At 34.0% G+C, this 144179-nt stretch overlaps 8 protein-coding genes, 1 non-coding gene and 6 pseudogenes across 10 annotated transcripts; 8 read left to right on the forward strand and 7 right to left on the reverse strand.

The window, feature by feature from the left end:
• The first annotated feature begins 1093 nt into the window (after positions 1 to 1093).
• Positions 1094 to 24689, forward strand: LOC120180388 (zinc transporter 2-like). 2 transcript variants are annotated; one of them, XM_039185720.1, is made up of 5 exons: positions 1094 to 1753; positions 1846 to 2264; positions 7345 to 7357; positions 10882 to 10885; positions 24661 to 24689. In XM_039185720.1, exons 1-2 carry the CDS (start codon positions 1126 to 1128, stop codon positions 2235 to 2237), a joined length of 1020 nt encoding a protein of 339 aa, XP_039041651.1. In that variant the 5' UTR covers positions 1094 to 1125; the 3' UTR covers positions 2238 to 2264; positions 7345 to 7357; positions 10882 to 10885; positions 24661 to 24689. The 2 variants fall into 2 exon arrangements, with proteins under 2 accessions (XP_039041651.1, XP_039041656.1); XM_039185725.1 differs by lacking the exons at positions 7345 to 7357; positions 10882 to 10885; positions 24661 to 24689 and having other exon boundaries at positions 1846 to 2321.
• Positions 4743 to 5405, reverse strand: LOC120180404. Its single transcript, XM_039185735.1, has one exon. The coding sequence runs from the start codon at positions 5191 to 5193 to the stop codon at positions 4879 to 4881; it is 315 nt and encodes a 104-aa protein (XP_039041666.1). The 5' UTR covers positions 5194 to 5405; the 3' UTR covers positions 4743 to 4878.
• On the reverse strand, positions 23700 to 24044 carry LOC120180413 (annotated as a pseudogene).
• An 8350-nt stretch (positions 24690 to 33039) lies between the features above and the next one.
• LOC120180424 lies at positions 33040 to 35340 on the reverse strand. The gene is made up of 2 exons (XM_039185750.1): positions 34536 to 35340; positions 33040 to 33408 (listed from the first exon to the last, which is right to left on the reverse strand). The coding sequence occupies exon 1, from the start codon at positions 35305 to 35307 to the stop codon at positions 34546 to 34548; it is 762 nt and encodes a 253-aa protein (XP_039041681.1). The 5' UTR covers positions 35308 to 35340; the 3' UTR covers positions 33040 to 33408; positions 34536 to 34545.
• Positions 35341 to 38216: 2876 nt separating this feature from the next.
• LOC120181147 lies at positions 38217 to 43441 on the forward strand (annotated as a pseudogene).
• A 1788-nt stretch (positions 43442 to 45229) lies between these two features.
• On the forward strand, positions 45230 to 47072 carry LOC120180445. The gene is made up of 5 exons (XM_039185765.1): positions 45230 to 45411; positions 45717 to 45805; positions 46154 to 46235; positions 46343 to 46407; positions 46712 to 47072. The coding sequence occupies exons 1-5, from the start codon at positions 45370 to 45372 to the stop codon at positions 46956 to 46958; spliced, it is 525 nt and encodes a 174-aa protein (XP_039041696.1). The 5' UTR covers positions 45230 to 45369; the 3' UTR covers positions 46959 to 47072.
• A 10-nt stretch (positions 47073 to 47082) lies between these two features.
• Positions 47083 to 48634, reverse strand: LOC120181158 (annotated as a pseudogene).
• Positions 48635 to 49712: 1078 nt separating this feature from the next.
• Positions 49713 to 51679, reverse strand: LOC120180434 (scarecrow-like protein 30). The gene has a single exon (XM_039185759.1). The coding sequence runs from the start codon at positions 51479 to 51481 to the stop codon at positions 49796 to 49798; it is 1686 nt and encodes a 561-aa protein (XP_039041690.1). The 5' UTR covers positions 51482 to 51679; the 3' UTR covers positions 49713 to 49795.
• Positions 51680 to 53160: 1481 nt separating this feature from the next.
• On the reverse strand, positions 53161 to 57912 carry LOC120181167 (annotated as a pseudogene).
• Positions 57913 to 74080: 16168 nt separating this feature from the next.
• Positions 74081 to 76262, forward strand: LOC120179657 (respirasome Complex Assembly Factor 1-like). The gene is made up of 4 exons (XM_039185197.1): positions 74081 to 74402; positions 74687 to 74790; positions 75649 to 75778; positions 75897 to 76262. The coding sequence occupies exons 1-4, from the start codon at positions 74286 to 74288 to the stop codon at positions 75933 to 75935; spliced, it is 390 nt and encodes a 129-aa protein (XP_039041128.1). The 5' UTR covers positions 74081 to 74285; the 3' UTR covers positions 75936 to 76262.
• A 453-nt stretch (positions 76263 to 76715) lies between these two features.
• Positions 76716 to 78247, reverse strand: LOC120181177 (annotated as a pseudogene).
• A 14652-nt stretch (positions 78248 to 92899) lies between these two features.
• On the forward strand, positions 92900 to 92972 carry TRNAK-CUU. Its single transcript has one exon. It is a non-coding gene; the product is annotated as a tRNA-Lys (tRNA).
• Positions 92973 to 96583: 3611 nt separating this feature from the next.
• Positions 96584 to 99816, forward strand: LOC120180450 (annotated as a pseudogene).
• Positions 99817 to 113587: 13771 nt separating this feature from the next.
• On the forward strand, positions 113588 to 114897 carry LOC120180460 (expansin-A4-like). Its single transcript, XM_039185779.1, has 3 exons — positions 113588 to 113824; positions 113950 to 114268; positions 114555 to 114897. Exons 1-3 carry the CDS (start codon positions 113674 to 113676, stop codon positions 114862 to 114864), a joined length of 780 nt encoding a protein of 259 aa, XP_039041710.1. The 5' UTR covers positions 113588 to 113673; the 3' UTR covers positions 114865 to 114897.
• A 16126-nt stretch (positions 114898 to 131023) lies between these two features.
• LOC120180469 (serine/threonine-protein kinase PCRK1-like) lies at positions 131024 to 133173 on the forward strand. The gene is made up of 4 exons (XM_039185787.1): positions 131024 to 131520; positions 131761 to 132027; positions 132149 to 132271; positions 132461 to 133173. The coding sequence occupies exons 1-4, from the start codon at positions 131092 to 131094 to the stop codon at positions 133025 to 133027; spliced, it is 1386 nt and encodes a 461-aa protein (XP_039041718.1). The 5' UTR covers positions 131024 to 131091; the 3' UTR covers positions 133028 to 133173.
• Positions 133174 to 144179: the final 11006 nt, after the last annotated feature.

A 144179-nucleotide genomic window follows, 5' to 3' on the forward strand; every position in this document is an offset into this window, starting at 1 on the left:
TTTCGTTAAATTCAATTTAAGTCTCGCAGCTAGTTTGAACACCCTTAAAATTCTTTTGATATTTTTTATTTGTCGTAGCGAAGAACTGCAGAAAATTATTAAATTATCCGCAAATTACATATGAGACAGCATGATCACTCTCTCTTTTCTGCCGATAAAGAAACCGATAAACAAATCCAAATCCACTGCTTTTGAGAGAATAAGATTGAGAGCTTCGCCATTGAAGAGCAAAGGTAAGAGTGAGCAACCCTGACAAAGTCCTCTGTTCATTTTAAAGCTCTCGGAGGGATACCATTCACTAAAACCAATATTGAAGCAGTCGAGATGCACTTTGAAATCCAGACACACCATCTATCTCCAAACCCCATTTCTTTCATCACCTTTAACAGAAAGCGTAAATCGACAGTGTCGTATACTCTTTTGAAGCCAATTTTGAAGGTCAATCTTTTTTCGATTCTCGTCAATCCTTTCATTTGCAATAAAAGTAACTTCTTTAATTATGGAAACTGATATTTGGTATGAGAAAATCTCAATTTCTAAAAATTATAGAATAAAGATTTTAGAATAAGATAACCGTGAGATTAAATATTAGATAAAATATAATAATTTTTGTATTTGGATAAAGTTTATGCTATAGTACATGTATTGACAAGAAAGTCTTCCACTTTTCATTCCTCCGGTAGTCGACAACTAATGCAATTTATCTCTCTATCAATATATATACACAAGCATTGAAGTGTGTCCATCATCATCATGATGTTATTATATTGGACTAAAACTACTCGAATAACATAATACAAGAGCACGAAACCAGTAAATGGCATTGAATATTAAGTTGTTTGATCAATCGATCAGCCCATGGGAAATGGGTTGAGGGTCCTCAAAGTGAAGCCTAACCCAACCCAGTTATTGCTGCCATTGGCATATTGGTATAAGAATGACATGCGTACAACCAAACTGGGTAAAACAAATTGATCATTCTTCTGTGTAGTACAATACTACAATCTTTGTAAAGTCAACGTTGTACTGCAAACTCAGAAGTGGCGAGCAAATCCAGGTCTATAATATTATCTCTTTTCCGCGTTTAGATTTTTAAGGGGGAAGTGATATCCATCAACTGTATCCATGGCTAGAGTTTCCACCATTGTAAAACTCAAGTCAACGTCCTTGTTCATTTTTCTTCTTCTTCTCTTGCAGTTCTCAATAACCAAAGGTCATGGTGGACACGATCACGAAGGGGACAACGGTGACCATGTAAACTTGCATGAGCATGGCTTAATCTTGGTGAAAATATGGTGTTTGATCATTCTTCTAGTGAGCACTTTTGCCGGTGGGGTTTCCCCTTATTTCTATCGATGGAACGAAAGTTTTCTCCTCTTAGGCACACAGTTTGCCGGTGGGGTTTTTCTGGGAACCTCTTTGATGCATTTCTTGAGCGATTCTAGTGAAACTTTCGGTGATCTCACAACCAAAACATACCCTTTCGCCTTCATGTTGGCATCCGTGGGGTATCTACTCACCATGCTTGGTGATTGCATAATCATCAGTGTTACATCAGGTGGTGAAAGAGACACTAGAGTGCAAATGGAAGTGGAAGAAGGAAGAACTGCTGATGACGAGCATCCCAAAGATGTAGGAATCGACTCGAATAATCCAGTTTTCTTTAGGACAACGTCCTTAGGAGACACTTTACTCCTTATTTTCGCCTTGTGTTTTCACTCAGTTTTCGAGGGCATTGCCATTGGTGTTGCAGGTAAGTTACTACTATACCTTTCGATCAACGAAGAAGCAACAATATTGGTCGTAACACGGTGTTACTTATTTCAGTAAATTTGTCTTCTGCAGGTACCAAGGGAGATGCATGGAGGAATCTTTGGACAATTTCACTGCACAAAATTTTTGCAGCAATTGCTATGGGGATTGCACTGCTGAAGATGTTACCAAAGCGGCCATTTTTGTTGACATGTGCTTACTCTTTTGCATTCGCTGTTTCCAGCCCCATAGGTGTAGGGATCGGCATTTCCATTGATGCCACTACTCAAGGTCATGTAGCTGACTGGATTTACGCTATCTCAATGGGACTTGCTTGTGGGGTTTTCATTTATGTTGCCATTAATCATCTCATTGCTAAGGGCTTTAAACCACAAGCTAAATGTTACTTTGACACGCCTTCCTTCAAGTTCCTTGCCGTGCTTCTTGGTGTTTCAGTTATAGCAGTTGTTATGATCTGGGACTGATATTGCAATCCCTCTTTGTAATCAATTACTATCCATGTAATTTCAAGAATTATCCATACTGGAGCGTATTTTGTGATTTTATTATATCAATATATATATATACACTCACACACACACACAAAATTAAACTTAAAGCGGGTGTAACATTAAAGTGGTAAAAGAAATAAAGGTTTGCATTGGCAATAAGAACGATACACGTCATAGATTGATAGATCATCAAATGGCCTAGTATGTAACTTGTTGATTTGCTGCTTCTTAACTGACCTGTGATCAAACAGGAAAGTGATCATCTTTCTTTCACATCTAAGAATAATAAAACAAGGAAAATTTTGACATCTTAATAGTTTTATTAGACAGTAACTTATGATTCTGTATCAGATAAGACGTCTACTTTTTTTGTTGAGTTTGATGATGATCAATTAATCATGATGCTTTAATCCAGAAGTTGCTGTATTTTCCCACTTGCTAACCAAAGAGAGCAGTGTTGAACTTACTATTTTCATATATTTCCAACAATTCATTTCTATCATTGAATCTCCCTGCTTTGATCCTGTTTTAGGTAAACCCTTGAAATGTGTATACTTCTGATGCTTCCACACGATTTTTGATTTCCTGGAAGTGGGAAAATTGAGCTGATTTCTTGTTGTTTCATCCTGTAGAAGATATCTTCTCAATTCCTTGCGTTTTCTTAGATACCCCATCGTCGAGATTACAGTAGATCTGCAGTAAGCCAGTATTTCTAGCACACAAAACCGAACAGTTTGAAGGTGACTTGTTCATAAGGTACGCAGCAAACAATTTCTTGTTAATTCTAGATTCTCAATCTGCATAGACCATAGTTTAAGATATTAATTTACTTGAAATGATTTGATCTTTTACAATATTTTTAAAATTGGTTGAAATCTTGTTTGATCATCGCAGTTACTTGTACTAGTCTTTTCTCCCCCGTAGACTAACAGATATAAGGCTCAGGAGCCAAAAGCTCTTTTAAGTTACATCATTATATTAAATGTCAGTTGCTTCCAGGTCTGTCAATGGTGGTTTACTTACAGTTACTACTTTTGTGTTTTAGCCTAGGTTGTCGTAGGACAGCAAAGACATCATTAATCTGATGGTTGACCTTTCATGTAAAACCTTAATTAGTTTAAGGGGGGGAAAACTTCCATAGATGCAAGATATTAGTGATGATTGATGAAGATATTAGTCTATTTTTATCAGACAAGCATATCTCCATGTTTGACATTGTTATTAGGAAAATCTTACCAAAAAAACATACCTGTGTCCGATATTTGCACCTAAATTCAAGTGACATAATCTGCTTTCATGTGAAATTCAACTTGCAATTTCCTTAGTGTTATTATAACTTTGAAAAACTTGCAAATTTTCTGTCAAACATAGTAGTGGTATCCCCTCGTTTTGAAGTAATCAGGGGATTAATAAAATATAGATAGAGTGTCGGTCATTTTAGCTAAAAAAGGATGCTGCTATTTGGTGAAGGCTTCAACTGAATGATGCAAGCATGATGGAACAACATGATTAAATGACTATAATACATGCATCTCAGCACAATTCTTGGTTTAAGTGTGTTTTCCAGTTTAAAAATAATTTTCCTTGTAATTTATTTCCTCATGTTAAGAAGGACTTAGCATTCAGGATTTTCTGCTCCTTCCAATTTAAGTTTCGAAAGAAATGCTTTTCTCCGATTCTCATGGATATCTTTCACCGTTCGTCTACATTTGAAGTAATCGTTTTCGACCCTTCGAATACCTGAAAAGCTTAGGCGAAAAAAGTTTGAACATACTCATGTTTAACACAAGCATAAAACACCATTATCGTATATTCATTTATTGCTACTACCCCAAGTAGAAGTTCTTCTTAGAACTAACCTGGATTGTAAAAGAAAGATCTCACCAAGTGTTAGCCACTCATCAAAAACCAGTTTCAGGGGTGAACCAAAAGCAAATGCCTAGACCCTAATTTAAAGATCAATCCAAGGTATTTCCCTTCCATCTTTAGCATAGGACTCATTTCCTTCCTCTTTTTCTGAAAGGGTAAGTAAAAGGATGGTTTCTCATTCCCAATGCAGATTCAATAGCCAATGATTTCCTATTATTATATTGGCAGCTGCAAAAGATGAAAGGAATCTCTGTGCCATCAATCAACACAAGAAAAGTAAGTAAATATGAACAAAATTGAAGAAAAAAAATTCAATCAGCCAAAAGCCACTCCAAAAGGATCAAATTTAAGGAGACCTCCTGATTTTGAGATCTGCTTTGGTTAAGATCTCAGATCTCAAGAGGGGGAAAAAAGAAATACAGGGGCAATGATTAGGGGGGGAAAAGCAAAAGACTTTGGTAGTTTAGGATTTGAGAGAAATCTATTTGTTGATAAGAGTCTTTTCTTACAACTATAAAACTTGTAGCTCTTCTCATTTTATAATTACAAACTGAACTAATTATAAACTGAAGGTAAGCAAGAAAAACTCTGACATTTATCCGTAACTTGATGCAGTGGATGAATAAAAATCCATGAGATTCAAGACAAACAAATCCAAGAACCATCTTGCATAAACGAGTGGAGAAAAGGAAAAGGAACCTTAATTCCCTACTGATCTATATATGATCATTATCTCCACTGATGTTCAAGAATCTCCGTGTTTATGCCAGCAGACAAGCATGGCAACACATCGCCTCATAATGTAAAATCTTGCCTTCTGTTCCTTGGCCACGCTACTACATTTCCGCGAAATGGTAGTCTTTTGTGAAAAACTTCTTGGTAGTGAACATTTAGATGAAGAAGAAGAAGTAGAGTTTTTCTGTGAGGAACTCCTAAGAAGGGGAGACTTGGAAGAAACACTCTTTGTTGATAAACTCCTTGGGAGTGAGAACTTTGAAGAACTAGAACAATGGGTGGTGCCTGAAGCTTCCTTCTTTGATAGCTTCCACTTCTCATCCATGTAATGAGCTCGGAGGCTGCAACACTAGCAATAATGGGATAGACAGTTCTCTCAGAGTTCGATCTCTTTAACTTAAACCTGATAACCTCTTTGTCTGCGCGTGGGAGAGATGAACAATGAAAAAAAAGAAGTTTAGAAGGAGATTTGACTGAGAAGGATTCTCAGGGCTGCAGACAGTTGTGGGGCTATATGTTGTTATATATATAGTAAAGTAGGGCCTTCCTCCTCACAATTCAAGCTTTGTTAGCTTTGATCTGATTAAACGTTTATTTATCATTTTAAAAGTGTCAATTCTCAACTCTCCTTGGGATTTTTAGAACTGAGTTTTGCATGTTATATTATAGGGACTGGACCATCATTGTTGCTGGCCTGGCACTATAAAATTGGTCGGTTCTATGAGGATTTGTGAAGCCCTCGTTCTTGGCTCATACATAAGATATTGCCCGATTTCTTCCCTCTTGGAGATCCATCATCTCTTTTTTCTAGACACAATTGTCGTAAGGGGCTCCATAATAATGTCAGTTTTTTAAGTTTACATCACAAAAGAACACACACATGAGAGTGAGAGAGAGAAAAACAAAAGGGGAAAGAGGGGATTGTGGGGTGGGGTCACACTAGTGTTAGCTGCTTCTTGTGATAAGGCTTGTGTCCCTTTGTTGGCAGTGTTTGAGGTTAATTTTTTTCAAATAATGCTCTTTTGCAAGTTAGTGAATGGAACTTACACTTTTTACATTGCCATTTTGATTCTTCATAGAGAGTCTCAGAAGCTATAAATGTTTGAGGGGGGGGGGGGGGGGGGGCTCCTTTGGTCTTCTCTCCCCAGTTTCATGTTTGAGGCTTAGATTTCACATATACCTTCCCTACTTGTGGTTGCACCACTTCTTTCTCTTGGACCCAACTACAAACCCCACTACCATTTATTGCTTAATCGTAGTCCTTAGAAACACTGATATTACATCGATTTAAGCATCGAAATCACGCTTTAGAGACATAATTCCAGTACCATCTGATATTTCTGTCATTATGGACCTCTTCCAACCACCATTTGACAAATTCAGGAGTTCAGGCAGTAAGTTTTCCCATTACCATGTAGTTTAATATCAATGGTAAATTAACTTTTAGCCACTCTAAGGCATTTCTGATACCATATGAATTGTTAGGAATCTGTAAGCAGAGCAATTACTGCAGTGAAGCGTAGAATCTCTAGCAATCCAACTTTTTTATGGTCTTATTTCATTTTTCAACTTAATGGATATTGTCACTTTTCCTTCCACAATGGTAGGTAAAGCAAAGAGCATTTATCTCTGATTTTCTTTTATAAAACTCTCCCTAATGTGCAGGCATGATTAGAAGAGGATATCAGTCCATGACCACAATTTTGTGATAAAGAATATGCACCTCCATGACTTTCTTATAGCTGAAAACAGCAGTTGGATTCTGCTGAATATGCCCCACCGACCAGCACATCAAATCATAAAAACTTGGTGGTTTTCAACTTGAAATCTTGGTCTCAAAGCACTATTTTTTTATAGTTATATTTTAAATGGTGCTATATATTATTATGGATTATAACAGCTAAATTAAAAGCATAAAATTGTTTATGGGAATTAGGGATTCACATGCACATGCAACCTTCTGGATCAGCAAACAGAAGCTTGAAATTTCAAATATATATACATGGTTATTCTTCAATATATAAATACATCCTATTATAGAATATTTCACCAGTGTGCCCTGTGGAGGTTCACCATGTGATGCAATTGATTTCTGCAATAATGTTTCTTCTGGTATGGGGACAACCTGCAATGAAGATTTCTATTTATTTATTTTTTGAATAATATGGGGGATTACAAATTTACAAATCAGTATTGTTTAGAATCTTTTTAACTATTGACAATGTAAGTACACACTATAGAGAGAGTTGCTCGAACCAAAGACCTCTAAAGAGAATAATACTCTCTTTAACCACCGAAACCACTTGATGAGTTCAGATTGAGTTCAATGTATTGAATTAGAGTACTTCTCAAAGAAATCCTTATATTATATAGATTATATGTTCTCTCAGATTACTGGTCTAATTTCCTTATATTTTAAAAATGATTAAACATATACAAATGCTTTTATATGATATCAAAAACTACTGGTCTCATTTCCTTTCTCTGTACTTGACCTTTTCTTTTTAGTTATATGAATTAAGATTATTGGATTTGATTGGTCAACTTATGGTAAGGGTGGGTCAAAATCAAATCACATGGTGTGTTGTGGATGCAATACAATCCATCTTTTTAAGCCTATTTTAGGGTTTGGCAATAATATTTTTGATTCTTGCTAAATAGTCATGTGGGCTTTGAGAATATCAGCATTTGGAGTCCCACATGAAGACATGTGACCCATAAATTGATCAAAAAGGAAAAACAGGTCAAAAAAGTCATAAATTTATTTCTGGAAGCATCTATTAATAAAAAAATCCATGAAAACTTCAGTCGAGAAGACTCGCACGTTTCCACGTTGTTTGTTTACTGTCTATTTTCATTACGGGGTGTTATTGAAGCAACCACCCTCTTTCTGTTGTTCAGATCTTAACTAATGTTCTTTTTTTCCCTTTCACTCTGAAATTACAAGGAAATTCAGGTCTCATAATTAATTATTATTTATTTGTTTTGAAATTTGTTCAAAGTTACAACAACTCGGTAATGTTTACAAGAGCGACATGTTCAATACCCGTAGGACTCTACAAATAATTGCTTGGTAGGTTAGGTCCACACTTATTCATAAGTACCCTAATTGCTTTGGGCCCATTTGTCCCTTTGAAATATTATTTTTTTAAATCACATCAATAAAAGTGTGGACCTAACCTACCAATTATCTGTGCTCAACAAAAGGTTCTATGATTTTGAATGTCAAATCACCTCTATTATTATAAAGTTATTTGTACCTTTTTGAGTTCAAATTTTAATATTATATTTCGAGTTCGAGTTGAACTAGATAATTTTTAGTTCGTGAGTTTTTGAGTCGAGTTGAGCTTACTTTTAAAGTTTTCGTGTTCGAGTCGAGCTCAACAATACTCGAATTTGACTCGGCTCGTTGAACAAACGACGTCGTTTAGTTTAATTTTTTTAAAAAAGAAAAAAAGTGAACAGGCGGTTCAAACCGATTTTGCCGGTTTTCAACCGGTTCCCCCGGTTTTACCGATTCATTGTCAGTCCGATTTTGTGAGGTAACCGGACCGAACAGGCCACCGGTTCACGGTTCAACCGGTTAAACCGATCGGTCCGGTTCGGTTTTGATAACCATGGACGATAGTACTAACCCTAAATTATTGATCCGTAACTGACTCTAGTTTCTTTAAATTTTATAATTTTTATCGAGTTTATATTTTGTATATATAAGTTATATATATATATTTATTTTAATTAATTAATTTACAAAATTTTTGTATGAAAATAGTAGATAATTTTTTTATTCTTGTATTTAATTATTTGTTTTCTCTTATAGTAATTTTTTCTCTCATGTTTAGATTAGACATCATCTTTGTAAAAATCTATTATTAATCTAGATCATAGAATCAATTCTCTTTTATTGATAATTACTCACATCACTAAGTATAAATCATGTTAAGTTGCAATAAATCAATTTATCAATTCAAGTAATTATTATAAATAACTTTATATTAATAGTAATGGTTTTTTTTTTGAATGAAAAAAGGAAAGCTAATTCCTAATGTCTATGCTCCAATAGTGTGCACACCTGGCTTTCTTCCTGTACCAGTCCTCTGCAACCAATTGTTTTAGTGGAATAGCTCATCTTTATTACATATATACATATAGTTTTTCTTTGCCTTTAATTGGCTAGCTAAAGGATTCATCTCATCACAAAGTATTTGACTTGACAACTACAATGAAGTAAGCATCGAGTTGCCAGGTATCCAATCAATGTCATGGTTTGAATGTAATATATTCATAAAGCCAAGGTTTTTTAGTTACCTTTATGACTAATTGATTTAGTGGAATAGCTCAGCTTTATTACATATATGTAATTATATTAATTTCTTGGATATACATATTCAATTTCTTAAGCTCATCGAGAATAAATTGTTATAGTCTGAGTGTTGTTGAAGGTCATAAAATTTTATCCTTATAATTCAATTCCCTAACAACTAACCTAGATTGAATTCATTTATTCCACTATTCCATCGGTGAAGATTATGATCATCATAGAACGTCCTCAATAAAAGCATAAACGAAGCAAATTTGCGACCTTATATACAAGATGCCCCATTTTGTTCGCTTCTATACATACCTGAATGTCAGACCCTTTGACCATCTCTTCATGAGAGGAGAAGGCTATCTCGGCCTTTCTAAGAGAAGGGTATGATGTTCAGGTATATCTACTGGAGAAGGATCAAGGGTTCTTGTTTTAAGAAGGTTTAATCTTGCCACTTTCCAATATGCCATAACTTTGATTCCAAGAGATCATCTAATTTAATTGATATTAAAAAAAATCAAGTTCAAAATTTGCTCATTATTCATAACTTAGAAGGTAGCATTTTATTTAACATGTTCAAAAAATTTCAGTGACTTATAAACTTGTAATCATAGGAGAAAAAAAGAAAAACAAATTCAGACAAAATGATATGTTTTTTTATGAAAGTGAAACAAAGCTTCGTGATGGATACAGATGACTTTTTTCTTGGTCGTAATGCCCCATTACTTATCGAATTCCAATGCCTCTGAATCAATCAGATTTTGGACCTTGCGCTTCAGTTCCCCAAGCTTCCTATGTGGTAGTTACACACCACGTTGACATCATAACCTCTGAGATACGGGGGTTCTTTTGGCTTGGACTGAATCAGAGTCATGAGATTCTTTTCAACGAGTGTTGAAAGCAATTCCTCACATGTCATTGGAATCAGGTCAATATGATTCCTTCCTTAGATCAACCTATGTTCGACTGAATAAGATACCACCGTATTGATTTTAGCTTCAATTCTAGGTTGTCGTTCTTGATAGCTCTTCTAATCCTCTCTCCACACATGACGATATCAAAAAAATTCTTTATAGAAACCCCTAGCATATTGCTTATATGGAGATTTCAACCTGTAGATGAACACAGTGATGAACTCCCTTTCGGTCATCTCTATGTTTTACAGCGTTGTTCGTCCAGGGGCCATTTCAGTCATAAGTTTGTATTGACTCAAACAAGTATGAGCTAGATCCTCCCTGAGCAGATTCGAGTATGACTCAATTGATTATACCACTTAGAAACGAGTCCGATCAGACTGTCTTGAAAGTAGTGGATTAACATTTGATCATTGCTAATGTATCCAGTCATCCTCCAAATGAACATCATGAGAAGAGCAGTAGGGCAACTGGTTCCATTGTACTTTTCAAAATCAAGTATTTTGAATTTTGGAGGGAACACCAGGTCGGGAACCTGGGATAACTCACTTGTATTCACTTCATTTGGGAGCTTTGTCCTTTCAATCCTTTAAAGTAATATTTGCATCATTCCTTCAAATTCTCAGGGATCTCAATTCTAGCTTTCTTTATTTGATTAGAATCAAACATGCTATGATCAGTGGGGCTACACTGAGGATTTGTCATGGTTTCTTGAGTCTTAGGGGTAGATAAACTTACATGGTGGCTTTGAAGCCTCACGAGTATAATGATCAATTGTGGAGCAAAATACATCACTACACCCTCAAAAGACTCCACATTTGAGAAAACATTTTCCTTTCCTTTTTCCTTATTAAGCCTAGCCAATTTCTCAACAATCTGGTCGGCCATGTTAGCCTGGTTTTACAAAATGGAATTTGTAGCGGTCTTTTGTGATTGCTCTATTTTATATTCCCAAACTGTTTACATTTTCTGCAAACTCTCTTGTAGTTTTTTCTTCAATTGCTCAAATTTTGTTTCCATTTTGAATATCTTGTCGCGTTATCAAGACCACTTTCATGGAATTTTCCACGAATTAAACTCATGTTTTCATGAATGATGCATGTGAAAATGCTTAAATAAATTACGTATGAATGCAAAATGCATAGATGCAAATGTGAATACAATGCAAAAAGGTATTGATCCCAAAGATGAATATCCTAGAACAAGTTTCATTAGAGACAAAAGTCTTAATTATTCAAGATAATCCATTTTCACATACATAATATTGCTTGTATGTTTGGTCTAAAGTAGGTCGATGAGTTTTCTCGGAGATTCGTCCTTGAAAACTATTCCCCTCAATTGTTCTATGACCTCCTATAATTGTATAAAAGATTTTTTCAAAATATGACCCATCTCGGATGATCCTCATGTGGCATTGGAGTTGTGCTTCGTGCCTTGATGATGAAAAGTGAAACCTTTGTTGGCTATATTCTGTAACTGTATCGTTGCTCGAATCAAGTGATCATCTCTCAAATCTTTGGATGTCATTACATTAGTCTATTCTGGTGTATGCACTCTTCATGCAAGCTTTTTTCTTATTCTTTGAGCTTCGATTAGCCAGCAGTGCATGTCTGTGTATGCTACTACTTGATTGATAAACATTTCCTCTATTTATAAAAATTCTCCAATTATAGAGTCATTTGTAGATCAATACCTTCATATTGTGTTGTGATGATGATGCAATGCAAAAAAAAAGTAAAAACAACAAAAAAATAAAAATATATTTTGAATTAGTACATGTAAAATAATCTATAAATATAAAAGTTTTATTCAAAGATAAATATAACATCTACCCCATCATGATATCTATAACAATCTTATACATACATGTTTTCTACCTGATATGATTTATTTCACAAAATAATCCTAACTGCACGGTATCTAGTTCACATGTTCTCATTTGGAACACAATTTATTCTATCTCGAAAAGATTAAAGATGCAAAGTCGTTCCTCCTTTGTGTCCACCTATTAGGGTGACTACAGAACTTCATCATGGCTTTACCAACGGTGACTAGTTTATGGTTCATTATATGCATGGTTTTGGCTCTAAGGCAATAAAAGTACACGAATTGTCTTTGTTGTTGGTGCCCCCTTACTTAGACAAACCCTCAATCATTATCCATTATAGACTTAACGGATCGAGTTCAATTCGAGGAAGTACATTCCTTATGTTTACACGAAGCGATGCTCACAAAGATGACTCACTAGCCTATGCGGAGGGCTAGTCACAAAGGCACTAGCGATTCACTCCCACTTAGTGAGACAGAGCTCGAGTATAGATCTTATGACATGCAAATGCATGTGACGTGTGTAAGGAGGAACTTACAAACTTTTTGAAAAAATAAAATAAAATAATAATAAAAATCATGACTCATTTTCGAAAACCTTAACAGATATGAAAACAAAGAAATCAAACATCAGTACAACTATTTACAAGAGTAAAAAATGATACATGATTATAAAAGTTGAAATTAAAAGGATCGTAATTCAAGTAAAGGTTTAAATTTATAAAATTCGAACTACTCAGACAACATATAATCGATTAAGGCCTAACTCTCAAACAGTTCCCAACAGAGTCATCAAGATTTCATAAGCAATTTTTATTAAATAATTTTATTTTAAAATAATTATGACTTTGTTTTGGAAAATTTAAATTTTGGTTTAATTTGAAATTTGGATTTGCCATCGACCTTTGGGTTAGGTAGGTCGAATACCTAAAAAAAGTCTTTTAAAACAATTTTAAGAAAAATCGTTTTTAAGACAAAAATTGGTTTTCGTTTACCAAAAATTCATTCTTAAGGGTTCGGGAGTCGATTACGCGTGGGGAAGGGTAAGCACCCCATAACACCCAAAATTGGTAACTCTCGATTATACGTTGTCTAAGTAATGGAATTTTACAAAGTAACATTCAAAATTTAAATTATGATCCTTATTATGATTTTTAAAAGAATAAGTGAATATATTTTAAAATATTTGTGTCAATGAAAATAATTTAATTCACTCAATTTTATTTGAGAAGGGTGTCCTCCTTCTATGTGGATTAACGGGAATTGAAATCCAGTCATGTTGGACGTAATTTCGTTTATCCACGACGCAAGACAACATTGCCTTTGAATGATACAAAAACGAGAAAACAAGTGCATGACTTATGAATGCAACAGTAACATGTACAGGGTGAATGAAATGTCAACATGAAATAAAATTAAGCAAAGATAAATAGATAAGATTATTAAGCAATGATAAATAAATAAATACATGAAATAAATAAAATGATTTATTTATTAAAATAAGTATATAAAAATGATATATCTTGTAACAACCTAAACTATGGGTTAGTGACTAAATCGTAAAGTTTTAGAATTTGGTGACTAAAGTAGAAGAATAGAATAGTTCAATGATTATTTGGAAATTTACTTGAAAGATGTTAGTAATTATTAGATGAATTGAAGGGTAAAAGGGTTATTTACAGGGAAAATAATTAAAAATGGTTAGATATATATTACACGTGGAAGAGAATAGGAAACAAAGTGGTTTCTAGAGTTATCTTCATCTTTCTTATTTCTTCACGCGTGAAAACCAATAGCTAAATGTGAGTTTTCTGATTTTGAGTTTCTGGTTAAATTTAAGGTTGAGTTTTGATTATTAAGTGATAATTAAGCTTAAGGAGAGCTTAAATTGTTTTGAAACAATAAGATGAAGGGAATAGAGGGAATTAAAGAAAATAGAGGAATAAGTGAAATCTTGAAAGAAGGTTCTTTAATGAGGTTTAAGAGTGAATTTGACTTGTCATCAATCTAATTAACATGTATGAAGTGTTAGAATTGGATTTGTAACATGTTAAAATTTAGGTATGATTCTTGAATTTCATAAGGAGGAGAGGATATGGAGGTTAAAGAAGTGATTATTGAATAGAAATGAGTTTGAATATGTGTATATGAGTTAAGAATATAAAAGGGAATGAATTATGAAGAGTTGAGCTAAAAAGAAAGTGAATTTCGTGCTCTAATTGGAATTTTTGGGGTGTGTGCATCGATGCACATTCATTGTGTACCGATGCACTCTAAAATAAATGAACATCGAATGCAGTGAGTGCATCGATGCATAGGGGGTGCATCGATATACCACTTAAAATGGAAACATCGAATGTAAATTATGTATCGATGCATGGGGTAGTGCATCGATGCACATGTTAAGAGATGCATCGATACATTGTAGAATGTACCAATGCACTTCAAGGGAAAATAGAATTAGGTCTTTCCTTTGGTCTAGAAAATGATAGATTAGAATACATCAATTAGATACCGATATGTATCAATGTATAAACATGTAGATATCGAGCACGAACAAATTCTGGGATGATCATCAAGTTAAGATTCGATCGAAAGAGAGGAAAATCATAAAAGGGGATTTGAACTTAGTGAGGCCAAGGTGAGTGCATACAAGTTAGTTTATGATGTTTAAAGGAAATAAGACTTGCGACGAGTCTATTTCCTATATTAGAATGCTTGAATTTATGATCATATGCATATGTTTGATTTGGGTATATGTGATATATATATTATAGTATATATTAAATGATTTGTGTGAATACATGTAGTGTGATAAGTTATAGGAATTAATATGAATGATCAATATCATTACATGGGAATGTGAAATAGGTTATATGATAGGTGACCATACATGTTACATAGTAAATGTGATCAATTATAAGAATCAATATAATAGATTTATATGACTACATGAGAAGGGTGATGAGTTAAATAAGATTAGACTATAGAGTAATATGAGAATAATATATTAGTGAAGGGAATTGAGTATAAATGATGATGCCAAACTATAAGATAAGTGTTATAGAGAAGAAGTATACTTAAAGAGAATTATGGTATAGGAGTTATGTAAAATTTAACTAAATAAATAGATTAACTTATTATACAAATAATATTAGATATGTGATATAATTACATGTTATGGTATAAATAATTATGAGAATAAATGGAAAAATGAGACAAGATAAGTATTTACTTATGGATATATGAGATTATAAGAAGATATAGTATAACTTTATGAGGAAGAATCGAGTGTTATATGATTTAGGTATGGAAATGATTGATGTGTAAATAAATTTCGTAATTATGTGACTATGTGTGAAATGGAGTACACTAGGTAATTATAAGGTATGTGAATATATGTATATAAGATAAGCCACATGACTATGAATTAGGTAAATTAAATGGTGAGAATGATATGACAGAAAGTTATAAGAATATGTTATGAGAAGATATAGAACAAGTATAAGCTATGTGATATGTGAGTATTATGAAAATGTTCTATGTGCAAGTAATCTATGTGTATGTGTGATTATATGGAAATGAACTACTTGACTAAGTGTGATCTATAAAAATGTAATAATAAGACATGTGACAAGAGATGTGTGATTACATGAAGGTATGATATAAGCTATGTGAAAGTGATCTATATGCCTATTTGATACGAATGTGTGAATATGTGACAAACATAAATATTAATGCCCATGCTATGTGTCTTAAGAGCTAGAGGTATAGTTGGCATGCCAAGAGTCTAGGGTCTTTACGGTCCTTCGGGACATATATGTATTCCTTGGAACATGTGTGATGTCTTTTGAGACACATACTTGATCCTTTGTATATGTATATGATTCTTAAGGAATTTTCTACGTGGTCCTTTGGAACATTTTATATGGAACTTTGGTGCAATTCACGCAGTACTTCGGTGCAATTCTACGTGGCACTTCGGTGCATTTATACGAGCTGTGGTGACAACATTAGTGCACAACCTCTAGAGACTCACATATGTACATGGGCTAATCAAGAGATAATAACAAATATATATTGTGATATGATAAATTTTATAGAAAGGACATGATGAGGTATAAGTATAGTATGATTAGCAGGTTAAGTAAATGTGCTATGTGATTAAATGATATAGCCTAACGATGATTTATATGTATGCACGTATTTCTTAATAGATAATCTGATATGATTTATATGCTAATAGTTGTATTGCTTGGTTAATTGAATATTGTTGAGTAAAAGAATAGATATAAGAGGATATAATTATAAGATATAAATGATAAGAATATTGATAGTGGAATAAGATTAGAGATTTAAAATAATGCATATATAATATGTGTATATGTTATATATATAATGTTATATTGTTTTGATGTGGCATTATAAGATGATATGTTCATACATATTTAAGCATTAGAGTTTCCTTTATAAGTTAATGCCTCACTAAGTCATAGACTTAGCGTGATTGTTTCACACGTAGATTACAGAATCGAGAAGAGAATCGAAGAAGAGCAAGACATGTCAGCATCTCCCTTACAAAATTTCAGATCAAAAATAGATAATTTAAATGTGTTTGGTTTTTGAATATAGTTGGCATACTATTGATTGAGTTGAATATGCTCGGATCAATTTTGGTTATTTTGGTTGATTATGTAAATAAACCACTTTATTTTAATGAAAGTTTTAAATTTTCTTTGAAGTTTGTCAGAGTCAAAGTTTGAAAAGTCAATGTGACACCTCAGACTTGTATTCGGTCGGTACGGGTTGGGGTGTTACATATCTAATTAAAAATTATTTATTTTAAAATATTGTATTTAAAATAAAATAATATATATGTAATTAAGTTTAATAAGAAACAAATAATAATGTTAAAATATTTTATTCAAATAATGCTCTAATAAGGGCACCCCAAGTTTTTGGGGTTTCCCCTAGGTTAGCCGAACAATAAGATAATTTATAATTTTCCAAAATATTGAAGATTGTCGTATTAAAAATGTATTCCATATATTCAAATATAATAAAAAAAATTATAACAATATATGTAATATTATTTTTAGAATAAAAAAGGGACAAATGAATATATGAATTATTAAAAATTGACACATGATTAAAAAATATTCTGTATATATAAACTATACGTAATTCGTAATTGAGAGAAAAGGAAATATAATATATTCATAAGCATACGCATTTAAAGCGTAAATGAATTCAAGACACAATCCAAATAAATAAAAAGTTAAAGACCCAATGAGTTATTAATACATGTTATTTCTCATGATTATTAAAATTAGTGCCTAAATAAACATATGATAAAGTTTCAGCACTCAAAGTAATAATCAAATATTTTTCACATTAAATGAATGAAGGACTAACTGAAAGAATTTTTTGATTAATCGTCACGATTAACAATTTGCCCAATCAAATAGTTAGATGCGTAGGGACTAAAAATGAAATAACCACAAATTATCAAGGAAAATCAGCAATTAAACTATAATTCAACAATAAAAACAAGGACCAAAATGTAATCACAATAAACTTGAAAGCTTGAAATATAAATAGTAACTTATTTAGTGACTAAAACATGGATTTACAAAAATAGGAGCCCTTCTCGCATGATCCATGTGCAAACTCAGAAAAACTCTACCCTCAAACTATGTCGTTTGATTTTACTATATATATACCATTATAAGAAATTTTAAAACCCTAGCCCTATTTTTCAAACCCAACTGTTTTAATAAAGAGAGAGATAGAGAGTTTTTTTAACCTTCGTCGGCTCCTTGTTTCCAAAAATAGGTGGGCCTCCATCGTTGATTGACGTTGGTCACGCTCATCGGGCGAAAAAATGGAAATAACGACTACCATTCGAAAGCTTCACCTCCTGAATATGGATATGATGTCCGATTAACTCCAAAGTGGCTAGATCGACATAAATCTAGCGGAGAAGTCTTGATTTTCTCACCAATGAGCCTCCTCATTCTTTTCGGTGAGTCTTTCTCTTTTTTTTTTATTTTTTTCATTTCTATTCTCTTCTCCCTCTTTTCAAACTGAGACCCTATTTTTATTCCCTAACTTTTCTCTTTTCTCTTTTTGTTCGAGCTTTTCCCTTTGTAGTGATGGTGAGGCTATGGTGATAGGGGCACAATGAGGACTAGGTTGATTTGATTTCATTTTTATTAGATTTTTTTTTTGATTGATTTGATTTCTTGCTCTGGAACAGGGACGGCGACGGTAATAGGCTTTGGTGATGGCGGCGGTAGCAACTGTTGAAGGTTGACAGCGACGACGTCAAAGTGATGGGAGCAAATGGCAAAGGCGATGGCAGTGTGATGTTGGTGACGGGCTTTCCAATTAACAATGGTTGCAGTTGAAGTGGCTGATTCCTTGGGTGGCAGTGGTAGCAGGCTTAGCAGTTAGGGTTTGGCTTAGGTTTGGGCTTAGGGTTTTTGTTTGGGCCCGATTTGGGTCATGTATGTGGTCTGTAAAAATAAAAAATAATATTAAATGTTATTAACTATTTAATATATAATATATAATAAAATAAAATAAAAAATGACAACCCAGACAAAAACAGGTGTCTACAATATATATATGGGATATGATCCGTTAAAATTAATAAGTTTTACACTAGTTTATAGCCATTGGATTTAAATAAATAAATTACTTAGATTTAATTAAAATTTATAATACAAATAAATATATTTTAACTCACAGTAAAACAATATCTCTTTTACCACAATCTTAATCTCAAACCCTATAACCCTGCCTCAAGCCTCAAACCCTAAACACTAAATCTTAAACCTTAATCTTAAAAGGAAAAAAATATTGTTTTATTGTAAGTTAAAGAAAATTTATTTATTAGTTATAAATTTTAATTAATTTAAGTTATATATTAATTAAATCTAATGGCTATAAACTTGTGTAAATTTATTAATAGTGTAAATGTATTTTAAACTATATATACAAATGTGCATGCAAGTTGACTATGCAAACCACAAAAGAAAAAATTAAATAATTGAATGAATGTAATGGTAAAGAGACTTATTATCTTCAATATTTTAGATTCGAAATACTAAAATAAACATTTATTATCAAATAATTAAAAATCTTTGAATAAATACAATTTACATTCACCTCATATTTATAAAAAAATAACTACAAAATACTTCACGTAGTACCAATTTGACAGACAATGGGAATCCATAGTATAAAGTTCCTTTTGTACGTTATTCATCAATGTCTTGCTGTTTGCAAGGTTTTGCTTTCCATACTATCACCGATGCTTCTTGTCTGTCTCGGATGTTGGATACCGTGCTTTTCATATACTATCATCGATTCTTCTTATTGTCTGTCTCTGATGTTGGATTTTACTCGTATTACTTGCTCCCTTTTTTATCCAGCTCATTTTAAAAAAAAATATGATTTTTTTCTTAACGATATATATATATATATATATTATAATATATATTGTTAAAATTGGGGCTTAATGTATAATTCGTAAGAGATATAAGATCTTTTGAATAAAATAAATAAATCTAACAATATTAAACCCCCAGGTACATGACGTTTTACTTCCTCGCATACTCTACAATAGTTCAGATTCATTTTTTTTGTCATGCAAACATATATTTATTTATTCGAAAAGTATAAATAATTTTATTATATTATAATTAGCTTGAAGACTATATCTTCCCAGGAAGATAAGTAGAATTATCCGTAAAGTTTGAATTAAAAGGATATGCATTTCAAGAGCTTGATTGGACAAGTCAAGCCTTAGGGAGTGAGCTACTTGGAGAATAATACTTTTGTTTACTGGTTTTGAGGGCGGAGTTGGAACATTTATTTTGGTGTAAAATTTTAAAAATAATTATTTTTGTGTCAAAAAATTTATTTTTCGATGTCAAATTTTAAAAAATATAATTTTAAGGTGTTAAATTATAAAGTTCAAAATCGTATAGAACTGCCTTAGCCAGTGTTGATATACATCTTTACTGTGATTTCTTTTGTTTGTGATGTATTTTCATCCAAATAAGTCTAGAAATATTTTTTTAATTAAGTTTATAAAAATAAGTCTAGAAATAGTTTTTTAATTAAGTTTATAAATCAAGATTAAACATTTGTTGAAAAATAAAATAAACTATGTATTGAATAAAAAAAATCTCTAAGAAACATAATATTTTCTTCTTCCACTAAATTTCTTATTAAGTTCTCATACAAACATTTAACTTAAAAACGCTGAGATGCTTTTTTAGAAGTCTTAATTATATATATCCCCACTACGACGGTTTAAAATTATCACTAACCATAACCAATAACCATGATCTATATTCATTTATAAATAAAATAATGCGAACACCATTTAGTATAATACGATTAATTGCACCTTCCGTCTAGAATTCAACTGCAGAGAAATGAATTATAAGCGTGTAAAGATAAAAGAAAGAAAAAACATGTTACTCAGATTTGAACATGTTATGTATATTTGATAGATAGATAGATATATACTTTAATCATATAATATATATTGATTTCATAGATTATACAAATATAGTTCCACGTGATCGGTTTCTGTCCATGTTCTATGTTGCTATCGAATGGAAGGTGGGCTGCGGTTCAATTCATAAATGCGTGGATCGTAAGAATGGGTGCAGAGACATGTAAAGCAAATATTTGGTGCAGATAGGATCAACAAGTCAGGTTTGTCTTTAAGTTTAAGAAGTTTGAAAGGATTACGTGGTGGCATGTTGGTTGATAAGGCATCGCTGGTGTGGAATCTGATTCGAGAATAACCTTAACTGGTTACAGAACGTTATGCAAAGACTTTAGATTTGGTGACCCATTTTTATGGATATTGATGTCACGCGATGAAGATTGGGAGAATCCAGTTCTTCCATGTCTCAAGGCCAAGCAATGATAAGTGGATAGATGCGCATACACGGCATTCATGCATGTCAAGATATACCCGTCTGGTATTAGGATCGGGGTTATTAATTACATAATGACTGATCAGTATTATGTTATTTTGATCTTAATCTGTTTCAAGATTCTTTCTACGCTTATTTAACTTGACTGATCAATATTGATCTGATCTTTAACCAACCATTATTAGATAATCAGATAACATAATGGATATGTCGAGATCTTTCCTTGCTCTTCGTAAGTTAAAAAACCTAGGCCTTTCCGCACTCAATCTTCGTTAGTGGAAGTCCTGAACGTTTCAGCGGTCTAAGGATTGAGGTTTTTTTTCAGATTAAGCTTCAAGTAAATTCCTTAATACCTAATTAAATGAGGGGAAACAAAACTTTCAATCGACTGAAGCTAAAATCAATCAAAACTATAGAAGGAAAAGAGAAAGTATAATATATTACCTTTGGGGTGTATGTAAATATTTAATCCGAGTGGCATTTGTAAAAGAATTTGACCCTCGATCAAACTGGAAAGAATCTATTTTTTAGTCAATACGCTTGATGCAGAGCATCATCAAGATTCTCATTTGAAAGGACGCTATCGAGAAAAGGGAGTCTCTCAAGAGAAGCCTTTACTAAATCTTATGAATCTTGACGATGCTGCACCTGCAAACACTGACTCATCATCAAGGCCTTGATGAGATGAGACCTCTCCCCCATGCAAAGTGCTAAGAAAAAAGGATAAAGCCCTAAAACTCTTTTCATGGAAAAACACAAAAGGGATAAATTTAAGGGATGATACAACAAAAGGAAGAAATACATAGAGAAAAGTAAGAAGAATGAGATTATAAACATATAAATTTAACATGATTATTAACAAATACTATCTTATAATTATTTTAAACTTCTTTAAAAAAAAAAGAAAAAACATATAGCGTTATTCCTAGTATGTGAATATTATGTTGATTGAGAATCCCTCCTTTTATGCTATATCTTGTTTCATTTTTACTATTCCCTCTTTACTCCTCAATTATAGTAATCTCTTTATTTATTTTTCTGAATTTATTATATATTTATATATTATATACATACCACATACATTTATATAAATAATATTTACATTTTTCAAATATTCTTACTAGTATTACATACTCAATGTTGCAAGTGAGCCACAACTAGCAGACAATTGTTGAAACCTTTCATGCCCAACACATTTAATAATGATTTTTTTTTCCAATTTATAATTGGTTAAACGATGAGATAAGAATACATTTTCGGTGATGACTACACGACATATTAACTCCAAATTATCAGTGACGACTGCAAGACATATGAACATCTTTTCCAAAAATGGTAAAACTTGAACCCCATGAACATCTTTTCCAATGATGGTGAAAATTGAACTCCAAGATGGTGAAACTAGACATTTGTATGACATTCAAAGGATCGTAAGGCGACTTGGAGTTCTCACCACACATTTAAGAGATTTTTCTAATGGATGTGTAATCATAAACATTTGAAAATAGAGTACGGATTGAAATATAAACAATATATAGACAAGACAAAGATTGAGATGCATTGAGAGGACCACTTCCAATATCTCACTTTAGTGAGACCATAATTAATGAGTTATAAAAGGATAATAATCGTTACCTACTCTTAATCTCTTTAGAGTTGATCTGTGTCCACTTGTTGGGTTTCTAAGTGATTGGAATTCAAATCCATTTAACTTCATGAATCCATTGTATGGTTAAATAATTTTATAAGAGATCAATTATAATAAATTTATTTGTTTTGATTTGTAAATATTAATTAAAGATACGTGTCATCTTTTAATTATGTTTTGTATAGTAAAAAAATTCCTAATCATAAGGTATCCCAACTCATGAGAATGGAATGGTATCTACAATTTAATTAGATTTTGTGTCATTTTTAGCTATAATTTCAATTTAATTATTTTCATAATTTTTGCAGTTTAAGTGGTTAATTTGAAGTATGGGGTTTACAAGTAATATGCGTTCAAATTATACGCATGGAGTCTTCAAGCTAATTGAAGTATACATCTTTTCTGTCAATGCGCTCTTGCTGTTTGGACTCTTGCTGTTCGCCTTTGGAACTCTGTCTTTTCGCTTAATAGCTTGAAGAATATTTCATCTTCATGTGAAGAAATGGTTACTCGGACTTTTTCATCATGGAAAGGGAAATCATTGCTCACCACAATCCTGAAGATTGCTTGGACTGCCTATATCTACACATTATGGGAGGAAAAAAATCGTAGATTCTTCCAAAGTCGTCATAGATCACCTGATGATTTGCTCAAGGTTATTACTGAAGCTGTGCGAATTCAACTAAAGGGTAAAAATATTAATAGATCTGATATAATAAACTCTAACCTTTGTATTAATTGGGGTATTACTTAAACCAATCATTTTCTTTTATAGTAGGTTGTTGTTAGTTTTATTTTTGATTGGTTGATTGTTTTTGTAGCAGAACTCTGCTCTTCTGGATAATAAAATTTGATTTATCAAAAAATTATAATTGAAGTATACCCAAAAGCCAAGGACTAGTATATATAGGCCTATTTCAGAAGTGGCTGACCTATTCGGCTCATATCAAACAAAAAACAAACGGCCCAATATCTTCTGTATCATTCACAACTTAGTTAGTTCGGCCTTTAGCTGTATAGGCTGAATTTCTGGTTCAAACTTTCAATAATTTTAATCATATTAACCTAAACCAACACTAAACACTAATTTATATTAGATTACACTGAAGTTTAATTACAGACATTACAGTATGAACACTATTGTTTTTGTTGACCTATCAACCCAAAAAACCCAAGTCAATCAACAAACAAAAGGTAGTTCCAAATTCCCGGCCATAAACTAAAAAGCTAACTAGTGAGCCATCAGACTAACTAAGCGCAAGTTTGCCTTCTAGCTCCCATTGAGAAAATCAACTCCAGATCAGGCGGTTGAAAAATACCCATTCTTCGGCGGCTCCGGCCTTTTCTTCCTAAAGCTAAACGCCTTCTTAGGCGGAGGTGGCGGAGGTGGCGGCGGACACGTTTTCTCAGCCGGTATCCGACACTCCCCGCGTGTCGGCGTCGACCAACCGTCTTGCTCTTCTTGCATCAACGCCGCCACGTCCTCGTACGAATCCATTTCAGCCTCCATTTTTCCAAACTCAAAACGCTGTTTTTTCTTCTTCTTATTGAGTTGATTATTTCTATGTATATATACAAACAGGGTAAGTCGACAAAAGTGTGGGTGGTTCGGGAAGTTGCTGGGATTTTGTGGATAAGATAGTTACAGATAAGCAAGTTAAATAACACGTGTCACGTAATTTACACTTTTGTATACGTGGAAAGGCAAGTGGCGAGCTTTCGACAAGGATGTTCTTAGTGCGGTTTAAAATATGGCGACAATCTTGGTCGGTTCAAGCGCGGGTTTTCCTATGTACCACTTGTTCGAATGCAGCCACAACCCATTATCATTTATTTCTTTTATCCAAATTTTATGTTTTCATATTAGCCACAACCCATTTTCTAAACTATATAAAATTTTCATTTTATATATATTTTATTTGTTGAACTCTGTAGATAATAATAGATATAATATTATTAATATGAATGGTCAGTGCATTTTTCAAATCTTATATTTTAATAGTAACTTAAATTATTAAATTAAGTTTTTCGCATTCTTTAATAATTTAATGGGATTTTGATTTTATATTAATTTATTTTTTTATATTTATTGAAAGATCTCTCCATGGTCAGATTATAGTTAAAAGTAAACATTACCATGATATTTTGGTAAATAAAAACAAACCTTAAATACAAAATAAGAGTCCAAACTATATTTTTTTCATGAATAGGTGTCTAAAGTATTTTTTTGCTCATCCCGCTACCGAACGTTACAAATGTTACCACTTTAGGTGCTCAGGCCGTCAACAGTGTTAATTGCACCGTTAAGTGACACGTGTCACAACCTGGTAATTTAAAAATTATTTAAAATTTAAAAAATAAAATTATAGATTTAAAAACATAAAAAAAATAACCTCAAAACTATAAAACCCTTCATTTCAACCCCGAACCCACATCGACCATCTCTCTTTACTATCGACAAAGCTCCACCTGACCTCACCTCTCCCGACTACTAAAACCCCTATGAAATCGTGGTCGATCGACAACGAATCGATGTTTTATACCTCACAAACCCTAAGATGAAAATCACGATCCCACGCGATTTTGAAGGTCAATTGACGGCAATTACAGCGGTGTATAATTATAAGGATAGCATGAACTACATTGATGACGGTGGTCGTGGCCGAAAAGGGTAATGAGGAGTTAAGGTTAGGATTTGGGGATTTTTTATAATTTAAGAGAAAATAATTTTTTTAATAAATATAATAATATTTTAATCTTTAAAAAAAATTAATTTCAAAATCATCAGATTCTGACAAGTGTTATTTAATGGAAGAAATTAATATCGTTGACGACCTGAGTCCTTAAATAGTAACGATTATAATGTTAGGCACCAGGAAGTGTTAAAAAATACTTTAGGCACTGTTGCACCCTAATTTTGTTCGGGTAACTCAACTCAAATTGGATCGAGCATGATTGAAAACTATTTGGGATGTTTAGATGATGAGGTGGAACACATTCGCTTTTTTGGGCTTGTTTGGGCTGAGTTATCATTCATATTTACTTCAGAATTTAAATTCCAATTATTATCCCATTTGTTTACATAACCATGAAACCAAAAACCAATAAATAATAAATGTCCATTACAAATTCAATTGACCCAAACATTACCTTAAAACCTCTACCAATTTACAAATACATCCTTAGCCTGAAATAATCCAATTACATTCATCTCTTACTAAAAAAACCCTGAAGCCAACGTAATAAACAATACCCATTACAATCAAACCCAAAGCCCAATGTGTTGGTGAATTAGGGCAACACAAGAAAACCATAGCAAATGGAGAAAGGTTCAGTCGCTGCTAAGCCACCCACGTAATAAACAATACCCATTAGTCTTGTAGAGAAGCTTGGACCAAGTTAAACCCTGAGTTTGGGATTAGGTTTGGTCCAACATGTGACAAAATGGGTGTTTTTAAAAGGGGATCAAGACTTAAGTGACCAAAGGGGTAATTATACCATTTAAGACTTCAAAAGCTGAAACTCCTTAATGGCTTGATGATATCACGTTGTCCTCATTCTATTTTTCCTCACTCTTCATTGTCTTATTCTTTCTCCTTCATCCTTTCATTCTTCCTCTCTAAGAACCAAACAAAGGTGGTAACTTGGTAGCTCAACAATCCTAGTCCGTTTCAATGAAGGTAAGAATCGAAATCAATGTTTTTAGAGCTTTCATGCAAGCCCTCAACTTCTTTATTTCACCATGGTTTTCAAATATGAGTTTTGTGGGGTTTAAGGAACTTAGGTGTTTGATCCGTTTTCAAGAAATTTAAGCCTTTGAGATTGTTCTTAAACTCTTCCTAACCCCTTTAGCAAGTCAAAAATACCTTTTTTTATCCTTGTTTAGTGAGAGAAGTTAGAGAAAGCTCTAAGGGTGTGTTTGGTTAGGGGAATGTGAGATTCGCATGGGAATGGAATCCACATTCCCATGTTTGGTTGGTCGGGAATGTCATTCTTGGTAATCTTACATTACCAATAGTGAATTTTTTGAGGTATATTACCGGGAATGTCATTACCTCCCTTTCCTTAGGTATTGTTGGATTACCGGCGTTTTGGACTAAAATGCCCTTAATTTTTTTTTCTTTCAAAAATATCCTTATTCTGTAATTGAATAATAAAAATTCTACGAAGGTTAAATTAAAAATTTCTCCTTAAACTATTTTAGATTTACAAAAAAAATCTGTAATTGAAATTTTATATGAAGTTCAAGGGTTAAAATAAAATTTTAACCTTTCATTAAACTTTTTATATTTTAAATTTTGTAAAAACAATTATATAAATTTTATGAATTTAAATTTTTTAAAGAAAATATATAAATATTTTCCAACTTGTTAAAAAACAAATATATAATAAGGATAATTTGGTCAAATATACATTCCAATAACCTTTTATTCCTTTAACCAAACACGGTAATCTTATATTCCTACTAAACCAACCAAACACAAAATACATCATTCTTAGTAATCTTATTCTCTGGTAATCTTTTATTCTCACTTGTAATCTTACATTCCGTGAACCAAACCCTAAGAGTAAGAACAAGGAAAATTTTGTGCTTGGGTGACCTTGAGCTGTTATTTTCAGCAGCTAAATCAAAGGTGACTCACTTCTAATTCAACTCTACCACATGTAGCTCATTAGATGTGTTTTGGTAGGTTGTACGAGTTATGAAGCATGTTCAATGTAGTTGCATCTTTCAATGTTTTTCAGCATGATAAGAGACCTATTATGACCCCTTTTAATCCTTATAAGAATTTAATAATGTTTGGAGACCTCAATAGGATGTTTAAGAGTGTCGATGAGGCATTTTCGTACCCAAAACAAGGCATTTCTAGGCACGAGTATCGGTACTGGAAGAATAATATCGATATTATTCTTCAGGTGTGTAAAAAATGGATTTTTGGGCATAGTAGTATCGATACTCATGCATCTAGTATCAATTTTGTAGATGAGGTGTCAATACTCGCATGGTGATATAGATACCGAGTTTACTTAGTCGATTTCAGTAGCCAAATTTGGTATCGGTACTTAGGAAAGTATCGATACCACAGACCATAAGTATCAATACTCAAGAAGGAGTATCGATACCAACCCTTTATTATCAGCCTTTAATAAGTCAACAGTATCGATGACCAAAGGTTAGTATCGATACCGAGAGGCCAGTACCGATACTAAAGGCTTAGTATCGGTACCCACGAACAATTTTGGGTAAGAAACCCGAGGGTTTAAGAGATAGAATTGAGGGACTCAATTACACTAGAACGCCATAAAATAAAATTACAAGTGATAACAGTAAAAAACCTATAACAGCTAGAAATAGTAATAACTAGGGTAATATAAAACTAACCTTGTTTGACGCTCAGGAAACAACCAAGACGCTCGAGTCTCTTTAGTAGAATACGACAGTCAGTGCCAAGGCACTTCAGTAGCTGACTGGGCGTAGATGCCCTAAGACTCGACAGAGTAAGTTGTTTAGGTGTACGTTTCCAATACAGTTCCAGATCTCACCCCAGATACCTAAGGGTATATCAGAAAGGCTAGAGGGGTGTGTGAAATCCGAGATATAGAACCCTCAGCCGCACCATTATGCCTATCTCAGTAGTACATATCAATATTTTACATGTATTCATACTTATTCCATTAGCCAACTCATCTATTGAATGCATGTAGTATAAATGTGTTTATGTGCGCATGTTTTTATCAGAGCATGGAGAAGAAGGGATAGCTCTAGTTTAAGGATTTGTTTAGGTTTAAGATAGCTCAGTCGTCGTTGACTGCGGTTGAAGCTGCGATTTTGGTTATTTGGGGAGAGACGGCGTCATTAGTAAGGTGGAAGAAGGATAAAAAGTGTAAGTTTAAGGAGTTGAGTGAGAACAACTAAAAGGTTTTTAGGTTCGAGTTTCCTGGGTTTTGGTCGAAGACAGTCGGAGGGAGGAGAAGCATCGGTGAATGATGACTAAGCGGTGGTCGAGCTCTGTCTCTAGTGTCGGCAGTGTATATGGAGAAGAAGGGAGAGATAAGAGAAACAAAAAGAAAAGAAGATATGGTGTTAGGTGTCGTTTGGTTAAGTTTTGTTTTATCTCGCCGTCATAAGAGATGATTAAGGGGGCAAGCGTCGCCAGAGCACGGTGGTTAGTGAGGAGCTCTCGGTCGGTTTGGGTAAGCAAATAGGGATGTTTAAGAAAGGAGAGAGTGAGAGAAGAAACAAAATGATGGAGGCGGTTGTTCTGTTTAAAGTTGGGTTAGGGTTTATTATTTGGTTATAATATGGTGTGTGTGTGTGTAGGGTTTGGGGTTAATTTTATTTTAATCCTTGTAGTTCCTTTGCGTTTTTACGATATAGTCATTGGTTAGTTCCCTTTTGAATTTATTTCAAATTGGAAGGCATGTTAGTGTTAAATTCCCTTTTTATTTTGTTGATAGTTACTAAGGCTATAAAAGGGAAAACAATGCATAAGTCCCCCGAATTTTAGCGTGAATTTGCACTTTAGTCCTCTATTATGTGTTTTTTAATTTACTTCAAATGTTTTGTCCTAATTATGTAGTTTTACATTTTTAAGGAGTTTAGTTTTTAGGTGTAATAAAGTGTAAAAATCATGCTTTAGTCATTCTAATTTAGGTTTGTTTTCCATTTAGGTCACTATTTTAATCCTAAAATTGCATGCTTAATTTTTAACTAATTTCCATTTTAGTCACTATATTGAAATAGATATGGTTAGATTAAATTAGTCCTTGAATTATTCTATTTTTTTTAATTTAATCCTTAGATTAATTAGCCCTAAATTTAATTTGTTTGATAAATTTATTTAGTAAGCTGTAAATAATTAATTATTCTTTAAAATCAATTTTGTAAAGTTTTAACACTTTTTTACTTGTTTAAATGCATGTTTCTTTTATTTATTTTCCTTAAGTTTAAAAATTATTAGTTTTTAGGATTAATCTTCTAGTATAGACTCTTTTAGTTTAGTCCATAATTAGGACCTAGATTTTAGATTCTAACCTTAGATTTGGACTTTCGACACTTAGTCTTTTAATTTAAAGAATAATCCAATTTCTCTTTCGCATTAAGATGTATGTTTGTTAAAATTGATTATTCGATTTCATAATTGGTTAAAATTAATTAACGTAATAATTAGAACCTCAACTTTATATTTTTTACAATTTAGTCATTTAGATCTTTAATTAAATATTCTTTTGACATAATTAATTAGGTTAATAATTAGAACCTCAATTTTAGATTCTTCACAATTTAGTCCTTAAACTTTTTAATTAGATACTTTTTAGCATAATTAATTAGATTAATTATTAGAGCATAAATTTTAGATTCTTTACAATTTAGTCCTTTAGATCTTTAATTAGATATTCTTTTAACATAATTGATTAGGTTAATAAATAAAGTCTCCACCTTAGATTTAATTTTACCTTAGTCCTTTAATTTAGGGAATAATTTGATCTGGATTTCGCATTAAGATGCCTGATTGTTTAAATTTATTATTCAATTCAATAATTGGTTAAAATAAATTAGGATTAATAATAGAGACTTTTTTTTAGGTTTAGTCCTCTAGGTTCTTTAATTTTTGTTATTTGACACTTTAAATTAGGAAATCTTAATTAACCCACCCAACATAATTAGGTCTGTAAATGGTGTCTGATTGCATCTTGATTTTAAAATAATAAGTCAATGTTCATTTATCAAGGAAATAATAGTGTATCCTCCGCATTATGCTAGTGGGTGGACATTGGTAATTCCCAAAGTAAATCAACATCCTTTTCAAAACTCCATATCATGATTTATCAATCTTTATGGCAATGTTCGTTTATTGCAACCAATAATTGAGCTTTTGCGTAAATGCTTGAGAGTGAATGTTATTGATCTCAATAAATGATGATCCTTTTCAAATTTGCATCCATAATGATTTTTAAATTAAATAAAACCTCAAACTCAAATTTTTAAATTTTAAATATATGGTAATCGACTATGTACCAATTTCTGGGGGGTGTGAGGACGCTAACTCTTCCCCACGCGTAACCGACTCTCAAACCTGTTTTCTAGTTTTTGCCGACCCAAATTTAGTATTTTTGATAAAATAAAATGTTTTATTAAAATTACCTGATTTTTAGTGTTCCATTCGCACCTTAAAAATGGTTGGAGGTGACTCCCAACATTTCATTTCAAAACAACTCTATCGTTGCAACTAGTCGGCTTTTTCCCCAAAAGACCGGTTGCAACAAACACCTATTCGTGAAAAGCGGTATAATTTAGGCACTTATTTTATATTTAAGCCCCCACACCCCTCCCCCCACCAAAAAAAACTAAAAATAAAAACAAGGCAAGGCAAGTCAAGTCCAAGACTAGGGTTGTAAATGAGAAAAGAAAAATAGTGAGCTACTCGGTCAAAGTTTGATAAATACTCGACTCAAGTTCTTACCGAGTAGAAACAAGTTACTTGATACTCAACTCGAAAAGCTCGTGAGCAAATTAAAAAAATATTAAAATTGTATATTTTTTAAAAAAAATATTGAAATTGTATTTTTTTTAAAAATTAAATGATTAGTAATATTAACATTTATGTGTTGATTTTTTTAAAATACAATATAATATTTTCATGTACTTAAAGTTCATGTTTAAGATCAAGTTTAAGCTTCAATCGAGTTAAGTTTCATTTCTTTTATTTCGAGCCTTTTCAAGCTTTTTTGAACTTCAATTCATGGTTTCGAGTTCAAATCGAAAATAAAAATTTTAGACTCGTGAATTTTTGAGCTAAGTCAAGCTCAACCATACTTGAGGTCGGCTCGGCCCGTTAACAGCCTTATTCAAGACTTTTGGGTTTCTTCATTTGAGTTTTCCCCCATTGATGATATCTTCTTCTTTTTTTACTGCAAAGTGATATTTGGAATGAAAAACTAAAATCTCCAAAACCTCAACTTCGTCCATGTTTACATGATTTCGTCCATGTTTCTGTGGGCCAATATTTTGATCGCCGAGGCTTTCATAAAAAATTAGAATGAAAGGCCGCGCTTAAAAAAAAGTTGGGTCGAATTATCAATGTGGGTATATACCAGACTCAAATTTAGGATTTGATCTGTATATTTTAATTTAATTATTTTTGGTGAACAAGAGTTTAAATTAACTAAAAATCAAACCTGCCCAACGACAATACAATCAAAATGTAAAAAGGATAGAGTTTCAATTGGAGGATCCATGAAAACCTGAAATTCAATTGTACCAATATTCACAAGTTTAACTAGTGTATCCACGACCGTGTTGACTGCTCGGGTATATTATGACCAATGAAGATCGTCCAATTCCTTTTTACAAGCTCACATATTCTACTCGTGAGCGTGCTTAAATGTTGTCTTGTTTCAGTTGTTTGCAGTTCTCGAAACACCTCCAAATTATCCAACTTCATGATAACTCTCCTTTCGCCTAGCCTCCACGCTTGTGATAGTCCTTCATACTCTCCATACTACAACTCAAATTACAGAGCAAAATAATACGAGTTTTCACTAAAAATCAACTTTGTACTTTCAATAAACCTGACACCAGAGTTCATGTATCAATTTATTCATCCTATACACATATAACTGCGAGATCTATCTTATCCACTTGGTAAAGTTAAAGAAGATAGGTAGGCGTTATTATGTGTGTGTATATATATACTGCGTGAATAGGGGTATTCACCATTCAACATGGTTCAAATTTTCCTTATCAGGTTGCGTAAGCTTCAATGAAAAGTTCCCGATGTTGCCCTTCAACTACTGATACCTTCAATTCACTACTCTTTAAGGTTGATATCATCTGTTTTCGGTTTGGACTCTCGTTTTACCGACTACTAACTAGTGGTTGATCCTTCACGCAGTAATATCTGCCCCGCAAAAGTAGATATGTTAATCTGATATCAGTTGCTGGTTCTAAGCATTCATTTTTGCTTCCATCTCACATTACCCTAAAAGAACTATCATCATTCAAGTCCATCCTAAGTGTTAGTAAATCTTACTCTTCCTCTGGAGTTCACAGATGCAAGTAGCCAGGATACAGGGCAAACTTAATTTCAAATTCTAAATGTGGTGAATTTCATGCAAATGAACTTTGATAACCATTGAACGCAGACCTGCAAGAAACCTATTTTACAAATGCACAACACATCTTGCAGAAAGCATTTCTAAATGCTATTGCTACAATGCAGAAAGGTGAAAGTCAATCCATGCATTGTGAGAACATACATAATATTTTGAAATTGACAACATAAAATGACACTTATAATATGAAAACGTCTACTCATCTTGGAAGCTCCTTTTCCGAAGCAAAATGCATTGTGATAGATTAAGTTTTGCAGATATGTATACGGCACTCGTGCTAGCTTGCAAATTACAAACTCCCAAAGATATTAAAGGAAAGGCAAGCAATAAGGAGAATCAGCTGGGAATCCTTGGATGAATTCTTTGACAGAGATAAGAATACATATGAGGACCAGTTACAATTGTCTTGATGTGCTTGAAAAATGCAACAAGCAAGGACTCAGAAGCGAATGAGTTGGCCAGAATATTTGCAGAATAAAGAATCCACGAGTATCCTTAGAGTATAAGGTTATTGCTTCTATCTTGCGTTTGCATATATATGATGGAAAATATGTTGTACAAAACAAGGGTAGCTGATGTAGTTCACATCTTGACGAGTTGGTCATCATACTAGTACGAAGTGGTCAACTTTTCCTATGTCTGAACATGTCCCATAGTGTCAACATGCAGACCTTATCAATCATTGGAATGTTGGTTACCAGTTGCTAACATGGAGGATCTAAGCAAGTTGGTTCATGCATCAACTCTGTTCCTTTAATAGGTTCTGTTCACAAAAAACAACTGCATGATGCAAAATGGCTTTGTAAGATCATCCTCACAGGATTACAAAAGGATAAGAGTGCTTGTTTCTAGGAAGGATAAAGATGGAAGTTCAGTTGAATACAAAAATGGTTTAGAAACAATATTCTTGTAAGACAAGAAGAGTAAATGGTTTGCCAGCAAGTCAACAATCATGAAAAGCCAGCATTATAGCCCATTGTCAGAAACAGATGGTTCGAATTTCATAGCATGTCATTCAAGAGGTTATATTTGTATGCAAACTAATTTCACATTTCATGTTAGATACTTCTATGGTTCCTTACTACCATATGGCAAAGATGAGAGTAGTAAATATCTGGTAAGAATTAGCAGTGATACAGTGGAAATGACCTAATGCGAATTATACTGCCTTAGACCAACCTTCAACGCACATCTATATTCCAGTTTTGTTCATTGCTCAAATTGTGGTATGATAGTGTTAGCTTAGGAAAGCAAATATTGTCTGCCAATACTTCAGTGCTTCACAATTAAAGCACCTTTAAGTTATTTTAAACTGGTAATTGCCTATGATTTTAAACGGACAGTATGTTCAGATTTCCTCAAATGATCATTCTCTATTCTTCCTTGTATACGAATACCCAATCAACCATGGGCACGACTACAGTTCCTACATCCACAGGATCCAGCCATTGCCAAAGTCATTTAAGGTTTGTAACTGTTCAAATATGAATTCCTTCTTAAAGACCAATCCAGAGATCACATCAGTGTGCAAAACTTAACTCTGCATAATGAACTTAAAAAGACACTGGAGCTCACTGAACATTTCAAAAGAAATAAAATATTATTTGTCCATAACAAATATTGAATCAGATAGCTTGCAACCTTGGCAAAAGTGAGCGAGCATGTGCCATTAATAATCATAATCTGGTCAATTCATTTTATTCAAAATGTTTTTTTTTTTGGGGGGGGGGGGATCTTAACATTCAATTAACAAAGAGAGCTTCACCCAATATGAGAATCACCAAAAAAGCAACAACAAAAAATTCAGCAAGCATAGTTTAGCACTTCCCTAACTCCAAAGCTCAAACAGTCCAATAACTTCATTACATTGCACAATTAGCAATTGCATACCTGTTTGCAGCTAGTACACAAAAGGTATGAATTTCCACCTAACTTTACTCGCATACTCCAAGTAGCTCTCTCCAAAAGTCTCTACCATTAGAACCTCCTCCAAATTTGCTTTCTGCTCATAATACAGCAAACAAACTGCTACATTGAATAACAAGCTAAGAGGTGCTCTAAGTGCAAGGCAATAAGTTGCAAATAACAGCATTGTAGATGCGTATATCGGATGCCGAACCCATCTGTATGGCCCAAATTGGACAACAGCAGTTGGCACCACTATCTTCTCTGAATACTTCGCAAGATACAATGTTGAATTATATTGCATCAAAAGAGTTACCACAATCAGTATCCACACTCCAATGTTGCTCCAACCTCCTGGGACTCGATGAAACTCTGGAGCTTCAAATGCAGCGAGCCAGTGCCCAACCATGACTCCAACACAGAACAAAAGGCGATACCATTTGGGTGGGTTCACATCCCACTTAGGATCATATGGACGGGCATAATAATCTCCGTACAATCGTTTTCTTACACTAACATTGAAGAAAAAGAAATAGTGGTATACAAAGAAGAAGATAAAGGGCCAACCTTCAAGATATCCATTGAAATAAGCAGGGGGTACTAGAGTTAGCCAAGTGAATACTGAAGTAACAATTGCAAGTTGCTCTACAATGCTTGCTTCACCAATCGAATGCTTTCTAAAAGCATACAAACCATATAAAGCAAGGGCTATAGCTACAAACCATGGCCAGAACAACCAACTCCAGCTGAAGTACATCCAAAAGAAAGGATTAAAACTACATTACCAGTCCATTTGGTAGCTGCAACTCCAAGTGAAACAATAGAAGCCCATTTGACAATCTTTGTAGGCGTTAACTCAGAAAGAGCTGATTTAACTGAATCAAAAGAGAGGTTTTTGAAGGGTTCAAGCAAAGGGTTTCGAGAATCTGAGCTCGGAATGTTGGAAAATGAGCATTTGAGAGGAGACAAAAACTGGGTTCTTGTTGTTTTCCGAAGCGTTGACGGTGAAAGACTCAAACTAGATGCGTTTCGGATAGGTCTGAGGCTCTGTTGAGAATAACAGCCCTTGCTTTGAAATTGTTTGTTGAAATGCCTGCAAGAAATTATTCGGTTGCATTTCGAATTGAAGCCAAAAGGGACAGTTCTCGGCTGCAACAACACTGAGGCAGTTTCCATGGATTGTTTGAACAAATAGAGGTGCAAAAAGAACAGTTATGGAAATCTACGATGAGACATTTGGCGTCTTCTTCAAAGATAAAATGAAGAAATCTCTTCCGCAGCTATCGACAATTCGCAGATTAGTAGCTGCTTAAGACGGATCTTAGGCCCAATTACTTTCACAATGGCCTATCATATTTTCTTCGGTTTACAATATTTTTTTTATCACTAAGATGTTTGAATGATGTTGGTTTAATTGTGTGAATATTGGTTGAATTGGTTAATTCTCAATTTGATTTTTAAATTTTAAATAAAATATTAATTTGATTATATATTTTATATAAAATATTAATTTAATTCTTAAACTTAAAATAAACATGATTTCAACTCTGAATTCTATGAAATCTCATGTTGTCGGTTAAAAAATTAAATTATTTATTTAAAGTTTAAGGATCTAATGAACAAATATTATAAATCGACAAGGTAAAAATATATTTTTAAATTCGGTGACAAAAAGTAAATAAGAACAAAATTAAAGCAACCATTTTGACAATTTACTTTTATTACTATTATTTTTTTAACAATGATAATTGGATTTCATTAATAAAAATAATAAAATTCTAAGAAAAATTATGAATAATAGTCACATCAAAAATTATACATAAAATAAAATATTAAATCTATAGATATGAAGAAAATAAAACATTCTATTGAGAATGACGTCCAACATCAAAACAATACAGACATTATTAAAACTCATTATCTCTGACGAACTAGATGCTTTACAAATGATAAAGGAGTGGTGAGCAAACTAAATAATTTGACAGGCTTCTTTTCTATATAATCTAATTACATCGGCAAACAACCTTTTACCGAATATGAGACCTGACAATATGTGACCACCGACAAATTACTCAGAAAATAAATGTCGGGAGGATCTTTGTGCGAGCACCAATACAACTGTAGAGGTATGTGAAAATCGTTCTAAAAGTCATAAGAAACATGATACAAGAGCAAAGAAAAAGTATGCTATAAGAGTATAGAAAATGCGTCATGAAAATAGAGAATCTTATATAAAATTGAAAAATTCAAGAAAAAAGGAAAAATAAATGACATAATAAAAATTAAAAAAAATAATCATCGACGATCAATAATCAATTTTTAAAATAATATCGTCATAAAATAATATCGTCGTCCGCTAAACAAAAATTAAATGAAAAGAGAAAGATGATACAAAAAAAATAGGTTAGACAAAAAAAAAGTGAAACCTAAGAATTATTATTATTATTGAGAAATATTTGACCATGTTTGGTGTTGTTTTTAAATGCACTTTGAACTAAAAAAACTCATTTTGACTGTAAAATAAATATTAAACGGGTAAAATATAAAAGCAAAAGTGCAGTGAAAACAATGTTTCAAACCAATTGCAAAAAATTAAGATTTGTAGATTTTTTATTTTTAACTTTGCGTTTACAAATAAATTATAATTTTACTCTTACTAATATATAAGTTTTACTTAATTATGTATTTATATTTTATTTTAATAATTTAATATTAATATCATTTAAAACAATTTATTACTTAATAATTTATTTTAATTATTAAAAAGTAAATAAAATTCATAGTATATATATTAAAATTCATTTTAATTTACAAACAGTAATGTATTTTTTGTAATATTCTTTTTGTCAAAACAAATATTTAAATTGTTATTTAGTAATAGTTTTATATCCTCGTGTTAAAAGGTATTGATAATATTTTTTTATAAAATATTTTATTTATAAAAAAATATTATTAATGAGTTATCTTAAAATACTTTTTATATTTTATTATAGTTTAAGTTGATATATTTTATATATCATAGTATTAATAAATGTAAATATAATTCAAATTTTATATTTTTAATTTATAACATAATGTCTATAATTAACAATTTATCTTTTCAAATTACATTCTAACAATAATCTCAAACTGTTAAATTTTAAATTATACTTTTAAACAATACTTTTAAAAGTTTTTTTCTACCGCACTTTTAAAAGTTATTTTTCAAAAGTCATGCCAAACTAACCCTTAACTATAAAATAAATGCTCAAAATATAGCGCCTTACATGAATAGATGTCTAAACTATTTTTTTGAATGATTCTGGTACCCAACCTTACAAATATTATCACTTTAGGTTTCGGGCCATAAACAACGTTAATTTCCTCCGTTAATAGATACATGTCACACTCAGATAATTTTGAAATAATTTTAAAAAAATAAAAAATATTATATGTATAAAAAACTTTTTCTAAAGTTACAAAAAAAAACCCAAATCCTAACCCAAACCCTAACTCTACCTTTTCCAACCTCTGCCTCCAACACCTTTATTGCCATCTTCGTAGTCGGGCGATGCTGTGGAGTCGTGATGGTTGTCATTTCATTGTGTTCGTCGTCGTTTCGTTGAGGTAGACAAGATAGATTTTGTTGCAATTTTGTCACGATTTTAGGGGTCTTCGGCCGATGTTATGACAATTGTTTGTCAGGTAACTAGTTTTCAGTGGAGGCACGACCAGGTGGAAGTCCAATCGACGCCAATGGTGACGATGGGTGCGACAGATATGGATATAGAGACTAGATTTAGGATTTTTAAAGTTTTGGGGGAGGTTTTTAAGATTTTGAAAATTTTAAACTGTTTTTATATATATAGAAAAATAATTTTTCAAAATTACATAAGGCGACGTGTCATTTAACATAAGAAAATTAACGTCTTTTACGATACGAACATATAAAATAATAACGTTTGTAACGTTAGATACCAAAGTCATTAGAAAAATAGTTTTGATATTTATTCGTGAAGAATGTTATAATTTAGGCAATTATTTTATAATTAAGCAAATAATTAAGCCACTGAGAAACGAATCAACCCCATTTGTTTATCTCTATACAAATCCACGACCATACCAATAAATTCCGTACATATAACCATACAAATATCTAGCGCTCAGGCTCACCCTATTCCTATATATCAACTTCTTTTCCGTTTCCCCATCAAACGAATTCATACAATGCATTTCTTTTATTAACTTAAAATCCTACCCGAAAACACGCCGACGCTGTTTACTAGATTATTTCTTCGTCAAAAAAAAAAGTATATTTCCCCCCATTTTTTTCTTGATTTATTTTACCTTTGATTTGTTTTTTCTTCCTTCAATCATCGAATTATGATTTTTTCTAAGCTTGGTCGATCATATTCCCGAACTTCTCATTCAAGGGCAAGTCTTTATTTTTTCTTCTTATATTTTTCTCACTTTAATTTATTATTTTTTACGATTAATAATCTGTTTTCTGAAAAATAGAAGCTGCTGTATTGTGGCGGCGGAGGTGGCATTACCGGTGGAAGGTCGCCGAGCTTGCCGCGTTTCATCGGAAACGTAGATCAAATAATTGGGCAATCAGGGTATTTTAGAGGATATTTAATTTCAATAGGAGCTGCAAAGGAATTCACTTCAAAGGCTTATTTGTCAGATTTAAATTTCGTTCTTGCTAACCCTAGAATCCGTCGCTTTTTCTCAAGTGAAGCCCCAAAGAAGAAGAGTAACCTAAATATAACCTTTTTATTTATTTCGAATTTTATTGGTTATATAATTTGTTATCAGGTGTTAATGAATGTTACATTTATTACCATTACCTGTTATTAGAAAAACTGAATTATCTCGAGTAATTTGAGGTGAGTGAGTGAAATGGAATAAAGTCTGTTTTATTTTGTTCTAGACGAAATGTACTGTTCTTAAATTTTAGGTGCTAAGCAAGCTCAGGTTTTAGCATTTTCAGGACATTTTACATTGTTTTTTCATATTGATAGTTTGAGGAGTTAATGAAGAAATTGACTTTAGAAAATTTTGGATATTTGTGTTGAGTTGGACTTATAATTTTTACCTTTTTATCGTCTTTTATTATTTGCAGATTATGAAAACTTTTACCCAAAGAAAAAGAAGGAAATTCCAAAGCAAAATGACCAGAAATCTGAATCCAAAGGTGAGTCCATATCAATATCAATTCACAGAGATGTCATGAAGATATCAGTTTGACATCATTTCTGATAGCAACAGTTAGCGTTGTATGTGATATTTCCCCCTTGCAATCTTGTTGTGTGAGAAGCAGAAATATAGGATTTTGAAATTATCTCGTAGAATGATTTTCTTAGCCCTGTAGGCTTATACTATGTTGAGGTTGCTTACTAAAGTATAACACAGTGCCTACCTTTACTTTTACTATTTTAATGTATATAAGTATCATCAATGAATATACTCTTATAGTGCCTGCAGGATATAGCTTGTATAGACTTTAACATTTTTCACTTATTTTTTCTCAATTTCAGAGGATCCCAGCACAGATGACCAATGGAACTTTCAGGAAACTTTCATGAGGCTTTTTCAAAATTTGGTTGTACCTTCGTTAGTTCTTGCATTGTTTCTTTCTATGTTTCCCTGGACTGTTGAGCAGCAACAAGTAAGCAACTCCCAAATGTTTTCACCTTGTTTACTTTCTGCATATTTAAGTGGGTTAGTTTTTACTTTGATTTCACGATGATCTTTTTTCAATGCTTTACGATTCTTATTTTGAGGTTAGAAAATAGATATTACCAGAATGTTGAATCATTTGTATCATTTTATAATCATATGGTAAAAAGCCTCTTTATATTCCTCTGTATTTACTGTGTAACTTTTTGGCTGCATTTAAGCATTTTCCTCCTTTTACAAGTGATTCATATTTTAAAGCATGTCCATCTCTGATTGGGTGTATTTCCCCCTGGTTTTAGCATTCCATGCCATCCACAGTTCAAAGTAACTAGTTAACGTGACATATTTTGTTTTTAAATCTGGATCTAGAATTTAGTATTAGATGGATAAAAGATTTAAATGGGCCAAAATGCATATAGAGTCAGCCCCGTTGCTAGTTTGAAAATTGTATTCTTACTTCCACATTTGTTTGGCTTCTAAATATAAGCAAAGTTCATCTATTTTCTAAGCTTTGCTATGGAAATCTTTCTTGCAGATTAGTTTCCAGGAGTTCAAGAACAAACTTCTGGAACCAGGTTTTGTTGACCATATAATTGTTTCTAATAAGTCGGTTGCAAAAGTGTATGTGAGGAACACACCATACAATCAAACAAGCGACAATGTTCTCCAAGGTCCTGCTAATGGTACTTCTGTCAGAGGACATGGAGGTGAATACAAATGCTTCTTCACTATTGGAAGTGTTGAGTCTTTTGAGGAGAAGTTGGAAGAAGCCCAAGATGCTTTAGGGATTGACCCACATGATTATGTTCCTGTGACATATGCCTCTGATGTTATGTGGTACTAGGAGTTGATGAGGTTTGCACCTACATTATTACTTCTTGGAACCCTTATTTATATGGGCCGGAGAATGCAAGGTGGACTGGGTGTTGGTGGAGGTGGTGGTAAGGGTGGCCGTGGAATTTTCAATGTAGGAAAAGCCCATATAACCAAAGTGGATAAAAATTCCAAGAATAAGGTTAGTTTTCTGTTTTGACTCCTGTTACATAAAAAGTAAAAACAGAATATGAAAAATTTCAGCTTTCTTTGTCTTTATTACCTAAATTCGTTGACCTGCTTTTCTTTGTGTTGCTAGAATATGAGAAGGTCCTTGGTCATTATTTTCCAATATTTTCTGCTTCTGATCTGTGTAGGTCTATTTCAAAGATGTTGCTGGCTGTGATGAGGCAAAACAAGAGATCATGGAATCTGTGCACTTCCTTAAGAACCCAAAGAAATATGAGGACCTAGGAGCTAAAATTCCAAAAGGTGCTCTGTTGGTGGGTCCTCCAGGTACAGGAAAGACTCTCCTAGCAAAAGCTACTGCTGGTGAGTCGGGTGTACCTTTTCTATCAATATCAGGTTCTGATTTCATGGAGATGTTTGTTGGTGTTGGACCATCGAGGGTGAGGAACTTGTTCCAAGAAGCAAGGCAGTGTGCTCCTAGTATAATATTTATAGATGAGATTGATGCAATTGGTCGGGCACGAGGTCGTGGCGGTTTCTCAGGTTCTAATGACGAGCGTGAAAGTACGCTTAATCATTACTAGTAGAAATGGATGGATTTGGAACTACGTCGGGTGTTGTTGTGCTTGCTGGTACTAATAGGCCTGATATCTTAGACAAAGCTTTATTGAGGCCAGGGCGATTTGATCGCCAGATTTCAATAGATAAACCCGATATTAAAGGCCGTGAACAGATATTTCTGGTTTACTTGAGAAAGATAAAGCTTGATCATGAGCCATCATATTACTCTCAAATACTTGCAGCTCTCACTCCTGGCTTTGCTGGAGCAGACATTGCAAATGTTTGTAATGAAGCTGCTCTAATTGCTGCAAGGAGTGAAGGGGCACAGGTCACAATGGAACATTTTGAGGCTGCTATAGACAGGATCATTGGTGGTCTTGAGAAGAAGAACAGGGTAATTATCTTAGTTGTTTTTCTTTTCTGTGATTATCTATTATCCTTGAGAATATTGATATTAGAACCTATGTCTTCGTTCAATTAACATTGCCTCTTTACCAGACATTAGTATGAGATGGTGATTATTGCATTGCATGTTATGTCCAGGGTTGTGATTGATAACTTCACATCATTATTTTATGTCTCCATTTTTCTTCTATCCACTCTAATAACAGGAATCTTCTGGGTCTCAATCAGGTAATCAGTAAACTCGAGCGGAAGACAGTTGCTTATCATGAATCAGGTCATGCTGTTGCAGGCTGGTTCTTGGAACATGCTGAACCCCTCTTGAAAGTGACAATTGTTCCTCGCGGTACAGCAGCACTTGGATTTGCCCAGTACGTTCCAAATGAAAACCTTCTCATGACAAAAGAGCAGCTTTTTGATATGACGTGCATGACCCTCGGTGGCCGAGCAGCTGAACAGGTAAATTTGAAACTTTCTATTTCCATGTGGTTGAGTGCAAATAGAAACACGAATTCATCAAAATATTTACTTGAATGCTCCCTTTTTGGTTTGTCATGTTTTATATTCCAGATACCGAAATATTCCAACACTGAGGCACAGACTAGAACTAGAAAACTATACCATTTTTTCCCATGATTCAGGTTTTGTTGGGAAAGATATCAACCGGTGCTCAAAATGACTTGGAAAAGGTGACTAAGATGACCTATGCTCAGGTGGCAGTTTATGGCTTTAGTGACAAGGTGGGTCTCCTCTCTTTTCCTCAGAGAGAGATGGGCTTGAGATGTCGAAGCCCTATAGCAATAAGACGGGTGCTATCATTGATAGTGAAGTGCGCGAGTGGGTGGCCAATGCATATGAAAAAACAGTGCAACTTATAGAGGAACAGAAAGATAAAGTAGCTGAAGTTGCCGAATTGTTGCTCAAAAAGAAAGTTCTTCACCAAGATGATCTGATTCGAGTTTTGGGGGAACGACCATTTAAATCGAGTGAAGTTACAAACTATGACAGATTTAGGCAAGGGTTTGAAGATGAAGAAACCAAGACCACGCAAACCCCAGAGGGTGGAGCTGCGGATGATAATGGATCTGCACCCCTTGTTCCTCAGGTTGTTCCAATTTGATCCTTGATGGAAGGCTATCCTGATTTTTGTACATTTGAGTCAATAAATTATTTCAATTTTCCGCTACTGTTTTATACAATAGCCATTACTGACCATTCTGGACTCTGCTTTTAACATGTATTATTTGTACATTATTTAAGGTGTCGACATTAGATGCGAAATCCAGATTCATGTCTTAGTTTAGGTAATTAAAAGAACTATGAAATAAAACATATTTTAGTTACATTTATACTTTCTTTTTCTTTCTGTGTGGCCGGCAGAAACAATTGCCCAAAAATATTAGGCTGTGAAGAGGAGAGTAATTAACATAATTCCTTTTACTATTAATTATAATAAAAAAAATATGTACTCATTATATTTTCGTGTGGATGGCAGGCAGCTTATTGATTTTAACTCTTCATCCATTAACCATAAGATTTATACTTGGCCTTGTATGTATAGGAATGCTAAAATAATTTGTTCCATGTAATTTGTTGTATTTTTTCTTAAAAAAATTGTAACATCAGTTTATTTATGATGCATTTTAATATTCAGATGAGATCCATATATTTTTGGATAGGTATATTTTATTATCAATTGATTGATTGTTTTTTTTTTATATTTTCTAATATATCTTAAGATACATTAATTCAATATACATTTTCTATTAAAAGATTTAGATAAATTATATTTTAACTTGTTTTATTATATTATATTTATACTTTGAATATATTATTTTATTTTTAATTTTTTATTGAATTAATATCTGTTTAACCCTAGTCACTTTCTCCCTTCTCATTTCACTTTTCTTTCTTTATAATTTGTGTTATTTTTTTATAGATCGAATTAAATTTTTTTATTTTGTTTAGTTGCAATAATACCGGTTTTGATATTGATTGTTAACCGTCGGTTGTCTTTTATCTTTGTTTTTTTTAAAGTTTTTTAATAATAATAATTATGATTGTGACATGTTTATCTCTACCTCTGTGTCACGTTTTTCTCTGCCTTTTGGTAGTTTTCGTTCGTTTGACTATTATTTTCGTTTATATTTTTTCTCAGGGTTGGATTTGACATCACCATAACTGATCAAGATGTCACTTATTTATTATCATGTTGATCTTCCCTTCTTTGGACTTGGATTGATTTGAATCCATGTTTTGCGTTTGTGGATAGTTTTCTCACACCGCTTGACTCTGATTTGCGATTTATCGATGGTCTTTCAGTAGCTTCATCGTCTTTTGTGGTTCGTTTGTCGATGCAACAACTTGTCTATATCTTTATTTTATTCAAGCATTTTGGTTAGGTTTTTTTAACATTTTAATTCTTTAGTCCCTGTGGCTAGTTTTTGTGTCAATGATTATAAGAAAATATACTAACTATAATTTAATTTAGGGTTACACTTGTAAATCATTATTGTAATTATGAATATTTCTATTTTTAATAAAACTAGCGGTTCTTTTAAAAAGGAACATATTTTCATGAATCAATTAAGTTAGTGCTTTTGAATCATTATTCAATAAAAAAATTAAGTATTATTCTCTCTAAATATCCTAACTTCAAGCAGTTATGTTATTGGTGTCACCGTAGACTATTAAAAAGTATATAATTTATGTAATGTATATAAGACAAGACCTTTTGAATCATTATTCAATAACAAAATTTTTGTTAGGAAATTTGTGATTTTTCATTTTTGTTGTATGGAGGTAAAATTTTTATTTAATTTTTTAAAAAATGAGTCTATGCGCAATTAACGCATTAATCAAACATAATCCGTAATTAAGTTCAGCCGCAGAAGTAGTGCTAGAAAGGCCTTCCTTCTAAAACTTGAATCCATCAATGGCCCATTTAGATTGGGTCAATTAGTGCTGCAGAGACCCCACGATTCAATTCATCATCCCCGGGATGACAAAAGTTGAAGCCCTAAATTAACTCTGATAAAAGTAGAACTAAACGAAAAGTGATTTCCCTTCCCTAATCCTAAACCCTCGTTTTCGTTTCCTCCTGTTTCCCTCTTGCTGAAAATTTTTCCCTTCTTGCAGCCATAAGAGAGAAAATAAGTAATTCAAATATCTAACTCCAACCTTGGCTCCTTAAATGGCGAAGCGGGAGCTCTCCAGTACTTTGAGGGGCTTGAAGGTAACCTAAGAGCAAGAAGCTCTTTTCGTTTTTAGTAGTTTTGTTCCTTGATATTTTTGGGTTTTGCTTTAATGTATCTGGTTTTATACTATTATTGTTTTGTTGATTTTCTATTGAATTTGCAAAAGAAAAAGTTTTTTGTTGTATAGATTCCGTTGTCTCTTATGGAGTTATTTGAAATTTGAACTTGGCCTTGTTTAATTCATCTGGATTTCGTTTATTTTGTTTTGTTTTTCAAGGTGAAAAAATGTTATCTTTTAACTTGTTTGGGTTCTGTTTTTTTGTTCCATTTCATGCAATAATAGTTCATGCAAAGGGCAGCTCAGAGAGAGGTGAAAGTGGTGAAGGAAGAAGAGGTTAAACCTGAAGGAATTAATAGTATTGCTAGAAAATGGTACTAAAAATTCCACCCTTTGTTTTTAAATTATCTTTATTATTATACATTATTCTTTCCTCAGAAATTTTTTAGATTTAGTTATGATATGATATGAGCCTTTGGCATTATTATGCATCAGTATGATTGCATATAGGGTATACTTAGAAGTTAGAATGTTCCATGAACTTGTACATAAAGGCAAGAGAGAGAGAATGGATTGTTGATATATACATTTTTTCCTGGTAGTTGAAGATTCTTTCAATGCTGATAGTCGGAGTTGATGCTTGAACTTATACTACTTGTAGGATCTGCTTGCTTGACTATTCCTATTTTCAACTTGTTTTAACCTTTTTTGCGAACATTCAGTGTGGTCATTATGGAAGGGGATCCTCGTCCAGGAGCAACTGTTGGGCGGATGTCATTTCAAAGTTTCAATCCTTCTATTGATGTGAGTATAAAGGTCAAGTGACCTAGGAATTTTGTCTGATGATGTCTTTTCACTTAATGTGGTTCTCTTGTCGCTCTTGTCCTCATCTGAATGCCTTGTCTTGGTAGAAACTGAATGAACCGGCATCAAATGATTGTAGACCAGATGCCAGTGGTGGAAGAGCCTCATCTAGGTACGGCTTTCTTTTTCCCCCTTTTCAGGGTTGGTGTTAATGTTCCAGTATTTCCTGGAAAATTTTTATAATTATTATTCTATTTGTGTCATATTTGTAAGTCTTAAATGAAAGATGTTAATCCAAATGAATAATTCTTAAACGAAAATCCTAATTAAAAATATTAGCAAGGGGCCTGCAATGGAAGAAATATGGGCATGTTGAGATGGAAATGCTAGTCACATGTATAGGTGTAGTTCACGTCGGGGGCATGTTTGCACAAGTTGCGTAGTTTATCTGACCTTTTGTCCTTGAATCGCAACAGTGAAAATGGATATGAATCTGAAGCAACCGACTGCTCAAAAGTTGGCACTGATAAACACAAAGGTAATGGAGACCTTAAGAGAAAACAGTCCGACATGGTTTCGAAACCAGCTTATCCGAATAAATCACCAAAAAACGGTAATGCTGTTCAGTCATCACCAAGCAGCAGCAAAGCCGCCTCCACAAAGCAGTCAAAGCATGAGAAGCTAGACTGGAATGTTCTTAAGCCACCAAAGCCTAATCGGTGATCCAAATTTTGAAATTGTCTTCAACAGAGCGAGCACATTAATATTTGTTTTCATGCTCCCTAAAGTCTGTAACTTTGTTGTCATATTATTAAAGATCAGCTTATTTTCAGATTTGTTCATTTTAGCAGTTAATATTTTACAAACTTCACCAAATTGAATGATGACTCAACTGAATCTAATAAGCTTTTGAAGAAAGTAATGGTTATACGACAATCTCGAGATTTGTTTATTTACTGTTAAACTTGCATCTTTTTTAACTAATCATCACGGGTCATTGCTGCCAGGTTTCCAACAAGAAAGGGCATAAATAACTCTCCCCTTCCATCCCGGCAGCATCCGATGGCCATCCAAATCTAAACCAAAATCTCTATGATAATTACATTGGACCAAATTACTCACTTTCTTCACCAGCTCCTGATCCCAAGGAACCTGCTTGAACCCTGCCGTCACAGTCCTCGCCTGCCATTGCTTGTACGTTTCTGGTCTTTCAACCCTCTCACTGCCCTCGCATGCAATGACATTCATAACGTCCCTTCCAAGCACTTCCTTCTCAAACATCATCCTTCCTGGATCTTCTCGAGAAACATTAGCTTCAAATATATTGAACTTAGCAGAGAAATGGAAGAGTGCTTCTCTGAATCTCGTGACAAAGAATGGAGCGTTATACATCCCACTTTCAATTCCATGGATGAATAACTCTGGGTTAATGCTTCTGATCAGCTTCAGAACAGTGTCCCTTGCACTGGTCGAAGCCATTGTGTCATCCGGGAGGTTCTTTAGCCGATACATGCAGTTAACAACCACCACTTCGCCTTTGTTAATCTTTAGTTCTTCGAGCCAGATGGTTTTCCATTTCTTTGCTATCATGATGTACTCAAATGGAACATTGAATCTCTCGCAAAACCTTTTCAAGCGATTCCCTGTCTCCTTCGACTCTTTCTGAAGGTCGAAGACCTGCTTGGGGAAACTCGGTTCCAGTAATACGAAGCTTGGGAGGTCCACCAGACCTTGCTGAGAGACGTCGAATAAGGCAAGGCCATTGGAACCCATAGCAAATGCCGAAATCAATGATGTGGAGCGTGATTGCCGTTTCTGCAATTTCCATTATCTTTTTATTTGCATAGAAGTTCGACATTTTCTTAAAAGGACAAGCTGAAACATACAAGCGTAAGCTTTCAAGACATCAGCAGCCGAAGTCTTGTTGCTTAGCAGATGTAAATAGGATGGTGCACCCAAGCCAGCCGAACGAGTTTTAAGTGCATTAGCAAAGTAATATGCCAATCTTTGGGTTCCGTCTCCGGTATCAGAAGAGTGTTGACTTATCTGTTCCAGCAGCACATTGGCAGTTCTTCGGACATTGATGGCTACAGATTGTGCACACTGAGTTAGGAGACTCCACAAATCCATCACTTCACTCTTCTTTCCGTTGTTCTTCCTGCGTGACACTGTTCCACCATTGTTAAACCCTTTCAGCTGCGAGTTCCCATGAAGAAACCACTTTGGGTAGTCCTCGTTTTCTCCTTAGCAAAGCAATACCTCGTCAAACATCTCCAACTCGTGCCTGGTGATGACGCTGAACCATCAGGAATATTAACAAGGTCATGATTTGTAAACAGATCAAATTTGAAATCGAGTAAATCTTGGAAATAACTATCCTGGTAAAGTTGGAAACTCATCTTGAAGGTAAAATTTTGAAGAGAAAATGAATGTTGGTTCAAGAAGGGAATATATAAAATGAAGGAACCAAAACTGAGAAGAAGAGTAGTCAATAAGCCAAGTAAAGAAACTATATAATGTCCTTGTCTGAAGAAATAAAACTGAAAATTCTCTTCACTTATAATGCTCAAGCTGATAAGCTTTTCTGAGTGAACCTTCGAGAAAACTACTGTTATGGCAGTTTCGTTTTGAGACAGATTATGTGTGTCATCAAGGAGGAAATTGACTTCTTTGAAGACAGGCTTATTTGATCCAGCAACTGATGTTGTGTTAGATTATATTTGTATATATTTTTAAAGTTAATTACTTAAATTTATAATATAACTTATTAACTTCGTACATGAGATAAAATCTTGCATTTGTCTTTGCATAAGGATATCTTTGTCTGAAGAATCGTTATTCAGTCCAATTACCTATTTAAGAGCAGGGTGACTCAGAAAGAACGCCCATAGATTCACTGTCCAGTGATTCTTTGGTGCTTAAATAGGCTAGTTGTGTTCTATTTATGCTTAAATTTGATAAGTTGATGAGCAAATGACTGAGATATCCCAACAAATGAAGTTTAGTGGTCCACTTGTTCATCAAGCATGCATATTCGGGGGATGAGCTCAGTAATTTTCAGATTAATCTGAGTTCAATCAAAGTTGAAAAAAGGGTAAAATAACATTTCAAATCTCCATTAAATGAATCTTACCCACTTGATTTAGGCTTTATTTGAAATCAGAAAGGGAGTCACATCTCATCCCATTAGAGACTGAAAGCACCACTGAATCTTTACGGATGAAGAAGAAAAAGAAAGTCTTTCCAAAGTTCAAACAAAGCATTTAATATATAAATTATAAAACCAACAACAAAACAACTTTGCATTGGACTGTAGCTTGATGCTGAAAGTTTTTTGTTTATAGCCTCCAAGCAAGGAAAAAATAGCTCAAATCACAGATCTGGGATGGGTCAAAACTCAAGAACAAATCTTGAAAACCCAAGTTTTAGATTTCTCATGACCACATAAACCAGCTAGATTAAACTTTTTAATTTTTAAACTATTTTACTTCGATGTCATAGATTTCATTGGCAATACAGAAATGTCATCTATATTAGTGAAATAGAAGAAATAAAGCAGATTAGTCCTGGACCGGTTTCCAGCAAGAAAGTGCATGGATTACTCTCCCTTTCCATCCTTGAAGCATCCATCGTCCATCCACTTCAATATCAAAATCCTTATGGTAGTCTGATTTCAACACCGTTCTTGCTCTTTTCAATATCCTCTGCTCTAATGGAAGCTGTCTGAAACCAGCTTTCTTGTTCCTCAGCTGCCATTGCTTGTATGTTTCTGGTCTATCGATTCTCTCCGTCCCTTCACATGTGATGACGTTAATGGCGTCCCTTCCAAACATTTCTCTTTCAACTAGCAATCTATCTGGATCTTCACCGCCTACATTGGCTTCCAGTATGTCGAACATTGCCGAGAAGTGGTAGAACGCCTCTTTAAACCGATTGTTAAAGAATGTGACATTGTAATTACCATTAACAACTCCGTGGATGAAAAGATCCGGATTGATTTTCTTTATCAACTTCAACACCATGTTCCTTGGACTGTTTAACATGACCGAATCATCGGGGAGATTCCTTAGCCTGTACATACAGTTAACAACGATCAACTCGTCTCTCTCGATCTTTAGCTCCTCGGCTCGGATGGTTTCCCATCTTTTTGCTATGGCATTGAACTCGAACGGCATGCCAACATTCTCACAACATCTTCTTAAACGACGACCCGTCACTTCGATTCTTTCTGCAGGCCGGAAACCGGGTTGGGGGAAGTCGATCCCCGTGATGCGAAGCTTAGGTGGTCCACTGGTCCTTGTTGAGAGGCGCTGGATAAGGCAAGGCCATTGAAAACCGTAGCCAATGCCGAAATCAATAATATGGATTGTTGTTGCCTTCTCTGCTAGCTTTGCAATGTTTCGATTGGAAAACAAATTCGATATCCTTTTGAAAGGGCAAACTGAAACATATAAAATGTGTGCTTTCAAGACGTCAGCAGCCAATGTGGCATTGGTTGAAATGGGGGTAAATAGAGGTGCCCTGGTGCCACTTAAGCGTATTTCGAGACCCTTTGCAAAGTAATAAGCCAACCTCTCGGTTCCATCACCGTAAGGAGAAGAGTAGTGCCTGATCTTACCGAGTAGCTCGGTTGCACTTCTTTGGTCATAAACGGCAACAGCTTGTGCGCATTGGCTTAGCAGACTCCACAAATCTACCATTTCCTTTTCATTACCAGCTTGTTTCTTTGCAGGTGGTCTTCTAGTGTTGGCTGCTCTATTCTGTGATGCTTCATAAAGAGGACATGACGACAAGGGCACACCATTCTCTGTCTTAACAAGGAAAACCTCGTCGAACATGTGTTCATCGTATGAATCTTCAGCAGCCATTGCCAAATGCTTGTTTTTCCTCATTTCTTCCGAACATTCATTCCCCCACGATGTGTTCAGTGTGTGCTTCCAGACTTTCTTCTGTGATTCAGTTTGTATCGCCACGTTCTCTTGCTGATCGTAATTCTGAGTTAGAACATCATAGAAAGCTTTCTCCTTAGCTTGGAGAGCTAAACAATCCTGCAACATGCAGGGCCTGCCCTCCACATCTTCTTCCATAAGCACATCATTTATGAAGTTCAACACAGCATATGAAAAATCGATGTTTTCATTCCCATATGGGGAGTTCCCATCTGAATCGGAGGAACCCGAAGAGGATGAAACAACATGAAGGAGATGGTTGTTTGATTTGGCTCCATTAACAGGATTCTGAGCCATGCTGGAACGAAGATGACGACTCAGGGCTCTGATTTTACTACAAAAGCAATAATTGTGTGAAGCTTCTTTGAAAGTCCAAGATAAGACCAAACCCAACAGCCGCTGGTAATAACAACTAACAAGCTGAACATTCAACGGAGGACAAACGGAAGGGCACTTAATTGACTTTGAGGATCACCTAAATTTATTTGTCTTGAATCACATATCGAGCCACAGAAGATTACACTCACTCCATTATTAATTCTTATACAAAACAATGGTATTGCTAGGTTAATTGAACTTGAAAAAGCAAATGACCGCCCTGTTTGAATTCTCCGACTTCTGTTTCCTTTTGTTGAATATATTATTCAGATGACTGTTGTATATTATATTATATTATATTATATTATATTATATTATATTATATTATATTATATTATATTATATTATATTATATTATATTATATTATATTATATTATATTATATTATATTATATTATATTATATTATATATCGAATCTCTCATATATCTTATTAATTCAACTTCCACTACACTTATTTTAATCGTTTATATTGTATAATGATAACGAGATTTTGATTATTTTAATTAAATTTAATGTGCTGATGGGGACATAATCTTGGCAGATAAAGATGTACATAAAATTAAGGGTGTGCAAATCCTATTCGAATAATTTTTTTTTTCAACTGCATTATTTGAGAAATTCAACCCTTGGTCGGTGTTCGACTCGGATGTTGCGAGTATCTGGTAATCGGATACCCGAATTTTGTGGGTATCTTTTTTTATTTTTAAATTATTAATTTAAAAAAAATATACACAAATTTAAATGTTCGAAACTTCAAATTACATAATCCAACATTCGAACATAAAATTTAAAAGTTCAAAATAAAAAATCTAATAATTCATAATATAAATAATCTATTATGTATATATATAATAATAATAATAATAAAAATAAAAACTAATCGTGTACTCGGATATCTGGGTACCTGGAAAAATACAATTTTATGGCACGGGCCCGACCCGAAAAATGTCAGGCCGGGCAGCCGACCCGGTTTGATAATTTTATTTATAAAATTATCTGATTTTTTTAATGTTCGGGTCGACGTGTCAGGTCAAACAGGTCAGATATTTTTCACACCCCTGCGTAAAATCCGATTAGAGACTTCATGGGAAAAATGATTTCTGAGTAATTAGTGTCTCAATCATAATAATTTTTATATTTGTAATGATGTGGATAGCATCTCACTTTCCTTAAAGATTATAGCTTTATCATGTATGGGGGAAATGTCCAAATAGTGAAAAAGAGAAAATGGTGACAATTGACAAAGTTGTGGGACATCATTCAATCTGGATTAAAGTTATATGATTACCCTTTGCAAATGGGGTTTACACTTGTTTAGAAATAATTAAAATGATTTTTCACAAAATTTATCTATTTTTTACTGTTTTAATTTTTCAATTTCTTTCGACGATTATTCAATAAAATTAAGTTTAAGACATGATGTTTGTCTTTTCAAAAGTTCATTTTTTATTATTAAGATTTTTAAACACTTTGTATAGGGCCGAACTTACCATTCGTTGGGCCGTATTAATTGTTTTGAGAAGAGACTTTTTAACGCTTGAAGTAATTCCTTGGGCTAAGACCCGATAACTGATTTTATCTTAGAATGATATGTTTCTATAAATTCATAGTAGAATTATTATGATAGACAAGGCAGCTCTCCGGCAGCGGCTGCTGCTGGGACCAGTGGGTGTGTGCATTTAGGACCCTGTCCAAGAGTTCTTGTGGCACCGGCTCTCCCCGCCTTTGCTGCGGGGATATCCTTGCCGTGTGCTGTAGTGTTTTCCACTCATCCTACAAGAGCCCAATAAATACCATTACAACCACAATAAAATACTTTTCATCTACCTATCAGGATGTCTACGAAACAACTTGGTTCCCTTCTTCAACCGAAAGACCACAAGCAGCAGAAAGTTCCAGCAAGCCAATAGCCATATTATAAACATACAATTGTATTAAGATAAAACCAAAAGAAATGAAGTTGCATTAGGTCACTTGGTAAAAGGAATATATATATATATATATATATATATATATATATTGTAAGAAATCATGCACCATTAAGATTCAAGAGATCCCTTGTAGTGTTGTTATCTTACAGATAAAGGTACAAAGTTGATAAAAACTTGTAAAAACCACTAATCGTGAACTTGCTGTATAAGCAACTCGGGATATGGTGGTCCGAGCTGTAACCCAGACCTTTTGAATCTCAAACAAAAGATTTAAACAAAGAACCACTGGAAACCAACAAATGATCCTATATAAGGCATGAAAATATGATAACAAGACATGAATGAGAAGCAGTTTCATCGGCATTCAGCAGGTCAAGAGATTAGCCCAAAATAAGGACATAAACAGTTTTGCAGTGGTTTTATGGAAGTCCTTACCTTCAAATCAACATAAGTGCGATGCTTTGCGATATCAAAAGCTCTTAATTTAACATCACGCCACCTGCATTAAAACCGTGACCATATGTCTAACCACATAAATAGGCCCACAGTTTCTAATTAATATCCAGCAAACTCCTGCAAGTAAAGTAAAGAGCAAGTGGCGAAGAAAACAGCATTTGAAGCATCTTCTTTCTGATTACATACTTTTCTTTGGAGCAAGCATTCGCGCAAAATTCTGATTGGGTATCATGATGAATTGATTGAAAATTAGCAAAGAAGCAAATTTCAAATACTCGGGCAGAGTTCAACTGCTATTCATCGTTTCTTCGTTAGGTTCAAACATACCTTCCGGTTCCAAGTTTCTCAACAGCTTGAATCAAGGCTTCAACTTCAGAAATAGAGAAAGGTCGACGAATTCTTCGATGGGCAACATCAGATTGCTTGGGTTTCTTATGAGCTTGACCCACGGCTAATGTCTCCATGCTCATTTCAGGTAGCAATGCTTTAGATTCAGTTGTGCTTTTGTCAAACATGTCGGTAGGTGAGGACGCACAATCATTATAGCTTTCAATAAAGTTGCCCGAATTAGGCATGCGAGGCTCAGGTGAGGGGTCGCAAGTAACCTGATTAACTAAATCGGTATTTGCTGGATACGTGGCAAAAAACAGTATTAAATCATAAACTGAAACTGTACAGTAACCAAATACTCTTACTTGATCTGATGATCAAGAGTATTTGTGAGAGATATGAATAAGAATCTTGAAGAAGACAATGTCAGCCACCTCTTCAAGGCTAACACCTCTTAAATGAGAATACTGTTATCAGACAAAAAGTCGACCTCCTTTTCAAGGAAGCATTAGGAGAAAAAAGTAGGATCCTAGAAGATCAAGATTCTAATAGTTTCCAGTAATTGCAACATTATCCTTTTTTTCCAAAAATAAAAAGAAACCACTTGGTTAAAAAGACTTTTCTTTTCTCTATGTTTAGCGCTAGAAAACAACAAAATGAGACCATATCACACACAAGTAGATATCTGCTAAACTTCTAAAACTATTTTGATTACCAGGTTAAACTAGTGGAGTGTCACAGGGAAGTTTTAAGGGAGAATCTCCAGGGTTAGGCTCCAGACTAAAACCCAGAGCATCCATATGATTATCACAAGAAATTCCTGTCTGCAGCAGAGTTTTATTGTCATCCCTAACCTTCTTTCCTTGAAGAAGTACACCAACACACAATCCATCTCCAAGTATCGCTGTCACTACCTCCATTACAGTCATCTACAGATCAATTTCCCATTATTAGAGGGAATGTAATGACCAAGCAAGCCGGTAGATGAGATCAGACAGTGGAATTACAATTTATGAAAGAAACTGCCCAAGCATCCATCACGGGTTGAAGTAAGATGGTGCTCTAAGGAAGAAATACAAATGCTGATAATGACACCAATACAACAGACATAATTCTTCAAGGTTCAAATGTACCAAAAAAAATCCAAGAAATATCTTTAAGCATTCTGCTGTCAAATTACGGAACAGCAGTCAAACGTTCTACTTCTACCACAATGATCAGAATCATAGATCATTATACCTTCAATGAACCAACAGTTGCAGATTCTGGAATTTCAATAAAGAATTCAGGCACCCTGAAGATGATTCTCTGGTGACTGCAAAAGGTTTAGAACCAATACGCAAAATGCTTATGTCAGCAATAAACACCAAGAAACGAAACTAATATTTAGAGATGAAAAGTACTTAAGTCACCTCCATGCATATTTGAATATAGAATGGAAGCATTTTTGGTGAATCAGAAATGCCATCACTGCCGGTTCCTCCATCCGAATTAACTCTGAGCTACAGTAAGAAAACTACAATTTTTTGAAAGGATAGTTCCTTCCAGCTCTTAAGCGCTTATAACCACTCCTATTGCAGTAACCAGACTTCAAGTTCTTATTTGAAGAATCAATATATCCATTTATTTAAAAATTACACGTCTCTACATTACTAGCCAAACCTCCCATTTCATTCTTGATTTTGCCGTTCATCAACTTCTGAGCATCAAATCTTTCTAAGGAATCAGGAGTTGCTACAAGGGAAATATTTCGAAGACCAGGGGATTCATTAGAACTAGTTTGGGGAACAAATTCAGAAACAAAGAAATCAGCATTTGCGCTGTCTTTGATTGGAAATTTCAAGCTTCAACGACTGATTTCCATCCACCCTTTCCTTTTTCACGGTATTGTTTCAACTGCATGCTGATCTTCAGCACTCCATGTATGATTCGAAGCAAGATCACTTTCTTTATCTAGAAAAAACTTTCCGGCTACAGTGGCCAGCAAATCAAATGCACTTATCTGGTTGCTTTCAACTTTCTTTACAAATGGAACTCTTTTCTAAAGAAAAGGAGTAACAGTAGCTATTTAAACTAATATTCACAAGTAAAATAAAATCAATCAATGCCTCTAGACTAAACTTAGACCCTGATTCGAGATGAATGCAAGAGTTAATCTAAATGACGTATATAATTAAATAATAAAAAAAACACTACCATTTTAGAAATAAGTAAATAAACATAATAAAGAAGTAGCAAAAATCCATGTCACTCCGAATTTTCCCCTCCAACTATTAAAAAGTAATTCAAAAAGTTCCATATTATCTGCTCGGAAATGGAAAATCCATACATCAAACTTCAGATGCATAAAATCATGAAGTTCTCTTCTTCTTTTTTTCCTTTCAAATTCTCTGTTCAAAACATCAAAATTTTGCAAATTCAAAAGAGAGATGGAGAGAAAGTAAAGAGAAATTAGCGATAGCAAATTTAAGTTCGAAAGGGAACACCTTAAACCACAACAAAACCTCGACATAGATAATTAAAAACCAAATAACCAACTCAGATGTCAACCCCAGAAATTCTTTGTAATTTAGATAAAATTTGCTTTTAAGATCTAAAACCCTGGAGAAATTATCTATCATGGGGGGAAACTGTTAAAAAAAATCAGAATCTTTTATCATGTTCTTGGCTCTTCCAATAAATTGTCAAAAAAATCCAGATCGAATGCCTTGTTACCCAAATTCGTCGACAAACGGAAGAATTTGACGTTAAAAGGTGATAAATTTTAAGAATTTTCAAAAGCAAACTGAAATAGGAGAAAAAAAAAGTGGCGCTTAAAAGTTGTGAGCTTAAAAATATTAAAACTCGGATTTATCCATCTTGCCATTAATGAAATTTTATATTTACAATAATATTAAATCACATAATCTTATCATTTTTATAGGGTTAAATATAAACAAAATATTTTATCATTTTTTAATTATACTAAATAATTTTTCAAAAATTATAATCCTGCTACTTTGATCCAACGATCCAAATTAAACATAAAAATAAATTCTTAAATCTAATGGTCAATATTATTTTCCATCATTTTAACACGTGAAAATAATTTTTTAAACCTAATTTATCATCCTTCAAATTTTTCTGAAATTTCTATTCGATTCGATTTACTGATTTCTTACCGAATTTTAACCTTTCTAGTTTTCAACATAAATTTCAGATTAAGAATCTGATTTCAATAAAACCACTCTCAAAAGTAAAGTATATAAAAATTAATTTTGAAAAAATTATCACTTAGGTCCTTAAACTTTTACTAATTTTATATTTTGGCTACTAAACTTTCAAAACTTACATTTTGGCCACTAACCAAAATTTGGAGTATTACGTAGGTGGAGTTGAAATGGTAGTGTGAGTGGGTAGCAAATGAGAATATCGTGACAAAAGTAATTGTTTAATATGCTAAGGCAAAACAGATTGATAACTTCGGAATTAAGTAAGATGACTTGATAATCTTCACACAACAAGCTATTATGGGAATAAATGATGGGTCACTTAGGAATCTTAAGTCTTATATTTTAAGATGGTCTAAACTTCTATGTCTTACTTTCTCAACAGAGTTTAGTATGAGTGTCTCTACGCTATCTCTAGTCATGGGATCTGACAGATGAGAATGCCACGACAAATCCTCTCAGCCTAAGCAACAACATCTAACATATCGATTCAGCTTTACTCCTTTTTAGTCGTTGAAATCCTAGCCTCATCTCTGACGGTGGATTAGGCTCTAGTTATCAACTAAAACACATTGCTTACATCGATATTCCTTTAGTTTCTCTCGAACACTAAGTAGTATACTTAAGAAAAGACTACTCTCATAACTCCTACAATCTTAAGCAATTAAAAATAATAAGCAAAACAAAAAATAATAAGCAAAAGAAGTAATAAACATGAAAGTATTAACCACTCATTAAAGAAAAACACTTAATCATCCATGATGAACCCAACCAAATAAAGTTTAGTTCATGGAGGAGTTTGAATAATCCATGAAAATCATTTCTTCTTTACAACCCATAAAACATGAATAAAAAGAAAGCATAAGGGTGGAGGAAAGACTCCCAACGTGCTGTCGGAGCTCCCTCGGCCACCATGAACACCTTAGCAGTGTTAGTTTCTCTCGGTCGCCTAGCTTGCCACTCTCTCAAGCTTGAAAATAGAGGAACACCACGAAATAGATGAGAAAAAGAAAGAAATAAAGTTGGAAGCATGTTGTTGCCTTTTTTTCTCTTGTTCAGCTGAATTTTCTCCCCCAAAAGATGATAAGATTTTTGTGGTGTCATAATCTATATATACCAAGAGAATATACCTAGGATTAGGTACTGAAGTTATTAAGGTACCCTAAGGTACATTCCCCACATGTGAGGGGTAGTACAATAGGTAGCAATGGGCCCATCTTGGGTGGCTAGTGGTAAAATATACGTGATGAATTGAAAGTTGTCTTTGTGTGAAATATCTCTAACTCCTTATATCTTTTTTTGCACCCAGAAATACCGCGGCATTTTTATTCTGCTTCAACATCCTAGTTTGCCATGACAATTCTCATCACACACCTTTGCTCCTAGAACCTGCACATCAACATCCAAATCAAACCTTCCCCATAAAATAACACCATTCACAAAATAAAAATGTCAAGGCAAACTACCAAATGCAACTACACACTCTTAAATGCATCTAAATGAACCTATATGTATAACACCCCCAACTTGTATCCGACCCGGATCTGAGTCCGAGATGTCACATTGACTTTTCAAAACATTTTCTTTACAAATTGGTAAAAATTTAAATCCATAATTCAGTATGGTAAACAATTTTCATTAATTATAACATTTGTTTTTACAAAACCTATCAGAGCATATTCAATACAACTCTCTTAGTACATGTCAACTAAATATAACAAGGTACACATGATTAATATTCTTTTCTGATCTGAACTTCATAAAGGAGTGATTGACTTGTCTTGCTCCTCTTAGCTTCTCTTCTCGATTTCCAGAACCTACGTGTGAAACAATCACACGCTAAGTCTAGGACTTAGTGAGGCATAAAAACACATCTAATGTAATTTATATTCACTAACCATGCATGACTCTTTTATGCTATCATAACCATGCAACTCATTTACTTCTCATGTAACAAATACATACATACATGTCATCATTTATGTTTCTATCATACTCATAAACTATTATCATTCATAGTTCTTATCTCTTGTTCGTATAATTAGGGATGTTCATTCGGTTAAAACCGAACCGAACCGAACCGAATTAACCATAATCGAATTAACTGAATTTTTTTTCTTTAACCGTTAATCGAACCGAACTTTTTTTTCGAACATATTAACTGAACCGAATAAATTTCGGTTAATTTTTGAATTAACCGGAATTTGTTTTAAAATTTTCTAATTTATATAAAAATTAAATGTTTTTTAATTCAAAAAAAGTTTATAATTAATTTAAATAATATATATATATATAAAATAAAAATTTCAGATAAATTTTTTAATTAATTAATATTGATTTAAGTTTAAAAGTTATTGGATCTTAAATTATTAATTGGGTTTTAAATGGTTTGGGCTTAGCTCATATGTTATATATAATATATTTAATATTTTTTAATTAAAAAAACAGTTTACAATTAATTTAAATAATATATAATTATAAAATAAAAAATTTATATAATTTTTTAATTAATTAATATTGATTTAGATTTAAAAGTTATTGGATCTTAAATTATTAATTGGGTTTTAAATGGTATGGGCTGAGCCCATATGTTATATATAATATATTTAATATTTAAAATTTAATTTCGGTTAATTCGGTTAATTAACCGAATTCGAACCGAATTAACCGTTAACTGAATTCTAAAAATTTTCTTAACGCTTAACCGACCGAACTAATTCGATAAACGAATCGAATTAATCGAACTAATTCGGTTCGGTCGGTTAACCGAATTAGTTCGGTTATTTGAACAACCCTACGTATAATCCCTTATGCTCATATCATATATCTTATAACTCATTCTTATAACAGATGCAATAACTCATAAAACACATATATCATTTCATATAATTCATATCACACATCATATATATATACATACATATTATTCAGGATTATCTCTTTATTAGCCCATGTACATTATTGAGAACTCAAGGTATGCGAGTACTATGAGGTTGTGCACACATATGCTGTCACCACAACTCATATAAAATCCACTAAGTGGCATATAAAATATTTGTTCCGAATGACCTATCCATATGTTCCAAAGAACATAGGTAATTGTCCATATGTCCCGAAAGACATAGGTAAACTATTCATATGTCTTAAAAGACATAGGTAACCCTCGACTCTTGGCATCCCAACTATACATATAGCTCTCATATCATATAACATGGGCATTCTCTTTCATATCATTTCACATATTCACATGTACATTTCACTTTTCATATGATTTCACAATCATATGTCACTTAGCTTATAATACTTCTCTTGTTTTCATATGACATGTATATCATTGTCATCTCTTGTCCACATATGTTTAAATCAATTAATTCCTTAGTTTATAACTTATATCACATGTTCATTTCATTTGTTATGTCCTTATCTCATAGATTATTTCATATTCTTATATAATCATATAGATCATTTGTATTGTTTCACATAACTTATAACTTGTTCTTATATCTTCTCATAAACATATGCTCTTATAACTTCTTGTTATATCATTCTCATCACTTAATTTCACTTAGCTCATAGTCACGTGGCTTATCTTATATACATATATTCACATACTTTATAATTACATAGTTTACTCCATTTTATACATAGTCACATATTTACGTAATTCACTTACACATATTCATATACACACATAGATCATTTTCATAAAAATCACATATCACATGACTTATACAAATCATGTAACATACATAGTAACATGTTATCACACATACTCATGCACACATATAAATCATAACAATCATATACTTCTATATATGAATTCATGCATTTTACTATTGGAAATAGACTTATCGCAAGTCTTATTTCCCATTAAACATCATATATTAAATAATGTGCATTCACCTGGTCTCACTAGTCAATATCGTTATCTTATTTTTTATTCGATGCCCAATACTTGTCGACTGATATGGACTTTCGATTGATATCTACATAATCATACATTATACATATCAGTATTCTGCTTGGCATACTCAAATCTTTCATTTCCTTAAAGTAAAGGAAAAGCGGAATTCATTTTCTATTTAAGGTAAGTATCGGTACACTCTTTAGTGTATCGGTACATCCCTTAATTTGTGTATCGATACACTACCTATGTATCAATACACAAATTACATTCAAAAGTTTTCCTTTTCAAGGGGTATCGATACACTCCTTAATGTATCGATACACTTTGAATGTCTTCCCAGATTTTACTCTTGATGTATCGATACCTATTGAATATGTACCGATACACACCAGCCCAAAAATCACTTTATTTCCACTCAAATACTTTATATTTCATCTCCTTTCATATTCCTAATTCACATACATATGCTCAAACTCATTAAGACCCCTTTCTCACATCTCTAATCTCAAAATCCTATCATCTACATGGATTTCAAGTATCATACAAATTTTCCCACTTGTTCTAAATTTACTTCTATCACTTCAAATCCCTTAATTTAACCATTGACAAGTCAAATTTAACTTCCAATTCGAGTTATGAAATCTATTCCAAGATTTCATTCAAAAACTCTAAATCTTTAATCTCTCATAACTCTTTCATCTTATGGTTTTAAGACAACCTAAACTTTTCTTAAGTTTATTTATCACCCAAAGATCATAGATCTACTTTAAATTAAACAAATAAATAACTAACAAGGAAACTCACCTTTGCTTTAGCTCCCACGGTGAAGAGAAAGAAGAAGAATGGAGAGTTATCTGGAAACTTTTCCCTCATTTCCCACATTTATATAACCTAAAAGAAAGATAAAAAAAAACTTTATTGTTAAATGACCATTTTACCCTTCTTTTTTTCAATCTTTACTATAAAATCCAACATAAAAATTCTCTAATTAAATCCCTGAACTTTTCAATCTTTCAAAAGTATACCTCAAAGTTTAAAACTTTCATTTTAGTCACTAGCCTTGATTTAGGATGTCACAATATGAGTATTAAGATAATCAACAACTTAAGTAAAAATGCTCCAAATATAGCCTTTTTATAGAGTTATCAATGTTTGTTTGGGCATGCTTGTATTGTGCTTGTATTTTGGCCTGTAAAATGTAAATAAAATTTAATAATAATAATAATAATAATAATATTAAAATGACGGACGAAATATGGTGTAAACAGTGAGTACAGTGAGATGGCCTCCACTCTCCACTTTTGTTCTGGATATTATCATCGTTATACTGATTCACTTTCATTGTTTTATTTTTCCTTAAAACCACACACATGTTAATGCAGCTACGATTCCTAAAGAAACCCAAACAATTGGAAGCCACCAATGCAGTTAAAATTTCTTTTATTCCTTTTACGTGGAGGGCATCGGTTAAAGGTGCAAAGAAGAATACAAATAAGACGTGGATTTTTTAATATTTTAACTGTAACTAAATATTTTTGTTAAGGGTTACCAAGAGTTAACGATTGAGGGACTTAAACCGAATGAACCGATAATGTAACAGACCAAATACATTTAAATTTTAAACCAGTGATACGGTTAGACCAAAAACAAAGGGGATCATTCGTATAGTTTACCCATATTTTTAATATATACTATCTTATAATCACTCAAATTATTAAACACTAACTAAAAAGTGAATAAATTATTCATTTTTGGTTGTATAATCACTCAGTTTTTTTAATGGGAGTTGTGTTTGGGTAATGCCGAGGTAAAGTTTTCCATGTTATTTATTATGCTAGTCACACCTTAAATGAAGCACAATTGAATTACACAACCACTGAGAAAGAGCTACTTGCCGTGATATTTGTATTTGATAAGTTTAGGCCATACTTAATAGACACCAAAGTAATTGTTCACACTGATCACTTAACTATAAAAATATTTAGTGAACAAAAAGGATGCCAAGCCTAGACTAATTAGGTGGATATTATTACTGCAAGAATTTGACTTGGAGGTTGTAGATAGGAAATGTACCGAGAATCAAGTGGCAGATCACCTGTCTAGGCTAGAAAACAATTCATAATGCCATGACATTTTAGATATTCAAGAGGAATTACCTGATGAGAAAATCTTATATGTCGTAACATTTATGTGGTACACTGACATCGTTAATTTTATTTTCAGTTGAATTTTGCCTTATGATTTAAATAGCCAGGGCAGGAGGAAGTTCAAGCATGATGCCAAATTTTGTTTTTGAGACGAGCCATATATGTTCAAACATTGTACAAACCAGATGATCTGCCAATGTGTCCCCAAGGAGGAACAAAACGACATCCTATACTATTTCCACGCGGCCCCATATGGAGGCCACTTTGGAGGTGCAAAGACCATTGCAAAGGTCTTTCAATCGGGCTTGTGCTGGCCTAAACTATTCAAAGTCACTCATGAATTTTACAATGTAACACCCCCAATCCGTATCCGACCCGGATCCGAGTCCGAGGTGTCATATTGACTTTTCCAACATTTTCCTTTATAAAATGAATAAAAGTTTAATACACAATTTACCAAAAAATAATTACTTTTCAATTATTAAAAACAAATTGTTTTACAAAACATATCAGAGCTTATACAGTATAAATCTTTTGATTATATGCCAACTACACTCTATATAACAAAATACATATACTCAATTTACATTTCTGATATGATCTGTGGAAAGAATAATCTGACCTGTCTTGCTCCTCATAGTTTCTCTTCTTGCTTTTCGGAACCTACGTGTGAAACATTCACACGCTAAGTCGATGACTTAGTGAGGCGAATAACATATAATGTAAACTCTAACATGTAATAATGCATGAATAACTACTACTATCATATCATACACAAACATATATCCGTTCATACATCAATTCTACATCTGCATGTAATTATCTTCATTCCTACTATTATCATATTATTATTAATTCCTTTTATTTTATAATCATGTAATTATCATTTACACACCTCCTATCAAATCATATCACTCATATACTTTTCATGTAACAATTATATATATATATATATATATATATATATATATATATCATTATTTATGTTTTATCCTGCTCCTATATTATTACCCTTTATATATCTTATCTCTTGTTCATATGATCTCTTATGTTCATATTCTATATCTTATATAAGTCATTTATACTTATTCACATATTCATTAACATATATTAATGTATATCATATAACAGATGCAATAACCCATAACACATATATCTATCATATCATACAATTCATATTACACATCATATATGTACATATTACATACATTGTATTCAGAGTTATCTCTTTATTAGCCCATGTACCCATGTGACAACTATAGATATGTGAGTCTATTGAGGTTGTGCACTATGCTATCACCACAGCTCGTATGGGGTCCCACTAGGGGCATGTGAAATAGTCCCGAATGACCTATGCATACGTCCCGAATGACCTCTGTATATCTCGAAAGACCATTGTCCATATGTTCCGAATAACATAGATAACCTGTCCATATGTCCCGAATGACATAGGTAAACTATCAATATGTCTTGAAAGACATAGGTAACCCTCGACTCTTGGCATGCCAACTATACCTCTAGCTCTCATTTCATATAACATGGGCATTCTCTTTTATATCATTTTCCATATTCATATAGACATATGATTCACTTTCACGTATGACTTATACTTTCTCTTTCGTATATCTCATGTCTTGTGATCATGTAAACACATTACTTATTTTCATATGATGTCACATATCACATATCACATATGCTCATACTCATAGGGTTCAATATCATTGAATTTAGTTCACTTTTCCATATTATCACACATGTATATAAATCTTCCTTATATCTTTTATCTTATAGTTTGGTATCATCATTGATACTCAAGTCTTCTCACTAATACACTATTCTCATATTATTCTATAATCTCATCTTATTTAACTCATATCACTACTTATTTAGTCATATAATTCTATTATACTGATTCTTATAATTGATCACATATAGTATGTAACCTATATGGTCACCTGTCAAATGTTCATATAAGTCATTGTGTCCCTATTATATAATTTATTTCATGTTCTTATATAATCATATAGATCTTTTGTATTATTCCACATGACTTATCGCACTAACATATATTTGTACTTAAATCATGCAACATACACAATAACATGTTACCACATCTACCCATGCACACATATGAACCATAACGAATACATATTTCTATTTATGAATTCATGCATTTTACTATCGGAAATAAATTTGTCACAAGTTTTATTTCCATTAAACATTATATATTACAGTAATATGCACTCACATGGCCTCACTAGTCAATTTGATCTCTTATCTTTCCCTTGATCGTTCTTACTTGCCAAATGTTCTGGAACTTGTTTAGGCTCAATATCTACATAAATATAATTTTCAAGACGATTATCAGAAGCCTAAACCTTATAATTTGATGCTAATAACTTAAACTAATTTATTGAACTATAATTCACTTCTTCCTTTAGGGGGTATCGATACCCTCCTTAGGGTATCGATATCCTTATTGCATTCTGTAATTTTTCGTTTGAGAGAGTATCGGTACATATTGAATGGGTACCGATACCCCTAAACCAGAAATCACATTTTCATTCCGAAAATTACTTTATTTCAGCTCAATTGCTGCATATATCATCCCCTTTCTCATTCTTAACTTACAAATGCATGCTTAAACTCATTACTACTCATTCAATACCTTTTTAACTTAAAAATCCATTCCTCCACATAGCATTCAAGAATCATACCAAATTTTCTATATGTTCTAAATCCAATTCTATCAATCCAAATCTCTTAATTCAACTATTCAAATTTAACTTTAAATTCTACTTATCAACTCTTTTTCAAGATTTCATTCAAAAACTCCAAATCTTTAATCTCCCATAACTCTTTCATTCTTTGTTTAAAAGATAACTTAAGTCTTCCTTAAACTTTTCTATCATCTAAAGATCATAACCAAATCTTAAATTCAGCTAAATATCAACCAACAAGAAATCTTACCTTTTCTCTTAGCTTCCACACGTGAAGAAGAAGGGAGAAGAAGAGAACTATGGAAATCTCTCTTCATTTCCACATGTTATATCATATATAAAGGAGGAAATAAAATATTTCTTGTGAAATTACTATTATACCATTCAAAATTTCCATAATTATCATCTAATCTAATAAGGAATTATTTATATTTAAGTCATTGAAGTTTTAACTTGTTTCGAAATCGAGCATATAATTTTTAAAATTTACAATTTAGTCACTGACCCTGATTTAGGATGTTACATACAAGGCTTGTGATAGATGCCAATGTACTGGGAACATTTCCAGACGACAAGAAATATCGTTGCAAAATATTTTAGAGATCGAACTCTTTGACGTGTGGGGAATTGACTTCATGGGACCCTTCCCATCATCATTTGGAGATCTATACATCTTGTTGGCCTGGATTATGTGTCTAAGTGGGTTGAGGCAATTGCAACATTGAAGAATGACTCTAAGACTGTGCTCAAGTTCTTGCATAATAATATCTTCACCATATTTGGAGCACCTAGAGCCATCACCAGTGACGAAGGCACCCACTTTGACAACAAGTTAATTGCGAAGACATTGCAGAGGAATAAGGTGTGACACAAAATTGCCACGATATATCACCCCTAGATAAATGGCCAAGCTGAGGTCTCCAACTGTGAGATTAAGTAAATTCTCGAGAAGGTAGTGAACCCTAGAAGAATATACTGGTCCCTGAAGCTTGATGAAGTACTTTAGGGTTACTGAACGACATTCAAAACTTCACTAGTGTTGTCCTTGTTCAAATTGGTGTATGGAAAAACCTGTCATATTCCTGTTGAGCTAGTGCATAAAGCTTATTGGGCTATAAAAAAACTCAATTTTGATGCACAATTAGCCAGAGAGCAAAGATTATTGGAGCTCAATGAAATGGAAGAGTTTAGGGCACAAACATATGAAAATGCCAAGCTTTACAAGGAGAAGACTAAGAAGTAGTATGCCCAAATGCTTTTGCCACAATATTTTCACATTGGTCAACAAGTGCTCCTCTACAACTCAAGGCTAAGGCTCTTTCTGGGTAAACTCAAGTCAAGATGGTCAGTACCCTTTGAAGTGCACCACTTCTACCCTCATAGAGCTGTCGACATAAAAAATATAAACGATAGGACCATTTTTAAATTTAACAGCCATCGATTAAAGACCTACAATGGAGTTCTACCCTTGTGTGATAAGTCCGTGTTCTAATTAAAAAACACCTTAGTTTTCCCTTCTAAGCTTTTTGAAAATGCCACAACATTTTGGTTTACTACTGTTCATAAATAACACGTGTATTTTTTATTTATTTATAGTTATTTTCATTGTTCTTCACGTTTTCTCTGAGGATTTTATTTTATTTTACTTTTGTTTCACCGAGCATAGGTGGCAGTTGCTCATGCAAGGACAAAAGGAAGGATAAACCCTAGCCTTGAAGCTTTGGGTGGAAAAATGACAAAAATGAAGGAGGAGGATTTTTTAATTTTTAGATCCCACATTTATTCTTATAATTACGACTTTCTCTTTCCTATTTTTCAGCCCTCATTTATTATTTTCTACTTTTTAGTTTATTCTCTTTCTTCATAAAAAACTCCCTCATTTATTATTTCCCACTTTTTATTCTTTTATCTCTTCTCCCAAAACCCCTCCATACGTTAAGCCCCCCCCCACTTCATCACTTTTCATATTTCTTTTTCTCTTTCCAATTTATTTCTTTTGTTTTCAATATTCCTCATTCTTTTTTTCTCTATCAAACTGAAACCCCATAGCCAAAAAGCTTCGAGCTTTTCTTTCATTCTTTTTCTATTGAAACAACAATGGTGTGATCTCATCCGGCGAGTGCCAACCCCTTTCCCGCAGTAGTTTACCGACGACAAAACAAATGAATGGTTCCAATGCCTAAAGAACTAAAAAGTTTTCTTCAAACAAGGCTTCGTCTTCTCCGATGCGACCGACGAAGATTTTGTGGAGGATGTGTTGGATGTAGTTGCTAGACTACGGTGGAAGAAGTTTGCAAGACATCTGAGAAATGTCAATACCTCCATTGTTAAAATGCTCTATGCAAATATTTCTAAACCAACCCAACAATTCATTTTTTAAGGGTAAATTTATTCGCTTTACACCATTTACTATTAACCGCTAATTTAAACTACAGGATGTTGTTGATCATCATTCAAAGTTTGTTAAAGAGGCCAACAATGAGGCATACCAATGTGTGTTGACGGATATATGCTTTCAAAACACCGAATATAATGGAAAAAAATTAGTCGACCCACAGTGGATCGAGACCAACTCCAACCGAGGGCCAAGCTGTGGAATCATTTCATGAAAACTAAGTTGACACCTACATCCCACAACACGATGATATCGCTACCCCGAATGATGCTATTGCACTTGATACTTGTAGGATGCTCGATTGATGTTGGCAAGATCATACACATGTTTAAAACGACAAGCAAGTGTTTTGGTCTTCTCAATTCTTATCACTGCACTTTGGCAGAAAAAGCGAGTCGTTGAGAACGAATTCGATGAGTTCTTACCAGGATTAAAGGGCATCATAAAGGCTAAGCTACCGATATTGTTAGGTTTCAATAAGGATCGACCTGAGGAGAATGTGGAAGTTGGGGAAAAGGAAAATGCCACGATAAGATTAGTTGCTACTGCTACTGAGTCTTCTAAGCATACGAGGGAACAAGTAGAGACTTTATCGGGAGATCTCCGTACATTTTTTGCTCACGTTAAGCAGCGAGACGCAATGATAGAGTCATACTTCAAGGAAATGCTCCATCAATGGGTCCAAGATCTCCCAGATTTCCCTGACTCCATATTACAACAAACAAAAAATACCACGATATTATCAAATATTGATTCGCTCGATTTTCAGATCGAGCTACAAACTGATGATTCACCTACTAACATACCTGAAGAAGATGAGTAAGAATAAGAAACCCAACCCCAAACTAAACCCAAGCTACCATATGAGATCGCCCGAGTTGCTGAGGCACCTGCTGCTAAAACAGTCAAATATTCGACAATGCCATAGCAATCTAGCCCGCAAAGGACCACATAGCGCTTGAAGAAATTCACAGGATGGGTTGTGTCTCTAGTTGACAAGAAGCGTCTGAGCGCTAGTAATACTCCTGTCGAACCATAATCGGACTTCAAATAACCATGTCCCCACCTCTGAAAAAGCGACCTAGATGCACCACCAACACCACCATAGAAAGTCGAGGTACCTTACATTGCATTACATTACATATATCATTTAGTCTAATATTTCACTTAGTTTTTCCTGTTGCATTGAAAATAATACTTCCTTCAAGTTTGGGGGTGGTAATGTCCTTGTTAGGATATTTTTTTTTGCATTCATAGGGTTATCAGAACTAATTTATCATGGTATTTATAAGTGTTAAGATAGTTTGTAGGAATAATTTGAGATGCCCGATGAGGATATTCCTATGGCTAGAGTTGAATGTATATGACTATTGTGAACGATAAAACCAACTCTAGGACTTGATTCTTTGTGATTCTTTAATACAAGATAATATGCTTTCTATGTTTATGGAACTTAGACATTTTGTATAAAATAACTCTTATATATGTTGTAGCATAGAATTTTAACAATGAGCTTAAAGGCTGAAATTTGACTCCCCTAAATTTTGAACTATGTTTAGTTACGAATAAATGTTTCGACATAACTATAGAGAGATACTCCTATTTGCCATGGCATTGCCTGGATACTTTTTTTTTTTTAAAAATGGCAGCCATGGCATACGAGTGAATGAAAGTAGTCACGGGATGACTCTACTCAATAGGCTAGGGAATGGGGTATTTGCTCTACTTCATTTTTAAGTCAAGGAAAGTAGGTATAATAGGATGACTCCCCTCATAAAAAATTTGAAAGGAAATGAGAATGAAAGTTATGCTTAGAGTCAAATGAAAATGCTACGGAAAAATAAAAGTACTTGAGTACAAACTTTCTAACTTCATTAAGCATAGACTGGATACAATCACACACACACACAAGCAAAGGATCTTGCTCTAGGGAGCAGTACTTGACTTCGCAATTAGTCTAGCATATTGAAGCCAATTATTTCTGAGGGCTAAATTTTTTTCCTACATCACTATCTTGACCTAAGGCTTTGCCATGACATCTTTATTTTGCTAACCAATATCCATTGCTTGAGGACAAGCAATAGCTTAAGTTTGGGATGTGATAACTCCGTAAAAATGCTATATTTATGGTATTTTTACTTAATTTATTGATTGTCTTAAGGCATATTTAGGACCATATAGATGCATCTAGGATCATATAGTTGCATATGGTAGATTTATTTTGCCATGACATATTGGTTATGCTTTATGAGAAAGGTTGTGTTTGGTTGCTGATGTATAGGTCATAAAGCAAAAGGGTGTGCGAGGAGAATCGTCGTAGCAAACTGAGATGCTGAAGCAGAATGAACATGTTGTGGCAGGTAGGATGACATTTCTGGGCACATAAAAAGACAAAAAAGAACTGAAGATATTTTTTATAAAAGAGCCAGCTGTCCAACCATCACGTGATTCCTGCAGCCTGCCACCTAAGAGGGGAACACTACCACCTTTGTACTCCTTTTTCACGTGTAGGGGATGTACCTTAAGGCACCATTGTCATTTTGACACAAAACCCTAGGTATATTCCCTTGGTATAAATAGATTAAGACACCACAAAGAGGGGGATAATCTTCTTGGGGGGGAAAGTGAGCAAAAACCAGAGGAGAAATGACGCACAAAGCTTACAACTTTCTTTATTTTTTCTCACCCCTTTCGTGGTGTCCCTTTATTTTTAAGCTTGAGGGAGTTGCGAGCTAGGCGTCCGAGAGGAATTAGCATTGCTAAGGTGGTTTGTGGTGGCTGAGAGAGCCGGCAGCGCGTGTTGGGAGTTTTCCTCCACCCTTATGCTTTATTTTTATTCATATTTATGGGTTATAAGAAACAAATGATTCTCATGGATTATTCGAATCCGACCATGAACTAACTTTATTGGTGGGGTTTATTGTGGATGATTAAGTATTTTTCTTTAATGTATGGTTGATATTTCTATGTTTATTACTTGTTTTGCTTATAGTTTTTGATTACTTAAGATTGTAGGAGCTATGAGAGTAGTATTTTCTTAAGTATACTACTTAGTGTTCGAGAGAAACTAAGTAAATGATCTTTAGTGTTCGAGAGAAACTAAAGGAAGATCGATGTAGGCAATGGGTTTTAGCTGATAACTAGAGCCTAATCCACCGTGAGAGATGAGGTTAGGATTTCAATGACTAAAAGGAGTAGTGTCGAATCAATAGGTTAGATGTTACTGCATCAGGCCAAGAGAATTTATCGTGGCATTCTCATATGTCAGATCCCATGACTAGAGATAGCGTAAGAATCGTAAGAATACTCGTAGTAAACTCTATAAAGAAAGTAAGACATAGAAGTTTAGACCATCCTAAAAGGTAAGACTTAATATTCCTAGGTGACCCTATCATTCATTCTCGTAATAACTTGTTGTGTGAGGATTATCAAGTCATCTTATTCAATTCTCAAATTATCAATTTGTTTTACCTTAACATTTCCATTTAACTTCACTTTAAACAATTACTTTTTCCACGTCATTCTCATTTGCCAACAACTTACACTAACATTTTTACCCCACCTATACACATTTTATTTTGCCTCAACATAACCATTTGAGCATACCATTAGCTATACTTAGATAAAGTAGTTTGTTGTTCTGACTTAACTATTAATCTCCTCCAATCCTTGTGGAGACGATTCTCACTCACTATATATTACTTTTTCGATTGTGTATACTTGCACATATTTTCGCATATTTTATAAGCATTCACAAGCGTGAACAATTTTATTATCGTTGGTCTCATTGTCGTGGCTATCGTTATAGCCAGCGGATGTAATCTAACATCTACTGCTTCTTCATCATGTGCTACATATTTAGACCCTCTCTATATTCAACTCTACTCAACACTTTAATAGTTGGTATGTAGTTTTTCCCAAATCCAAGACAACACCCAAAATCATTTTCTTTATTCTTTCTTCATTCTTTACTTTAGCTTGACAATTGATAGTAAAAGCACTACAACATTTGATACCCAACATTGATGAAGTAGGTAGTTCTTAAAAAGGTTTAAGAAAATATAAAAGAGATATATGTTCATCAAATATGAATTCTTCTACTACTGCAACCGTTGCTACTTCTTGGTATAAAACTTCCGTCTTGAATGAAATCTAAGGTTGTTTTTGTACAACATGTGGCATATCAAGTAAGTGTTTATAAGTTGAATAAATATTTAATATTTTAGCGAGGTTATGAGGTTTTGTTTTTAAATTTTAGGTTGCATAATTTGGAGAAAAAACGATTTTTGGCTGGATTTTTCAACTTGGGGAAGCTGTGCGCTTTTCCCTGTAGCTATTTGCCAGTTTATATGTGGCTATCGGTGCCGCCAGTGCTATTCTCGTCCTTATAAAGTTTATTTGTGAAGGATCTTCGAGAGGAAAGAAATATGCCACGACTGTTATTTTCAATCTTTCAATTTATTAAGGAAACAAGGCGAGGGCTGTTAAGGCTGCTATTGTGCCACCGTTGATGAGACTACTGAAGGACGTCAGAGGTGGGATGATAGACGAAGCATTGGTTATTCTCGCCATCCTTGCAAGCCATCAAGAAGAAGAAGAGTTAAACGGTTGATCAAACATGTTAAGTTAGCTTGTTTGCAGTAACGATTTTTAACGGCTATTAACATCGAGTGACCATTTTGTAACAAACGATAATGTTAGTGATCAATTTATGACTTTTCAGACATTAGTGGTGAAAATGAACACTAACCCAAACATTAATGACCATTGGCATATTTTATCCTAAAATTTATAAAATGTTCAAAATGTTATAGGATAATGTTTTGTTAAGTCCTCCAACTATTAAAACTTACAAAATTATCGCCCGACTATTCATATGTTCAAAACTCGTCAAATTTAATAGTTATTTGAGTTGAATGTTAACTTGTTGATGTTGATATGATAAAATCATATTGATGTCTACTGTTAACGCGGTTGCTTTCAAGAACTAGCTTGACGATATAATGTTTCGTGCATTGAATCGACGGTAGAATTAAATTGAAGAGTCAATCCACAAAATATAGCTAAAATAACTATAGGGTCATATTTTTTCATATCTCGGTCAATATGTTGACGTCTAGCTCAGACGACCCTTAAATTTTTAACAAAAAAAATAAGTTTAGAATATACAAATAGTTGAGAGACTATTTTTAAACTTTTAATAGTTGAAGACTCAACAAAACGTCATCCTATAATAAAAAAATTATTTTATAACTTTTAATAATAAAGATATTCAACAAAAAAAATATCCTATAATCGAGGAATCAATTATTTACTTTAACTAAAAAAGAGATTAAAATCACATCACGTGCCGAGCACTAATAAGAAATAAAGTATTGTATGAAATTTAAGAAATAACATGAAATAATCTTCTCTTTCAGTCTTTCTTCTTCACGACATCCCATCTGGCCATCCATTGCCTTTCAGATCGACATCGAAGGATTTCGAAAAGTTTCAATATTCTCCACAACCGATACCCTAATTCAATTCTAACATCAAATTAATCTAAATCCGAGTTCTTATTCTATACTGAATTCTTTGTTTTACTTATACTATATTTGTAATTTTTTTGAAGAAAAAATTGACTATGAAAGAAGCGAAATCAGGTAAATTGAATGCACAGCAGCATCAACAACACGAAAACGGTCATTTCTCTCCGTTCAAATTCGCCAAGTTATTAGATCCAGAAGCTTCTTGGGACAAGGTTAATAATCTGCTTTTCTTTTTATTCTTTAATTTTGTTGACTTTATTTGAAAGCTTTACTATTTATTAGAGTCAGATACACTAATAGTCAACTGCAATTACAGTCATTTTTACTTCAATTATGCTCTTAATTGTGCTTATTTAGTTCTGGAAGTAGTTCAATTTAATGGGTTTCTTTTTTCATGTTCAATTGGGGGGGTTATTGGATTATCATGAATGAACTTGAATTGGGTAAGTTGTGGAAAACGAAAATTATAAAGATTTTTGGTTCATTGTTGAAGCAGGATCAATTAGGAGATGTATTGCACTGGATTCGACAAGTTGTAGCTCTTTTTTGTGGTTTATTATGGGGAGCAATCCCAGTGGTTGGAGGCATTTGGATCTTCATGTAAGTTCTCAGATTCATGTTGCCTACATTAGTAAATTGCAATGCTTTCTGACTTGTATCGGATAGTTGAATCTGTCCCAAGTTTGGTGAGTCTCACTAGTTATGTAGATGCCTTGTTGTGATGGGAGGTGTGCACTTGGTATGACCCTGCATATATCAGGAGACGTGTGTTGGGCTTTTGGAATTTACACTGGTGCAATTGGCCGGAACTAGTGCTCTTGATTTATGGTGATTAGAATTTGAAAAAAATCTTTGATTGCCTGTGGATGAATCGCTAATAAATCTTAGTGTCGTCAAACCTATAATGTGTTTTAGTAGATATCTGGAACAGCTAATCTCTATGATGGTGTAATTTGCTAACTGGATAGCCCCTTTTACCATTTGAGTTTCATATTAATCTCTGCTTTTACTTAATGTAACATGTCCATATTCATGTGCATGCCTTTGGTTTTAATGTATATTTCATCGTAGGTATTAACAATTTTGAATGCAGTATCTGTCATTGATGTTTTGAAATTGATAAGTTAAATACATGAATGTTTACACGTGCATTTATTGAGGACCAAATTTGCATGTCACCATCCCATTTCGTTGAATCTTTGAAAGGAATATGTTGTTGTCTTCATGTGCCAACAATTTTTAAAATTACCATGAGTTTTTGAGGTTTCTGCATATCATGTCAAGGGGTTTATGCTGCCAACTTCAGTTATCTTGAATGTCTTGATATCCACTTACTGTTTGTTCAATAAGCAAATAGTAGTAGTATTTGACCTTGGCATCATCATTGTCCTGCCTTTTTTATATATTCTTATTATTTTCTGAACTTTTAGTTAAATATTTGTTGTTATTTGCTTGCAGATTTCTGGCCATATCCACTGGAATTATATATGGTTATTATGCAATGATACTAAAGATCGACGAGGAAGAATTTGGTGGCCATGCAGCTCTTCTACAAGAAGGGCTTTTTGCTTCAATAACTCTCTTTCTGGTACTCAAATAACTTTTTGTTATTTCTTTCCTGATCAAATGCCAGCATAGCATAATATTTGCAGAAGGAGCTTTCCTATGTTTATAGCTTAATGAAACCCTCTTTTTTTCCTATTCAGTTGGCGTGGATTCTCATCTACAGCTTGGCCCACTTTTGATATGTATTTTATCATCGATTTGGCTGTCCTCTGTTAGTCACATTCGAAGGATTCAACTCTTTAGATGAGGAACAATTCATTATTACGGAAAACAATGAGAAACTTTTGGATTTGATAAACAATGGAAAACTCTCTTACTTTTCACTGTGTGACTTTCCGATTTCACAGACCATAAAGCTTATTTTTTTCCCATTATCATGCTATGTACATGTTTGATTAAAGTTTTACTTTCATAAAATAGCCACAGAATGTAGCAGTTTGGGGTACAAAGCACCTGATATTAAATTAAAAAACTTTTTCTGCTTTAAATTATCTGTTGCTGATGAACTCTTTGATAGTGCATGAAACTTAGGCAAATGTGTATAATGTCCAAAGTTTTAATCAGCATTAAAGTGTCCTTCCGATTTACCTCCAGACCCACCGTTTCTTGAAGATTCTTATTATTTTCACGGTTGTTTGAGAAAGCTTGTATGAATCAATTGAGCTGAACTCCGAATTCAAACGATTTTACCTTGTAAGAGTTCCTCTGGTCACAATCCCTTGTACTTTCTACCTCATAAACAAGCTTTAATGATATGTAACTTTCAGAACTCTAATCAGTGGAAGGAGAAAGACCTTTTTGGAGTCCATAGACTATAATAATCTCCAATAAGCACATAATCTAAATTGGTACTACTACAATTTACAATAGTTTAAAACAAAATTACCCTTATGTTTGTGCTTCTAGTTTCAGTTGCTAATACTTCTTCCTACTCGACATTCATCCTTCATTTTCTTCTTTCAAAAAAAAGGGGAATTTGGATCAAAGTTATGGTCCATGTTGACCATTTCTTTTCTGGAGAAGTAAATATCCCATTCATGGGGTCCAAGTTTCCCAAATGCAAAATATTTCCAAGACTCCTCTTCAGCAAATTCATAATTCACTATTTCCCCCTCGTTCATCTGATTCCTCATTGTCTCAATTCTGTCAAGAACACTTAACTGCTAGATCAAATGCATCTTTAGTTTTCCTCAACCTTGATGATGGATTTGCATATATCACCGATGGAATCATGTTTATGACTTCATCCCTCATTGCTGCTCTTCTCTTGAAACTCTTTGCAATATTCTTTCGATGTTGGCTTTCCCGGACTTAACGTCTCTTTCTGGTATAAACACCGAGTATTTCCTGTAATCCTTGGGGAAATGCCGTATATACTGAACGTAAGATGAACCTGGATGGAAGAAAACTGGGATGCAACCAGCTACAATTGAATCGAATATCGATCTCCTGGTGTTGGAATCCCCTGAAGGTTGTAAACAGAAGATGGAACTTTGAAATAATTTCAACAAGTATGCTGGCTTGTGGCACTTCTGTGTTTTATCACATTCGAGGAACCTGCATCTCTTTCTCGTAGCGAGACATTGATCGATGACTTCGTTGCGGATAGATTCATGGAGACCAGGTCTTCGTGCACCCGCAAAAGAGAACAAGAATCTTCTTTTCAGTCTTCTCATCCTGTCCTGCCGTTGAAACACTTCACCGTCTCTTGAAGGATGGAAATACGTTGGATAAGGTATAGCAAAGCAGTCTTTTTCCATGGACATGACTCAAGTACCAACGATGTCATGTTCCTCGATTCATCAAAATTCAGAAGCTCGTTGCCCCAATCAGATTCATTTCTGGGGTCTCTCCTGAAATCCCAATTAATCCTTCCAGCAACCAGGAAATGATCTCTACCCCACATTCTTTTCCATTCAGCTCTAGATGCAAGCCACTTGACAAGATTAACTGCATCATAGTCTCTTATAAACCCATCAGGATCCCAAAGGTAACGACCGACATTGAGGCCAGCATAATACGGAACATAGATCGCCAAAGCAACCGATGGATCTTTAGTTAAGCACTTGTACTGCTTCATCCTGTTATGGAAAATGACTTCCAACAAAACTGGTTTGTATTAAACCAGCCTGTTCCTGAATAAAGTTTGTCATTCCTAGGAAGAGGGCACCTAGACCGAGATTTGATGCACATTCGCACATATCTGTCCAGAAACTAAGCGACCGTCAAGTTTCAAGTAATTCTTGGTTAAATTTCCTGGAAGGTTATGAATGTATATATACCGTCTTGAACATGGATCCAACCGAGCTCGTGGTCTTCTCGGCAAAACAACAGCTTTCTCGTTCCTTTTCTCCATTACAGGATCAGATGAATCAACAGGTTTACTCTTGGTTTCTCTCCTCGGGTGCCCTGTCCTCTCGGTTCGGTTCTTAACAACCAGTAATGTTTCAACATTTGCAGTCTCTTTTTCGTCTTGCCCCATTCCTTATCTCTTGATCCTCGGCATTGTCTTCCATGTGCTGTTTCAGAACATTTGTAGTCCCTTTTCCATTAGCAGCTTGATCTTTGACATTTTCTCCCTTCTGTTGTTCCAAAACATTTGCTGTCTCTTTTCGTCTTGCCTCATTCCTTTTCTCTTGATCCTCAGCATTGTCTTCCATGTGCTGTTACAAAACATTTGCAGTCCCTTTTCCTTTAGCTGCTCGATCTTCGACATTCTCTCCCTTCTGTCGTTCCGAAACGTTTGCAGTCTCTTTTCGTCTTGCCCCATTCCTTATCTCTTGATCCTAGGCATTGTCTTCCATGTGCTGTTTCAGAACATTTGCAGTCCCTTTTCCTTTAGCCGCTTGATCTTCGACATTCTCTCCCTTCTGCCGTTCCGAAGCATTTGCAGTTGGTCTTGCCCCATTCCTTTTCTCTTGATCCTCAGTATTGCCCTCTCTTTGCTGTTCCAAAACATTTGCAGCCGCTTTTCCTTTAGCCGCTCGATCTTCAACATTCTCTCCCATGTCTTTCTAAATGATTTGCAGCCACTTTCCGTTTCGCCACACGATCTTCCTTCCCTTTCTCCTGATCCTCGGCATTGTCTTCCCTTTTTCGTTCTGCAACATTTGCTGTCCCTTTCTTCTGTTCGGTCGCATGATTTTCCTTTCTTGTCTTTCACAGTTCTATCATCTTCATCCATGTTTTTAACCCATTTACTACCAGCCACATCTTCGTTTTCATTACCGGAATTCGTCTCGGTCTCAACAGGTTCAGTTTCATTTTGTTCTTCAGTCAACTACGACTGAATCACCTGATAAACTTCATCATCCTCAGACAACTCCTCGACAGGTTTTTCCTCTGTTTCAGAATCTGCTTCGTCCTCATCATCAACAGTATCTTCAAGATTAATACCTCCAACCCGAGAAAAATCCTCGGTTTCGTAATCTCTAAGAACACCGTGAAAAGACTCGGATGAATCTAAAATAGCCGTATCATTGTTGACAGTTAAACTATATTCCCTCTTGCTAAACGTGGCATACGAAGAATACAAATAAATCATGTAGAGCGTGAACCATAAAAGGAAAGAGATGAAAACAGTGTACCAGGATTGGGTTCTGCATCGACATTTTCCACTCGTCGGTTTCTCCATTAACGTTTCACTGCTCATACTAATAATATGATTAATGCAAATTTTATTTTATTCATATATATGTGGATGTATATATATAAATGAACGAGCAGATTGTAATAACAGAATAAAAAAATGGGACGAAAGAATCGGGAAAGCCATTAAAGGGATTTGCTTGGGAAGCAATGAAGGGCTTCGGGAAAATGGAAAGATGTTTGAACCATTCAAGATTTTTGGGTGCATTGAATTAAATGTTTTATTAAAGAAAATTTCTATATATATATATATATATATATCACTGTGAATGGAAACAAAATTTGAGAGCTGATTGCTTACCTCTAGGATCATTGACATCGCTATATTTGATCAAATCTCATCTATCATTTGTTTTATAGGCTTACGATTTCATTTCTTTTATTCAATTAATTTCTCTCTTATAAAAATAATATAATTCTCTTTGCCACAAATTATTTTGGTTTGTCTAGTGATTTTATACTAATAAAGCGATTTCTATATAGTTTTATTTCGAGCAAATCACTTTAATTAAAAATTTATTATTATAGTATTTTGATTTTTTTTAATGCAAAGGAAAGACCGAAAGGTAGATTGCAGCACTCTTATAGCATAATCTCGTAGCAAAACCAGAAAGAGCATCAGGGGAAATAGCATCATCACGTAGCAAACCAGAAACAGCATCAGGGGGAATAGCATATCTGTTAGCTCCGAATGGCATGTTCCATGCGATCTTCGCCATTGCATCCGCAGTCTGATTGGCTTCGCGCGGCGTATGAGAGAACTGCAGTCTCCAAGGACGATCCAACATCTCAATCAAGTGAGAAATCAAATGAGAGTTTCCTTCCATAGTCTTGCCCTGACAAAGCAATTCGCAGACTTCACGATTATCAGTTTCTATCACCACATCTTTGATTTCCAAATCCCAGGCTACAGATAACCCCTGTAAACACCCACATCTCAGCATCAAACACGGAACACCTCCCTAACGCCTTTGAATACCCCATAATCCAATTGCCATTTGAATCACGTATGACTCCTCCACACGTCGCTAAACCGGTCGAAGACTTACGAGACCCATCAGAATTAATTTTGAACCAGCCCGAAGAAGGGGTGCACCATTTGACAACTTCGCGAGCCATATCTAAACCTCTACGCGCGTCTTCCTTCATGGCTTCATGAGCTCGAACACTCTCTCACAGAAACGCCTCCCTCGCTGCAAGACACCCTCTGTAACATTTTGACTCTCGATAAACCCTTGTAGCACGATATGGCTTTCCAAAACTCCGAAGCCTCATTAGAATGAGCCCCCATTCTCTGTGCATAAGCACTTGCTATGGAAAATGTGTAATTCTTCTCCCATTTCCACCGTGGTCTATCATCACCACCACTAGGTTTAGGGAGATTACGGCTGCAATTGACAGTAATAATTCATCTGCTAATAACGGACTCAACATTTCCCACCTCCAATCACCATCTACACCCAGCATGAGAGCAACCGGTGTAGGTTGAAAAGAGAGGTTTTGTATCTTGCAATGATGCATGAGAGGACCAAAATCATAAACTCAATCATCTTTCCAGAAATCCACAGTTTCACCATTTCCGAGCCTCCAACTAATCGCCGAGTAAACCTCAGGCCAAATAAGACTCAGGCCTCTCCAAACACGAGAACATCCTAGGCGAGTGATTGAAATAGGAAGAATATCATTCCATTTATACTTAGAGCGCAGTAGTTTAGCCCATAATTGATTATCATTTGTCAGCAGACGATATCCCAATTTCATCAGGAAAACTTCGTTTTGGGTTTCCATTCTCTTAAGACCAAGACCGCCATGTTCAACCGACATACAAATACGGTCCCAAGACACAAGATTAACCTTTCGTTTTTCAACAGAGTGACCCCAGATAAAGTTCTTCGTCAGAAGCTCAATTTCTTCACATATACCCTTTGGTAAATAACTTGTTTGAATGGCATAGGTGGGTAACGTGTTTAATACCGATTTGGCCAAAATAAGTAAATAACACGGCCAGCAAAGGAGAGAGATTTCGCTTTCCATTCAGCAAGTCTATCTCGGGTCTTCTGAATTAAGTACTCGTAAGTCTCATTAGTGACCCGTTTGTGTAAGAGGGGAACACCCAAGTAACGTCCTAGGTCGTCTACCCTTGAGTAATTAAAACCCCTCACTAATGTATCTGCAAATAGTATCCTCCACATTGTGCGAGAGAAAATATGGGTCTTTGTCTGACTAACCTTTTGGCCGGAGCTAAAACAGAATTCCTGCAGGACCCGTTGAATAACATCTAGTTGGTCCAAAGATGCTTCCGCGAACAAAACAAGGTCATTTGCGAAGTATAAGTGAGATAAGCACGGGCCATCATGAACCAATTGATCGGTTTCCAATTTCCGTCAGTCACTTCCTTCTGAATAGCTTGAGCTAATCTTTCCTACAAAGCACGAAAAGATAGAGTGATAAAGGATCACCCTGACGAATTCCGCGAGTAAGTTTAAAAGAATCAGAGACCGCTCCATTTCACAACACCCGAGTAGACACTGTAGATACACAGTTCATTATAAGTTGACGAAGCTCTAGAAGAATCCCAATATCATGCAAAGTATCATCAATAAACGACCACTCAAAGATTAACTTCCGTAGGAGATGTTTCAACCTATTCACCACCACTTTGGTAACAATTTTGAATAAGATTGTACATAAACTTATCCGCTGAAACTGGTTGAAATATTTCGGCGCGACAATTTTGGGAATAAGTACCAAGAAAGCTCTATTTCATCTCTGCAGAAACCGACTTCTGAAAGAAACAGTCACGAACCAACTGACATACCTGAGAACCAACCAAAACCCAATTACGCTGATAGAAGAAAGCGTGGAAGTCATCCACGCCGGGAGCTTTAGCCGGATCCATACTCAGAACCACCTGGCGGATCTCTTCCTTTGAACTGGCGTACATAGAGAATAATAAGAATTTGCTGCCAAGGAGGGAAACCGACCGTGTATATGGTAAGTATACCCATGATTGCCGTTATTCGTAAAGAGCTTGGAGAAATAATTAACTGTCATTTCACGAAGCATGGACTGATCATTGCACCTAGTGCCGTATTCACCTCATAACATGGCAATGGTATTCTGACGACGACGATTCCTTGCAAAATCATGGAAAAATTTTGTATTCTAATCCCCATGAGTTAACCAATTGCTTCGCGATTTCTGCATCCATAACATATCCTCCTGCTCAAGAAGGAGTTCCAAATCTGTCTTGAGTTGTACCTCCAAATTAGACAAAAAATCCGAATGTTTTTGCTGAAGTACCCGATCAATACCCCGTAATCGAGCCATGATCCATTTTTTCCGAGCCCCAATCATCCCAAAACTAGATGGATTCCACTCCATCAACTTGGGTTGTAGATTCTGAAGATTGGTTAAAACCGTTTCCTCCCTGCACCAATTACTCATAAGGAAGTTCCTGAAATCCGGGTGATGTAGCCAAGCGAAAACAAATCTGAACGGTAAAACTCGATGAGGATGCTGATCAATCTCTAATTTCATAAAGTAAAGGCCTATGATCCGAACTCAACTGGTCCAAGTGAAAACTGTCGAGTCCGGATAACGAGCATGCCAACACGAATTCACCAGACAATGGTCCAACGGTTGATGAAGCGATCCACGAGACCAAGTAAACGGAATACCTTGGAAACCAAGATTCGAGAGCACAATCATCAACAAAAGAAGCAAAACTCCGGCTAGTACCCACACGGCCAACGGCACCCCCACTCCGCTAATCTTGGTTCAAGATGGTGTTAAAATCGCCACCCAAAAGATAAGGATAATTATTTCCCGGATTAAGATTTTCTAGATATTCGGACTTGCATAAACCACAGTGACACAAAAATAGTATCCTCCATACCCGCCCCTCGAATTAAACAGCGTACGAATTGATTAGTAATTTTAAGAATCACCACCTGCAAATGATCCTGCCAGAGCAACCAAATACCACCTCTGAACCCCTGCGCTTCAACACGGAAAGAGTTACAGAAACCAAATTTCGCAATAATCGAATCCGCCTTTAACCCACTTACTCTAGTTTCCAGCAAAGCTACGAAATAAGGCTTGTGATATCGGACAACCTGCTTGAAATAACGCGATAAGTAGGGCTGGCAGCCCCTTGACAGTTCCAAAATAACCAATTTAACATGGTAACGGGTTAGGAGAATTATTTATGGATCTGCTCCCCGTCCCCTCTGATTCAATACACGAAACGTTTAATTCCACGTTCTCTTTACCCACCATTCCTGCATCATGAGCCAAAGAGCTTGAACTATGACTTGCCGTCGGAATACCACCTATCGCAGATTGAATATTTTTCTTACGGACTTTCAACCCTTTGTTTCCAGGAGGCTGCCCCCGAGACAAATTGATTTTATCTTTGGTACTTTCCAAGATGGTTACTATCGTATGGTTACTGTCGTATGTTTCCTGTAGACACCGTTTTTGTTGGGTCGGAAAAATATTATTAAATATTATTATTATTATTACTATTATTAATATTATTAATTTATATTTTTTGCAGGCTTAATTTGTAACCCATATTACAAGTCCAAGACCCAACTATCACCCAGAACCACGAGGCCCAATTTAATCAGAGCTCATTACAGCAAGACAACTCAACAGTTCATTACAAGCTCAACCCGAGACCTGTTCAAGTTGGATCCGACCCTACCCGTATAGGACCCGAACCGACCCAGTATGATACCCATATGAAATTAGGGTTTTTGAAATCCTAAACTAAAGCTGCAGCAGCCGCCAGTAGCCCTTCTTTCTTCACCAGTGCATGGGCTGCCAAGTAAGTCGTCACCGAGCCAGCAAGCCACCGCTCTTGCCGAGGCCACCATCGTCATCACCATTGTCATCATCCACCAATGAACAGAAAAACAAATAAAAACATTATCATCCAGCACTTAAGAATCCACCAAATCGACCAAATCTCATCAAATCCACCAAAACATATTTTAATGATAATAAAATCCCGAAAATCCGGATTTTTGTCTAGCAAAGACCATACTCACTAAACGACATCATTCGACAATCATAAATAAAGAGGACAAAGAGTATTTGAAGGGGGGAGGAAAATAAGAAAAATAGAGAGAGCTTACCTTCAATCCTTGGACGACTATAGATCGGTGATCGAACTACAAATCCAAGAGGTGAAGAAGCTTATGGTGGTGGGTAGGCCGACATATTTTGACGGTGGCCCCATCGGACGGTAGGTTTAGCGGTGGCGAAAGGTAAACCTTTCGGTTTCCTTTCGAAGATCTATGCTTGTGTTGTCGTTTTTAGACTAAATAAAAGGGGTTTCAGGTTAAAGGTGAAAATATGAATATTTTGAGGGTTTAGGCTTACTTCGACCGTCGTGTGCCACCGCGATCGTCGTCGCTGACGCCGATGGTGTCTCTCTTTCTCTTCCTCGACGAGGGGAAGTTGAGAGAATTTTGACTCTATATCTCTCTATGTTTTTATGAGAAATGAAAAAATGGGAAATATGGCTTAAACAAGCCTACGTTTTTCATATATATATATATTAGTCAAAACTACGTCATTTTAACTAAGGACCTTCTGCGAATTTTCGGAAGGTGGGATAATAGCATTCTAAGTCCCTCGTGTTTTGTAATTTTATATATTAACTATTAAATGAAGTTTTGTTTTACTTTGAGTATTTATTTTTCAATACTTTTATTTTAATCTTGTTTTACTTATTTTGTAATTTTTGTTAATATTTAAATTTAGATACCATATTTATAAATATTCTATTTTAGTAACTATTTGTCATTAGGTCTAATTATTATTTAAACTTCTATGTTTCTATTTTATTTTATTTTAGTCTTTAATTGTATTTATGGGTTATTTACACTTAAGGTACCTGTATTATTTAACATTTGTGATTTGGGCTTTAGTTTATTTTATAATTAATGTTTTGTGACTTCAAGTTTTTGTTAATACCATTTTAGTCCTTTAACTTTCTGTTTTTTATTTTAATTTTTTAAGTTTCTGTTTTTACTATTTTAGTCATTTAAATGTCTGTTTTTAATATTTAGTTCCTTAAGTCTATATTTTTGTTATTTTGATCCTTAAAGTTTTTGTAATTACTAGTTTGAGACTTTAATTTTTTGTTATTATCATTTCAATTCTTTAAATTTCTGTTTGTGTTATTTTGTCTTTTAAATTTCTATTTTTACTATTTTAGCCTCTTAACTTTTTGTTTATGTTATTTTAATCCTTTAAGTTTATGTTTTCAAGATTTCTTATCGTGTTAAAGGATTTTCTCTAATTAATTAATTTGAAGCAAATTAATAAATATCTAATAAATGAATCATACCTTAACTTTATATTTGATTCAGGATTTCCACTATTTACGATGATATGTAAGCGATACAATATCAATTTTGGGCGTTGTGGGGGTGCTAATCATTCTCCACGCGTAACCAACTCCCGAACTCGTTTTAATCAAATCTTTGGTAAACGCAAACCAATTTTTATCTTAAAAATGATTTTTCTTAAAATTATTTTTAAAAGATGTTTTTAGGTATTCGACCTACCTAACCCAAAGGTTGATGGCAACTCTTTTCAATTTTATTCAATTAATTCAAAATCACCCATTTTCCAAAATTAAAGTCGTAACTGTTTTTAAAAATAATAAATAATTGTTCCACCTAAAAATGGTTATGACAACTTGACGACTCTACTGTGGACTTTTTTTTAGAAAGTCAAGCTGTAAGTTGTTTACACATTTTCGTTTGGTGGAAATTATGAGTTCGAGTATTTAGTTAACATATGATCCTTTTATTAAAGTTTTTTAATTGCTTCATTTTTTTATTGTCATACTAACATTTGAATCTTTGCCTTCAGATATGTCCAAGTTTTTGTCGAGTGGTTTCGTTTTCCTTTCGAGTCAAAGGGTCTCTCTTTACACACATTACGGGCATTTGCATAACGTAAAATTTAACTCCATGCGGGCCTTGCAAGTAACCTTCGGGATTCATATACCTTATGTCTTCGTGTGAATTTATTCTTCGCATAGGCATAAGGGAATGTATCCTTTCGAATTGAACTCGTTCCCTTTGAAACTTGTAATGGGTGAGGATTGAGGGTTTGACAGCCCAAAGGGCACCGACATCAAGGACAATTCGAGTACATTTTTCCTCATAGAGCCGAAACCATGCATATAGTGAATCGTAGAATGGTCACCATAGGTAGAGTCATATCGAACCTATGTTCGTCAGTAGGTATCCAAAATAGGTGTACACAAAGGAGAAACGTTTCTGAACCTTTCATTTTTGCTTTAAATTATGTTAAATAACATCATGCGAACTAGATATCATGCAGTTAGGATTAATTGTTTTTAAAATTATCATTATGGGTAGATAGCATGTCCAGGTAGGAATGTTATTTAATTAAGGCATGTTCGGTTAGATATCATGACAAGGTATATGTTATATTCATATTTGAATAACATTTTTATTTGTATTGATTGTCTCACATGTATTAAATGATTTCTTTTGTTTTGTTTGTGTACACTAATTAATTTCTTTCATTTTGTTTATGTAAACTAACTTATTTCTTTTTATTGTATCATTTTTCATCTTTCTTTGCATTGCATTGCATCAATATAACATAATACACAAGTGTTGATTCTCAAGGGGATACTCAAGTGGAAATTTTATCATAGAAGAGATAAAGGTTTTCAATTAAGCTTTCGCATACACAGACATGTACTAAAAGCTAAAAGAAGTTCAGAGTACAAGAATGAGACTTGCTAGATGATTGTGCAATATTCGAGACTGAAATGATGATCCACTGATTTGAGGAGTAATCCAGAAGTGGAGTCTTATCTACAATCATGTCATCACTAGTCATCAATAAGCGACGCATTGACTTCAACACCACCGAGGCATTAACGGAGTTAGTTTACATAGCATTGAGGGGCATCAGTTTCAAATAGAAGATCCAAGACGAAGTAGTGAGCTCGAAGATCGTGCAGAATTTGAGACTGAAATGAAGATCCACTGATCCAAGGAGTAATCTAGCAATAAATTCTTATCTATGATCATTTCATCATTAACCACCAAGGAGTAATGCACTTCAGCACCGCTGGGGCATTAATAGAGTTAGGTTACAAAGAGATGGAGGGGCGTCATTTTCAAGGACAAATATTCAAGATGAAGCGGAGATCCACTTCAAACTCAACATTTAAGCGAAGTCATGTCTGTAAAATGGATTGTCTTGTAATGTGAAAACTTTTTATTTCTTGTGGAAATTATTCTACGATATCCATCGTTGGGATCAATTTTTTTGCATCTGTATTTATATCATTGCATTTTACATAGCATTCATTTAAGCATTTTTACATGCATTAATCGTACTTTGTGGGGAACTTTGAGGAAGTGCATTTAACAGTAACTGCATTTACACAGTATTGAAAATGAAAGCAAAATTTGAGCAACTGAATAAACAACTGGAAGATAATTTGCAAAAGATGCAAGTATAGTGTGAATCTAAAATTGAGCAGGCACAATTGTAAAACCAAAAGGACCTAGTAGACCAAATGGTAGAAAATTGGCTGGACTCAACCAAGAAAGAGGCAATGAGAATATTTCTTCGATTAGAGGAACCTTCGAAGATGTGATGGCCCATGCTAATAATCCGATACTCATTTCTCCCCACAAGCTTCCAAACCATCAAGCAGGATTCTCTTCCAATAAAATTCATACAACTGTGTTAAATCCTCGGGGTAATTCTACTGATCATAACATATTCGTTCCTAAGGCAATGAGAAGAGCCAAGAATGAGATCCCGGAGAATTTAAAACAGTGGTTCAGTGAGACATTCAAGGAAATGAGAGGACATAGCTTTCACAACGAAATGGATGCAACATAACTAGTACTAGTTTCTGACTTGGTGCTTCTGCCCAAATTCAAGATGCCCAAGTTTGAAAAGTACAGTGGAACCAGTTGCCCTAATGTCTATCTCACGATGTTTATTTGAATGATGATTGGATATACTAAAAATGATCGGATGTTGATCCACTGCTTCCAAGACAACCTGACTGGACCCACTTCTAGGGGTATAACCAATTGAGTCGTACTCAAGCCCTCTCTTGAAAGGATTTAGCTAGTGCCTTTATGGACCAATACAAGCATATGATTAATATAGCACCTGATCAAATAACGCTGCAGAATATGGAGATGAGGAGTGATGAGAGTTTCTGATAATATGCTCAACGATGGAGGGATGTCGCATCTCAAGTGCATCCACCAATGACTGAAAGAGAGTTCATTACTCTATTCATAGATACATTACAGTCTCCATATATCGACTACATGATAGGGGTTGCCACTAAGAATTTCTCTGACATCGTCATGTGCGGAGAAATAATCGAAAGAGCTATCAAGAATGGCCAGATAGGTGGTACTAGCCATACTGACATTGAGGAAAGAAATGACATCAATATAATGGATTTAGCTAGTCCGGGGACCGTGTCTCATAATGTTTTTTGTAAAAAGACATGCATTAATCAAATTTCGATGACATATGAGGAATTGCTCCCAAAGCTAATTGAGAACAACATGGTGATTCCAGTTCAATCCAAACCAAGAGAGGACCCATATCCTGAAGGCCATGATATTTACACCATATCCAGCTATCACATTGGGAGCTTAGGCCATACCATTGAGAATTGTAGGGCATTGAAGCGTAAGGTCCAAGATCTGATCGATTCAGGGTATTGACTTTTAATGTGTAATGGGGCATTTTGATCAGAAGTCGGCTGGGGCATCCATCAAAGTTTTGTTGCATCATCAAATGCATGTTATCTTGTTTAAACCTATTTTTTTGTTTATGTTTAAATATTTGTAAATCATTTGATGGTCAAACATTTTAAATAAAATGTTTCATTATGAGGAAATGAGCAATGAGCAAATTTTAATCTTGAATTCTTTAAATATCACCTTAATTAAAAATTCTTTAATAATTGAGGTTGTAAATCTTTAACAAATGACAATATGGAACCCCTACAAAATAAGAACCCCATTGATTCAGAACATACAACAGAACACATACCCTTCTCTTGCAGGGACCAAGCTAGTTATCTCCTCGTATGTACAATCAATCATCTTGGCATTCAGGTATGTGTTAGGAACGGATAAATGGAGCATCCAACACATGAAATTGCAAAGACTAATTGGTTTTTATTTCTGTTTATGACTTTCAATGATGATCATGATCCTCTCAGGTGGAATGGTCAAGTAGGTGAATTTAGTTTAGGTCAGTTGCTTGGGAATTGAACTCTAACGATTTTCTGACCTTCAACAAACACCTAGACTATAACAGGTTCTCATGAGCTTAAAAATAGAATATTTTTACCCAACAATATATATATATACACACACAATAAAGCTGAGTTATTCCTCTAAAGCAATTGGTTATAGAGGAAACTTGAAAGCCCTGGCTTTATGAATAGATTATATTCAAACCATGATATTGATCGGGTACTCGACAATTCAGTGTATGCTCCACTGTGATTGTCAAGTCAAAGACTTTGTGACGACATGAATCCTTCAGCTAGCCTGATAAAGGTGATTATAAGATATACGTACAATAAAGCTTGAGTTGTACCTCTAGAGCAATTGGTTAAACGCCCCGACTTTATGGATAAGATTCAGCTAGCCTGATAAAGGTGATTATAAGATATACATACAATAAAGCTTGAGCTATCCCTCTAGAGCAATTGGTTAAACACTCCGGTTTTATGGATAAGATTCATCTAGCCAGATAATGGAAAATTAAATCAAATTTACTAAAAAGAGTTTCGGTGAATATGGACAAAGGGAGTTGAGCCTGTTATAGTCAAACTCACACGAGCACTTAGAAATCTCATTTTAGACCGATATTTATGCACTACCTTGACTAGGTGAGTCTACGAAGCTTGAACAAATGTAAGATTTCAAAGAACTGAAATAGAAGTATTATGAAAGGTCTAGCTATTGATTATGCTAGTTGTGTCGTTTTGTTCGCCTCCAATTAAAATGTCAAGTCAAGAAAGAGGGGCAAACCATGATCTTCACGATGACTGAATTGGGGAAACAAACCTTAGGATTTAGGTAGCCAACCTCTAAACCAACTTTTTTTATCTTGATATTTGCAAAGATTACAATATCAAAGATTAAAAGAGCAGTTAATTCTTTGATGTACAATGAATTCCTGTCTTATGATTTGCTTTAAAACTTAGAATGAGACAACATTTTCAAAATTTCTTTTGATATTTTTCGAAGTTTTGAAAATTCAAAGGAAGAAAAGCATTTTCAAATAAGATAAGTTTTCTGGAAATATCTTGGAATTCAACAAATATCTTTCCAAAGCTCAAGATTCGAAGTTGGGACAAGGGAACCTAAATTTTTAGGGCAAAAAAAATAAATTATCTCAGGTTGAGGTTTGTAAGAATACACCTTGGTGGAAATGAAGACAAACTGAATCAGGGATAGAATGCTTGCTCATGCAATTATTCCCACCAAGAATACATGCATACATGACATATGAAATTTGCATTTTTGCATTCATCATCATGTGCAATTTTGACATCCATCATAGTATCCAAAATAGTCAGTCAAAAATGCATTATTTTGATCTTTCAGGAAATCAATGTTCGAAAATGACAAACAGATCTTCTGAAGATATTTACTAAATATGAAGGAGTAAGCATACTGTCTATCACCTTTGATGGTGTTTTCTAAAAAAACAAAATTTTGTCTCTTTTGAGACAATTTCTTTTTAAGAAAAATCTTTGAGTTTATTTTTTGGAAACAAAATTTTGTCTCTTTTGAGATAGCTTCTTTTGAAGCATCATCTCTGAGTAGGTTTCTTTTGAAACCAAAATCCTTAGATGGCTAAGATTCATCATAGTATGAGCAGTGTCATCCCCGACCAGATCTCCTTATTATAGGAGTTGTGTCAACCCGATAACCATTCGTCCTCATCACGTAGGAGCCGTGTTATCACCTTTAGATGACCAGAACTCTTCATCACGTATGAGTAGTGTCATCACCTGACCAGATTTCCTCATTATGTAGGAGCTATGTCAATCTAGATAACCAGTCGTCCTCACATAGGAAAGAGTTATCACCCTTCCTAAAGATAGGCAAGAACTCTTCATCATGTATGAGCAGTGTCATCCCCCGACTAGATCTCCTCATTATGTAGGAGTCGTGTCACCCTTATACGATTCGAACTCTTCATCACGTATGAGAAGTGTCGTCTCTCAAATCAAACAACAAATCTCAAAACCAAAAAAAGAGAACCGTATAAAAACGGTTGTCTTTTTCATCTTTGCCTATTCTTGTTAACACAAGAATGTGCAAAGAGGGGTAGCTATAGACACCCGTTTTTGTCTGGGTCGAAACAATATTATTAAATATATTATTATACTATTATTAATATTATTAATTTACATTTTTTGTAGGCTTAATTTGTAACTCGATTACAAGCCCAAGACCCAGCTATCACCCAGAACCACGAGGCCCAATTTAATCAGAGCTCATTACAGCAGACAACTCAACAGTCCATTACAAGCTCAATCCGAGACCTTGTTCAAGTTGGATCCGACCTGACCCATAGAGGACCCGAACCGGCCAAGTATGATGACCAATCTGAAATTAGGTTTTTAAAACCCTAAACTAAAGCAACAACAACCGCCAATAGCCTTTCTTTCTTCACCAGTGCATGGGCCACCAAGTAAGCCACAGCCGAGCCAGCAATCCACCGCTCCAGCTGACCGCCGAGGCCACCATCATCATCACCATTGTCATTATCCATCAATGAACAAAAAAAAAAAACATTATCATTCAACACGCAAGAATCCACCAAATCGGCCAAAATCTCATCAAATCCACCAAAACATATTTTAATGATAATAAAATCCCAAAAATCTAGATTTTTGTCTAGCAAAGACCCTACTCACTAAACGACATCATTCGACAATCATAAATAACGAGAACAATGAGTATTCGAAGGGGGAGGAAAATAAGAAAAATAGAGAGAGCTTACCTTCCATCATTTGACGACTATAGATCGGGTGATCGGACTGCAAATCTGAGCGATGAAGAAGCTTATGGTGGTGGGTAGGCCGACATATTTTGACGGTGGCCCCGTCGGACGGTAGGTTTAGCGGTCGCGAAATATAAACCTTTCAGTTTTCTTTCGAAGATCTATGCTTGTGTTATCGTTTTTAAACTAAATAAAAGGGGGTTTGGGTTAAGGGTGAAAAAATGAATATTTTGGGAGTTTAGGCTTACTCTAGTCGTCGTGCGCCGCCGCGAACCACTGTGGCTGACGCTAGCGGTGTTTCTTTTCTCTTCCTCGACGAGGGGAAGTTGAGAGAATTTTGGCTCTATATCTCTCTATGTTTTTATGAGAAATGAAAAAAAATGAGAAATATGGCTTAAACAAGCTTATGTTTGCCCATCTAGCTCAGTTGGTAGAGCGCAAGGCTCTTAACCTTGTGGTCGTGGGATCGAGTCCCACTGAGGGCAATTCATAACGGAGGTCTTCCACGGATGCTGCTCTCAACCTGGCGTTGGGGGCAGCCTACTACCCTACTTCCCTCTTACCCCATTACATATGGGAATAGGGCCAGCTAATTTTTTTACATCGTTTTAACTAAGAACCTTCTGCGCATTTTCGAAAGGTGGGATAATAGCAGTCTAAGTCCTTCGTGTTTTGTAATTTTATATATTAACTATTAAATGAAGTTCTATTTTTAATATTTAGTCCCTTAAGTCTCTATTTTTTTATTTTGATCCTTAAAGTTTTTGTAATTATTGTTTTGAGACTAATTATTTTTATTATCATTTCAATTCTTAAAATTTCTGTTTGTGTTATTTTGTCTTTTAAATTTCTATTTTTACTATTTTAGCCTCTTAACTTTCTGTTTATGATATTTTAATCCTTTAAGTTTATGTTTTCAAGATTTGTTATCGTATTAAATGATCTTCTCTAATTAATTAATTTGAAGCAAATTAATTAACTAATAAATGAATCATATCTTAACTTTATATTGGATTCAGGATTTCCACCATTTACGACGATATGTAAGCGACACAGTATCAATTTTGGGCGTTGTGGGGTGTTAATCCTTCTCCACGCGTAACTGACACCCAAACCCGTTTTAATCAAATCTTTGGTAAACGCATACCAATTTTTGTCTTAAAAAATGATTTTTCTTAAAATTATTTTTAAAATAAATTTTTAGGTATTCAACATATCTAACCCAAAAGTTGATGACGACTCTTTTCAGTTTTATTCAATTAATTCAAAATCACCTATTTTTTAAAATTAAAGTCGTAACTACTTTTAAAAATAATAAATAATTGTTCCAAAAATGGTTATTACATTTCCCTTTCGTTGCAGTAGTGTCTCTGACAAGCACCTGTGATTATTTCCCCACCTCTAGAGTAATAACCTGCCGATCATTCGCTCGGGCTGTTCCACGTCCATTTTTTATTCTTGTCTAAATTTAGTAATGTTCTCTTCAATAACAATACCACCAACCCTTCCTCTTGGACCTTGACTAGATCGTGAATAACTCGGCATCCCATGATCAGCAGCAGGTACCAACTGTGTACTCACTGGTTTCCCAACGGCCTTTTCCCTTCTCCGTGTAGGACGATCCACCTTCCTTTTCTGTTTCATGGGAGGCTCATCATTCACGTGTTCATTATCAACCTGCTGTTCAGTCGCCAGAATCTCAAAACGGGATTCGTTTCCCTCTCTCGAGCTTCCACCATCTTTCAGCTTGCCCGTTTCATGATTTTTCGGATCTTTGTCTCGGGAACGGCGGCGTCGACTGGTTGCAATCATCCATGGTCCGTATAGCTCCTCACCTCATTCTTTCAGATTAACTCCCTCCGAAAGTTCCCTCGCATCCTGCCTTTCCATGTCCATAGTATCATTGTCAACTTTCCCGCAAATATCCTGCATGTGACCATAAACTCCACACTTGAAGCATATGTTTTGAAAACCCTCATACTCGATTTGTTGAACGAAATCATCAATGCCGATACATGGAAGAAGGGGTTTGCTCAGATCAACCGTTATCGCAAATCGCGCGAATTTTCCTCGCTCACCCTTGTTCGTATTGTAGTCGACTTTGATCACTTGGCCAAGTTCAGCAGCAATTCTTCGAAGCATCGATTGTGTGTAGTATCGGTATGGAAGCCCCGGGAGACGGGCCCAGACAATAACCTCAGACGGGTGACTCTCGGACGTGGAAAAGTGTCGACTCCATGGTTGCACTGTGAGGTAGCTACCGAATATCATCCATGGACCTTCCGTTAATAATTTGGAGTCGTCCTCTGCACTTTCAAATCTAACCAAATAATACCAGTTATCCAGATCAGTCAGTTGAAACTTACCCACCGGCTTCCATAACAAGTTAATCTTATTCCACAGAGCTCGATACCCAATTGTCTTCCCAAGAGTCTCACGATTATCGACTGCTTCATGTTATGATCGATTGAATCGTGTACTCGGGTGGAAAACTAGACAGCCTGATAATCTCCAGACCGATCAACTTTATCGTCACCATCATGTATCTCCACATCATTCACCCCAAAACTAGTATTCTCATCTCTCACGTCAACAGAAGACTTTCGCACTGTCGCAGCATAGGACTTCTTCTCGCGACTATAGACATCTTCCTGCAGCGTAAGAGAAGTTGGCGAAGATTGCCCTCTTTAGAAATCGGCAACGACAGCGATTCATTCTCCATACCAGCCGGAGTAGTCTTGTCAAATCCTGACCATACGGAAAGACCAAGGGAGGGCCTCAGAGACGGCGGCCGCAGGCGCCGCCGTTTGCGTGGGAACAACCATGCAAACCCCTCAAAAGCCTAGTCGAACGTAACCCTTCCGAGAACTCCGGAGCAGACTTAAACTTTGATATATCAATGTATAAATATTATTTGATTTACAATGGTATGTTGTGAATAATATTTATTTTTTCATAATAATTTTGGTTCAATTGTATTGGATAAGTTAAACCACTTTGAAATATATATATATATATATATATATATATATATATCACTTATAAGTTTTAATTTTTTTAAAGGAAAAGAGTATTGTGATTTTCATAATCAATCACCACTAATTGTGTTTGTGAATTATATATTATATATTGATGGATTTTTGTTAAAGACATATAACAGTTAATTACTTAATTAATACTGTTTGTGGGGAAATCCTTTTATTGTCACTCAACTTTTTTGTGAGTTGAGTAAATCAATCAACCCGCCCTGGTTAGATTTGAACTTGATTTAAGTTTTAAGTATGTAACGTGGACTAAATTTTAAAATAATTTAAAATAATATTTTTTTTTGTTTTAATTTAATTACAAATTATATATAGCATTAATATAAAAATATTTTTTTTCAATATTCAATATTTTTAAATAGTGAAAATAAGTAATTTGGGTAGATTAGATTTGGTCTGAATGACTCTCGACCATTTGATAACGAACGTTCAAATACCTTTATAAATGTTGTATTCAAACTCGGGTCCATTAAGGATAACAACTATCTCTTAACTGTTGTGATCATTCGGTTCATTGAGGTTCAAAAAATATATCATTTTGGTGTTATAAATCTAACAATTATATAGTGGATTGGACTCGGAGACTGATTGGGCCAGATTTCTTTAAAATAACCAATATAATACTCTATCAAAAATTGGGGTCTAAACTCTGATGTATTGGGTTGGGTCTTTGTTTACATCAAAACTTGCTAAAGTCGGGTTAGGTACGGGGCCCTATTTGGTTAACAATGCTTAGCTTCCAATCCTTTGGACTTGGTCTATTTTCTATTTTAATTATCATTCTCTCCATTAATATCATATATATATATATATTAAATAATTTATAGTAATTATAAAATAATATTTATTTAAAAAAATTAGTTATTGTTAAGTATATATATTTTATAAACATAATTATCTGAATTTAAATTTAATATTAAATATATTTATTAGACTGATAAGATATATTATAAACTTTTAAAAAATTAAATTTAAAATAAAATCCATAATTAAGTGATATTAGATTTAGTTTACCAAAATACTAAAACAGCACATTAGGAAGTCCCGTTATGTTTGTTTGCTTTTGCTTTGTCTCTGGTTCATCCTTTAACTAAAACGAAACGCAAGTTATCTCAAAATAGTGTCAAACAAAAACCCCATAGGCCCATACGTGTTTTTGTTTTGAAGTGGGGAATCAAAAAAGTTTTCGTCTTTCCTTCTCGGCGCGTGTTTTAGATGGGGATGGATTCTAGGATAGAAATCAAGGCGGCGAATCCTAAGAAAGGAGACAATGCGGTGCATCCGGCGGCGGCAGCATCACAGCCCCAGCCATCCGTGTCATCGCCTTCGCATGGTGGACATGCGCGGCTGCTGCTGGAGGAGGAGGGCCAGAGTCACAGCCACCGGAGGGGACACAAAGGACAACGGTTGATGAATTTCATGCCGTTTAAAGATTGGGTGCCTTGGCTTATTCCGGCCTTTGTTTTGGCAAACGTAGTCCTTTTTCTAATCTCCATGTTTATTAACAATTGCCCCAAGAATTCGGGTTCTTGTGTGGCTCGGTTCCTGGGAAGGTTTTCGTTCCAGCCAATGAAAGAGAACCCTCTCCTTGGCCCTTCTGCTTCTACGTAAGTCTCTCTCTCTCTCTCTCTCTCAAAGCAGATGAAAATCATGTTCTTACGGTGGGATTTTTTTTTACATTTATTGTGCTGAAACGAGGATTGGTTAGCATCTAGAGAATGATTTTAGGGGAAAGCCGTAATAAGTAAAGAATTTGGATTCTTGGAACTGCCTCAATTTGTATGTCAATTATAAAATCGGCAGAGCTGGATTTGTATGGATCAATGTATGAAATCTATGGTCAATCATGATATATTATAATTTACTTCTAGAAAGAAATTTATGATTAGTTTTTACCATTTTCTGCTTCAGATATGGTCTTGGAAGATTATATAATAAATTTGTTTAGGGTGATCTCTTGGAAGATTATACAATAAATTGTTTAGGATGATCTCTTGGAAGACTATATATAGGGTTGCTAGTACAAGTTCATTGATGGCGTGTCCTAATATGCTCTTTTCTGTTTTCCTTCTTCAGATTAGAGAAAATGGGTGCCCTGGACGTAACCAAATCGTCCATGAACATCAGGAATGGCGTATGATTTCTTGTATATGGCTGCATGCTGGTGTTTTCCACATACTTGCCAATATGTTGAGTCTTGTATTCATTGGAATTCGGCTCGAGCAGGAATTTGGGTTTGGTATGGTCTTATTCCCAACTGAAGCTTTATCGTGTTGATGACATTGACGTCGACCTTTACTATATTTTCTGAACTAACTGTTCAGTACATGATGTAGCATTTATTGTTTCAATTCAACGATGCTAATCATTGGTTTTCAAATCTGAGACGTGTCTTAGAGGTTTCTATGACTAACTACTTTTCTAGATCACACACTAAACTGGTCATATATTTCAATTTATTTTCCTTATATCCACATATATCGGATTAGGCCTTCCAAATATTACATTACATGGCTTTATTATCCTAATTTTTCATATCTTCTGCATTGAGTTAATTACCTTTGCGATAAATACAACCATGGCAAATTCAATTCAATGTTCTGGTGTCAATTAAATACCTGTATGGCTTGTTACTGTTGTTAGTTCCCCTGGGGTCACAACTCAGAATGCAAAATTTTAGAAATAAAGGATGAGAACGAGAAACGTAGATTACAAATACACACAATGCAGTCTAAGCTAGTTCCTAGTGGTCGAAAGAACTTTCTGCACTTTGTTGTTAAAGATCAAATCCCTGGCTAGTGGTTAAGTATGTGTTTCACATGAGTCTGAATTTTGAGATGCTCGGCCAAGAAAAAACTGATTGCAGTTTGTGGGTGTTTGATTCATAACCTTCAAACATAGCCCTTTCTCAATGCTTTTTGACCTTATGTATGCCATTAACTATGAAATCAATTATTCTGCAATTGCTTTCCAATGTGTGATTCTTTCTAAACGTCCTTTCCTTTTATTTTCCGAAATCAACATTGTTCTAGGATAATAGGTGGAAAAGGATGGGGGAAGCTCCATGCTACCTGCCGTAAAGTTATTTACTATTTAAGCCTAATTTCTCTTTGCTATCTTTCTACAGTGAGAATCGGGTTGCTTTATCTAATTGCTGGTTTTGGTGGGAGTTGATGTCATCTCTTTTCATTCAAACTGGCATATCTGTTGGTGCCTCGGGTGCACTTTTTGGTTTACTAGGTAGCATGCTTTCGGAACTCATCACAAACTGGACAATCTACGCAAATAAGGCACGTAAGGTTCCCTCTGTTATTTTATTCTTTCTGAATCTGTTTCATATGGGAGACAATTATCTTACAGTTTTGGTTTTCTTTCTGCAGTTAGCAGCACTGCTGTCTCTTATTTTCATTATTGTAATAAATCTAGCTATGGGACTCCTCCCACATGTGGATAACTTTGCTCATATTGGTGGATTTCTTTCCGGGTTTCTCCTTGGATTTGTGTTCTAATCCGTCCCCAGTTTGGATATGTTAGCAAGAAACATGTTCCGTCTGGATGCATTGTGGCTTCTAGTAAACCTAAACACAAGCCATACCAATATGTCCTCTGGCTCGTCTCTCTGATACTATTGATTGCCGGGTAAGTTTGTGGAATCCTTTCCCTCAATTCAAGAAACTTTGTATATAAAAATATTAATCGCTCTTCAAGATCGAAATAGACTATTGCCTTGAAAATTTGCATGCATGACTTTTAAACTGAGTTTCTCAGAAACTCTCATTTTACACCGTATACCTGTGTTTCTTTAATATATACCTGTTGACAAACAGTCCCCTGGGGAAGTAATTGTTGGCAGTTACGAGTTAATGTGAGTTTGGTATTAGGCATGTTAACACAAGTTTCGTGATCTCTTCCCCCCCCAGATTCACGGCCGGCATAATCATGCTACTTCGAGGGGTTAATTTGAATGATCGCTGTTTTGGTGTCATTATCTGAGTTGCGTCCCGACCTCATCGTGGAACTGCAAGTCACAACAGGAAGCGTATTGTGAGGTGAGTTGTGCTGCTCTGTTGTATTAAGTCATCCATTTAATCACTTTTTTTCTTTTGCAGTCAATCGAATACGGGAATCAACTCAAACCTAACAGCATACGCAATGGGGAAAACCGGAAACTACTCACTATCGGGTGAAAACTCTTCCCATATTCAACAGCTATGTTCTGAGCTCTGTAGTCAATGATGGATGCACAAAGCATGTATAGGAGAAGATTAATTTGTAACGAAGTGTTTAAGACCGATGTTGAATTCATTACAGTTTATGAGGATGAAATAGTATGCAACAGCAATGATTGATGTAAAGGATAATCTACCATTCATTGCAGTTTTGCTTCTAAATAAAGTAATAGTAACATTCTCCAACAGAGCTCAAGCCGTTGGAACAATTAAAATAATATTATGTTCCAGTTGGTGTAGCTTGGCATTTGGCAAGAAAAGGTATTGTGGCTTGATTTATTCACACTTCTCCAAATGAATAAAGACTGTCAGATTTAGGATATACATAAAATCATGGTGGTTTGAACATTATTATATACATAAACTCACGGCGTTCTTTTTATATGGTATGATTTTTCGGTATGTAATAGTCACACGAAACATGATTGTATCTGAAGTGAAGTCAGGTCTATTCTTACAACAATGAACAGGTAGTTAAGTTAGTAGTTAGGGTAGTTGTTAAAACATTGAAGATTGCAAAGAATGAATCATTACCTTGTAAAGATAGGAGAGTGGAATGACATATAATACGAAGAAAGAAAAATGATGTCATTTGTGCTTGCCTGAGAAAGCTTTATTTGTATATATTCCCATGGAGGAGGTTGCGTAAGGCTGAAAACAATCTCCTCGACTAAGGCAAAATAGGTTGCATGATTTGGGAGGAAATTTTATATGCCCCCACTACCCAACGATATGACAAAGACAAGGAAGGCATGAGTCTTGATGATGATCCATGCATGCCGGCTTCAGTAACACACAAAATCATTGGTTGTTTTGGGACACAAAAAGCAAATCAATAACAAGATGTTCAAATACACAATAAATGGTTTTAAAAATCAATTAGCGATACAAGGGAACATCACATATAGAAAACGATATAGCCCCCTTCGCCAAGTCTCTTGTAGGCCACGTGTCAAGGCCTTTGTTATCCATCTCTGCTACAATCCCAACCCCGAAGCAGCTATCTCCTATTGCTTCATTCCCATCTATATGTGACAAAATGCATGTGATATTGTCTTCCCATGCCCTTTTCAAGCTATCTTCTAAAGCGTTGAAATCAATACTCCATGTGATCGTCTTCGTACTAATATTATTGGTTAAGATGAACATGAATCTTCCTAATTTCTATTTCCAACGTTATCGACACAAGAATGAGAATGTATCTGCAGTTTCGTTTAATTTTAATCGTGTATTTCTTAAATACGAAAAGTACGATCAATAGATGAAACTTCTTAATTGATTTTACTTATTTTTTTTACTAGGGGCATGTACACCAATTTTTTCTTTACAAAACGGACAGTATATATATACGATATGTAATATTAGTGTTATTTAAATCGGAACAATGTGGTTGTTGGGACACGTATAAATATTCACCACAGGCAAGGCCCTGCTTTCTGCTAGCGAGGCAGTTTGGTGGTTGCAGTCATTTGAAAAAATATCTAAAGTATATATATGTAGTAACAATTTCTATCTAGAGAGGAGAAGATAAATTTATTCCTTATGAATATTTTTTTTTAATCATAAGTAGGATACGCCTAGTTAAACTAGGTCTACAATAGGGAGGACAAAAAAGTCTCTAACAAGAAGAGGTTGTAGAGAAGTCGGAGGAAATCATAAATGTTCGGGAGGTACAACAAGGATTCGCAAGTTTAGTGATGATGTCGGTTTGAGAGAATATGTGAGTTGAGAAGTTTGGAAAGCCTGTCTATTAATAGGCTGGACTTTAAGGGCAAAATGATCCAACGAAATTCAGATATCTGATTAATTTCCGTATTAAATCACTGTCTAAAATTGTTATCATAAACCAATGAATTTGGCCTCAAATCAGTCTAGATTCGTAGTTTAGCCTATTGTAACTCATGCAATTATTCTGTAACTGGCACAATAAACATTATGAACAAAGCTGAAACTTATTGGTCTCCCACGTTTCACAGACGAGACAGACAGATGTGTCGAAGACACGTATTGTCACGAGCCACGATCCTAGCTGAATCGAGACGGACGGAGGGCAACGGCGCGCGAGATTACCTTTTGTTCTTTGTCACTCACAAATGAAGAAGAATGAACACTATAAATACACAACCTGGTATTTCCACTTCAATTTGGGATAGTGTTTTTTATATTCCAACATTCCCCCACTAATGTGAAAGAATTCTTCTGAAACTCAAATATAACCTTCTAATAAGAGCAATAATGGAATTAGTTACTTAAGCACTAGTGAACGTATCTGAACTAGTACATAGTGATGATGAGCAATCATTCTCTTAGATAAGTGAAAGTATTGACTTTCTAATAAGGGTAAACTCATAACACACAAGAAATCCTTGATGTGTAAGATATATATACACGATTGTATATTAGGCCATCTTACCTCAGAATTATAGTAAGTGCTCTAGAAAACCAACCCAACGGTTTTCATAGAAGGTGGCTAATCCTTCTCACTTACGTAGGTTATTTCATAAGGTTTATCTCAACATAGACCACCCTAAATTGGGCTATGATAATTAAGAGCCTTTTACTATGGCTCAACCTCTCAAAGGTTATGGTGATTTTCTTCAATTTCATTACAAATGAACCATCATACTCTGGGATAAGAAATCATTAAGAATATTCAACATCTTTAGTCGGTGAATTCAATGTCCTTCTCATTAGGACCATCCACTTTGGATTTGAATTCATTAAGAGTTTTCCTTAAAACTCAACTTTTTTTTTGCAGTAAGTTCATCTTGTCCTTCTCAATTAGGACTACATACTCAACTTTGGGTTGGGACCGTCAACTCACCCAATGGCGTAGCAGAAACAAAATTTTGACGGTCTCACCAGCGATCCAAGTATGAGAAACCAAAATCGGGAGAATAGGATGCGAATACTTACAGTAGGTTCCTTGAAAAATAACAAGGACAACAGCGGCTAATGGTGGTGTCGATCAGTTCGAATCGTAAGCCTCCACGAAACCACATCTCATCCTCTACTCAGTTCATCCGATTGAGAGCAAAATTTGCTTTTCCCAAAACTGTTTTGAGAAAAACGCCTAAAGATAATGTGTAAAAAACGACTGCTAGACCTTACACCTCCTTTTATATCCAAGTTACCCTTATATTTCAAATTAATTAAATATTTATTAATTTAAATTAAATATTGGGATAATTAAACATATGTATATCAAATATACATATATAATATCTAGATATATTTTAGTAACGTAACGTACAAATTGTACATCTTTGCTCATTTCAATCCTCAACGTTCAGTAATTATTAGAACAATTCTAATATTACATACAATGAGTGACATCCAGCAATATATCATTGTCACCTAAGTTACAAGAAAATATGATTTCACATATCATCTTCGTTATTAACTCTTTTATGTATTACATCCTTTTGTCCTTTATATCTAGAATATGCACAAGTCTTGGAATAGTCACACTTTATATCCTATCTATTGTTTCTTGATATCTAGAGTAGACTTTAATTAACGAATAATTTGTCTCATATCAACTTATTCGAGCATGGCCATGCATTTATAGTCTCACTCAATCAAGTGGTATGTGATATATTTCCTATTATGTACGAAGAACAAATCCTATCTTAATCATACACACCACTACATATATTGAGATATTTCAATAACAGTCTTTATAGAGCAACTAGTTACGGATCATGTTTAACTGCATCAAAACCATGTATTCAATTATGACATCTCTATGTCAATGACAACTCGTTGTCATCAATCATAACATGTTAGTCTAAGCTTATTATTATTGTCATGCCCATAATAATACTTGACTAGAGATCTTTTAATAATATTGACTAGATCTTTTAATAATAACAATTATGTTATTGTATGGACTTTATTATCTTCCAATTTATGTTAAACGCATATATATAATTGAAAATAATAGCAGCAATGCCTTTATTCAATAAAATCAGTAAATAAAATGTATCATTACAATCATCATATGATTGATCTTTGGGCATACTCTAACAATGTCATTTTTATTATGACCATTCAAACTTTGGATTTGAATTCATTAAGAGTTTTCCTTAAAACTCATCATTTTTTGGTAGTAAGTTCATATTGTCCTTATCAATTAGGAATACATATTGAACTATGGGTTATGAACTTATTAAGAATAGATATTCAGCCAAAGTCGGTAAATTCATCAGGTTTTTCTCACTAAGACCACCTAAAACCTGGGCTATGAATTTATTAAGAGCAATCAACTCATATGTTACATGTACATTGTTTGTCATATGGATAGGTTGGTAAGTACACTATGATTCTTTCTAGGTTTCGTTTAACCTCATTGACTTAGATAACTAAGTTGGGTATCCACCATGAATTCCTCAACCAATGGGCTTTAAACCCATCACCCTCGACGAATCTAGGACCAGTTTCCAGCTTAACCCTTTGGTAAGTGGACCTGCTAGGTTCCTTTCTAACTTCACATACTCTGAAGAGAATTGCTTCTTATTAAGTGTTTAACAAATTCATATCTTATATGAATGTCTCTTCTTACCATTGTAAGCTTGGTTCTTATCCACACATATCGTAGCTTGTGAATCACCAATAAGAAGACTGGAGGAGTTAGTCTTTCCCACAACGAAATTTCCGCTAACAAATTTCTGAGCCACTCGTTCTTGCCTAGGAGTCAAGAGCTATAAACTCTGACTCAATAGTGGAACAAGCAATACAAGTTTGCTTCATAGACTTCCATGAGATCTTTGCTCCACCTAAAGTAAAAACATACCCATTCGTAGAGCTTACCTCATAATTATCAAAAACTCAGTTGGCATCACAATATCTTTCTAAAATTGCAGGATGACCAACAAGCTTAAGTTTTCAATCCATCATACCCTTAAGATACTTGAGTAGAGTCGAATGGCAACCAATGTTCACCACTTGGGTTGAGTATCTACTAAGGATGCTCATATCGTAGGCAAATCATGTCGAGTGTAGTTCATTAAGAACATTAGGCTTCTAATTATTTTAGCATATTCAGTTTGGGAAACATTATTTCTTTTATTTTTAAGGAGATGTATGCTAGGGTCATAAGGAGTTCGAACAGGGACGACAACAAAACTATCAAACTTCTTTAACATTTTCTCAATGTAATGTGTTTGATTTAAAGAAAATTCATTTTTCAGTTTTGGTAACTTTGACCCCTAAGATCGCATCGACTTCTCCCAAATCGGTCATCTCAAATTTGGTATATAAGAAATTCTTTGTTTTTTCAATGGACTCACTGTTAATACTAAAAATCAACATATCGTCAAACACATAAACTTATGATGACACAATCAGTACCAAACATCCTCGAATACACGCATGCATCCAAACCATTCACAACAAAACCAAAACTTAAACTTATAATAGTTTTGTGAAATTTCTCTTACCACTTTTTAGGAGCTTGCTTTAGGCCATAAAGTGACTTTTTCAATCTATACACTTTGCCTTCCATGTCAAGTGCCTTGAAGCCAAGAGATTACTCCATATAGATCTCATTATCTAGATATTCATTTAGAAATGCAATCTTCACATCCATTTGATGAACTTGCAATTTTTTAATGGAGGCTAGTGCAAATAATGCACAAATCATTGAGATTTTCGTTACATGAGAATAAGTATCGAAGAAGTCTAAGCCAAACTTTTGAGTGAACCCTTTGATGACTAGTATTGCCTTTTACCACTAGATCGAACCATCTAGTATGATTTTCTTCTAGAAGACCCATTTGTTACTGATTGGTTTAAATCCTCTAGGTAAGTCAACCAATTCCCAGGTATGATTAGACATCATTGATAGCGCTTTTCCAGAAACTAGCATCACTAGATCTTATAACTTTTTCATATGTTTTAAAATCCTCATCTAACATGAAAACTTGAGCTATAGGATTGAAAATAGAGTCTAAATCATTTATCTCTGAAATAAAAGAAGTTATGAAGTCTATTCCAAAAGAGGTTTTAGTTCTTTGTCTTTTACTTCTTCTAAGCTCGAATTCAATCTCTTGAGAGACCTAGCAAGTACACTAGAATAATTGGATGGTAATTTTTCTATTTGTGTTTCTTTATTTAATCTATATTTGTTTAGTAGAAAAATATTTTTGAAGAAAACAACATCCCTAGATTGACAAATAGAGAAGTCTTTTAAACTCATGAACTTGTATACAACATTGTTTATAGTATACTATATAAACACTGCATCGACGATTTTAGGACCGATGGTGGACTTCTTAAAGTCTGGTAAGTGCACTTTATCTAGACACCCCCATACTTTCAGGTATTGTAGATTTGAAGTGTAGCCTTTTCACAATTCGTATGGAGTAGAATCTAATTTCTTGTGAGGTACTCGATTCAAAATGTGATTTACCGATAGAATGACCTCCTCCCACATGTTGTAACTAACCCATGACTTATTAACAATGAATTCATCATCTTTTTTAAAGTTTAATTTTTCCTCTCGGTTATACCATTCTGTTGAGGAAAGTAGGGAGCAGAAGTTTCGTGAACTATGTCATTCTACTCACACACTTCTTTTAAGAGATTTGATCCATATTCACTACCTCTATTGGATATAACCCTTTTTATTCTCCTATCTAACTTATTCTCAACTTATGCCTTGTAAATTAGAAAGAATTTTTCAACCTCATATTTAGTTTTTAGGAGATATACTTTTGTGTATCTTAAAAAGTCATCTACAAAAGTAATGTAGTAGCATTTTCCTCCCTTACTTTCAGAGTTTCTAAAGTCTACTAGATCAGTATGTATAAGTTCTAATAATTCAGTTTTTCTCTTAGAAACTGTCTTAAAGTGAGGTTTAGCATGCTTGGCTTATACATAAATTTCACATTTGTTAAAGCTGGTTATGTCTAGTTTAGGCAGAATATTCATTTTCATCAGTTTCTTTAAAGAGTGGATATTCACATGACTTAATCTAGTGTGCCATATATCAATAGTCTCAATAGTGTAAGCAGAAGTGATAGTTTTATTTTCATTAAGTTGAGTTTTTATGACAAATAAACCCTTATTTAGAAAACCTTTCCCAACATAATCATTGTTTCAGGAAAGTACAAGTTTATTTGCCTCAAAAACTAACTAAATGTCTGCCTTATTTAAAAGTTTTCCACTTATTAAATTTCTACGCAGGGTAGGTACATACAGGATATTATTCAGGGCTAAATTTTTACCATAAGCCAAATTGAGTAAAACCTTGTATTTTCCCAGCACTTCAGAGCTGTTGGACTTTCCCGTGTACACACGTTCATTTTTGTCCATATCCTCGAACTCGATGAAAAATTTCCTCCTTGTACAGAAATGTCTGGAAGTGCCAGTGTCCACAACCCACTCAGCATTGTTCTCCACCAGACTCATCTCTAAAACCACCATTGCAGTGACATCATCAATATTGTTTTCCGTAATGTTCAACTGCGGTTTGCTTTCATTCTCGTGATTGGAACGATGTTAGCATTGGTAAGCTTTGTGGCCAACTAGATCGCACGCATAACACTTGGCAGACTTCCCTTCAGCTTTAAGCTTCCTTGGTTTTTTTAAGTTAGTATTCTTATGAGGTTCGTCTTCTTGTTTTGATTCCCTCTTTTGAAGTTTACAGTATTTTTGAACTTAGACCCTGAGGTAGCACCAGACTCAACCAATTTAGCTTTAAAAGATAATTGACTAATAGAGTTAGTAACCTTATCCTTTAATTGGTTAGCATCCTCTATCTTCATATGGCCTATAAGCTCCTCAATTAAAATGTTCATCTTTTTATGTTTGAGGGAGTTGCAGTAATCAGACCAGAACTTGAGCAACTTCTCAATCAGGATATTGTCTTGTAGCACTTCGTATATCTGGATTCCTTTAGCAATGATGTTGAACACCAGCTTCTCAGAATCAGGGACTTGATCCATGATCGGCTTGTCATCGATCATATGGAATCTCCTTCACTCGCCAACATCGTACTTCTTGATGCTCGCATCATCAGCACCATATTTCTTCTCTAATTTGTCCCAAATTGTCTTGGCGCTTCTTTCTTTGAGGAACATATCAAACAGTTTGCTAGACATGTGACTTAAGAGATGGTTTCGCACCGTCTTGTTATCTTTCTCGTACTTTTCAACGACAACGATGGCAGCAGCAATAGCAGAGACGAAATCAGGTATGGCTTTATAACCAGTAGCATTAGTCGCAGTTGGGGCAGTCATGAGAGTAGTAGGTGGTGGCTTCAACAACATGTAGTCCAGATCAAGTTGCTCGAAGAAGATCAAAATTCGCTGGGAACACATTCGGTAATTGGATCTGTCAAGAGCACCGAACTTGGAAATATCAGGAATTTACTTGCTCAGTGGTATCGACATTTTACAGTAATGAATTTGTTTATAAATTATTGTAAATATAGACTGCAAAATGAGACGTTAGCACTGCCAAAACAATATAAAAATATTGAAAAATGAACAACCAAAACCATGTCGTGGTGAAAACCACAGCCTTAGAAACAAATCCACCTCAATGCGTGTAATCATTTCTTCAGGCGGATTAACCCCCGAGGTTAACACGGTCGTTCTAAATTTCGTATACCTGAAATCAGAGTGTACTGCTGGTGGTACTGTTTTTTATAGCAGTAGAGAGAAGAACTCGAAATACTTTTTATTTGAGAGAATATGTGGGAGTTGAGAAGCTTAGAAAACCTCTCTATTTATAGTTTGGAAGTTAGGGGTAAAATGGTCCAACAAAAATCAATTTTTGTTATCATAAACCAATGAATCTGGCCTCAAATCAATCTAGGTTCGTAATTTAAAGTTTAGCCATTTGTAACTCATGCAATTACGTTTATATTCGTGTGGATGTGTCGAAGACACGTATTGCCACGGGCCGAGACAAACGGCGACGACAGCGCGCAAGATTGCCCTTTGTTCTTTATCACTCAACAAAAGAATGAAGAATGAACACTATAAATACCCAAGCCTATGATATTTCCCACTCAATGTGGGATAGTGTTTTTAAGCATTACCAACATCATCCATGCTCGATGTCACAGTCTGTCGATTGCTCTCATCAAAGGTATTGTGTTGGAGGTTGCACTCCAAAGTGAGAAAAATATCAATTGAAAACTTTTAATCAATTTACTCTAGAAATTATTAACATTTATGAATATATCATTAAATTCGTGTATCATGATTAATTGCATTTTTAAGATTAATTTTATAATTTAGTTGAGTTTCATATTTATTATTTTCTAGTTGTTGTGTTTATAAAATTTGATTTTTGAGTATATATATGAACAATTTTAACTTATAATAAGTATTGAACTCACAATTTAGGGGAGATAAAAGTGTCAACTAAGAATTTTTATTCAATTATTCAAAAGATTGTTGACATTTATGAGTATATTATTAAATTTATGTATCATGATTTATATTTATTAATAATATTTTCGTGTATTTTTTCTCTTCACTTGGTTTAAATAGATAAGTTTTTTTTTAATAAAGTATGTTTCCTTATAAAATTGAAGTGCTACATCTACAATCCATCAGAATTATCCTAATGGAATATATATATATATATAAATGATTCGTTTTTTTCATTGTTGATTTTAATATATAAAAGCTTTTAAAATATTGAATATATAAGTTATGAGTGTAGAGTAATCTGAAAATAGATAAGTAATAAACAGGGTTTTATCACCAATTGTTAGTCTAAGGAATGAATCGATTTGTCAATCTCAAGATAAAATATTAAGTTGAATTTAACTTACTAATTGATCATAAAAAATATTAAGATAAATAAAAAATAGAGATATAAACTAGAATTCCATCTCGATAAATAATTTCTTTACTCAAACTAAAAATATATATAAATCATAAAAGGGTATCCCGGAGAAGCCAAGTGCAAGGCTTTGTTTAATAATTATAATCCATTAATTGCAAATGAATAGCGATTGGTCAAACTGTCGAAGCCATTAATCTACCCCTGACCAAGGGCACCCCAATTTCCAGCAGCCAATGCATTCTATGTATAATGCCATAATTCCAAGTTATCAATCTGGAAATTGGAAATCAAAGTCAACTAAAGGGACGTGTCCCCCAGTATTATAACCCAAACTCCACCTAAACATTCAAGGTGTTAGCTAATAGGTTGGAGTTGGACCCATACCACATTAAGGCGTCAAAATAATTTGATCCTCCAGCTTATGTAAACTAAATCATTTTTATTTTTATAGATCAATTTCCATTCTTTATTTTTTATATCATTGAATTATTTTATTTTATTTTATAAATTTTCATATATTTCCCATTTGTTCACAAAAGTATTTTAATTTTTTAATAAGTAGAGTTAAAATAATAAATATTATAAAACTTAACAAGTGCAAAAATTCATTTTGCCTATATTAATAGATAATTGTACATATTACTTTCATTATAAATTCTCTTCAAACTTTAAAATATTCTCTATCAACCCTTAAATCATAAGTATTATTTTTCCAATTCTTCCATTAATAATAATTCTATTGAATTCTTAAATTAAGAATTGAACATATGATATTATAAAAATCACTTTATTTTTTGATATCTTAAAAATTGAACTCGTAATATTTTAAATCGGTTTTTATAGTAATTATTATAATAAATTATGTAATTTATAATTTTATGACTAATTATAACATCTTAGACTGGGGAGTCGAGAAAAAAGGATTAACAAAACGTGGGTAAATATAATTGATCCACGTATGTGACGTAAATTATGGAAAGGGATCATTTTTGTGGCATGCACGACGCACATGGCTAAGAAAAATAGGGAAAAATCGTCATGTTTTATAAATGACTCACCTATATCAACAATTACACTTCACGCATCTCTCACATTTCACCCAATTTTGCCCCCACACTCATTTGCGAACCTCCTCAATTCGTGTACCTGCACGTCATAATGTCACTTCTGTTAAATATTTTTCATAAAAAATTATAATTATATGGATAACGAATAAAGATTTATGTAATATATATTATTAACTTTAAAAAACTCATATAAAATCTAGTCTCTATAGAAAAAAATCTATTTTTATTTTTTTTAGTTTTGATAAAAAAATTATTGGAGTTTTTTTATATTGTTGATGATTGTTTTGGGAGTTACGTTTGAGGTTATAATTTTCTCTCTTAATAATACTGTTTTCAAAATTAATATATATTTAACAATGTAATGTATCTTATTAATATATTTAATATTTATTATTTTAAAGTTTAAATTCACACGTCTTTATGCCAAAGAGTATTGACACAAGTGGTTGAAATTCAAAAATTTAAACTTAAAATGTCAAATTCGATGAAAAGGAAGGTTCTCCATTAGCCACAAAACTCACACCCTAAAAGTTAAGAAAACCCCTAATATCAGGCTTGTTTTTCTTTATCGGTATAATTATGTTTTTAGTCCTCGTACTTTTATCTTGAACCAAAAATACTCTTTTTAAGATCAATTGGGCTTTTATCTTGAACCAAAAGATTCAAATTCAAAGTCACCCATGATATATATTGACACGTTCTTCTACGATCTAATAATTAATAATTCATGTAATTAAATGAGATCATGTATCAAGTTTTTGTAATTATTGTCTCTTATCATCTAATGAATGATTAAATGACTATCGAACATTTAAAGTATATAAATGATATTTTTTTTAATCTAGAGGTTTTACTTTTTTTTATCTCTCTTTACAATTCTTTATTATTTGGTCATATTAAAAGGAAGTTCTACCAATCTTCAATAAAATCATTCGATTCTTCATATACAATGTTATAAACTATTAAATCATTCATCATCTATCAATATGGACTATTTTTAAATATATTAAATTCTTAGTTGAAATTATGTAATCACTATATATATATTAATTTGTATTAGTAAATCTTTTAAGAAGTAATTTTCGAATTTATTGGCGTGTTTCGAATGGTAATAAATTGCATGAAATGGACATGATCTCGTTGCTAACACGCAGGTCGATTAAAAGAAAATAATGAAATGAACTAATTTATTTGGGGAAAAACGAAATCACGGCACGGGGAGCAAGAATCAAGTGTGGGAGGGAGTGGCTCGAGATTTAGTGTAATAAGGGCCGATGATAGCGGATTAAGTAGGTCCAGTCCAGCCCACTGTTGGATCATTTCCCTTTTTAAGTGTCTTCCGGTTGGCATACATTTAATCTGAGTGGGTCCAGCTCATACCACCCAAATCCTTTTGTTCTGTTCCACTCGGCCTAAAACTATAGCCGTAGATCAGGCTTCTCCTTTTTGGAATTTATGTAATTATTATTATTAAATAGAACGATTTTCTTTTATCGAACACTATTTAGAAAATTAACCCACGAGAAAGCAACTTTAGTGATGAATTGTTTGAAATATCCAAATAACGGGCCTCTCTATCTCTTAGGGTGTGTTTGGTTCACGAAATGTAAGATTATCAGTAGGAATAAAAGATTACCAAGAAATAAGATTACTAGGAATGTTGTATTTTGTGTTTGGTTAGTTTAGTAGGAATATAAGATTAGCGTGTTTGGTTAAAAAAATAAAAGATTATTGGAATGTATATTTGACCAAATTGTCCTTATTATATATTTGTATAATATTACAAATTGTAAAATATTTATATATTTTTTTAAAAAAATTAAATTCATAATATTTATATATTTTTTTTACAAAATAAAAAATATAAAAAAGGTTTAATGAAAGGGTAAAAAAAAATTTAACCCCTGAACTTCATATAAAATTTTAATTATAGATTTTTTTTTGTAAATCTAAAATAATTTAAGGATAAATTTGTAATTTAACCTTCGTAGAATTTTTATTATTCAATAACAGAAGAATGATATTTTTGAAAAAAAATAAAAATTTAAGGGCATTTTAGTCCAAAACACCGGTAATGTTACAATACCTAAGGGAAGAGAGGTAATGACATTCCCGGTAATATACTCCAAAAAATCTACTATTGGTAATAAAATATTACCGGGAATGAGATTCCCGGTCAACCAAACATGGGAATGTGGGATTCTCATCCCATGGGAATCTCACAATCCTTGAACCAAATACCCCCTTAGGATACGTTTGGTTCACGGAATGTAAGATTATCAGTGGGAATAAAATATTACTAGGGAATAGAATTACCGAGAATGTTGTATTTTGTGTTTGGTTGGTTTAGCAGGAATATAAGATTACCGTGTTTAGTTAAAGGAATAAAAGATTATTAGAATGTATATTTGACCAAATTGTCCTTATTATATATTTGTATAATATTACAAATTATAAAATATTTATATATTTTCTTTAAAAAATTAAATTCATAATATTTATATAATTTTTTTACAAAATTAAAAATATAAAAAATGTTTAATGAAAGGGTAAAAAAATTTTAACCCCTGAACTTCATATAGATTATAGACTTTTTTTTTTGTAAATCTAAAATAATTTAAGGATAAATTTGTAATTTAACATTCGTAGAATTTTTATTATTCAATGACAGAAGAATGATATTTTTGAAAAAAAATAAAAATTTAAGGGCATTTTAGTCCAAAACACCGGTAATGTTACAATACCTAAGGGAATGGAGGTAATGACATTCCCGGTAATATACCCAAAAAAAATCTACTATTGATAATAAAATATTACCATGAATAAGATTCCCGACTAATCAAACATGAGAATGTGAGTAATCTTTGAACCAAACACCCCCTTAAAGGTTGAGACCCATCTATTTAAGTACCCCCTCCATCCCTTACCTTTCCCTTAAAACTCTCAAGTCTTACTTTACCTTTCTTTGAAAAAAGAAGAGAGAATTGGTTTTTGAGAGTTTTGGGATTTAACCCCAAGTAGTTGAAGGAAAAAAAGTAAATGAATAGTGTGAATGTAGCATGCATTATTGTGGGTTTAATATCCTCAATTTGGATGGGTGAAGCAAGAATTCCAGGAGTTTACTCCGGTGGTGCATGGCAAAATGCCCATGCAACCTTCTATGGCGGCTCCGATGCATCTGGCACCATGGGTATCTTCTTCCTTCAACTTCCGTCTTTTGTCCGTGGCTTTTAAATGGCGCGAATTGAGCTACATTATTACCTTAATCTCTCCAATTATTATTATTATTAACTTGGTTCTAATAATGGTTTGCAGGAGGAGCTTGTGGCTATGGAAACTTGTACAGCCAAGGTTACGGAGTTAACACGGCGGCGTTGAGCACGGCTTTGTTCAACAATGGGTTAAGCTGCGGCGCTTGCTTTGAGATAAAATGTGCTAGTGATCCAAAATGGTGTCATTCAGGAAGCCCTTCCATCCTCATCACAGCAACCAACTTTTGCCCACCAAATTACGCTCTCCCCAACGACAATGGCGGCTGGTGCAACCCTCCTCGCTCTCATTTTGACCTCGCCATGCCCATGTTCCTTAAGATTGCTGAGTACCGTGCCGGAATTGTCCCCGTTTCTTACCGCCGGTATATCCTCCGTTCCCGTCTAACTCTGTTTTTTTCCCCTTGAAGCTCACTACATTTGTTACTAAATAATTTTGATGTTTACTGCAATTTTAATAAACAACATACGTAGATTAATTAATAATAATGCATAAAGTCCTTGCTATTATTCTTTTACCATGGAATCAGACAAAGACTGTAAAGTTCCCAAGGCCCTGTCTTATTGATAAATGTCTGTTCCACACGTACAATCATGCTCCGCGATTTATGCTAACAGCACTCCTTTTTTTTTATTTAATAAATTACGTAGGGTGCCATGCCGGAAGAGGGGAGGAATCAGGTTCACGATTAACGGTTTCCGTTACTTCAACTTGGTTTTGATATCCAACGTGGCGGGTGCAGGGGATATCGTGAAGGTTAGCGTGAAAGGATCTAGGACAGGTTGGATGAGCATGAGCCGAAACTGGGGTCAGAACTGGCAATCAAACGCTGTTCTGGTTGGTCAGTCACTCTCGTTCAGGGTCACAGGCAGTGACAGGCGCACTTCCACCTCTTGGAACATCATTCCCGCCCATTGGCAGTTTGGACAAACATTCACCGGCAAGAATTTCAGAGTTTGATTTATATCTTCCCATTTGATGATTTTGAGGAAGGATCAATTTGCAAAAGCAAAACAAGTTGCTAACCCCAGAAGTTAGAAAGCTAAGCGGTAAAATTGAGAAAGTTTCCAGCTATTACCCATCTCCATTTTTACCCTTTTTGTGGTTCCCATTTTTAAGTTTTAGCTATTATGATCCCTCTTTTAGTGGTAAAGAGAAAAGGGGCAAATATGTAAGCGAAAAAGACTGACGCGGATGCACAAAAATGTATCCCGCGGTAAAAAAAAATAGTTTAACTAGGCTAATTAATATTATTATATCTAGTATTTGTGAAGTCTATTGTAGTAACTTTATATGGTTGAGTTGAAGTATTATATATAAAAATATATATATGGTTTGTACCCAATGCTTGTTTGAATTAATAAATTAAACGTAATTGTGCACTTAAATGCTATATATGTTGTTCAATATGGGTAGGATATGTTTTGAGGTCCTTATCTAAAATGAAGCTTCCCTTCCCTTATCTATTTGGAGTGTGTTGAAGCAAAGCAACGGAACAAATAGTATAAAGTAGTTAGTGGGATATTATCCCTATCCTCGCCACTCTGTGGGGAAATTTCCTGTTAGTATGCAAAAGCAAATAGCGAATATTATCTGTACTCATTCCATTTTTTATGCAAAAAAAGGTTATTTTAGTACATACTGCTGGCTTCTTGTTATTAAATTAAGGGGAAATAATAAATAAATAGAGTGTTTCTATTTCCAACTTATCTTGAAGTTAATCGTGAACATTAAAAATTTAAGGTTATAATCGTAACCGTAAACATAAATCAAATGATGTGGGAAATCGTAATATTGTTATCTCTCTCTGCATCTTCTATTACATCTGAAGTTGGATTTCAATAGAATCCACCAGCTATCCGTTAAATAGAAACAAAAGAACGATCTCATTGTCTACAGAATGAATGGAGGAGTTGGAATTGGTCCAAACAAAAGAATCCTTTTATTTTTCTTTCAGTTATAAGGGAAAGTTACAAGTAACATTAAATTACATTTCTTTCAAGTAAAGATACGTTGCCAATAATTCCATACTTCATATTTGGATGTCGCATCAGTCAAGCCTCGAACGCATTTCCCAGATTTGCTCAAATCAAAACTTCTGCACATGGCTTGTGGGCCTATTTCACATACGCCCCAATGGAGCTGGGTTTTCGTTTTTCTTTTCTTTTTCTTTTATATTTTTTAATATCATAAACAATAATATTAATATTTAGTAATTCACCTATAAATATTTTTTAGGGTATATTAATAACATAATTTTTTTCTCATATGTGATACTTACAAATAATTTTTTTTAAAATAAACATAATCATCAAAATAAACCATTAATATAAAAAAAAATTAAATTTTATGAACATAAATTCACCGTAAATTTCACCCGTATCCGCCACCGTTATTATTAAACTATATAATAAATAATATAACAAAGTCCACTCTCCTTCACTGGGTTAGAAGGTTGATCTTTCTCCGCTTTCTCATTCTCTGTTTGTTGGTTTTTGAGAGGAAATATCATTGAATTATTTTATTTTTTTTCATATTACAAAAAATAAGAGGGAGACAAAACAATAAAGAAGCGGCTTTGGATTCCTTGGTTCTACCTTCTTTATACTGTTTTAGAGTTGAATGTGGGTCTGGCTGGCTGAAATTTTCACATTAATCATTCTTTCTCTAATCATGTGTCCTATTTATAATGATACATGGTAACATGGCTATTGAATCAAGGATAAAAAAACCCCTTTCTCAGTTAACAACTCTCTAGGTTTAGAATAACTAAAATATTAATTAGAGAAGGATCTGTAGTTTAATACATGATTCTATCAAAATCAAGGTGTATATATATGTTTATTTTATAAGATATTATGCAACATGGCCTAATCAGTGTGCCTTACCATTTTTTAGAATGCGGGTTCTTTTTTTCTTCATATGAAAAATCAGACTACAATGAACTTTATAACAATATTGGTTAATAAAATTCAATTTAAATGAAAGGGCTTTCCTTGTTTGAAAAGAAAGGATATATTAATCTATAATGATTTAAATTCTATACACATAACTAATTATAAATGATTTGAGAGGAAAATAAAAATAAAAACCCTTTAATTTCATTTAAAATAATGGATTTGGTGAACATGTCACAACATAAACATTATTGATTAAGTTAAACTTTTTATTACTGTTTTAAAATTAACGGTTTAATTTCTAACATTAACGATCAATTACAGTTAACAATCATGATGTGGGACATTAACTCACATGATTTGACATCGTTTTACCACGTTAGATCGACCCTTTAACTCCCCTTTACTATTGACCGACATTTGACTTGGCTTATTATCCACCCTATAAATGATTAGTACTGGACTCGTCTTATTCAAGCGAAGATTAGAGCAATCGTTCTAGAGTATTGCTAGAAACATGAAATAAGGAGGATTTTAATGGTACACGCATTGCACATCCGAGAAGGTTTCAAACACTTTCCATATACATAATAATAAATTTTAAGATAAATATATATATTTATTTTTTATTTTTAAAATTTAAAAATAAAATTAAAAACTAATCAACGAAGATTAATCTTATTATTATACTTTAAAAAATAAATAAAAATTCTTTTAAAAATACGTTATATGTCAAGTTTTAAGTAGATATAGGAGTCCATGTCAATTTGTGTGATAAATATGAACAAACCTATGTACAGCGAAAAGAAATCATATATAAACATAAAAAATAAAAATGGTATGATTTTGGAAATAAATATAATTTATATATTAAAGAAATATTTAACCCAAAATAAAAATTGATTAACTAGTATTAACATTTCTTCAAAGGAAATAAGGTAATCTATGTGTCAAATCAAATTTAACTTTTAATTTGCAACTTGTGACATAATTTGATTATTGAAATCAAAATTGGGCAGCCGAAATGGTCCAATTCAATTGCCAAAACAGTCATAAACTTTTATTAGTGACAATACCAATCGCTCCAAAACACATGCATTTCTTAAAGATGAAAAAAAGGAATGATTACACGTGTTTTTAGCTCAACTCTATTGCCCGATTTGACCCCTTCAATTTGGGGAGCATTACTGTAAAATTAATTTATCAGTCGAACAAGTTTCAATTTTTTATATTTTTAATATATTTTTATTTTACATATTGATTTTTTTAATGGGAAGTAGGCTAAAGTCATTACATGGACTTTGTTATCTGATAGATCGGAGGGCCATAGTAATCTCTACAGGTAATATCCAATAAATGAGAAAGAAAATCATCAAAAATAGTAAAAATCACCTATGGAAGAGTTCACAACAAAGTCAGCCGCGGGTCCGTTACACCACGTCGTAATGTTACGCGCAAAAGAACTCATAAGAGATGGAATGGAGAGTAGTTGAATAGCATCGCTTCTATCGGATTGGACAACGACTCGCTCAAACCCAAGCTGTCACATAATTTTGAGTCCCTCTAGTATGCCCCACAGCTCCGTCTCTATCACAGAAGAATGGCCTAAAGCTCGTCGAAAAACAACCAAGCAATCACTTGAAGGATTCCTCAAGAGACCCCCAACTGCCCCATACCCAGTCAAGTGCGAGAGCGCTCCATCTGTATTAAGACATATCCATCCATCATCTGGTGAAGATCATTGAACTTGAAGCATACCCGGAGCAACATTGAAAATCTGGTGGGCCTATGTAGTATGGTGATTCCGCTCCAATGAAACCCAACATGAAACAAACAAATTGGGGCAATATAAAGGTCTTGGAAGATCTCTTCATTTCACCTTTTCCAAACTTGTCAAATAATAGAGGCAAAGATCACACACCACGGCGCATTTGTCTCCGGATAAATAGTACGAAAGTTAAAGTCTGAAACAAGCTACGGCTCGAGCAAATTATGGAAGAATAAACTAAACCCGAGAACAAGAAATTCCCACTGCTGTCGAGTAGCGACAGTCACGCAAAATGTGGAGAAGAGTTTCAGACGGGTGATTGCATACCGAACAACTTGGATTAGATCAAATACAACCTGGCACATTTAAGTTTCCATTTGAAGTTTTATTCAATTTTATTGAGGGCAGTAAATGCACTGGGAACGAAGAAGCAACGCTTCAGATCTTCCTTCTAGTAAATTCAATCTTTATTAATAATTTTTAAAAGAATTATCATATTAATCAAAAGGTTACCATATTAATCTTCATTTATTTATTTTTTTTAAAAATTGAAGTTAAGAAAGAATATATTCCAACGCGAAAACGAATCAATTTCCAATGCAAAAATGTTTGACCCCACAAAGTCCCACTCCAAAAAAAACAACACTATAAATTCCAATCAAAGCCCTTGAGATTTTCAGGTAACCAAAAGCTTCAAAGGAAAATGGGACCTTTTCTCTCTTGTACTGTCTGAGACTAACAGTTCTCTGCATCTCTAGGACCCCCACTCTCTGTCATAGTCCTCGTGACAAGCCTCGTAATTATAAAATAAATAATATTTTTTTAGATAATTATATTAAGAAAGTAATATAGAGAATAAAGGTGTTGGTCTACAGGAATTCGAAAATTTTTAATTCTAAGTCGATTTGATCTTAAACTAAGAAACATGTAAAACAAGTAAATTAAAAAGAAATAAGGATTTTAAAATAAACAAGTAAAATAAAATTAAAGTAAAACTAAGATGCAAACAACAAGAAAAATTGAGAAAAGTAAATGGTAAAGGAATAATAAAGATGAGAAATAGCATCAGTTTCGTTTCGCCTCAATCTGTCTCGATAGCGGAAATAAATTTTACTTCGGATACTTGCCGGTTACAGTCTGTAAGACCCAACCCTTGTAACTTGCTCTTCTCCTTGTGAACTGATTTCCAAAGTTAATCCTTGAAAATTAGCCCTTGTTTGGATTAATATCAACTATCGATATTAATGTCAATGATGGTTTTGAACTGGAAAAGTTTGTGCTCGAATTATAGTGTCTCGATGAGAATCCAAACCGATCTTGATTTCTCTTAACGGACCGCAACTAAGATAGTTCTTAGGGAATTGAATTTGCTACAGGCCGATTCTCCTCCCCAACTATAGATCACAACGTCGAATAAATCAATATGCTCTATACACTCTTTGGATTGAAGATATTGAGATGTTGAAGAAAGGTCGATCGCTTCTCCTTGTTTGCAGAAAAATCAATAAAAAAATATGAAGATGTTACATACCCTTTCAATTCTCACGAGACTAAATTGAGTTGTCGCTCAACTACTATCTAATGAAAAGTTTAGCCAGTATGGTAGAAATCATGCTTGGCGTGTAGAAAAAGAGTAGATAGAGAAGAAAAATAATTTTATTGAAATAATCTAAAATAAAGAAAAAGTCAGAACCAGTTCTATACATTATAAATTTGTACCTCCTTCATGCTTAATCTCTAGGGGTATTTATAGTCTTGAGTTAACCTAATGAAAATAAAATACAAACTTTTAAAATATTCAAACTCTTAATTCTAACAAACTAAAAACCCTAATTAATAAATATTAAAAATCTTAAATAAAAATTCTATGCAAACTAAATTCCAAATAAAATGATAAAATTTCAAATATTTGAATTCAATTACAACTTTTAAATTCCTAAAGAATTATGGTTCGCATTGCTTTTCTCCTTTGATCTTGCTACTTGGAATATTTAATTAGAGTTTGTACTTGGATCGACCTTTGAATTTGAGTTGGCGTCGACTTTTTCCAAATAAGTAGGAAAATCTATTTAATTTGCCTTTTAATTATTATTTCTTGAAAAATAGAGTCATGCACAAATTTAAATTGAAACAGCCCAAATTAACACTATAAAAGGAGATAACACGGTTTAATTAATAACAAAATATTAACCAAATAAAACACTCATCAAATTCCCCTCACTTATTCAATTTTTGTCCTCAAGCAAGCCTTAATCAATTGTAAAAATCTCAAATCATTAATCTATTTTCTCACAATGTACCAAGGAAAACCAAACAAGCTAATGATCACGTCGAGTATCAGAAACAAGGTAACAATTAAGCAAATATGCATAACTAGCAAGAATTTTAAGTAAAAGCCAAGACATCCCAATTATCCATCAATTTCAATGCAACAAGACTCAATACCTCCAAGGTTTAACTCATTATCACTCAAAGTGTTTAGGGTAAAAGAAATCGCTCAAATTCGGGATTAATAAAAACATTACCATAAGCTTGTACGAAAATCAACTCCCCACCACTCGTTCGAACAAGATGAATATAATCAAATGGTCTTTAACAAGGTTGTAACGGTGCTTAGTTTGGGGTGGGAAAAGGACGAAAATTTGGGTTCAAAGATCAAGACAATAGATGTAAAATATATGAGTTCAATCCACGAATTCAACAAAGTAAACACACTCGAGGAAGCGTAACCAAATAATTTTTTTCTTTTTTACTTTTTTCATTTTTCATTTTTCATTTTTATTTATTTATATATTTATTTTGTTCGAACAATTTGTTCGATCCAGAATAATTTTTTTTTTGAATTGATTCCTCTTTCTTCTCTTTTTTTTGTTTGTGAAGCAAATCTATCTCATGTCTCGGCAAGGGTAACAAGATAAGAGAAAAAAAAATAAATAAATAAGGCTTCGGGTTTTGTAATGTGGTAAAAAAACAAAGAAAATGATAAAGGCTCAAAGTTGATTCCCTAGTGGATGTAAATGAAAGGGTAGGCCACTTGGGTAGAGAAATGGGTTAATCCTAAGTGCCATAATCATTTTAAAGCATCAAATTTCAACATGTGGTGTCGATATGCATTTAATCACAAGTTCAAGAATGTCAAAATTAATCTGGCACGCTCAATCAAACAAATTAGCAAGAATAAGAAGATATACTCGTTAGGCTCTAATCTCACAAGAAGGGGTAATTTGTATCGAGTCAAGAAACATATCAACTAAAGGATTCATGGAATATCAAGCAAACATTTTAGGAAAAATACTAGTCATGACATTTTTACTATCATGCACCCTAAATCTGATAAAAAGTGTGATCACAAACTCCTAAGGTATTCAGTGAGACAAAGCAAGATTCAAAATTCATAACAAGAGATTTCAACAATTCAATCAATGCAACTCAATTTCAAAAATGTAGATAAGCGAGAGATAATTCGATGTAAGTGTTCTTTATGTTCTATACCCCCTCACTTAAAGCATATTATCCCAATATGTATATTAAAGCATAGGAGAAGGAATAGAGATACTCCATGTGTTTAGTGATGGCCTCGACCTCAGCCAGAGGTAGCCAGGCGGAGATAAAAGAGAATCTCGACAAGAGTGGACTCAAGGGAGTTGAGAAGATTATGAATTTCATTAAATTGATATTGCATGTTCGGTCGTGCATCATCTGTCGGAGTCGATGGTGACGCATGTCTTCGGAGGAAGACGTGCTTGCTTCGAGGTGTTGTGGTGCTAAGAGGTACAATGAAAGGTGCATCAATTGTGCCGGCAAGTAATCTCATCATGTCCAAGCATCGCAGATCTAAACCATCCATAGAAAAATATGAGTAAATTGTTCAGTAGTAAAAGAATGAGGGAAAAGTCTAGATGCGAGATGAGTTATTTAAGGGCCGAGAATCAATGGTTGATTAGAGCGCACAACAAGCTCGAAAGCTTGTTCGAACCAAAATCCTAGGTTAATTTGATGCCGGTAAGCATGCACCAAAAGAAGAACACTTCAAATTTTCTCAAACTAGGTGTATTATTGTTATTCCCTGAGTAGTTAAATGCAAGAAACCGATGGATGTATCGAAGTGCAGAGTCATGGATGTATCACCCTTTTGTTGTTTGTGCATTGAATGTTTGTCTTGAAGAACCGGTTATCATGGAGTAGGCATAGTCTGTGTCAAAATCCTATGGAATTTCAAGTAAAGATGTCAGATAGCTTTGGTCTGTGACATCTGTTATAAACCCCATAGAAAAATTAAAATTAGAAATTGACATCCTAAAGTACTATCATAACATGAGAAAATATATAACATCCAGGGAATTCATGCTAATAACTCGATGTGGTAAAAAGTTAAATGTGGTACAAAATTAAAGAACCAATTCATAGTATGCTCCATATTTAATTTCAGGATATAAGGTCCATCCAATAGCATTGGAGTAATGTGTAACGGAATGTCTCATATGCAAAGTATCTAGAGTACGAGTATGAATGTACTTACAAGCTTGAAAGTTTTGACTCTGAATATTATTAAATTGGATTCGTTCATTGACATTGAATTCCAAATAGCCTCGCAACTCTTCTTTAGATGGTATGGTAAGGTAATGTGATGATGTTGATGATGTCGGTGAAGGTTGATGTTCTGGTGAATTCAAAGGTTCGACATTGTTGCGAGGCAAAGAAGATTGAGCGAAGTTGAAATTGCTTGGTTTAAAATTGAATTTCTGAGCAGCGAATATTTGGCTTCTTGTTTTCAGTATCTTGAAATATTTGCAGCAGAGAATAAAGATGAAATGAAGAAATGAAATATCGTGAAATACTAACCGATGACACTTTTGCTGGTTGACAAGAGCGACGATCGATGTCATGGGAAAGGTGGTGCACGATAGTCAGCGGTGGTGATGGTGTAGGTTTAGTAATCGACGGTAGGTTAGCAAGGAGGGAAAAGAAAATAAGAAAAATGTTTTAACGGTTTTAAAGAAAATAAAAGAGGTGGTTCGTTTGATTTGTAAGATTAAAAAAATTAGTGGGTTTATATAGGGAGGGGAAAAGAGTTTGTGTTGAAGACGATTCTTAATTAGTTCTAGGAGAACTGAAATAAAAGAAAGGATTTTGGTGGATTAAGGTGTTTTAAAAGAAAAATAATGGTAAAATATTAATAGTAGTAATAGTAGTAATAATAATAATAATAAGGTTGTTTCAGTGAAAAAGAAGGTTTTAAAATAATAATAATAAAAAATGATGAAAATGAAAATAATAAAAATAAATATAAAAAATTAGGGGTGGGGGTACCAGTAATGGGGTTGATTTAAAATTATATATATAATTATAATTGCTAACCTATGCCAACTTGATAATGTGCATCGTTTTGCTTCCTGTGAAATTCTAATATGTCGGTTTTGCTTAAACTTTAACTTGATCAAGGTGTTCGGGTACCTAAAAAATTCAAACGAAAATAATTAAGAATGTATAAAATAAAATAAAACAATCAGAAGAAAAATAAAATAGAATGAGTTACCTCCCATCAAACGCTTTGTTTAATATCATTTAGCTCGATGACCTGATTCAGACTTCATGTTCTTCTAAAATTATTTCCTTTATCACACATGCTTGATTGATCTCATAATATGGTTTTAATCGCTGACCATTTACTTTGAAACAAGTTCCCGAATCATCTTGAATTTCAACTGCGGCATGGGGAAATACTTGAGTCACAATATAAGGTCCTGACCACTTCGTTCGTAATTTTCCTGCAAAAAATTTCAATTTAGAATTAAACAATAAGATTTTCTGATTGATATTAAAAGTTTTAAATGAAATTTGATGTTCATGGAAATCTTTAGTTTTATCCTTGTAAATCTGAGCACTACCGTAAGCATTGCGACGAATTCTTCAAGTTCTTGAATGTGTAATTTTCATGCTTCACTGATTGCATCCATCTCCATATTGCATTCTTTAACCGCCTAGTAAGCTTTGTATTCCAATTCAATCGGTAAGTGACACGATTTACCATAAACTAGACGTTATTGAGACATGTCGATGTGACCTTTGTAAGCAATCCAATATTCCCATAAGGCATCGCTAAGTTTCAAACTCCAATTTTTCTATTCAGTTTCACAATCTTTTCAAGAATTAATTTAATTTATTGGTTTGAAACTTCTGCTTGTCCATTAGTTTGAGGATGATAAGCCGTGGCAATTCGTTGGGTGACTTCATATTTCTTAACTAATGCATCGATGATGCGATTGATAAAATGTGTTCGTCGATCACTAATTATTGACCTTGGGGTTCCAAATCTCAAAAAATATAATTATTCAAAAATTGAATGGTAGTTCTAGCATCATTATTGCGAGTAACTTTAGCTTCTACCCATTTTTAGACTTAATCAACGGCAAGAATTATGTAATAATTCCTGTGAGATGAAACAAATGGACCTATGTAATCGATGCCCCATACATCAAATATTTCACAAATCTATATCGGATTAAGATGCATCTCATTATGTCGGCTTAAATTACCTGCAAGCTGACATTTTCACAAGATTTGCAGAATATATATGTATCATAAAAATGTTAGGCCAGTAAAATCCACATTCAAGAATTTTATGTGCAGTTATTTTTGGTCCAAAGTGCCCTCCGCAAGAAAAAGAATGACAAAATTTAAGGATATAATTTACCTTGTTTTCGTCAACACATCATTGAATTACCTGGTCTGAGTAAGATTTCCAAAGGCATGGATTGTCCCAAATATAAAATCGAGACTCTCGTTTGATACAGTTTACCTCAAAACGATTTAGACCACATGGAAATACTCTCGTGGCTAAGTAATTAACAATATTTGCATACCACAGTATATGTATTTGCGCTAAAAATAATTTTTCCTCATGGAATTCTTTCCTGAATAAGTTCGTCGATATTAAATATGGGGAGTCGACTTAGGTGATACACGACTAAATTTTTACATCCATTCTTATCTTTAATATGAAGATTAAACTCTTGTAAGAGTAAAATCCTTCGGATTAAGCGTGGTTTTGCCTCTTTCTTGCTTAATAAATATTCCAAAGTTGCATGATCAGAATAAACAGTAATATTAGTAATGAGAAGATAAGAATAGAATTTATCCAAAGCAAAAATGATAGCAAATAGTTCTTTTTCAGTGGTCGAATAATTTCGTTGAGTTACATCTAGTGTCCTAGACGTATAGGCAATGACGTGGGGTTCTTTGTCAATTTTTTGTTAGAGCACGATTTCTACGCTTGAGACACTTGCATCACACATGATCTCAAAAGGATAATCCCAATTGGGCGGCTGCACTATGGGTGCCGAAATAAGTTCTTTCTTTAGGATGTCGTGAGCTTCTTTGCATTCGTCGTCGAATTCGAAAGATGTATCTTTTTTGTAGAAGCTTACAAAGTGGTTGTGCTATCTTGGAAAAATTATTTATAAACCTGCAATAAAATCATGCATGTCCAAGAAAAGAACGAATTTCCCTCACAGTTGTGGGGTATGAGAGTGAGCGGATAATATCAATTTTTGATTTATCAACCGAAATTTTATTAGCAGAAAAAAATGTGACCAAGAATTAAACCTTTTTCAACCATAAAATGAAATTTTTCATAATTAAGCACAAGGTTTTCAAGGCATCATTTTAACACATTAGTTAAATTCAAGAGACACTCGTTAAAGGAATTACCGTATACCGTAAAGTCGTCCATAAAAACTTCAATTCCTTTTTCTACATAATCAGAAAAGACACTAAGTATGCATCTCTAGAATGTACCTAGCACGTTACATAGGCCAAACGACATTTGTCGATAAGCGAATGTACCAAAAGGACATGTAAACGTTATTTTCTCTTGATATTTCGATGCGACTGGAATCTAAAAAATCCTAAAAAATAATCTAGACAACAATAGTGAGATTTATCAGCTAATCGTTCAATCATTTGATTAATAAAAGGAAGCGAAAAATTATCTTTTTGAGTAAGTGAATCCAACTTCCTATAATCGATTCAAAGCCTCAATCCATTTTGAATTCGTGGAGGTACTAGTTCACCTTCAGAATTTTCAATTACCGTTACTCGGGTTTTCTTAGGAACTACATAGATTATACTTACCCAATTACTATAAGGTATTGAATAGATGATATAAACGTCTAAAAGTTTTTGAATTTCTTTCTTAACGACCTCCATTATTGGAGGATTTAAACGCCTTTTCCTTCTTGGGATGGTTTTGCACATTCTTTAATTTTAATCTTATGCATACATGTCGATGGACTGAGTCCTTTAATGTTAGCTATAGTCCAGCTGATTGCCTCATGTGCACGTAAAACTGTCATCAAGTCTTCTTCTTCCTCCTTTGAAAGCTTATTTGAGATAATTACCGGGAGGGTGGTGTTTTGTCCTAGGAATTCATATTTGAGATGATCCGATAATTGTTTAAGTTCAATATGTGGTGCCTGTAAAATTGAAGGTAAAATTTAGATTTACTTGGGGTTAGGCGTAAATCAAATTGTATTGAAAATATATTTTCTAGCTCCATAACTTCTTCATCGTAGTTTTGAAATTCTCTGTACAAATCATCAAATAAGCCGGTCTCAATAAAATCATTCACCAAAGGTTCAATAACATCAACAAAATTAATGTTTGCAACATTATCTGAATGTTTCATCGATTTGTAAACATTAAATTTTACTACCTTACCATCGAATTCCATAGTAAGAATTCCACTCTTAATGTCGATTTTTGTTTGTGCAGTGCTTAAGAATGGGCCGCAAAGAAGGATCTCGGAAGAAGAATTAGTTCAATTATTTTCTATGTCGATGACATATAAATCGGCTGAAAAAATTAATTCATTTATCTTAACAAAAACATTTTCAAGAAGTCCTTCAGGATAAATGAAGGATCTATCAGCTAGCTGAATTGTTACTATAGTTTCCTTCAAATGCTCAACAGAAAGTGAGTTGTAAACAAATAAAGGTATAACATTAATTGAAGCACCAAGGTCACACATATCACGTTTAATTCCTACATTGCTGATTTTACAAGGGATAACGAACATACCTTGGTCTTTTAATTTCGTTGGAAGTTTAAGTTGAAAAAAAGCTGAGACATTTTCACCTAAATTTACCTTTTCAGTGATGGTAAGGCTCCTTTTATTTGTGTAAAGATCTTTAAGAAATCTGGCGTATCTCGACACTTTTTTAAATTGTTTTAAGAAGCGGTATATTAATCTCTACTTTTCGAAAATCATCAAGAATTTCCTTTTCCTCAGCTTGTTTGTCACATGTTACTAACCTGGAGGGAAAATGAGGTGGCTTCGAGTAAGGAGAGATTACAAAAGTCGTTGGTTTTGAATATTTCTTTCTATGTGTGTTAGCTTCCTCTTCTTGAGATTTTTCTTTCTTTTTTTCTTCCTCTTCTGCATCAACTCCTTTCTGGTCCTTCTGGGATCTCATTTTTTCTTTTTATTTGGAATTTGCGAAAGATTATTTAGGGATTGGCACGATCACAATTCCACTTCGAAGGGTGATGGCACTAGCGTTCTCTCGTAGGTTTGCCTCAATTTAAGATAATAGCTTTCCCTGTGATTTCATTCCTCCCATGTCTGATCCAATTGACTTATTTGTTTATATATTTCATGTAGATGTGATTCAGTTCGATTTGAATTTTTTATTGAGAAAGTGCCAAACTCTCTATAATGGATTTCAGTGAAGACTTTGGTGGCTGGTACTGCTGTTGTTGAGGTGCTCTTGGTTGATATGGTTGTTGAAGAGGCTTTTGGTTCTACCCATAGCTAAAGTTCCACCCCGAATTATAGGTATTTGCGTTAGGGTTGTATTGTGTTTGGGGAGGTCCAAGAAAATTTCCAACTGCTTTGACTTGTGCTATAGAGTATTCTTGTAACATCATACAACAATTTGTGGGATGGTCCGACATTGTACATATTCCACAAATTCTAGTCGTACTCATTTTTCCTACAACAAGAGTTTGAACAATATCAACCAATTTATCAATTTTATTTTCCAAAAAAATTGTACTTATCTCGTGAACCAATTGAGTAGGTTCACTCGTAGAGTCAAATTGTTGAGAGTTAATAGCCATAGTTAAAATCAAATTTTTGGTCGCTTGTGGAGTCATATTAACGAGTGCTCCTCCACTAGCTGTGTCAATCATCTTCCTCTCCAAAGGAAGTAATCATTTGTAAAAGTATTGAAGAAATATTTGTTCCGACAATCTTTGTTGTGGGCAGCTTGCACAAAGTTTCTTGAATCGTTCCCAGTAGTCGTATAACGAATCTCCATTTATTTGTTGCACTCCTAAGATTTTTATTCTTAATTCATTCACTTTTGATGCAGGGAAAACATGTCAATAAAAGGACGAGTCATATCAACCCATGTATTAACAAAATTAGGAAGTAAATAAAATAACCAATCTTTGATCATCAGATACTCCATGTGGTTTTATGCTAGAGAAAACTAGATGAAACTCAGTAAGATGCTTGTGAGGACTTTCGTTGAGCAGTCCACGGTAAGTAGATAAAAGATTAATTAAACTCATTTTTAGCTCAAACGGTGTTTCTCCATGAGGGAATGCGATGCATAACAGTTGTTGTTCGGTAGGTTTTGCAGCTAATTCTCAGATTGTTTATTAATCCATTGAAGTGGTTTCTCGAAGTCTTCTTCAACGTCAGAGAAGGTTTCAGTGTCAAAGGGTGTATTTGGATTAGGTTCTGGATTGGATTCGGATTGTTGTGATTATTGTTGTTGTTTTCGCCTTTCTTGTAGCGTACTGTGAACATATTCTTCGGGCTAGTGCTTCGATCTTAGGTACCCAATCAACTAGTTTGCCTGGATTTTTCCTAGTCATAAATCAAAACAAATTTTAATCAGTAATTTTAGCGTGATCCCCGGTAACGATGCCAATTTGAAAAGCATCGTAATTTTGAAATAAATAATTATTTTTTATTAGATAATTATGCTAAGAAATTACTATAGAGAATAAGGGTGCCGGTCTACAGAGATTCGAAAATTTCTAATTCTAATTTGATTTAATCTTGAATCAAGACACCTGTAAAACAAGTAAATTTAAAAGAAATGGGGGATTTTAAAGTAAGCAAGTAAAATAAAATTACAGTAAAACTAAGATGCAAACAATAAGGAAAATTGAGAAAAGTAAATTGTAAAGGAATAATAAAGATGAGAAATAGCCTCATGCTTCGCTTCTCCTCAATCCGTCTCGATTACTAAAATAGATTTTACTTTGGATACGTGCGGGTTACAGTCTACAAGGCCCAAACCTTGTAACATGCTCTTCTTTCTTGTGAACTGATTTCCAAAGTCAATCCTTGAAAATTAACCCTTGTTTGGATTAATATCGACTATCGATATTAATGCCAATGCTGGTTTTGAACTGGAAAAACCCATGCTCGAATTATAATATCTCAATTAGAATCCAACCTGATCTTGATTTCCCTTAGCAGACTATCGCTAAAATTGTTCTTAAAGAATTGAATTTGCTACAAGCCGATTCTCCTCCCTAACTGTAGATCACAACGTCGAACAAACCAATGTGCTCTATACACTTCTTGGATTGAAGAAAGGTTGATCGCCTCTCATTGTTTGCAGAAAAATCAAGAAAGAAACCTGAAGATGTTACATACCTTTTCGATTCTCACGAGACTAAATTAAGTTGTCGCTCAACTATAAGCTAACGAAAAGTTTAGCCAACCATTGTAGAAATCATGCTTAGCGTGTAAAAAGAGAGTAGATGGAGAAGAAAAATAATTTTATTGAAATAAACTAAAACAAAGAAAAGCTAGAACCAATTCTATAATGAATTCTAAACTTGTACGTCCCTTAAGCTTCACCCTAGGGATATTTATAGTCTTGAGTTAGCATGATGAAAATAAAATAATAACTCTTAAAATATTCAAACTCTTAATTCTAACAAATTAAAAATCCTAAATAAAAATTCTATGCAAACTAAATTCCTAATAAAATAATAAAATCTCAAATGTTTGAATTCAATTACAACTTTTAAATTTCTAAAGAATTATGGTTCGCCTTGGTTTTTCTCATTTGATCTTGCTACTTGAAATATTTAATCATAATTTGTGCTTGGATCTATCTTTGAATTTGAGTTGGCGTCGACTTTTCTCAAATAAATAGAAAAATTTATTTAATTTACATTTTAATTGTTATTTCATGAAAAATAATCCTGCACAAATTTAAATCAAAACAACTCAAATTAACATTATAAAAAGAGATCACAATTTAATTAATAATAAAATATTAATCAAATAATACACTCATCACCTCGTGATTTCTTTCACTCCGGTTTCTCATTTAATCCTTTTTCCCTAACAATTCCAAACAAGAGCACAAAACCCACCCCACAAAATTTGAAACTTTGACATTATTTACTCATCACCACCCTTTTGAATTTGACCCCATAATCTTTCTCTCCTTGTTCTTTCATTTTCGAAACTCTGCTCTTCTTGTAATTATGAAGTGCTTTCATTTCACTAACTGGGAGAGGCGGGACGGGGGAGACGATGGAGGCGGCGGCGCCGCTGCCGTTTTGAGGGTGGCGCCGAAGGTGACGTGGACGAGGTCATTTAGTGTGGCGTCGAGCAGCGCCGGTATGAGTCGTTCTGAGTTCGACTCCCAGTCGATCAGGGACTTGGCCTCGGATGACTCGACCGTCGGTTGTTTCTACGAGTTACTGACTCAGCGTCGAGCAAACGATCTGCGGTCTTTCACATTCACCGAGCTGAAATCAGCTACCCGTGGGTTCAGTAGAGCTCTTTTGATTGGTGAAGGCGGGTTCGGATGCGTTTACAGAGGTGTCCTTAAAGTTCCTGATGAAGCTAACGACGGTCGTGATTTAAAGTTGGATGTCGCCATCAAACAACTCAATCGTCACGGTTTCCAGGCATAGCCCACTCTCATCCCTCGTCGCTTTCCCATTTTACACATCCATTTGAAATATATAACTTTTTGATGTGTTCAATTTAATTGCAAAATAACTGTATAATCCATAATTATGAGAAGCTTAATCTTGCTTATGATCTGCATAACAATGTAGTTGTACACATTAAGAATGTTGACATTGGTTATTATTAAAGTATGAATCATAGTTGAATATCTTTTGCGTTGCTTTGTTAGTATTCAGGGGCATAAGGAATGGATCAATGAAGTGAGCCTTTTGGGTGTAGTTAAGCACCCGAATCTTGTAAAATTAGTTGGATATTGTGCTGATGATGATGAGAGAGGGATCCAGAGGCTTTTGGTCTATGAACTTATGCGTAACAAAAGCTTGGAAGATCATCTCTTGGCTCGGATGCCATTGTCATTGCCGTTGCCCTGGTTGACAAGATTGAAAATCGCTCAAGACGCAGCCCGGGGTTTGGCTTACCTACATGAAGAAATGGACTTTCAGGTATACCTTTTAAATGATGTCTTAAAAACGCAAAATATTAACTTCAATCCTTACTGTCAACAATGCGGTTTGTGTTCCGCTTCATGATCTAGGTTTGCTTTTTATGATTTGTGCACTGCAGCTAATATTTCGAGATTTCAAGACGTCAAATGTTCTACTAGATGAGGACTTCAACGCGAAGCTCTCAGACTTTGGATTAGCTAGACAAGGACCTTCGGAAGGATTTGGCCATGTTTCTACAGCAGTAGGTTAATCACTTTTGTTTAAGCTATAGTACTATTTTTAGATGTCATGATATCTGATTTAATAGTTTATGCCTTAGAAATTTAGTTCTTGCAGAACTATAGTTGTAAACTATCATGTTGAGATGCCATTTTATGTTGGATTCATGGATACTAATAGCTGCTTTTACTGTTTCAAAAACCTTTATAAGGTTGTCGGAACAGTAGGTTATACTGCCCCTGAGTATGTGCAAACCAGTAGGCTAACTGCTAAGAGTGATGTTTGGAGCTTCGGGGTGGTTCTGTACGAGGTCATCACCGGAAGACGAGCACTAGAAAGAAATCTACCTCGAAGTGAGCAGAAGCTCCTCGAATGGGTGAGACCTTATGTATCTGATTCGAAGAAATTTCACCTTATCATAGATCCTCGCCTTGAAGGACAGTATTGCATCAAATCCGCCCAGAAAGTAGCATCCTTGGCGAACAAATGTTTATTGAAAAACCCAAAGTGTCGTCCTAGAATGGCTGAAGTGGTTGAGATACTAAGCAACATCATTAGTGAGACTTCATGTAAAGACGGAGGTGTGACTGGGTCAGTCCGTGAAAATGAATATGTAAAGGAAGGAAGTGGAGTAGAGATGGAGGGCGAGTCTAGCAAGCAAGGGAACAGATACTTGAAGATGGTTTTAGATATCAGAGAGATAATCAGTTTAAGAAACAAATCAATTGTGAAGTTAGATTGGAGAAATTGGACACCCGGACTGGTGAGGACTTGGTGATGACCGATGACGAGATCACAACCGGGAAACAGAAATAGATAAGCCTCTCAGTGAGTGCATTATCAAATACATAGTAGCATGAAATACTGTTTTAATTCGTTTCTAACTCCATCACTGTTTAATGAATGAATTAGTCGAGTCACATCACAGTATATAGCTAAATTTGAAATGGTCTAATGAAGATTTTTCAATAATAATAAGTACAAGTAGCAGTCTGTGATATCACATGTTTTGAAAAACGAAATCTTCGTGGGACCGGTGGCTGATCAGCTGCACGAATTTTCACCTCTTATGTTGCCGGAGTCCAACAAATTACCTAAACGTCTCAACTTTCAAGCCAATTGAAAGCAAAACTTTCTATTAAATTATACTTTTCCATCAAACAATTCCATTCCATGTTTTGACTGGTATTTCAGCAGCAGCTGTCAGGGCTTTGATTTTGATTTACGCAAGTAACCCATGGTTCATAACTTAGTGCAATAATATCTTCCTTATGTGTCCAAAACTCAGGATTATATTAAAATTTAGGGTGTGTTTGGTTGGGGGAATGTGAGATTTTCATGGGAGTGAGATTTTCATGGGAGTGAAATTCACATTCTCCCGTTTGGTTGGTCGGGAATGTCATTCCCAGTAATTTTACATTACCAATAGTGAATTTTTTAGGGTATATTATCGGGAATGTCATTACATCTCTTTCCTTATGTATTATTAGATTACCGGCGTTTCATACTAAAATGCCCTTAATTTTTTTTTCTTTCAAAAATATCATTATTCTGTCTTTGAATAATAAAATTCTATGAAGGTTAAATTACAAATTTATCTTTAAACTATTTTATATTTACAAAACAAAGTCTATAATTAAAATTTTATATGAAGTTCAGGAGTTAAAATAAAATTTTACCCTTTCATTAAACCTTTTTATATTTTCAATTTTGTAAAAAAAAATTATATAAATTTTATGAATTTAAATTTTTTAAAGAAAATATATAAATATTTTTCAACTTGTTAAAAAAACAAATATATAATAAGGACAATTTGGTCAAATATATATTCCAATAATCTTTTATTCCTTTAATCAAACACAGTAATCTTATATTACTGCTAAACCAATCAAACACAAAATACAACATTCACAGTAATCCTATTCCCTGATAATCTTTTATTCCCACTGGTAATCTTACATTCCGTGAACCAAACACACCCTTAGGGGGTGTTTGGTTCAAGGATTGTGGGATTCTCATGGGATGAGAATCCCACATTCCCATGTTTGGTTGGGAATCTCATTCCCGTAATATTTTATTACCAATAGTAGATTTTTTGGGGTATATTACCGGGAATGTCATTACCTACATTCCCTTAGGTATTGTAACATTACCGGTATTTTGGACTAAAATACCCTTAAATTTTTATTTTTTTTCAAAAATATTCTTCTTCTGTCATTGAATAATAAAAAATCTACAAAGGTTAAATTACAAATTTATCCTTAAATTATTTTAGATTTACAAAAAAAAGTCTATAATTAAAATTTTATATGAAGTTCAGGGGTTAAAAATTTTTACCCTTTCATTAAACCTTTTTTATATTTTTAATTTTGTAAAAAAATTATATAAATATTATGAATTTAATTTTTTGAAGAAACTATATAAATATTTTACAATTTGTAATTTTATACAAATATATAATAAGGACAATTTGGTCAAATATACATTCCAAATTTTTTTTATTCCTTTAACCAAACACGGTAATCTTACATTCATGCTAAACCAACCAAACACAAAATACAACATTCCCAGTAATCCTATTCCCTGGTAATCTTTTATTCCCACTGGTAATCTTACATTCCGTGAACCAAACGCACCCTTAGGGTAAACTATACCATTGACCACTTAACTATTTAGTCTTTTTACTTTTACCATTGATCTTTCAATTTTATCAATCAGATCACCTAAATATTTAGTTGTATTCGATCAAACCACTACCCGTTAACATTACCGGACATAGTGAGATGGAAGTTAAAACATTTGGTATAATTACACAACTAATCACGGTTAATTAAATATTATATTAATTTGGTCCTAATTTTAGTAAATTAAGATAAATTTAATCATCGAATCAGATGAAGCCATGTGTCATGTAACACCCCAAAAAAACCAAATTAAAACCCTAAAATTCAGGAAAATTTAACCTAATTCCTAGATTGAAAAGAGTGACCAAATTGTAAAGTTATAAAGCTTAAAGTCGTATTTCCAAAACCTAAAAATTTTGATGGCTTATCTTGCAATTATACCAGATTTATTTTGATATCAATTCCCTCCCCAGTGTGCATCGTCTATCTTCTTTATCTCCCAAACCCTAGTGATGTTCACCCTTATATCTGCAACCCTCACCACCGTTCTCACCGTCCAACCAAATAGGACATTCTGAACCGGGAACCGAGTTACCACCTTCTCCTTCGTTACCCACGAACTTCGAACTGAACTGTATTGCTCATGTCGAACAAGAGTGTTAACTTACAAATCTTAGTATGTTATTTACGTAGTTAATTTTAGAATAATTTATTTAATTAAATTACTTGTCATAGGCATTGTTTCAGATCGATCTATTGCTCAAACTGATTGTGGTAGAGGTTATTATCGACGTTAGCTTTTGTTGAAGCGTGTCTCTTTACTCGGTGTTATATTACTTATGTGTTTTCTATTTGCTTGGTTAGCTGGAATTATGGTTGAAAGCATGTATGTATGTGAGTTTGACTATGTAAATTAAATTTTGGAAATATTGATATGTGATGCATGTTTAACTGTCAGAACCGGGATATGATTATATATACATAACATGTGAATGAGTTGCTTTATCAGAATATATTTTCATGAAATATTACTATTCAAATTGGACTAGAAATTGGATTTTTATGGCATTCTGCATTTCATGTTGGAAAGACTATTGATATGGGAAGTTCAATGCATGCACTCGACGGGGTGAATGTCACTTTTTTAGATTCAGTGGCATCTGCCTTTGTGGCAGACCCTATTTATATGGTGTATGTGTGAAATTAGTGTGGTTCTGGGGAACCCACTCTTCGAGTGTGACAGGAGTACATACGGGTGCATAAGCATTTGGATATTATTTACATTGTGATTACCGTTGATGATTTGACATATAAATGTTACTATTTGTTTCATATTATGTTGTGACTTGTGTCTGGGGATGTCTCAGGAAAGGCGGGCTAATATACGGCGTTACCAGGTATATTAACAAATTTGGTTTAGCGCTACCGAAAATGTTGAGTAATAATAATGTATTAGGTCTAAATCATGAAGAAATATTAAAAAAATTGGCAACCGACAAACTTAGCTTGTCGGTTTATGTCAATACTTTATAAAAATGTATCGATCCACATCAATATAATAGGACAAATATGACAAAACCGGTAAAGCACTACCGGATATATTGCAAGTGTCGATACTTGAATATAAGTATCGACACATAGTGAATTTAAAGGAGAAGCAGTTTAAGCACTTATAAAGTATCGATTCTTTTTAAATATGTATCGATCCACAATGATATAACAGATAAAAATATGACAAAACTGATCAGGAGAAGACAAAACCGGTAAAGAGATACCAGATATATTGAAAGTGTCGATACTTTAATATAAGTATCGGCACATTGTGAATTTAAAGGAGAAGCAGTTTTAGCGCCTATAAAGTGTCGATTCTTTATAAATATGTATCGATCCACAAAGATATAACATGTTAAAATATGATAAAACCGGTCTCGAAAAGACAAAACCGGTAAAGCGTTACCAGATATATTGAAAGTGTCGATAATTTAATATAAGTATCGACACTTTGTGAATTTAAAAGAGAAGCAGTTTTAGCGTCTATAAAGTGTCGATACTTTATAAAAATGTATCGATCCATAATGATATAAAAGGTAAAAATATGATAAAACCGGTCTCTAAGTGACAAAACCGTTAAAGCGCTACCGGATATATTTAAAGTGTCGATACTTTAATAAGTACGCGTAATAAAGTATCGATACTTTCAAAGAAATAGGTAATTATACTATCAAAAGTATCGACACATGACATAAAAGTATCGACACTTTTGTAGTTGTATCGATTAAATATAAATTACATATCCGGTGAAAATGTAAATGGCATAGTTAAATATCCTCTGAAAAATAGATCGAACGGACGAGTTTTTGAAATCGAATCGTAATTGTTGCTGCATTTCAGAAGGCGTTTCTAAAGCGAATTTTGTTTGTTTGTTGTTGCAGTCGAATCGAAAAGTACGTTGTCGAAACCCTAGTTTTTTATTATTACAGTAATTGAAAATAGGGTTTTTATGTGTTGTTTGGGGTTTTCTAAGTAAAGAAGCATTTGGGACCGATTATAGGTAGAAAGTGATATTCTAGGTAAAATATAAATATCGATACTTTTATTAAATATTATAGGTAGAAAATGATATTATAGGTTGTATAAATGTGCCGATACTTGGAGTATTGAGTGTTCCCATTCGTTTGAAGGAAATAGAGATTATGGTTTTTGGGTTTGGTTTGGGGATTTCGAATTAAAGCCAAGAAGGATTTGGGACCGATTATATAGTATTATAGGTAGAAAATAAATATGGATAGCTGTATATAATATTATAGGTAGAAAATGATATTTTAGGTTGTATAAATGTGCTGACACATTTTTAGTAGCCATTCAAATTCTTTTGAAGAAAATCGTTTTACCACAAGAGTAGTTATCTATATTTGTATATTGAATAAAGTGTATGTAACAAGTATTTGATTTGATTTGATTTGCGTAAACTGATATATGAAGGAAAAATGGAGTCAATGGGTGGAAATATTGTTGGTGGCGCATATGACTTTGAAATTGAGGCCGAGACTCGAAAGCAACCAAAGGGTGGATATATGTACTTCTAGTAAGTATCAATGTCTTTTTGTTATTATTGTTGAAATGGTAATTGGATTAAAGTATTTAAGAATTTTAAATTGATGACAAATTTTAAATGTTGACAGTATGACCGAATGCAAAAGGATGAAGGAATGTGGCGAACATATCGGTTCGGTATGTAAATTGAAATTGACATTGAGTATTATTTAGCGTTAATGTATTGATTAAAAAACGTTTATGCTTAATATTAGGTGAGAAATAATGTGTTGGAGAAATGGAATTCGATGACTGATGCTCAGAAGGAACCTTACATCGCACAGTCAAAGATGGATAGTGAAGAATACAAAGAATGGAGGAAAGCACATGAAAAGAAGGTATTAATTAAACTTGTAAATACGTTGATACAAAATATATAAGAACTATAACATTATATATTGTTAAAAAATGTAGGAAGTGTCGACAAGGTGCATCATTAAAAGGTTGAATACATTAATTATACACCTTAAGAAGAATGGTCAGTTGAATGTGCTGGGAGAAATGAGGTTTGGATCGTTGGTAGGAGTAAGGGATCGACCTATTCGGAGGGAATTGTGTCAATCCTTGATGGCATAATTTGATGTCAAACAATGTATTGCTAAATATGGTGATTTTTCATTTCCTCTCGGGATCCCATGTGTTGTAGCCGTCTTGGGGGTAGAAAATGAAGGCAAAAGTGTTGTAGAAGTCTCTAAGAGTAAGGACTGCAAAGCACTTGCCTCCAAATATGGTTTGAAGTAGAAGGTGACATATGTTGAACTTGAAGATGAAATCAAAAGTGGATCTTACGGGGGGGAGGATGGGCTGAAGGCCCGAGTTCTATTGTACCTTGTCGGGATATTTCTTTGTCCAACGGGTGATACGTCAACGAACAAGGACTATATGAAGCTCATTTACGATGAAGGCTTGAAGGGTGAATTCAATTGGGCTGAATATGTCCATTCGAGATTGATTGAATCACTAATCACCTTGAAAAAGGGCAGCCAAAGATACCTCAAAGGGTGCATAGCAATCTTAGAGGTAAATGAGTTGAAGAACGTTTTGTTTTTTTATATAAAATTATAAGATAGTTATTATATAAAATATAGATTTTATTATAAATGTAGGTTGCACTATTCGATTTTTGGTCGGGCTGTGAGGTAGTATCGGCTTATGAAAGAACCGGAGTGGCACGCATCCGTGCATGGGGAAAGGAAGAGGTGGTTAGAGTGATGGCGAAGTTGAAGTTGGATAGACCAAGGAAGCAAGAAAGGGCAATAAATGTAATTAAATAATATTAAGAATATAATCAATGTCTTAATATAGTAATTTAATTTTGAAGGATGTAGTGGAGGCAGAGGAGAAGGAAGAAGAGATGGTTGTATTGGGGGATGATGATGAGGGAAAACAAAGTAAATTCAACATTTAGATGTCTGAATTGGCTGATATCAAAAAAATCCAATTTGATATCATGCAAAAACAATCAAGAGTCGAAGAGAAACTTGAGAGAGTCGACGAGACACTTGAGAGGCATAATGGGGAAGTGGAAGGAAAAATAGATGGAGTGGTGAAAGAAGTTGAGGTGTTAAGGGGTGAAGTGGTGAAGTAAGTTGAGGTGTTGAGGGGTGAACTTAATATGGTGAGGGGTGAAAAAATTGATGGAGTAGTGAAGGAGGTTGTGGAATTGAGGAGTGAACTTACGAGGGTAAAGGGGGTGGTTGATGAATACTTGGATGAAGGGGGGAAATTGAAGGGGGAAAATTGAAAGAGATGAAGAGCTATGTAGAGCAAAAATAAGATGAACTGAAAAAATATGAAGAAGAAAAGAGAGAGGAAGAAGAAAAGACAGAGGAAATAAGGAGGAAGGATGTCGATGTGATATATACACCTGAGAGTATTATAAATGCAGATTTGGATTCGGAATGTCCTGCACCCAGAAGAAGAAGCAGAAGGTAAGTTGAATAAAAGAAAACTTAATTTGATCTTTATCATGTTGTTGTGACAAAAATTTGTATGCAAAATTGTAGGTTGAAAAAGCGGATATTCCAAGCGGAATTGATGACATCGAAGCTGCAATTTGTGATTATTTATGGAATAGTTGGTTAGAATCGGGGTAAGTGAAATATATTACTTTGTGAGTGATATTTAAATATTTCATGACAAGATATTAATCATAATGATTGATACAGATATTCTATAATCTCAATGGGAAATCAATTCGCTAATATATCCGACGTTGCAACGTTAAAGCCTACATAATGGGTTGGCGGTGTGGTAAGTAGAAAGTACAAAATGTTAAAACCTATTGAATATGTTCTGATTGTGTAATTAATTTTGTTAGGTTATTGATTTGCTCACCTGGACAGTATGCTACAATTTGAAAAAGTCACTCTGGAGGATTGGCTACCTTCCATACCACTTAGCGGTGAGTTAAATTAATAAATGTTGAAAAGTAGTGTTATAGACTGTATATTAATAATGATTGTCGCGTAAGTACAGCAACAGGCGTTGGATGCCAATAGCAAAGTAAGTGTTGAGAGTATTACTACTTTTTGGGGTCCCATATTGGGTAACTATGTGAAATTCACCAACTGTGAGAAGGTAAGACACCATACGAATTACAAATGATGTTTTCGGATATAGAATGTTGAATTTTGTCAAATTGGGTGTGAAATTTGTTGCAAATCATGATCACAATAAACTATCATAATTCACATTAGTATATGTTGGTGTTGGATATGGTAGATCGTGTTACAATATTATATGAAAGTTTGTTTACATCTGAAGCAACTAAACAGAGAGTGAATGATGCTAATAGATTGGTATGTATGAAAGGACATTATGTAAATTATAATGCATATTTTGTTTGGATCATAACTTCATATTTTTTAATGCATATGAAAATATTAGATAGTTATAATAAGAAACGCAGTTGGGTAGAAGAATGTGGATCTCTAGGAATGTTCCCCTTGAAAAATTTCAAATTTGTGGAGCATAAGAAAAATGAGCAATTGAATGGGTAAGAGATGTTATTATAAATAGAAAGCTTAATTTATGCATGTTTCATAATTGACATGTGTGGTTTTTAAATTTTGTTACAGATATGATTGTGGCATGTATATGATGATGTGGATGGAATCGATCGGTTCTATAGGGGCAACTGGTGATTTTGTAAGTGGAATTAAAAATTCGTTTGCGGTTAAATTGTTAAAAGAAGTAGATTGAATGTTGTGGTTTACAATACTTAACGTACTGACAATTTGAATATAGGTTGTTGTAGAGTGGGATCGATCGCGAATATTAAACGATCTCGTAAGCCACAATCAAAATCAACAAAGACAGGAGATAACAAAAACTGCCATGAGACACAAGAATAACAAAAGTAAGCGATGATGTAAATGTAGAGTTAATTTTGTATAAGATTTATAATTTTGTATACGATTTATAATTTTGTATGTGGATGTAATTATGTATGAGATGAGAAAAGTTTAGCAGTAGGTTGTTGTACATGTTTCTTATACACAGTAAGAGTCATGTTGATACGTACGATATATGGAGATCGTTGTCTACATTATTCCAAATGTCATTATAATTGTCATTATATGGGAGACTGAATGGCCATTCCATATAGAGGGTATGTACAATAACTACAAAATTCAATAACTTTAAAGTAAAAGGTAAATTTACAATGTAGTTTGTAAAAATAGACTTTTTTAATGAAAAAATAATAAACACAAAGATTTGTTTCCAACATTTTGTCCAGTATGGTTCCCAAACGTTAAGTTTCCAAAACATAGGTAAGCATATGTGTCAAAATATTTATAAAAAGTTTCGATCCCAAAAACATCGAAACCCATAATTATAATATAATAGGTAATTTTATAATATAACCGGTATAAATATACCGGTTTTATGTGAGAATAGGTCTACATAATGTATCAACACTTTTTCATTATGTGTCAATACTTTTTGACCAGAATGAATGCCCAAAATGATGAACACATAACGTGTCGATACATTTATTGAAATTGTCAATCCCAGAAACATCGAAACCCATAATTATAATGTAATAGGTAATTTTTCAATGTAACCGGTATAAGTAAACTGGTTTTATGAGAGAATAGGTCTAAATAATGTATCAACACTTCTGGAATTTGTGTCGATAATATTTCTCCAGAAGGAATGCCCAAAAGGGTGCACGCAAAAAGTGTCGATACATTTATAAACAAGTATCGATCCCAGAAACATCGAAACCCATAATTATAATGCAATAGGTAATTTTTCAATGTAACCGGTATACATATACCGGTTTTATGAGAGAATAGGTGTACAATATATCGACACTTGTGTAATTTGTGTCGATACTTTTGGTCCAAAAGGAATGCCCAAAAGGGGTGCACCACTAAGTGTCGATATATTTATAATAAGTGTCGATCCTAGAAACATCGAAATCCATAATTATAATGTAATATGTAATTTTTCAATGTAATCGGTATACTTATACCGGTTTTATGAGAGAATATGTGTATAATATGTATCGACACTTGTGTAATTTGTGTCGATACTTTTGGTCCAGAATGAATGCACAAAAAGGGTGCACCACTAAGTGTCGATCCTAAAAACATCGAAACCCATAATTATAATCTAATAGGTAATTTTGTAATACAACCGATATAAATATACCAGTTTTATATGAGAATAGGTCTACATAATGTATCGACACTTTTTTATTTTGTGTCGATACATTTTGTCCATAATGAATGCCCAAAATGATGAACGCATAAAGTATCGATATATTTATAAAAAGTGTCGATACCAGAAACATCGAAATCCATAAATATAATGTAATATGTAAATTTACAATGTAATCGGTATATTTATACTAGTTTTATGAGAGAATAGGTCTACAACATGTATCGACACTTGTGGAATTGGTGTCGATACCTTTTGTCCAGAAGGAATGCCAAAGGGTTGCATGCATAAAGTGTCGATACTTTTTTAAAAAGTTTCGATCCCAATAACATCAAAACTGATAATTATAATGTAATAGGTAAATTTCCAATGTAATCGGTATAAATATATCTGTTTTATGAGAAACTAGGTCATCATAAAGTATCGACAATTGTTAAATTTATGTCGATAACATGTTAAACATCGCATGTTTTTTCCCCTTCATTATTTATAGATTATAAATAATCGATACAAACTCCTCTATATCAACAAACCCTAAACCTAAAGGTAGAAGAAAACTCTTCCTCTCTGACGAATACTAGCGTTATCATAACAGTGACGATCAAATATTCAGGTAAATTTATCATTATTTTATGGGTTTGATTGATTTCTACATTGGAGTTTTTTTTTCCTGAATGTGTTTGTGTTCCAATGTAACAACATCCACACCCAAAATGGCTCCAAAATGTCAGCGTCAGAAGCGCGGTCTTTCTCATAGCTCTTCTCAACCACAACCACCTTCTCAAATAATCGCTTCTTCTGAGAAAATCAGGTCGTTCGAAACTCTGAACTTTAGATCCGATACAGAGAAAAAAAGATGGCAGACGAGTTTTAAAGTAAGGAAGATTCGTTCCGAACGTGTCATTGACATGGTTTCTTGTTTGATGATAAATATGCATTTAGTTTTAAATCTACATTTACATCTTGGGGTTGGCTTGAATTCCTTGGTGTAGAACCAAAATATTACCCTAACCTAGTTAGAGTCTTCTACAACAATGCTTCCTTACAGCACGAGCCTAATAAGACTAATATAATAGGAATTAATACCCATGCCATGGGGAAGGATATATATATATCTCCGAAAACTATTGCGGAGGGTCTAGGTGTCGAGAATAAAGGGGATTCAGATGAAAATAATTTAGATACTACAATACAACGGGTTGCTAGAAATAGCCCAATTCACCTAGATGTAGAGTCGAGAGTGTTTCACAAAATGCTCTCTTGGTATATCCGACCTATTGGGGGGAAACATTCAAAGCTTCGAGACAGCGATTATTGGTGGATAGCAAAGTATAAATCCAAAATGGCTCCAAACATTGCTAAACTGATATTTAATACAATTGTATATATGGTCAGAAAGGGAGAAACAATTTCAACTTCACTACCATATGGATATGTCATCACCCATCTGTTGAATAAGAAAGAATTTGATTTTTCACTTGACGCCCCTGTTCGATTAACCCGCAAGATTGACATATTATTTATTAAAAAAGTGGGATATGA

Source organism: Hibiscus syriacus, unplaced genomic scaffold (assembly GCF_006381635.1).
Source record: "Hibiscus syriacus cultivar Baekdansim isolate YM2019G1 unplaced genomic scaffold, ASM638163v2 tig00003715_pilon, whole genome shotgun sequence".
NCBI classification, from domain to species: Eukaryota; Viridiplantae; Streptophyta; class Magnoliopsida; order Malvales; family Malvaceae; genus Hibiscus; species Hibiscus syriacus.

What these genes read in the sequence shown, in the direction of transcription:
- LOC120180388 (XM_039185720.1), top strand. Translation starts at nt 1,126, where the DNA reads ATGGCTAGAGTTTCCACCATTGTAAAACTCAAGTCAACGTCCTTGTTC. An exon ending in CATTGCCATTGGTGTTGCAG is followed by an intron (nt 1,754 to 1,845) that starts GTAAGTTACTAC and finishes TGTCTTCTGCAG; the next exon opens with GTACCAAGGGAGATGCATGG.
- LOC120180404 (XM_039185735.1), bottom strand. Translation starts at nt 5,193, where the DNA reads ATGGATGAGAAGTGGAAGCTATCAAAGAAGGAAGCTTCAGGCACCACC.
- LOC120180424 (XM_039185750.1), bottom strand. Translation starts at nt 35,307, where the DNA reads ATGTACTTCAGCTGGAGTTGGTTGTTCTGGCCATGGTTTGTAGCTATA.
- LOC120180445 (XM_039185765.1), top strand. Translation starts at nt 45,370, where the DNA reads ATGGCGAAGCGGGAGCTCTCCAGTACTTTGAGGGGCTTGAAG. An exon ending in AATAGTATTGCTAGAAAATG is followed by an intron (nt 45,806 to 46,153) that starts GTACTAAAAATT and finishes GCGAACATTCAG; the next exon opens with TGTGGTCATTATGGAAGGGG. An exon ending in GGTGGAAGAGCCTCATCTAG is followed by an intron (nt 46,408 to 46,711) that starts GTACGGCTTTCT and finishes GAATCGCAACAG; the next exon opens with TGAAAATGGATATGAATCTG.
- LOC120180434 (XM_039185759.1), bottom strand. Translation starts at nt 51,481, where the DNA reads ATGGCTCAGAATCCTGTTAATGGAGCCAAATCAAACAACCATCTCCTT.
- LOC120179657 (XM_039185197.1), top strand. Translation starts at nt 74,286, where the DNA reads ATGAAAGAAGCGAAATCAGGTAAATTGAATGCACAGCAGCATCAACAA. An exon ending in GGAGGCATTTGGATCTTCAT is followed by an intron (nt 74,791 to 75,648) that starts GTAAGTTCTCAG and finishes ATTTGCTTGCAG; the next exon opens with ATTTCTGGCCATATCCACTG. An exon ending in CTTCAATAACTCTCTTTCTG is followed by an intron (nt 75,779 to 75,896) that starts GTACTCAAATAA and finishes TTTCCTATTCAG; the next exon opens with TTGGCGTGGATTCTCATCTA.
- LOC120180460 (XM_039185779.1), top strand. Translation starts at nt 113,674, where the DNA reads ATGAATAGTGTGAATGTAGCATGCATTATTGTGGGTTTAATATCCTCA. An exon ending in CGATGCATCTGGCACCATGG is followed by an intron (nt 113,825 to 113,949) that starts GTATCTTCTTCC and finishes AATGGTTTGCAG; the next exon opens with GAGGAGCTTGTGGCTATGGA. An exon ending in GTCCCCGTTTCTTACCGCCG is followed by an intron (nt 114,269 to 114,554) that starts GTATATCCTCCG and finishes TAAATTACGTAG; the next exon opens with GGTGCCATGCCGGAAGAGGG.
- LOC120180469 (XM_039185787.1), top strand. Translation starts at nt 131,092, where the DNA reads ATGAAGTGCTTTCATTTCACTAACTGGGAGAGGCGGGACGGGGGAGAC. An exon ending in ATGAAGAAATGGACTTTCAG is followed by an intron (nt 132,028 to 132,148) that starts GTATACCTTTTA and finishes TGTGCACTGCAG; the next exon opens with CTAATATTTCGAGATTTCAA. An exon ending in TTGGCCATGTTTCTACAGCA is followed by an intron (nt 132,272 to 132,460) that starts GTAGGTTAATCA and finishes AACCTTTATAAG; the next exon opens with GTTGTCGGAACAGTAGGTTA.